At 56.7% G+C, this 130,480-nt stretch overlaps 1 protein-coding gene, 8 long non-coding RNA genes and 1 other non-coding gene across 11 annotated transcripts; 6 read left to right on the forward strand and 4 right to left on the reverse strand.

Moving 5' to 3' along the window:
* The first annotated feature begins 4,106 nt into the window (after positions 1-4,106).
* Positions 4,107-5,970, forward strand: LOC111557627. The gene is made up of 2 exons (XR_002737855.2): positions 4,107-4,389; positions 5,513-5,970. It is a non-coding gene; the product is annotated as an uncharacterized LOC111557627 (long non-coding RNA).
* A 126-nt stretch (positions 5,971-6,096) lies between these two features.
* LOC109493991 lies at positions 6,097-7,400 on the forward strand. The gene is made up of 3 exons (XR_002737856.2): positions 6,097-6,474; positions 6,603-6,722; positions 7,119-7,400. It is a non-coding gene; the product is annotated as an uncharacterized LOC109493991 (long non-coding RNA).
* A 39,163-nt stretch (positions 7,401-46,563) lies between these two features.
* LOC109493994 lies at positions 46,564-47,310 on the forward strand. Its single transcript, XR_002148549.2, has 2 exons — positions 46,564-46,674; positions 46,990-47,310. It is a non-coding gene; the product is annotated as an uncharacterized LOC109493994 (long non-coding RNA).
* A 6,656-nt stretch (positions 47,311-53,966) lies between these two features.
* TRNAK-CUU lies at positions 53,967-54,039 on the reverse strand. Its single transcript has one exon. It is a non-coding gene; the product is annotated as a tRNA-Lys (tRNA).
* Positions 54,040-65,282: 11,243 nt separating this feature from the next.
* Positions 65,283-68,416, forward strand: LOC109493995. The gene is made up of 2 exons (XR_002737687.2): positions 65,283-66,758; positions 67,580-68,416. It is a non-coding gene; the product is annotated as an uncharacterized LOC109493995 (long non-coding RNA).
* A 906-nt stretch (positions 68,417-69,322) lies between these two features.
* Positions 69,323-69,871, reverse strand: LOC109493996. The gene is made up of 2 exons (XR_002148551.2): positions 69,735-69,871; positions 69,323-69,634 (listed from the first exon to the last, which is right to left on the reverse strand). It is a non-coding gene; the product is annotated as an uncharacterized LOC109493996 (long non-coding RNA).
* Positions 69,872-81,621: 11,750 nt separating this feature from the next.
* On the forward strand, positions 81,622-84,224 carry LOC123381557. Its single transcript, XR_006588688.1, has 2 exons — positions 81,622-82,396; positions 84,005-84,224. It is a non-coding gene; the product is annotated as an uncharacterized LOC123381557 (long non-coding RNA).
* Positions 84,225-91,273: 7,049 nt separating this feature from the next.
* On the reverse strand, positions 91,274-117,885 carry LOC123381511 (translation initiation factor IF-2-like). Its single transcript, XM_045042724.1, is given in 7 exon segments — positions 91,274-91,328; positions 91,915-91,981; positions 92,695-92,770; positions 94,563-94,708; positions 114,598-114,685; positions 116,041-116,559; positions 117,814-117,885. Coding segments are annotated over 7 exon segments (1,023 nt in total).
* On the forward strand, positions 110,426-116,035 carry LOC111557550. Its single transcript, XR_002737688.2, has 2 exons — positions 110,426-112,639; positions 115,583-116,035. It is a non-coding gene; the product is annotated as an uncharacterized LOC111557550 (long non-coding RNA).
* LOC105261105 lies at positions 112,633-115,664 on the reverse strand. 2 transcript variants are annotated; one of them, XR_890992.4, is made up of 4 exons: positions 115,525-115,664; positions 114,207-115,324; positions 113,158-113,264; positions 112,633-112,942 (listed from the first exon to the last, which is right to left on the reverse strand). It is a non-coding gene; the product is annotated as an uncharacterized LOC105261105 (long non-coding RNA). The 2 variants fall into 2 exon arrangements; XR_002148543.3 differs by lacking the exons at positions 112,633-112,942; positions 113,158-113,264 and having other exon boundaries at positions 114,188-115,324.
* Positions 117,886-130,480: the final 12,595 nt, after the last annotated feature.

A 130,480-nucleotide genomic window follows, 5' to 3' on the forward strand; every position in this document is an offset into this window, starting at 1 on the left:
ACAGGATGTAACAACCGAGTGCCACATGTTAGATCTTCCTTGGATCCTACTTCAAACCGATCGCCTGGAACCTGACATTGATGAGAATATCAGGAGACTTCGATTATGCCCTGGGTAGGAGACGACGCCGTGGAGCTGCTCTTAATTTTGCCAGGTGTTTATACGAAAGCATGTCCGTGTACTTAGAGGGACGCTGAGCTGGGGCAGGATGAAAAGACATGTCCAGGACTGGCTTTAAATTAGCTTCAAGCAACAGCAACAAAATTGTTATCGAAAGGGGGTAGATAGAGCAGGTGCGGCAAAATCTCAGTAATTATTGAATCTGAATGATGGAGCAGGAGGACTTATCATACTCCTGCCTCCTTACTTTTGTGGGTGTTTGAAAATGTTCTTAGTGAAAACCTTTTTTTTTTTTTTAAGATTTTATTTTTTTTATTAAAATTTTTTTTCAACGTTTATTTCATTTTGAGAGCCAGAGACAGAGTGCGAGCGGGGGAGGGACACAGAGAGAGGGAGACGCAGAATCCCGAAGCAGGCTCCAGGCTCCGAGCTGTCGGCACAGAGCCCAACATGGGGCTCGGACCCACGAACCGTGAGATCCTGACCTGAGCCGAAGTCGAATGCTTAACCGCCTGAGCCACCCCGGCGCTCCTAGATTTTATTTTGAAGTAATCTCTACACCCAACGTGGGGCCCAAACTCACGACCCCGAGATCAAGAGTGGCATGCTCTACGTACTGAGCCAACCAGGCTCCCCGAAAACCTCCTTGATGTGTATGTATGTATGCAAAAGGCCTGCTTGGGTTGACTCAGACAAGCCGCTTCTCTGAAACTGGGTTTGCACATCTGGTAAAACAGGGGAGGTATCTGTCCCATTTTACAGATGAGGAGACTGAGGCTCAGAGAGCCTGCCCGGGTCTCACGGCCAGCTCAGGAGGAGTCAGTATTAGAATCCCAACCCACCCGGCTCTCAATCTCTGGCTCTGTCTCCTTACTCCCGGTGGTTGTGGTGGCGGTAAGCTGCAGCTGTCACCTCTGGGGTGTGTGTGTGTGTGCGTGTGTGTGACCTCAGGGCCTCTCTGAGGCCGGCCTGAGGCCGTCCCAAGGTGGAGTCTGGGATGTCCTTCGAGTCAGCCGCTGCTCTCACACAGGCCCCTCAGTCCACTGTGCCCAGGTCACCCTCTGCCCCCCACTCCGGATGTCCAGGAGCCAGGCTTGGCGGCCCAGGCAGCCGGACAATGAGCCCTTTGGAGGCCCGGCCAGGGCCTGGGCCTTGGCTGTGGGCTGTGGCCGAGGCCACGACAGAAGGCCGCTTGTGGCTGGCCCCGGGCTGCGGCCAGAAATAGGTCCCGCTGGGCGCGAGCGCCTGTGGGCCCCCGCCCTGGGTTCGGCCTGGGAACGTGGGTATTTGTGGAGCTGAGGGGGAGGAGACCGTCATCAAGAAAGCAGGCCTATTTTGGGGCTTTTGGGAGGCGGGGAGGAAAACTGACCCCCACCCTTGGCTTCTACCTTAAGCTCATTCCTTTAGTGCAGAGGCAGGAGTCTAGGCTCCTGAGTCCCCCTGGGTTCAAATCCTGGCTCTGCCCCAGCTACCTGCGTGGCTGGTCACTTCCCTCCCCGAGCCTCGCTTTGCTCATCTGTATAATGGGGAGAAATCACGGCAAGTCCTTCATGGGATTGTAAGGATTCCAGGGGACGCCGGCCCATGGCCCGGGAGCAGTCTGTGCTCCTAACGCGCCTGTTGCTAAATCACTTCTGCCTCCCCTCCCCCCAAGCCAGGCTGCCCCCTCCTCCCCCCTCCCCCCGCCCCAGCCAGGCTGCCCGGTTATCCCAGGCTCTGCGCTTCTCCAGACCTCATCCTCCAGTCACGCACCAGGGCCCTGCAGGCCTTTTGCTCTGAGCTGGCTGCGGGAGGGATTCCGGGCGCCCTTCCTGCCCGTCTGTATCTGTCCCTCTTGGCCCAAGCTGGGTGACAGGGGCCGCTGAGGAGCTTCGCTGCGGCGCTTCGCAAGTTTAGGCCTGAGGTTCACAGACACAGACCCAGGTTCAAATCCACATTAATATGGGCAGCAGGGGGCCCTTGGACAGTGAGGGATGGGAGCGCGTATCTAGCTCTTCTGGAAGTCGGGGACCAGGTCTCCCCCCTCCCGCCCCCTGGGTGTCCTTGAAGCTATTTTTACGTGTTGCTGGGAAGCAGAATGAGACCCAGAGCCAGAAGCACTGGGAGGTTTCCCGGGCGCTGCGGGTCTTGCCCAGGGGAGCGTGGGCCATTCCCAGCAGACTGGTGGAGCCAGGCCAGATGCTTCACCGTGTGGGAGGGGTCCCGTGGCCCCTGGGAGCCTGGAGGTCATTCCCAGGAGGTCCCAGCTGGTTGGCATAAAGGGGAAGAATAAGGATTTAAGAAGCCGCCACGAGGGTGCAATTGTCCTGGGGTCCTTGAGGCCTGCATGAAAATCCAGAATGCTCATGAAGCTCACTATTTCATTCATTCGTTCATTTGTTCATTCATCTACTCACCCCTTCACCCCTCACTGACCTCTTCGCTTATCACATATTTAACCACGATCTTCCAGGGGCTGGTGGGGGATCACCCCCAAGACACACAGAGCCCTGCCCCCGCGGAAGATTTGCTCACAAATCCGACTGCTTTCCTCTCTGGCTCAAAACCCTCCCCTAGCTCCCCAGTGCCCAATGGAGATGGTGCAATCTTTATACTGTGACAAGTCACAGGAACGTCCCCCACTCACCTAGGCCTCATAAAAGAGAATCTTGACCTTGCCTGTTCAGCTCTTCTCTCTGCCCTCTGCAGAGAGCTCTATCCTTCCAAGTCCGGTTCCAGGGAGAGGCAGGAGTGCAGAGCAGGGGGGAAGGGGAGGGGCGTGCAGTCCCGGCTGGGTCATCTCTGGACTGTTCTTTACGGTGGGGGGGTGGGGGGGGGCTCTGTGAAGTGGGGAGATCAGAAAGGGAACAGAGAAGTCCCTGAGGCCGAGTTGAGCTGCCTAGCGAAGTGCTGAGAGAGCAGAGAGAGGCCAGGGAAGTCATACTTGGAGGGCTGCAAGTGAGGGGTTCTGGAGTAAAACATGCTACGTTAGCCCTGGAGGAAGAGGTGATGGGATTGAGCAGCGTGGCTGAGGGGTAGCAGTTGGATCCCCCTTGATATTCTTTGCAAGAGAAAAAAATATTGGACCCCCCTCCACGAATAACACGTGGCTGCTGTCTCAAGCTTCTTTGAATGAGACTCTGCAGGGCGAGGGCCACTTGGGTCCCAGGAGCTACTCGGGTTACATTTATATGATCCGTGATCGGCCTACCTTCTTAACTCTGGGGCTCATCTCTTCACCCTTTTCCTCCCCCAACTCCTCGTCCAAAACCCACCCTGCAGCCCGATCTAGTTCCTTGACGCCCCCTCAGCCTTGCTGGGACTTTGGCAGGAGCCCACTCTCACCCCCACACCTGCGCTCTTTTGAAGTATGTGGCCTCCCGGGCTCTCTGTCCCCCTGCCTTGGTCACCGGATTGACATGCACAGACTACTTCCTCCTTGCTTCCCACAGTAGAAGGATTTCTTTTTTTTTTTTTTGGTGCAGTCTTAGAAGAACAAAAACTTGGCGTGCAGGTGAGTTTTACCCGTCTGTTTACAACACACAGATAAATAATCAGAATATCCAGGGAATGAGGCTGCCTGGCCACTGTATCTCTCTGGTTCGAAATAAAGCACAGTAATTAATAAGTTAAAAACACCTACTGGACCCTTACTATGTCCCAGATACTCGATGGGGTGCTAGCAATAGGAATGTAGATAATGGAACTCATTCCAAACCCTAACCCAACCCCAACCCCAATCCTGACCCCAACACTAGCCCTAAGTCTAACCCCAACCCAATCCTAGCCCAAACCCTGTACCAACTCTACCCTTAACCAAAAACCCAACCCAAACCCTAATTCTTTAAAAAAAATTTTTTTTAAATATTTATTTTTGAGAGAGAGAGAGAGAGAGAGAGAAAGAGAGCACCAGCAGGGGAGGGGCAGAGACAGAGAGGGAGACACAGAATCGGAAGCAGGCTCCAGGCTCCGAGCTGTCAGCATAGAGCCCCATGCAGGGCTCGAACCCACGAACCGTGAGATCATGACCTGGATCATGACCTGAGCCAAAGTCGGAGGCTCAACTGACTGAGCCACCCAGGTGTCCCCCGAACCCTAATCCTAATCTTCGTGTTACAAATCTTTCCATAAATGCGTCTCCTTTTCTGTCGTAGTCAGTGGAGTGTGCTGAGTAATAATGAAACTCATCTGATTCTGAATCATCTGGTGCCTTCAGACTGGAAAAGGCAGAAGGCAGGTGAGACCAGGTTGAACACTGGCCGAATCCAGGGGATGACTTTGAAAAACAAGGTATATTTTAATGTAAATCCCCATGAATTTATGTTGTGTCACCATCCTTAGGGGACCGGCCCGACTAAGCCAGCGCCTGCTGACCCCTCCCCTACCCCTCCCTCCGCACCTCCCCCCACTCCTTCCCCTCCCCAGTCACTGGCCTCTGGGTCACAGAGACCTTCTTCAGTGAATGCCTCGGCCCCCTCTGGCCTCCAGGCAGCACGCACTCTTCCCTTTGCCTGAAATACCTTTCCTCCCTTCTCACCAGGCTGACTCTTGCTCACTCCTCGGGCCCCTCTGAAATGTCACCTCCTCAGGGAGGCCTGCCCTGCCTGCTCTCTCCCCCAGACTCGTTTTTTATTGCCTTTGTGCTTATGGCTCCCGCGCCTTTTTTTTTTTTCAGGGCATTTATGGATATTTGTGGCCGTGTGTTTATTTGCATGTTTCTTTCTTTCATGTCTGTCTCCCCAGCCAGACAGTGACCTCTTTCAGGGCAGGGACTGGGTTCGGCTCCCTGCTTACAGCCCCAGGACCTAGCACAGCACCTGGCCCACAGCACACCCACAGAAAGCTTTGTTGAATGAACGAATGAATGAATGCATGCATGCGTTTTCCACGGCTTCGTAAAGGCGAAAGGAAGATTCCTGCTAATTGAAGCTCCTGGCTAGGGATGTGTGTCCTACGCCCCGGGGGCTGAGCCTGGGGAAGCCAGGAGAGAGGGGCTGGGTCCCTCCCAGTGCAGTCTGCCATCCACTTCTTCTGTCGAACTCTTCCAGGCTCACTTGGAAACAAACAGAGGATTTTTTTTTTTTTTTTTTTTGAGAATCCATTTCCTCATTTCAGATTCTCCACCACACTGAATGGGAGGTCGGCAGGTATCATCCTCACTGTTTTACAAGATGCTTTTGCCCAGAGAGGTAAAAACACTTGTGTGGGTCACCCGGTTGGTCAGCAACGGTGCCAAAATCGTTTCCTGGCCCCCAGCCCTTGGCAACGAACCTTCCTTTCTTTCTGCACCCCCCCCCCCGCTCCCCAATCTGGAGGTGCTCAGCTCTGCGCCAGCCTCCAGGGACTTGGCAGGCTGGCAGCTGCCAAGGGGGACCCTGACAGACCCCAGGCTCATCTTTGCATTTGTTGACAGGCACGTTGGAGCCATTGCTGGAACCAGCCTTGGGCAAAGGAGTCAGAAGTCAGCACCCCAGGAGCCCCAAACAGAGAGGGTGGATTTTTTCACACCCAAATGGAGTCTTCCTTTCTGGAGGCTCAGGAGAAGGACCTCACTACGGGTCACTGCTGTTTGTTGAGCACACGCTGGTGCCACGCTGGGCGAATTGCTTGTTATCTCTGTACAGGTTTACGATCACTCAGCGGACCGGACGAAGAAACTGGCACAGAAAGGTTCAGTCACTTGAGCAAGGCACCCAGCTAGCTAGCTAGCTAGTTAAGTGTTGCTGGTAGGATCTGAACCCAGATCTACTGACGTATAGACTCTTAACCTTATACTTCAAGGCAAAGAAAATCCCAGGGGTGCCGAGGAGACGCTGTCGAGATGTCCCGGAAACCGCGCGGCACAGAGAAGCCCACGGACAACCCCGGGTGTGCGTCTCGCGCACTTCGGACCTCCGGGGGCGGGGCGGGGGCGACCCGGGCCCCGCCCTCATTTCCCGTCGCCTCGGCCCCGCCCCGCGCCCCGCCCCGCGCCCCGCCCCGCCCGCTCCGGCCGCGCTCGGCTCCGCCCCCGCGGGCAGCGCGGGCTTCCCATTGGCCGCCGTTTCCATGGTTACGCGGGGGCCGGTGGCGCTGCAGACTTCCCGACACGTGTCCCCCGGAGCCGCCCGGAATTTGACAGGGGACCATGTGCGCGGCAGCGCGGGAGCCAGACAAAGGGCCGGGGGAGGCGGGGAACGAAGCCGGCGGAGAGGCCGGGTGGCCGGGCAGGGATGAGCCGCCTGCTTCTCCCGCGAGCTGGAGCAGTCCCCCACCTCCTGCCTTTTTTTTTGTATTTTGAAGGAAAGAAAAAATAAACAAGAATTGCTGTGGAAAGCGAGGAGGGAGACGTTTCCAGCCAGTCCCACCTGCTCTCCCTCCTCCAGGGAAAACTGGGTACGCAGGCATCATTTCCGCCCTGAGACCCCACCGTGTCATTCCCTACGCCACCCGGCCCCCGGGCTTGTCACCGCTCCCTGACCTCAGTCCTTGAGGTTTAAATCCTCTTTCTCTGGCTTGTTTAGGAAGCGAAAGCTTAACAGTGCGGTTGTTTTGATGCTGCAGAAATGCGACCCAAGGAATTGTGGGGGATCTTGCTACCCCCGTTCATCCTACAACAGCGACCTCACTCCAGTAGCGACCATGTAAGGACGCTTCCCCCGCAATTTCTCCCTGGGTCCCTGGCCTCTGTGCCCAGCGAGGGCCTGGGCTGGGCGGCTCAGGTCAGGGCAGTAGACAGACTCCTGTCCCCATGTGTTTGTTGTCCTGTGGCCTCTTGTGGTTGATGGTATTGCCATCTTCTCAGTCCCCAAGCCAGATGTCCCCTCTCCCAGCCCCCACGCCATCACCAGCTGAACCTATGACTGCCGTGATGCCTCACCACAAACTTAATGGCTTGAAACAACACAAATCTACTCTCTTACAGTTTTATGGGTCAGAAGTCTGACACAGGTCTCCCTGGGTTAAATCCAAGGCGGCGGTGGGCAGGGCTGTGTTCCTTCTGGAGCTGGAGGGGAAGAATCCTTTCCTTGTATTTCCAGGTGTCAAGGCTGCCCGTGTGGCTTGGCTGGAGGCTCCCTTTCATCTGCAAAGCCAGGAGAGGCCCACTGAGCCTTTCCTCATCCTGGACACCAACTCTTCTTCCCTCTTCCATTATTTAAGAATGCTTATGATTACCATCGCCACCCGGATAATCCAGAATAATCTCTCCATCCCCAAATTAGCTGGTTAGCCATCTTTTTTTTTTTTAATTTTTTTTAACGTTTATTTATTTTTGAGACAGAGAGAGACAGAGCATGAACAAGGGAGGGGCAGAGAAAGAGGGAGACACAGAATCGGAAGCAGGCTCCAAGCTCTGGGCTGTCAGCACAGAGTCCGATGTAGGGCTCGAACTCACGGACCGTGAGATCGTGACCTGAGCCGAAGTCGGCCGCTTAACCGACTGAGCCACCCAGGCGCCCCCAGGGTCCCTTTATTGTCCTTCCCCGGAACCTGAATGGGCTCATCCCTGACCACCTTGGCTCAAGAGACCTGTGTCTGCCTCCCCATGTGCCCCCACCCCTGCCCCCCACCACAAGCCCTCGAAGGTGACATCTGGCTAGCTACTTTGGCCACACTGCCCAGCATGGGATCGCCCAGTGACTTGTTTCCGGGGAGGGTCGGTGAGGAGACCATCTGGGCTGTTCTGGGAAGCAGAGGAAAAGTTGGATAGAAAAGTCCTTTCCCTCACGGTGCACAAGGACCTTTGCCCTGCTTCTGGCGGGTGGAATGGAATAAAATTCACAGCAACAACAGTGGGGGCCACCCTGCCCTCCGCTTCGTACTGTACCACCGCCTCGTGAACCGATTCTCACCACAGCCTTGGGAGATACCACCCGTCCTCTGCGCCCTCTTTTATAGATGCAGACCCTCAGGCCCTCGACGTTAACCATGAACGGGCTTCCGGAGGGACCCTGGGCCAGGATGGTGTCCCGGCTTCTGTGTGGAAGGGTGGTGGTCATTTGTCGTTCCTTCATTCAGTGGAGGGGCGGCCCCTCCTCGGGCGGGGGGCTGTGGCTGGCCCGGCTTTGGGGGTTGGCCTTGGGGGTTGGCTTCGGGGGTTGGCCGGCCCCCTCGGAAGCGGAAGCTTCCGGGATGCGCTGTCCTTGTTGTTTGCCGGCCTGTTGACATCTTCTCCTCTCCCCGCCCTGTCCCACCAGGATGTGCCGGCAGGAGGTTCCTTTTCAAGAGTAAGGGAGGGGCCCGGGGAAGCTAGCGGTCACCAGGGACAGCACTTCCGCTTCCGTTGGGGGAGCTGAGAAAGTTCTGGAGCCGGATGGTGATGTCGGCTGGACAATGGTGTGAATGTACTTGATGCCCTGAGCTGTCCGCTTCAAAGCGGCTCAAAGGTGAACTTTTTATGCGACGTGTATTTGACGGCAATAAGAGGTGTTTGCTGACTTTTTGAACGCCAGCTGCCCCTTGCACACTTGACATTGCTCAAGGCTCCCGGGGGGCCGCACGCGTCCTCATTCCTCTGTGGGAACGACGTCCAGGAGGGTGGCAGCCACCCCCTTGGCAGATGAGGAGACTGAGGCATGGAGGCCGGAAGTGGTGACTCTGCATTTCAACCCGATATACCTCTAGGGGGAAGGTGCAGTGTGGCCCGGGGTTGGGTGTTCGGGCCCAAGACGGGTCTGCCCTTCACTGTCGCACGGCCTTGGGCTTCCCGCTGCTGGCTTTCCTCTTCAGACAACTGGGGACAATGATAGTGTCCTCTCCGGTGCAGCGACAGCATTTGGCGAGATGGTATTGGAAGGATTTAGCACGATAGCTTGGCCACCATCAAAAATCAGATCCCCTCCGGAGTCGGCTGATGCTCCCTCTTGGTGCTACGGCGGACGGTGGGCATCCCCTTCAGCCTTGACAATGGTAGGAACCAGCTAGGAAGCCTCTATTTGACGGATGGAGACACTGAGGCTTGAAGCTGTGCCCGGGGTGCCGTGGGAGGGGGGGAGGGGTGGCCCCAGGCTGAGATTGAGAAAGGCGTGTGCAATGGGTCTGGGGAGGGACAAGGATTAGGCCGGGGAGTGAACATGGGGGTGGGGAGGGTGGTTCACAGCTCGTCCACTTTTAAGCGTACAGGCTCGTCCCGGGGGTGGGTGGGGGAGGGTGGGGGGGGGATCTAAATTCAGCTCCAAGCGGGAAAAGGAACCCTCTTCTCCTTCATCTCATCCAGCCCCCTTCTGGAGTTATGGGGGAGGGCTGGAGGGCTGGAGGTGGTCTAGGATAAGGGTGACGTTTATTTTAGCAAAGGCTTGGCAGGAGGACGGTGAGGGACAATTCACGCGCATAGCTGGACGAAGAGTGTCCAGCAGAGGAAAGAGTAAATGCACAGGCTCCTGGGGGCCCCTGAGGGACAGCAAAGGGGGCCCTGTGGCCAGAGTCAGGGTGAGCAATGACTTCAGGAGACTGAGGACAGAGGTCGGGCGCCGCGGGGGGGGGGGGGGGCGTCAGCCACTTGGGGACTTTGGCTTTTGCCAGGAGAGAGGTGGGAAGCCCTTGGAGGATTTTGAGCAGAATGTAATCTGATTTACAATTTAACCACCCCCCCCCCCCAGCTGCTGAGCTGGGAGTAGCGAGGACAAGGACCCAGGATGAGGACGAGGTTGGCAGGGGGAAGGTGTCATCTTTGGATGGGGGCCTTCGAGAAAAGGCAGAGTCAGGAATGACTCCAGAGGCTCTGGCCAGGGTCACTTGCCGGAGAAGGGGCCACTAGCTAAGGAAGCACCACAGGTTCTGAGAGGGGAAGAAGAGAAGTTGGTTTCAGTTACCTCGGAAATGCCGTTTGGACAACCAGGTGGCCATGAGCCAGCTGAGTCTGGGGTCCTCGGGGAGGGCTGGGTGGGGGTGTGAACGTGGGACCCGGGAGTATAAAGGGGCGAGACTGGCCCAGACCAAGTAGGACGTGAGGGAGAAAGGAGGGGCCTGTGTGGCTTTCTCAGGACCGCAGGACCAAAGTATCGCAAAGCCAGCGGCGGGACACGGTAGAAATGTATTCTGTCACAGTTCATGAGTGTACAAATCTGAGATCAGGGTCCCAGCAGTGTCGTGAGGGACTGAGACTCTGGCTGGCCCCCTTCCTTGCGCCTCCTGAGCTTCTGCTGGGGGCTGGCGATCCTTGGCTTGCCTCTGGAGTCATCTAGCATCCTCCCTGTGGGTCTCTGTCCTCCTCTTATAAGGACACCGGTCATATTGGGTAAGGGCCCCTCCTACTCACGTAAGACCTCGTCTCAACTAATCCCATCTGAAAAGACCCGATTTCCAAGTAAGTTCACATTCTGAAGTACTGGGGATAGGACTTCAATATTCCTTCCTTCCTTCCTTCCTTCCTTCCTTCCTTCCTTCCTTCCTTCCAGAAAGAGAAAGGGTGAGTTGGGGAGAGGGAGAGGGGCAGAGGGAGAAAGAGAGAGAGAGAGAGAGAGAGGGAGAATCTTAAGCAGGCTCCACACAGCACAGAGCCCAACACAGGGCTTGATCCCACGACCTGGGATCATGACCTGAGCCCAAATCAAGAATCACATGCTCACCCGACTGAGCCGCCCAGGCATCCCTTCAATATATCTTTTTAAAACACACTGTATTAAAATTTTTCTTAGTTGACATATTTTTAAATGTTCATCTATTTGAGAGCGAGCGAGAGAGCGGGATAGGGGCAGAGCGAGAGGGAGAGAGAGAGAATCCCCAGGCGGGCTCCTTGCTGTCAGCACCGAGCCTGGCTCTGGCCTCGATCTCACAGCCTTGAGATCGTAACGGTGAGATCATGACCTGAGCCGAAGTCAAGGGTTGGATGCCTAACCGATCGAGTCACCCAGACAGCCCATAGAAGATCTTGTGAAAATATTGTGGAAAAATACGCAAGATGTAAAATTTACCATTCTAATCACCTTTGAGCATACACTTCCCTGGGGATTAAACACAGTCACTTTAGACGCAGTCACATTTTTATGCAATCGTCCCCACATCCACTCATAGAACTTTTTCATTTTGCAAAATGAATCTGTACCCGTTAAACACGAACTCCGCCATTAAACATTTCTCTCCCTCTTCCCAGCTCCCGGCAGGTGCCCGAGGCAGGGTGGGCATCTCTAGAAGGAGGAGGGGGCAGCGGGAGTGGTGGGGGAGGGGCAGATGTTGGGGGGAAGTTCCTGGATCTTTTCTTGTTTCTGTCCTGCGGACAAGGTGGGTCATCGGGTGAGAGAGTCAGGGGAGACAGCTGATGGTCTGGGTGGTGAGGAGAAGGCACAGGACAGTGACCTAGGGGAGGGGTGAGTGGGTGGACCCAGGCAAGGAAGCACGAGAGAGAGAGAGAGAGAGAGAGAGAGAGAGAGAGAATCCCAAGCAGGGTCCGTGCTGTCAGCCCAGAGCCAGACGCAGGGCTCAAACCCATGAACCATAAGACCTGAACCTAGATCAAGAGTTGGACGCTTATCCGACTGAGCGACCCAGGCGCCCCTGTTTCGTCAATGATTAAAGGTCCCCCCCCCGTAAAAGCGCTAAATGTTTACTTTACAAGATTTGAAAAATTCCAAGCCACATCATAAGAAAAAAATTTAAATGCCTTTAACTTCACCACCCAGAAATAATTACTGTTAAAATGTGATGATCTCTTTGCAGCATGTTTTTCAATGTGTATTGACTGCTGTGGATTTACTGTGTTCAGCAAATCCTACTTCCCTTCTCTTCCGGGCGCCCGACTAGACTACATTTCCCAGCCGCCCCTGCAGGCAGGGAGGCACGTGATAGAGTCTGACCAATGGAAGGTGGGAGGAAGTGACATCACCCGCTTCTGGATCAGGCCCGTAAAATCTTTTGATCCACCCGGGGCCGTCTCTCCTCCCGCAGCTCAGGGGACTTAGCGAAGGACTCCAAGACCCTAGGGGGCATCCAAGCCAGTAGTTGGGATGCGCCTGCGTTCCTGAATGACCCCGGTGGAGCAGAGACCCCACCTCCCCATGATAGTTCCAGGAAGATGAGATGGCCCTTTGTTAAGTCATGGAACTCTGGGAGTTGTCTGTTAAAGCAGTCAGCCTGGTGCAGTAACGTCACATAAACACTGGAGTCATGCTGGGATACGTTTTTAGGCTTATTATTATTATATTATTATTACTACCCCTGCTTAGCATTTATCGTAACCTTCTCCAATATTATTAAACAATCGTAGCACGATTTTATTTATTTACTTACTTATGTATAAATGTTTATTTATTTATTTTGAGACAGTGGGAGCGAGCCTTCATGCACGAGCAGGGGAGGGGCAGAGAGAGAGAGTCAGAGAGAGAGAGTCAGAGAGAGAGAGAGAGAGAGAGAGAGAGAGGGAGGGAGCGTCCCAAGCCGGCTCCACGCTGTCAGCGCAGAGCCCAACTCGGGGCTCGAACCCATGAACCGTGAGATCCTGACCGGAGCCAAAATCAAGAGCCGGGCGCTTAACCGACGGAGCCACCCAGGCGCCCCCTCTTAGCACGAGTTTAACGGTCGCCTGTTACAATGACAGATTTACCCGGTGCCATATGGTCGGATATTTAGGTTGCTTCCAACGTTTTGCTTTTTCATAAGTCATGCCCCAGCAAACACCCTCATGGCAAATCAGGTCACCCCATCTGGAGGCGCACCGGTTCCCCCCCCCCCCCCCCCGCCTCAGTTTCCTGCCTCTGAGCCTGTCCTCCGCCCCGTGCTTAAAGAGGTGCCCAATTCCGCAGGGACTGTTTGTAAAAAGGAGCGTAGTGGGGTGGAAAGGACGTTCTGGGACCCAGGTGTGGGAGAAACCTTGCTCTTCCTCTCAGTGCCCGCCGCGTGCCCTCGCGCCCCCTTTCCTGCCGCTGTCATGGTCGTGGAGGAGGTGGGGGGGTCACAGGACCGAAGGTCGGCAGACATCTGGTCAGCTCGAAGCCCCAACACCTTGTGAGGCTGGCTCCTCTGCAGGCAGGGGGTCTCTCTCTCCCGTTTCCCGTTGCGGATGGTGCCTGGCTCTGTGGAACGGTTCACGGGGTCTAAGGGACTTGGGAAGGAGTGACGTGTCCCACGTGCTGTCCCCGCGCCTGCGCAGGCGGGGCAGTTTGGGGCGCGCTGCTCTGGGGGCATCGCGTGGGCGTTCGCCGAGGTCCACTGCGGACTTCGTGCCGCACTTCTCACGTCGGGGTCCAGCATCTTTCCCCCTGTATTGGTTTCCTGGGGGTGGTACCGTAACAAACAAGAGTGCCCGAGCTGGGTGGCTCAGGACAACAGAAATCTGTTCCGCGTCTGGAGTCTAGAAGTCTGAGATCGAGGTATTGCCAGTGTGACTCTTTCTCTGAGGACCCTGAGAGTGGGGCGGGGGCGGGGTGGGTGGGGGAATCCTTCCTTGCTTCTAAAGCTTCTGGTGGCCCCAGGCTTGTAGAGGGATGGCTCCGGTCTCTGCCCGTGACCTCTCCTCTACGCATGGGTGGGATGGTTAGGACTTCAACGTATCTTTTGGGGGGGATATAATTCAATCCACAATGCCCTCGGTGGGTCCTCTCGGATCCTGGGCTTCCTCCATTCAGCTGCGGTGACAGTCTCTGCGACACCGTGCTCAGTCCCATCTGCTTGGGGACCCTTAGCCATTTCTGCTTTGCTGCAGCCTTACCGTGTGGGATGCAGTGTCAGGGCCAACGTGGACACATCCTGGGGGGCCCAGGCACCATCTTGGATGTCCCCACATCCCCTAAACCTGTCTGAATCGCTCTACTGCTCCGGGGCCCTCAGACCCGCCCTTCCTCCTCAGGTCCAGTGTCTTCCACACCCCTGCAGGACTCCCCTCCTGTCGGGCCCCCTTCTCCCCCTTCTCTGTGCTACGGATGTTACCCACCGTCCCTTCGTGGGGCAAAACCCTCGTGGTTTAAGTTTCATGGTGGTGGTGATGCTAGAGAGAGAGACAAAAATATTGACTCAGTCAAAGAGAGAACGCAGCAGGAAACGTTTCAAAGATTCTATGCCTGTTAAAATGTCTTTGATGTTAAAGCCCTATTTGCCTTGACCTTTGAAAGTCTAAACAGATGGGAAACCCTGACCTGCCAGTCTGTCTACTCCTTCTACTTCCCCATCCATTCCCTCGATGCCCCCGGGCCCTTGTTTTCTTTTGCTGGGACTCTTTCCTCCCACCTAGTTGCTGGGACAATTCCTACTCATGCGTTGGGTGGCAGAATTCGTTGGGGGAAGCTGTCCCCGATGCCCAGACGCATATCGCCCTCCCCACCAACGGGCTGCTGGCACCCACCGCTCTTGTGGCTGTGTGTGTCACATCTATGACCCTCAGCGGCCACAGGCCCATGAGGACAGGAGCCACACCTGTATTGTTCCTATGTCCCCTCTGTTGGCACTTGGTAGGAACTGATTAAATGTTGAATAAAAGAATAAAAGCCCTGGTTAAGTGACCCAACATTTGGTGTTGGGTTGAGTGTATGAACTTGCCTACAGAAATCACAGTTGCATGTGACTGACGCCTTCCCAAGCTCTGCTTTTTGGGAGACCACCATCGCTCCTCCAGGGGGACTGGGGACAGATGCACTCGTGTGTTGGGGAGGGGAGGTTTCAGATGGTCTGTAATTTCCTGGGACTTGCCTCTTACCTCTTCAGTTGGCCACCTACCCTCCAAGGCCCAGGCTGACTCCAAGTTGGGTGAGTCCTCCTGTGTGTGCTACTGTAGCCCTCGTGGCTTAGCTGATTTCTCCATTTTCCATTTGTTCTCCAGTTTCTCCACTCAGTGGTGAGTTACGGTCACGCGTCCAGTCTTAGAGCAGCTTGGAGCTTGGCCACTATTTGAGCCAGTGCAGAGTAGGTGTTCAAAGCCATGGATTTGGGGGTCATGAACTACTGGGACCTCACCAAAAGAAAAAGCTTCTGCACAATGAAGGAAACAATCAGCAAAACTACAAGGCAACCGACAGAATGGGAGAAGATATTTGCAAACGACAGAGCAGATAAAGGGTTAGTATCCAAAATCTGTAAAGGACTTCTCAAACTCAACACCCAAAAAACAAAGAATCCAGTGAAGAAATGGGCAAAAGACATGAACAGACACTTCTCCAAAGAAGACATCCAGATGGCTAACCGACACATGAAAAAATGCTCAACATCACTCATCCTCAGGGAAATACAAATCAAAACCACAATGAGATGCCACCTCACCCCTGTCAGAATGGCGAACACTAACAACTCAGGCAACAACAGATGTTGGTGAGGATGCGGAGAAAGAAGATCTCTTCTGCACTGCTGGTGGGAATGCAAGCTGGTGCAGCCACTCTGGAAAACAGTATGGAGGTTCCTCAAAAAACTAAAAAGAGAGCTGCCCTACGACCCAGCAATGGCACTACTAGGCATTTATCCAAGGGATATAGGTGTGCTGTTTCGAAGGGACGCATGCACCCCCATGTTTATAGCAGCACTATCGACAATAGCCAAAGTACGGAAAGAGCCCAAATGGCCATCGATGGATGAACGGATAAAGAAGATGTGGTCTGTATAGATACAATGGAGTATTACTCGGCCATCAAAAAGAATGAAATCTTGCCGTTTGCAACTACGTGGATAGAACTGGAGGGTATTGTGCTAAGTGAAATTAGAGAGTCAGAGAAAGACAAAAATCGTATGACGTCCCTCACATGAGGACTTTAAGAGACAAAACAGATGAACATAAGGGAAGGGAAACAAAAATGATATAAAAACAGGGAAGAGGACAACACAGAAGACATTCGTAAATATGGAGAACAAACAGGGTGACAGGAGGGGTTGTGGGAGGGGGGACGGGCTCAATGGGGGAGGGGCACTAAGGAATCTATTCCTGAAATCACTGTTGCGCTATATGCTAATTTGTAGGTAAATTAAAAATTTTTAAATTAAAAAAAACAAGCAATTGATTTGGTATCAAACAGTTCCCAGCGCGGGCCTGGTACACAGCAGATGCTCAATAAATGCCGTGGGCTTATGGGAAACAGATTGGAGTGGGAGTCACAGCCCTGCCACTTATTGGCTCTGAGACCTTGGGCAAGTTACTTAAATTCTGAGCCTCAATCTCCTCGTCTATAAACTGGGGCGACCATGTGCCCACCTGACCAGGTTCACTGAGACAAAGGGCTTGCTTGGTGGGGGCTGGGCCCGCGTGAGGGTTCACGGCAGTCAGAACTGACGGCGGTGGGATCCTCCCAGTAGCGTCATCTCTTCTCTTCCAGTCTGTTCTAAGAATCCCTTTCGTGGCTTCCCCACCTCCGGTTTCTTTCCCTCCGGCCATCCGGTCCCTAACCCTAGGGTTCATCAGTCTTCTTCTCTGTGGTCCCTTCACTTCTGGCTCAGAGCCCTGCAGGGGCTCCTTATCACTTCTCGAGTGACATCCAGGTCCCTCCCCGAGCACCTGAGGCTCTCCGAGGTCGGCCTCACCCAGCGGCGTTTCCAGCCTGGCCTCTGACCACACTCCTGTTCTTCGGCCAAACATGTCACTTGCTGTTTCTGTCCCCAGTCCCCCCGGAGGCCAGGCTCCTTGCGCCACTCGGGCTGTCCCTTTCCACCTGGGATCCCCTTGCCTCACCAAATGAGGCAATGTTTGCCAACGAACTTTGACAGCAGATGGCTACTATCAAAAAAACCCAAACAAACAGAAGAGGGGTGCCGGGCTGGCTCAGTCAGTAGAGCGCGCGACTCCTGATCTTGGGGTTGTGAGTTTGAGCCCCATGTTGTATGTAGACATTGTTTAAAAATACAATCTTATAGGGGCGCCTGGGTGGCTCAGTCCGTTGAGCGTCCGACTTCGGCTCAGGTCATGATCTCACGGTCTGTGAGTTCGAGCCCCGCATCGGGCTCTGTGCTGATGGCTCAGAGCCTGGAGCCTGCTTCCGATTCTGTGTCTCCCTCTCTCTCTGCCCCTCCCCTGTTCACACTCTGTCTTTTAATAATAAATAAATGTTAAAAAAAATCTTATAGGGGTGCCTGGGAGGGCTCAGTCCGTTAAGCATCTGACTCCGGCTCAGGTCATGATCTCAAGGTCCATGAGTTCGAGCCCCGTGTCGGGCTCTGTGCTGACAGGTCAGAGCCTGGAGCTGCTTTGGATTCCGTGTCTTCCCCGCTCTCTGCCCCTCCCCCGCTCACGCTCTGTCTCTCCAAACGGAATAAATCTTAAAAATTAAAAAAAAAAACTAAAAAAAATCTTACAGAAACACACAAACAACCAAGAAGAGATGTGTGTGTGCACCCATCATTCACAATTGCCAAAAGGTGGGAACAGCTCAAGTGTCCGTCGACGGATGGATCGACCCAATGTACCATCCGTACCTGGAATATTATTCAGCCTCAGAAAGGAAGGAAATTCTGGCACCTGCTACCACACAGAGGAGTTCATAGACATAAAAACAGAAGGGTGGGTGCCAGGGGGAGGGGGAGGGACGCTAGTGTGTTTAATGGAGGCAGAGACTCGTTTGGGAAAGACGAGAGGAGTTGGAGAGATCGGCTGCACAACGCTGTGACTGCACTCGACACGACTGAGCTATACCCTTAAAATTTTGTTTTTGAAGTTTATTTATTTATTTTGAGAGACACCGAGAGAGCACACGTGCAAACGAGTGGGGGGAGGAGCAGAGAGGGAGAGAGAGAATCTCAAGCAGGCTCCGCCCCGTCGGCACAGAGCCCCACGCGGGGCTCAAACCCGTGAAACCGTGAGATCACGACCTATGCCAAAATCAAGAGTCGGTTGCTTAAACGACGGAGTCGCCCAGGCGCCCCCAACCACCAAAAACGGTGACAACGCGGGATTAAGAGGTACAAACTTCTAGTTATTAAACAAACAAATGACTAAGTAAATAAGAAGGCTAAGTTGGTGAATTTCGTGCTAGGTGTATTTACACACACACACGCACACAGACAAGCAGACTTTGAACGTCGTCTTTGCCACGGCCATCTAGATGTCCTTGCTCGGCGGGACAGAAGATAGTCTGCATCGAGGCCCCAGGAAGCCTCTGTTTTGCTGTCCGAGCCAGGCTCCGGGAACATTCCAACCCCACTCCCCACCATCGGGAAGGCAGAGACCCCTGTGATGAGCGGGGCTGTTCCGGGGCTCTCTTCTGCCCTCGTCCTTCCCTCACCTGGCCTCACCTGCGAGCTCCCCCAAATCCTCTTCCAAAGGCCCTTCAGCCTCTGCCGCACTTCCCCTTCCACAGCCACGCATGGGTCTTGGCTTTGTCCGGATGCCCCTCCATGACTTCCATTTTTAGCCTCCTATGCTCCCGCCTCCCCTCTTTCCCCACACTCCCTCTGCGACCTTGACACCCATAGTTCCTTGCCCCCTGAGACCCTTGGCCCCCCTTTCCCTTCCTTTCCCTCCCCTACCCCCCACCTCTTCTCACTGGCTCACGGTCTCATCTCTACACCCTTTGTCTCCCGCCCTCCCTTCCTCCTATTCGCTGTCCTGGCTTCGCCTCATGACCTTGGCCCCAGGTGACCCTTTCAGATCATGGCTGTTTCTCATTTCTGAAAACCAAAACAAAACAAACCACCAGAGGACTTCCCAGCCCTACATTCACCGCCCTCCCCACTGCGCCCACCTGCGCGGCCTTCCCTGCACTCACGGCCATCAATCGGTCAGCTGTCCCCCTCCTGCCCGGGGGCCTCCAAGTGTCTCCACAGCTTTACCCCATTTGCAGCCCTCCCCAGTCATCAGCTGCCTGCTCCTTTCCTGGATGGTCATCACCAACATGCAACAAATATCTGGGAATGTCCCTCGTATTTCCAAAAGCCACCCCTTGGCCCCACAATCCCCCCCAGCTGCAGCCCCATTTTTCTGACCCCCTTCCGGCACACTTCCTGACATGGACCATCAAAGGGCTCTCTCTCTCTCTCTCTCTCTCTCTCCACGCCCCTTCCCGTGATCTCCTGGGCCCAGTGCAGACAGGCTTTGGCCCCAGCCGCTCCACCCAAAAGGCACTTGCCAAGGTCAGCGCTGACTGCTCTGCCGCTAACCCCAGAGGTTACCCTTGGCGTCCACGTTCCTGCACCTGCCCGCTGTGGTGGACGGACGGTCGCTCCGTCCATCTCTGAACACTGTTCGCTTGCTTGGCCTCCCCCCCCCCTCCTTTCTGACTGCCCCATCCGAGTGCCCTTTGCTCCTCCTCTGCCTGTTAACCTGGACCTGCCCCGGGCTGGGGTCCTGACCCTCGTTCGCCTGTCTGTCGCCCTCTCCCTGGGTGGTCTCTCTCTCGGTTTCACGTGGCTGAGAACCAACTTTACAGGGGATACCTCCTGCCTCCAGCCTGTCCCCTCCCCCGAGCTCTGGGCTTCCCCAGCACCTCCCGAGGGGATGGCTCGTGGCTCCTCCCACTTAACCGGTCCCCAACCGTGTCTCCTCGACCTGCTCCCCGCAACGTGCTTTTTCCAGCAGTAAGTGGAACCCGCACAGTTTCATTTTCGCAGGTCACAACTCTTTGGGCTTATCCTTGACGCCGGTCTCTTCCACATCCAGATCCATAAATCTTGTCAGCTCGAACTCTGGAAGCGCACCAGGCACCTGGCCCCTTCTCCAGGTCCCCTGGGCCCCGTGGGCCAGCACCATCCGGCTCCCCTGATTTAGCTGACCGTCTCCCTGCGTCACCCTGCTCCCTTCGGTCCATTCTGCACGTTCAAGAGCAAAGCATCCTTTTAAAATTCAAGTGAAATCTTGACTCTTGCCAGCTGGGAATGCTCCAGGGGCTTCTCATCGCGGGGCGAGGAAGACCCAAAGGCCTGGCTGCGGCCCACCAGGCTCGACCTGATCCTGCCTCTCCCTTACCTGGCTGCCCCCTTCCGAGCCCCGTGAGGGCAGGGGCAGGCCCGTGTGTCCCGGAGAATGGGGACCCGCTCCCAGACCCCCCCCACCGGTACAAATGTGACCAATGAACAAGTGAGGACACGTGACCACAGCTTCCCCCAGCCTCCTCTCGTCCCTGCCTGTCCTGGGCGCCGCACCTGGCCCCCTCCCCCCTCCCCTGGGCCAGGTGTGTCAGCAAAGGGGGTGCTCCGGGGACAAAGGTTTGGCGGTGCCCCCAGATCCGCGTGAACCTCCTCCTGCAGTCCCAGTCGAACTCTTGGGGCGCCCCCTTCCCGGCCCTCATCGGTGGGCGGGGCTGGGAGAGCAGAGGCCCCGCTCCATTGTGGCCACGCCCCACCTCTAACCGACCGAGATTGGCAGGAGGAGCTGGAGGCCCTGAGTAGGTCCCCTGGCTCCTCACCTGCGCTTTGCGGAAGTGGGGGGGGGGGGGGCGGCTGGTCCCGGTTTGGGAGCAGAGGCCCCCGGATTCAAACGCCCAGCGCGTGGCAGGACTCAAGGGCCCATCCAGCGCGACAGACACCAGCCTGGCTTTCTTCCTTCTGACTCGACGTTGCCCCGGGAGCGGAACGGGAATAGAACTGCGGGGACCTGTTCCCATGCGCGGGCGAAATTGAACAAGTGCACAGAAATTCGCAGCTTTAAGTCTCTTCCCTTACAATTCTCCTATGCGTTTCACGCTTGCCAATATTTGTCTGCACGCGACATTCAATAATGATCACGGCTGTCACCTACACAAACTTTATCTGTCGATCCCAGGCATCACGCGCTCTCCGTACCCGATGCATGGAAATTCACAGAAAACCTGCCTTTGGCTGGTGCTCTTGTGGCGCCTCTTGCAGAGGAGGAGACCCGAGGCGCGGGGAGAGGGAGCCACCGGCTCAAAGTCGCGCAGCCGGCGCGGCGGGAGGCTGAGATTTGAACCCGGGTCCGGGGAGCACCCCGGTCTCCTTCTTGATGCACTTCGATGTTTTAGGAAAACCCATGAGCTTGCCCTGGCTTTGCCCGCATCCTGCCTTAGGGAGCCCTTGTGTGTGTGTGTGTGTGTGTGTGTGTGTGTGTGTGTGTGTTGTTTCGTTTGCCTGGGTATGACCTTGGGGCTGAGGGCCAGAGGAGTCAAGGTGGCCATTCCTCAGGGCGACTTGAGTGGTGGGGTGGGACTCCTGGGGGCTGCCCCTGCCAACCGTGGGCCCTTCTGCTTTCCCTGTTCCCTGACCAGAGCAGGGCTGCTCTGAGGACCCTGGGGGAGGGGGGTGGGATTCTGGGACCTGGTGTTGGTCAGGTGCCCACGTATGTAGGGAGGGTCCGCCCACAGCCTCTGGCCTGGCCCTCACTTCCAGAGTCACTGTTCTAGGCTGCAAAGGACGGGGCTCACCTCTGAGCTCATTCTGCAAATTGGATCTAAGGTCAGATACCACTCCCCCCAGCCTCTGGACTGAGACTGAGAGCCCCCAGCCCAGAGGGACTTGGTCACTGCTTCTGAGACCCCCCCCCCCTCTTGTGTCACCGTCTCCCCACCCAGGGCTCATCACGCTCTACCGAGGGGCTCTGGGGTCTCCGAGGCTCTTGGGACTGAGCATCAGACTGCTCTCCTGACAGAGGTCAGAGTAAGGGATGTCAGGGGTGTCAGAAGCGGGTCGTGTGGCCAGTGACCTCACAACGCGCACTGGGGCCACGGGGGATTTGCTGCCTGTGGCCTACGCCACCGGCCTGCCTCCGCCGCTGTTTCGTCGGGATGCGACCGACAGCTGCCAGTCCTTCCGCGAAACGTCACCTCCGTCCTTGCTGGCCTCTCGCCCAGAGGACTGTTTTGGGGGACCGTCCTTGCACCCTCGCGCGTTTCTCCCCGCTTTCTTCACCACCGCCCATGTTAATTCACACGTTCCTTTCTGAGGCTTGTAACTGCGTTTCTCCTGAAGGAAATTGTTAGCATGTGGGATGATTTGGGTCCGACCTACCTGCTTCACTTAGAAATCAAGGGGGGTGGTTTGTGAGGATGTGGGGGTGTGGCCTCCTTCCCCTCCAACTCTGGCCAGGGCTCTAGGCTGCATCTGGGGGGGGGGTGATGGTCAGAGGATTACTGCTGCCGACGGTCCTGGGTCCCGAAGGCAATCCTGTAGGCACCGTGATCTTTAGAGAGGTGATGATGCCCTGCTCAGGAGAACCACTGCGGGCTGGAGGAGGGGACCTCTAGGTGAGGGGGCTTGAACCAGGGGTCCCGGGGTGGGGGGGCAGGGCATCTTAGTAAAGAGCACATTCCGGAAAAAACGTACAGCATTTGTAGTGAACAGATTTGGCCGCGCGGGGAGCAGGGGGCTGAGGGCTGTGGTCTGCTCGCTCCCAGTAGGAGGCCGCGGGCCAGGCTGTCCCTGCTCCCCCCCCCGGGATCCTGGTGTCCTCCACTGTAACGGGGCCATCGAGGTACCTGCCTCATGCTGGAGGTATAATAAGACCCGTTAGTATTCGATGAGATCAGGCGCCTGCCTTGCATGGAGTGGCCACACAGACTCACGCCACAGGAAGGTTGATTCTCTTCTCCGTTCTCTGAGCCCTTCTGGTTTCTGGGAGAAGCTCACCCTCCCCGACCCTTTCATCACAAAGCTCTTGGCAGGCGGCAAGAGCCAGGGAGAATTCAATAGCATTGTTTTATTTTCATTGTAACTTATTTTTACTTTTATCTTCCATGTACGGCGCTCTGATCTTAGCTTTCCACTTAACAGCGGTCGTATAAAGCTCCCTGCTAGATACACTTATTTAAGGAAACACAGTGAATTCCTTTAAAGAAAAATACTAAGCAAGCAATAACACGGGTAAGATCCAGACGGCAGAACATCGCGAAGTTGGGACCTGAGGGGCTGGGTCAAGACCAGGTGCCGGGAACGGACCCACGGAGGGAGGTTTGTTGGTTTGTAAGCCAGTAGCGGATAGTTCTTTTGTGAAGTTCGCTCCGACGGGAGAGGGAAGCGTAGGTGGTAACACATTTAGGAGGAGGGGTTTGGGCCCTGTCAGCTGTTCCTCGGGCCCCCTCCCCCTCCTGTCAAACCTGTCCCCGGCCCCCCACCCTGAGGCTCTCCCATCTGTGCTGGAGCCCAAGACGGTAGCGGGAGTCTCCAAGTAAGACCTGTTGGCTCTCGAGGTAGCATTCCCCCAAATCGTCCTACCTCCTATCAGGAAGCCTGCCCACAGGCCCACATTATTCTAGACCTTAACCTCTCTCTGCGGGCTGCCCTTCCTGCACCACACACCCCCACCCGCACCGCACCCCCACCTCCCCAGCCCACGACTCTCTTGGTGCACCTCGGGCAGCCTCCTTGGCAGGAGGCTGGGGTTCCCCTGGTAGCCTTGCCCCGTGCCCATCCCCACCTGGGAGGACCTAGGTATGGGGTGGGGTGGGGGGCACAGGGCTGGGCTCAGTGATCGGTGGTGACGGGGGGGGAGGCCGAGCTCCCTGCCGGACCGCTGGGGTCCCCCCACCTGCCACCCCAAGGGCCTCGGGAGCTGCTGTCCACCGCCGTCACCTGCCCTCTGGCAGTCTCGCGGTCCCCAGGGACTTTGAAGCCCACTAACTTGCCGGTGGTGGAAGGAAAGGTATTTGGGATCCCAGGAGGGGTGTGGGGAGGGGCCGGCTGGGCTTGGGTCCCAGGGCTTCAGATCTACTGCTTGCAGCTGCATTGGGGTCCGTCCCTTCTATCCTAGGATCCATCTGGGGGCAGAACAGGGAATATTATTATTTTTTTTTTTTTTCACAAAATTTCATCCTTGGCCTTGCAGATGGTGTCCGCCCCCTGATGAACTGCCAGGGTGGGGCTCCCAGACCCCTTGTGTTAGGAGCCTTGTTTGTGGTCCATCTGGGAAGCATCCAGGACCGCCCCCCCCCCTTCACTCCTGGAGAGCCTGGCCTCCCTTCCCCTGTACCTCGCCTCGGGGCTTGGCTTTCTCTGTTCCCCATCTTCTCTAGACACCATTCTCGGACCACTGGCTGCCTTAGGATCAGGGAGGGAGGGGGTCAAAGGTAAGCTCTTAGGCCCTCTTAGAGAGTCACCCTCTGGTTTCAGGGGGGACCCGGGGCGTGCATCTTGTCAAGCGCCCAGTGGTTCTGGTGCGGATGCTCTGGGGGCCACACCCTGAGGGACCTGGGACCCCAGACTGTTGACGAGCGGATGAGAGGCTGCCCCTAGGGGCTCCTGTCTAGTGTTTAGCATGGAGATGGTGGGACTGGGCTAGGAGTTGGGGCGAGGGTTGGGAGATGAGAGGGGCTACCCTCCTCCCAGGATCTCCCGGTCTACACCAGCGCTTCTCAAACCTGAGTGTGCACCTGTCACCTGGCGGCCTTGTTAAAACGGACCGTGGGCCATCCGGAGTTCCCGGTTCACAGGCCTGGGCAGGGTCCTGGGCAGCGTTCGGGCTGCTGGCTCCGGAACCACACTTCGAGAACCGCTCACGTACACAGGCACACAGACAGTGACAGTGGCCGGGACGGGGCTCAGAGACCATGTTTTTCCTCATCCTCCGGGGCCATCGCAGCCCCTGGAGGAAGGAAGCCGGACCTACACAAACGGGCACGACATGAAAACACCCACTTGTCACTTGCAGTGCCCTGAGGGGGGGCTGGCTCCGGGTGGTGTTCAGTGTGAATGCACGCGCTCGGTGCTGGCTCCACGTGCTTCTGGGACCGCTCCCCCCCACCCCCCACCCCCCAGGGCCCCGCAAGGCGGGGGATGATGCGGCCCCCATTTTATAGGCGGGGAACCGGGGGCTCAGAGAGGGCAAGTGACCTGTTCAAGGTCACACAGCCAGCAAGTCCGGGAACGGGTTTAACTTCACCTCACCCCGCGAGGGGTCTAGAGGTGGCCTGGTTACCTCATCATGGCCGTTTGGAAGGGGGAGATTGTGGAGGAACAGGTGTGTGTTGTGGTGGAGAGGGACAGGGGACAGAAAGTGGCCCAGGAGTCTGGGCAGTGTGTGTGTGTGTGTGTGTGTGTGTGTGTGTTAGAAGGAGCAGCCATTCAAGGTCACTAGGGGAGCCTGGAACCCAGGGATCCCCCCCTTCACTGGATCTGATGTCCACCCCTGACTCCATTCTGCAGGGATGTCCTCTGACCCGGTGGCCCCCTCCTGCAGCGCCCCTCGAACAGGCCACCTCGGGGTGGGGGGTCGTGGAGGGAGAGGCCACTGAGCTCAGCATCAGCCCCCACTGGCCAGGCACACCTGGCTGGGCCTAGAGGGGCCCTGGGCATCCAGGTCCTGCTTCTGGCCTCAGGGCAGATCTTTGGGGGCCCCTTCTCCCCTCCTCCCCCCACATGTACCACACACCCGTCCTGGGCCTGACTGTGACGGGCTTTGCCTGAGGAACAGCCTGAGGAATGGCCTGGTGGTGTGGCAAGAGCACTGGGGTAGGAGTCAGGAGGCCTGAGTCTCCCCCGGGGCACCTCAGCTTCTGCTCCGTAGAGGGAGGGGTGAGGCCCGGTGCCCAGAAGGGGCGCCAGTGGTCTGATGGGGTGGGTGTGCGGTGGGAAGGGCCCCCGCCTGTCCTGGTCTCCAGCCTGTGCCCCCACTGCCAGCTCTGCTCGGGAGGGGTTCCGGAAGCACCCATGCCAGGGGCCGGGCTAGGCGGCTGTGTGCCACGTGCTGCCCTGGCAGAGTCCCCACTGTCCAGCTGTGTGGTCTGGACACAGTGACCCTTCAAAGCATCCAGGCTGACAGGTAGTAAGTGCTCAGTAAGCATCCATGTGTCATTGCTTGTAACAAAGTGCTTAAAGAGCTGGAGGGGTCCAGCGGGGCCCTTTAGACGTGACAGTTGGTGGGGGGGCGCCTGGGTGGCTTAAGCGTCCGACTTCAGCTCAGGTCATGATCTCACGGTTCCTGGGTTCGAGCCCCACCTCTGCTGTCAGCACAAAACCCGCTTCGGATCCTCTGTCTCCTTCCCTCTCTGCCCCTCCCTTGCTTGCGCCCCCCCCTTTCAAAAATAAATAAACACTAAAAAAAGTAAATAAACATGCCAGTCGGCTTTCTGGGCTGGGAGCTGGGTGCCGGCAGCCTGTAAGGGAGGGGTCTTGCCTTTTCTCTTCCTTCCCGGGCTTCAGGTGTGAGCTCCAAGTGAGCCCGTCCTAGAGGCCCCTCCCCAGACCACCCATGTGGTCATCTCGTGGGCTGTGCCCTTGTTTGCTGTCTGGGTGCTTTCGGGTGAGAACGGGAGCCAGGAGTCCCCAGACCTTGCCAGGATTTTACACCTTCTGCAGACCCGGTGGGCTGAGAACATGGGGGGGGGGGGGGACGCTGGAGTGTTGGAAGCCGGGAGGCGATCTCTCTCTCTCTCCTGCTGAGCTTGGCAGGAGGCTTCACAGACCTAGCAAGTTGTGCAGAGAGCGGGAGCTCACGAAGGCACTAATTATCGCGGACTCAAGAGCGATGTCTCCCATCAGGGACCAGGAGGCAGGTTCTGGCTTTTCTGTTTTATTACCTTCTAAGTCTGGGACCAGTGCTTTCTGGATGGGGTCCTATTACCCGTACATCTGTCCAATGTGTTCATTCATTCATTCACTAAAATACTCTCAAAAGAGAAGGAGAAACCTCGCAGATAGCTCTACCTACCCTCCCTTGTGCGCAAAAGGCGTTTATTGGAGACGGTGGCCGGGGTGGGACACGATATCTCAGGGGCTACTGCCTGGATTTCCAGGGAGGGGAGACCATTCCCTTCCCAAACCGGGGCCCTTCGGCCCCCCTCCTCTCTGTCCAGCTACCTTGGGTCCGGCTCCATTCTGCCTCCCCCGTGGGACCGGCCACTCCCGCCCCCTCCAAGCCCCTGTTCTGTCCTCGAAGTTGGTGGCTCGCTGCCCTGCCTCTCCCACGTCTCCTACCCCTTCCTCCTCCGTGTAGCATGCAAAGTCTTCCGTCCATGCTGCAGGTCTGAGCTCAAGGGTCACCTTGTCAAGGGGCCTCCCAGACCACCCTGTGTGCTTACCCTGTGGGCTTTCCCCTCTGTGTATCCCTAAGCCCGCAGGTCCAGTCATTTGGGAGGGGGACTTCTACAGAAGGTAACCGCTAAATGCCGGAAGATCTGCTCTGCACGGTTGCCAGGGTTTGCAATCAGAAAATACAGTACACTTTAGTGATACGTGAATTTCAGCTGAGCCAGAAACAACTTTTGAGTATAAGTAGGTCCCAGACATTGAATGGGATATACTTATACTAAAAAAAAAAAAATGTATTGTGCTTCTCAAGTTCCAATCGAACGTGGCATCTTGTGTTTAACCTGGCCACCCTACCGTCTCCTGCCCCTCTTGGCCCCCTCGTCGGGCACTCTTAACAGCTAGATGGTGGGCGCCTGGGGCTGTGGCTGGATGCCTGTGGCTCAGCGGAGAACGCGATACGAAACGGGTGCCGGACAATAAACCGTAGCGACAGGACGAGTGCAGGGTAGCCTATCCCGGGCCGGGAGGGAGGACCGCGTGTGGAACTCTCGGCGATTTCTGTGAAGGACGGTGTAGATTAGTGGGGAAACTGAGGTGCACCTTTTAATTATTACAGAACAGCTGTGAGTTCCTGAGCACCTGCCGTGCACTGAGCCTCACAATTTCCATGGCTCTGAAGGCCTTACTGTTTAGGCCTTGGATGGGAAACCGAGGTTCAGAGAGGGGTTGTGCCTGGCCACAGGTCACACAGCCAGGAGCCCGCAGAGGTCCTTCTCCAGCCGGTCCCAGGCAGTACCAGCCCAGCGCCTGCCCTGGGGCGTGCACGGGACCCTAGAGGCACAGGCTGCTTTATGGAGGCCCTCTGCGCGTGGGCCCTCCCTGTGGGACCGCTTGTCGGTGACCCCGAAGTCTGTGGGTCGTCTGTCCTCCCAGGTGAACCGCTCCCCATCAGTCCCGCGTGTGCGGTTCGTTTGGTCGGGGACCCCCACTTCCCCCCTCCTTGCTCTGGTGCGAGGAGACACTCCTCCTCTCCGGAGTCCTGAACCCCGGTGGGGGGGGCCTGGGGTTGAGCCCTGACGAGTTGGCGAAGGGGCACCAGCGGGGCAGTGAGGAGGGACAGGAGTTCAAATCCAGCCCCCACCTTCTAACGGCTGTGACTTCAGGCCAGGCTTCCGCCCCAGTGTCACGATCCTTGAAGAGGGAGTTTAGTGAACTTGAACACCCCCAAACCCCAAGAAGTGCCAACTGCCGATGCTGCTGCTGCCGCGGAAGGTGGTTAGGGACGGGCCCGGAGGGGGGCCCCGGGAGCCTTGTGCCCCACGTGGTGTTTTGTCTCTGGCTCCCCTGCTGGGAGCTGCCAGGAGGGAGACCCGCCCACCCACCCGTGACTCAGACCCAGGGTCCCTCGGACTGTGTCAGGCAGAGGCTGGGCCTCCCTCTGACCTGCCTCCTTGCAGAGGCTGCAGGCTCCCTCCTGCCTTCCAGGCTGCTGGTGTGTGTGTGTGTGTGTGTGTGTGTGTGTGTGTGTGTGGTGCCCGTGATAAGGAGGCAGGCGCTGCAGTCCGGGGACCTCCCATGTCTTCAGTTCATCACCTGGTTGGGCAAGAGCGGCTGTCCTGGCTCCAGAAAGGTGGCTCCATTGTCCCAGGTTGTCATCACTGTCCCTCACGAGTGCCCAGAAGGAACCGCACGGTCCCTGCTGCTCCAGGGCTGGGCCATGCGCTCCCCTGCGGCTGCTTCCCGCTCCTGCTCCCACTGTGCTCCCAGAGGCGTCCCAGCCCCTGGTGTCACCCCAGAGAGGCGTCCCAGCCCCTTGTGTCACCCCAGAGAGGCGTCCCAGCCCCTTGTGTCACCCCAGAGAGGCGTCCCAGCCCCTTGTGTCTCCCCGAGCAGAGTACCTGCTGCAGGAAGCAGTCAGTGAGTGCGGGCCGTGTCATTAAGCTCAGGTTTGTTTAGCGCGTCACATCCATCCATTCATTCATTCGTCCCCTCCCCCAAGCCCACTACAAACCACTGGGAAGTGCGGTGTGGAACCGAGTCGCTGCCCCCACCCGTGTGCGTCTGTGTCCAGCCAGGTGTGCGAGGGGTGGGCCGGGCGCTGAGCAGGTGAGGGCAGAAAGCCCACACCACCTGGCGATTTCTCTGGGATCCTCCGATTCCGGGTCGCTGGGCTTCCTCCCACACACTCTCCTTTGTGGATGTTAAGAGATTAATATATGCAAATACCCTTTTCCTGTGGTGGTTTTCGCCTTGAACTCTGTGGATTAAGTTACTTGATTTAAATACATATTTGGGCACCCCCCCCACCACCACACACACATATACATGTATAAATCCTAAACACTAAATAAAATCCCCTCATTTCGCATGTGCTGGAGAGCTTCTAATCCCAAGTCCTGTGGGCATTTCGACAGTTAAGATGGTTCACGGGGGCTGCCGAGATTTTATTTGGAATATCAAATACCTGTATAATACGGCATGGTCCTCAATGGGGCTTGCTAATACCAGCCAAGGGGGGCCGGGGGATAAGGTGGGCACTGGAGGTGTGTGGGAGGGGGGTCTCCGGAGGGATATCAGCAGGCGAGGAAGGAGGTGACTCCACGAGAGCCTGTCAAGGGCTGCGGGGGGGAAAGTGACATGGAGAGACAACTGGGTTGGGAGGCGCCTGGCCAAGACTCTGGGTCCATCAGCATCCTCTAAGGAGGCTTTGGGAACAAAGTGGCCAAAGATGGGACCCAGGACAAACTTCTTCCAAAGCCATTAGGGGGGTGCCGGGGGCCGGGCCAGGCAAAAGGGTCCTGGGTTTGGGGAAAGGCAGGGGACGGGCTCTGACAGCAGGGCGGAGGGCAGCCTGGACTGACTCGCCCACGGCCACGGAGAAGAGGAAGGCTGGTTCCCCAACAGATCCTGCCAAACCGGGACCTCAGCCTCCCTCCTGCACCACCCCACACCTGCCCCCCGGCCAACCCCAAGCCGGTCCTCGAGTTGTCTCCCCCTGGGCTTCCTCCCCACATCTCAGGGCGGCTCAGTCCCAGCTCTGGCAACTCCTGGCTCGAACATCACTACTTCTTCACGAATTCGATACCCAGATCAATTTCCCCAGCCCCAGCCCCTGCCCACCCCCACCGAGCCCTGCACTCCCCACCCTGTGTGCCTCACCCCTGCTACCTCCGCCCCTTCCAGCTCCACCCCTGCGCGGCCCACCTCTTGCCCCCGTTCCACTTGGTTTCTCCATAGCACTTTTCCTTCTAACAAACTTTGTCATTTATTTTTTTGTGATGTTTACTGATTACTGCTTCTCCCCCTCGCCCCCACAACCCATCATCAGAATGTAAACTCCTTCGGGGGCGGGGGGAGGATCTGGGTTTGTTTTGTCCACTGAGGTAGGGCCTGGAAACGGCCCGGCACACAGTAGGTGCTCAGTAAATCTTGTGTTGACTGGCTGAGCTCAGCAAACACTGCCTGAATCCCCGGCTCCGGCCGGGAGCCAGGATCCCAAAGCAATTACAGCCTTCGGTAAACCCACCAACGACCCCCAGAATTTGCTGCTCTTGGCTGGGCGCGTCCTGCATCGGTGCCAACCCGAGGCCGAGGCTCTGGGGTCGGTGGAAAGGTGCATGAGGAAGAACCCGCCGCGCCTAGGGCAGAGCGGGGGTTCGCACACAGCCCCCACCCCGCGCCCGCACTGCCCTTCCCTCCGTGTCTTCACGGAAGGCTTCCCCAGGGAGGGGATTTGGGAGTGAGTTTATAGGAAGTGGGTCCTGAGAACATCTAGGACAGAGCGTTTTTTTTGCTGTGATATTTATTTAGCGCTCCAGCCTCCCTCGGCTTACTGTCTGTATGTGTATCTTTGCCATCTATTTGCTTTCAATCTATCTGTGTCTTTATAATTATTATTTATTTATTTTAAGTTTTAATTTTTGAAGAGAGAGCGAGCGAGAGCGGAGGAGAGGGGCAGAGGGAGAGACAGAATCTGAAGCCGGGGCTCGATTCCTCACGTGGGATCATGTCAGATCCCTCTCGACCTTGGGATCGTGAGCTGAGCCGAAATCAAGAGTCGGACCCTCAACTGTGTGTCTTGATATTTAAAGGACAGTTAGGGATGCCTGGGTGGTTCAGTCGGTTAAGCATCCGGCTCCGGCTCAGGTCATGATATTGCGGTTTGTGGGTTCGAGCCCTGCGTCCGGCTCTGTGCTGACAGCTCAGAGCCTGGAGCCTGCTTCAGATTCTGTGTCTCCCTTTCTCACTCTCTGCCCCTCCCCCGCTTGCACGCGCGTGCACGCACACACACACACACTCTCTCTCTCTCAAAAATAAGTAAACATTCAAAAATTTTTTTTTAATGTTTACTTATTTTTGAGACAGAGAGAGACAGAGCGTGAACGGGGGAGGGTCAGAGAGAGGGGGAGACACAGAATCTGAAACAGGCTCCAGGCTCTGAGCTGTCAGCACAGAGCCCGACGCGGGGCTTGAACTCACGGACCGTGAGATCATGACCTGAGCCGAACTCGGACGCTCAACCGACTGAGCCACCCAGGCGCCCCAAAAGAAATTTTTTTAAATTAAGATGGAGAAATACCCACGTATTTATCATTTCTTTCTTTCTTTTTAAAAAAATGTTTACTTATTTATTTTGAGAGCGAGAAAAACCACGCACACGCACACCATTGGGGAGGGGCCGAGAGAGAGGGAGAGAGAGAATCTCAGGCAGGCTCCGCACTGTCCATGCAGAGCCTGACTCGGGGCTCGATCCCACTAACAGTGAGATCATGACCTAAAACCCAAATTAAGATTCAGATGCCTGGGGCGCCTGGGTGGCGCAGTCGGTTAAGCCTCCGACTTCAGCCAGGTCACGATCTCGCGGTCCGTGAGTTCGAGCCCCGCGTCAGGCTCTGGGCTGATGGCTCGGAGCCTGGAGCCTGCTTCCGATTCTGTGTCTCCTTCTCTCTCTGCCCCTCCCCCGTTCATGCTCTGTCTCTCTCTGTCTCAAAAATAAATAAATGTTAAAAAAAAATTAAAAAAAAAAAAGATTCAGATGCTTAACCGACTGAGCCATCCAGGCGCCCTGATATTTACCATTTCTGATGATGTTCTTGATAATCTGAATTTCGTTTTATCACTGCTTGCACTCCTTGGCTTCTGGTCAAAAAGTCTCTTCGTTTAAAATTTTTGTAAAATTAAATCTGAAAATGACCATTTTACCTTTACTCTTAGAGGATCTTCACTAGATATAGAATTCTTGGGTTGAAATAATTTTTTCCTTCCTCCTTAAAAAAAAAAAAAACCAAACATCCTTTGTATTTCGAAATAATTGCAGATTCACAGATAATTCCAAAAATAGCATGGGAAGATCTGGGTACCCTCAGCTAGTTTCCCCCAGGAGTTATATTTTGGTAGTACGAGAGTAAAACCAGGAGATTGGCGCTGGTACAACCTGTGTGTGTGTGTGTGTGTGTGTGTGTATGTGTGTGTGTGTGTGTAGTCCACACACACAGATTCCTGTGACTACTGTGGAAATCAAGATGCAGAACATTCCAGGGGCGCCTGAACGGCTCAGTCGATTCAGCTTGTGACTTTGGATTTTAGCTCAGTTCATGATCTTACGGTCGGGAGATTGAACCCCACGTTGGATTCTGTGTTGACAGCATGTAGTCTGCTTGGGATTCTCTCTCTGCCTTTCTCTCTCTCTCTCTCTCTCTCTCTCTCTCTCTCAAAATAAATAAATAAACATTTTTAAAAAAAAGAACATCTCATCTACACAAAGATTCCCCTCCTACTCCCCTTCCCAGTCACACACAAGCCTTGTCCCCAACGTCATCCCCTGCTCCTCTGTTCTCTATCTCTACACTTTTGTCGTTTAGGGAATGTTATGTAACTGAAGCGATAACGGATGTGGTCTTTTCAGAACAGCTTGTTCACTCAGTGTGGTGCCCTTGGGATCCATCCAGGCTGCTGTGTGTATCAGCAGTCCTTTCCTTTTTATTTCTAAGTACTACTCCATGGTTTGTTTAACCATCCACCTACTGACAGACATTCTGGCTCCTTCCAGTTTGGGCTGTTGCAAATAAAACTTCTATCAACATTCATGTGCAGGTATTAGTGTGGATATAAGCTTTCATTTCTCTGGGCTAAATGCCCAGAAGCTTGATTGTTAGGTTGTATAGTAAGTGTGTGTTTAAATTTTTGGAAAAACTATCAACTATTTTGCAGAATGGTTGTACTATTTTCTATCCCCACCGCCCGTGCAGGAATGGCCCAGTTTCTCTGTATCCTCACCCGTATTCCATGTTGTCATTATTTTTTTTTTTTAATGTTGGCTGTTCCAATAGGTGTGTAGTGATGTCTCATTGTGGTCTCAATTTGTGTTTCCGTAATATTTAATGTTGTGAAACATCTTTTTTATGTGCCTACTTGCCATCCATATATCTTCTTCAGTGAAATATATCCTCATGTGTTCTGCCCATTTTCTAATTGGATTGTTTGTGGATTTTATTTTATTTTATTTTATTTATTTTTGCTGTTGAGTTTTGAGAATCCTTCCTATGATCTAGATACAAGTTCTTGGTTAGATAGCTTGATTTGCAAACATTTCTTACAAGTCTGTAGCTTGTCTTTTCATCCTCTTAACAAGGTCTTTGCAGAATGAAAATTTTTGATTTTGATGGAGTCCAACTTATCAATTTTTTTCTATTATGGGTTATGCTTTTTAAATTTTTTAAATGTTTATTGTTGAGAGAGAGAGAGAGAGAGCAGGGGAGAGACAGAGAGAGAGGGAGACACAGAATCCAAAGCAGGCTCCAGGCTCCAAGCTGTCAGCACAGAGCCTTACACAGGGCTGGAAATCATGACTTGTGAGATCATGACCTGAGCCGAAGTCAGACGCTCAACTGACTAAGCCATCCAGGTGCCCCGTGGGTTATGATTTTTATGATAAATCTAAGAACTCTTTGTGTAGCCCTAGACACTGAAGATTTTCTCCTATGGTCTCCTTTTTCTAAAAGTTTTATAAGTTTACATATAAGGCTGAAATCCATTCAAAGTTAGTTTTTGTATAAGGCATGAGGTTCAGTTTTTCTTTTGTCTCTGGATATCCCATTAATTGCTCTGGTTCTCTGTTCTGTTCCACTGACCTATGTGTCTGTTCCTCCACCAAGGCTATGGTCTTGATCACTGTAGCTGATACTGTTTGAAAAGTGGGGTGGGATGCCTGGGTGGCTCAGTCCGTTAAGCATCCGACTTCGGCTCAGGTCATGATCTCAAAGTTCGTGAGTTTGAGGCCCGCATTGAGGTCTGTGCTGACAGCTCAGAGCCTGGACTCTGCTTCCAATTCTGTGTCTCCCTCCCTCTCTCTCTGCCCCTCTCTTGCTCACACTCTGTTTCTTTCTCTGAAAAATAAATAAATGTTAAAAAAAGTTTTTTTTTAATTTTATAAGAGTATTGTCTATATCTAAAAAACATCTTGCTTAGCTTTGGATAATAATTGTGTTAAACTTGCATATAAATTTTGGGAGGATGGACATTTTTCTCTGTGCTGATGCGTCCCATCTATGAACTCGAATTCTCTGTCCATTTATTTAGATTAAAAAAAAAATTCCTTGGGGCGCCTGGGTGACTCAGTCGGTTGAGCGTCTGACTTCAGCTCAGGTCACAATCTCGCGGTCCGCGAGTTCGACCCCCACGTCGGGCTCTGGGCTGATGGCTCAGAGCCTGGAGCCTGCTTCCGATTCTGTGTCTCCCTCTCTCTCTGCCCCTCCCCCGTTCATGATGTGTCTCTCTCTGTCTCAAAAATAAATAAAACGTTAAAAAAAATTCCTTCATCAGTGTTGTATAGTTTCCCCCTACTTGAAAAAAATCTTTTTAATGTTTATTTATTTTTGAGAGAGAGACAGAGAGTGCGTGTGAGGGGGAAGGGGCAGAGAGAGAAGGAGACAGAGGATTTGAAATGGGCTTTGCAATGACAACTGAGCCCAGTTTGGGGCTCGAACTCATGAACCAGGGGATCATGACCTGATCCCAAGTTGGAGGCTTAACTGACTGAACCACCCAGGCACCCCCTCTCCTTTTTTAAGTAGGCTTCACACCCAGCGGGGAGCCCAACATGAGGCCTGAACTCAGAACCCTGAGATCAAGACCTGAGCTGAGATCAAGAGTTGGTCACTTGACTGACTTAGCCACTCAGGTGCCCCAGTGCTTTGTGGTTTTCAACATGTAAGTCCTGTACCTTTTTTATTATTTAGGTCTAAGAATTTCATATTTTTGGATGATTATAAATGGTATTGTATTTTACATTTCTGTTTCCATGTGTTTAATGCTAATGTATAGATGTACAATTGATTTTTGTCTCTTGGTCTTGTACCCTGTGACCTGGATGAACTCACTTATTAGCTCCGGGAGATTTTTTTGTAGCTCTTTTGAGATTTTCTACATAGACAATCATGTCATCTGTAAATAGGGACATTTTTATTTCTAGCTTCCTAATCTGTATGCCTCTTATTTCTTTTTTGTACCTTATTGCTTTGGCTAGAACTTCTAGCACTAAACATAGATTGTCCCATAGACTGGGAGTGGGCATACTTTCCTTATTCCTAGCCTCAGGGGAAAGCGTTTACTCTCTCGCCATTAAGTATAATGTCATAGATTTTTTTTGGTAGATGCTTTTTATCAAGTGGAGAAAGTCCCCTCTACTCCTACTTTTCTTTGCGTTTTTTCATGACTGGGTGTTGGATTTTGTCAAATAGTCTTTTTCTGCATTACTATGGTCATGTGATTTTTCTTCTGTAGCCTGTTATATGGTGGATTACAGTCATTTAAATATTGAACCAGTCTTACATCTCTAGAATAAGCCCACTGGATTGTGGTATATAATTCTTACTATATATGGCCAAATTCTGTTTGCTAACATTTTGTCAAGGATTTCGACATCTGTATTCATGATGGATATTGGCCTGTAGTTTTCTCTTTTTGTTCTTTCCTGGTCTGGGTTTGGTATCAGGGTAACAGTACACTCATAAAATGAGTTGGAAGTGTTTTCGTCTCCTCTTATGAATTCCACTTCTTTAATAGTTACAGTGTTATTCAAAAAATTTATTTCAGATTGGGTGAGTTGTGATAGTTTATACTTTCCAAGGAATCGGTCCATTTCTCTAAGTTGCCAAATTGATGTGTATAAAGCTGTCCACATTATTCTTTATTATCCTTTTGATGTCTTCAGGGTCTGTAGAGTACCCCCTGTGCCATTCCTGATATTGATAATCTGTATCTTCTCTTTCTTTTTCCTTTGTCAGTCTTGCTAGAGGCTTCTCAATTTTATTGATCTTTTCAAAGAACCAGCTCTTTGTTGCTGTGATTTTCTCTATTCTTTTTCCGATTTCAATTTTATTTATTTTTGCTTTTGTATTTATTGTTTCTTTCTGTTTGATTTTGGATTTATTTTGTTCTTTTTCTAGTTTCTTTTTTAAAAAATAACATTATAGGGTGCCTGGGTGGCTCAGTCGGTTAAGCATTGACTTTGGCTCAGGTCACGATCTCACAGTTTGTGAGTTCGAGCCCCACATCGGCCTCTGTGCTGACAGCTTGCTCAGAGCCTGCAGCCTGCTCCAGATTCTGTGTCTCCCTCTCCCTCTGCCCCTCCCCTGCTCACACTCTGACTCTTCCTCTCAAAAAGAAATAAACATTAAAAATAAAAATAAAAATAACATTATAATACTATTAGATCAAAACTGGGTTTAAAGATCATACTTTGTAGGTGGGATATTTCACTCACATAGAATTGTTCCTGAAGTCTAGTTTTATAAGGTAGGAAGTTGGGTGAGTGATCTGAGACTTTCTCTCTTTTTAATGTAAGCGTTCAGTACTATAAATTTCCCTCACTATACTGCTTTAACTGCATCCCACAGATTTTGATAAGTTTTATTTTTGTTCTTATGCAGAACTATGCTTTTTTTTTTTTTTTTAGTTCTTTTGAGACTTCTTCTTTGATCTATATATAGATAGCCTAGAGATGCACTGTTTAGTTTCCAAGTGTTTGGAGACTTTTCTGTTCTCTTCCTATTATTGATTTCTACTTAAATTCCCTTCTGGTCAGAGAACACACTTTTGTTTCAAATCTTTTAAATTTGTGGAGATTCCCCACCTACTCCCTGCCCCTACACATGCATAGCCTCACCCGTTATCAATATCCCCCACCACAGTGGTACAATTATTACAATACATGAACCTACATTGATTCATCATCATCATCACCCAAAGTCCATGGCTTACGTCAGGGTTCACTCTTGGTCGTGTATGTTCTATGGATTTGGACCAATGTATGATGACATGTATCTACCATTAGAGTATCATATAGACTATTTTCACTTCCCTAAAAATCCTCTTTGCTCCATATGTTCATCCTTCCCTCCCCCAACCCCTGGCAACCACTGATAGTTTGTCTCCATAATTTTGCCTTTTCCAGAATGTTGTATAGTTTGAATCATACAGTATGTAGCCTTTTGGGATGGGCTTTTTTCACTTAGTAATATGCATTTAGGTTTTGTCCATGCTTTTCGTGGTTTGATAGCTCACTTTTTTTTTTATGACTGAAATAATATTCCATTGTCTGAATGGACCACAGTTTATTTATCCATTCACCTACTGAAGGCCATCTTGGTTACTTCCAAGTTTTGGCAAGTATCAATAAGGCCGCTATAAACATCTGTGTGCAGGTTTCTGTGTGGACATAAATTTTCAACTCGTTTGGATACATACCAAAAGCATGATTGCTGGATCACATGATAAACGTATGTTTAGTTTTGTAAGAAACGGACAAACAGGCTTGCAAAGTGACTGTACCATTCTGAATTCCCCCCAGCGACACATGAGAGTTCCTAGCACTCCGCATCCCCTCCAGCATTTGGTGTGAGTGCTCTGAATTTGGGCCGTTCTGGTAGGTGTGTGGTGGTAAAAATGAGATTTTTCAAAAAATTCCATTTCCAAGAGTGCCAAAAGCACAAAATGCTTGGTAAGAAATTTAACTGAAGAATGAACTTGAAGAAGTTCCTGAGATAAATGGAAAGAGGTAGTATGTTCGTGGGTTGGAGAACTCTGTGTTGTGAAGAGGTCCGTTCCCTTCAGTTGATCTGTGGATTGAGCACAATCCCAATTATAATCCCAGCAGCCTTGGGGAAAGACATACATAGCCAGCATTGTATTTATATGATATGATATAAAAGACCTAAAGTAGCCAAAACACTTGCCTTGAGTTGAGGAACGCCCACTCTTTGGTTTCAAGACTAAGGGGTCAAGGCAGACAAATAGATCAACGTAACTGTTAGCGAATCCTGAGTAGACCCACGTTGGCATGGCTCGTTGAATTTTGACAAAGGGGCCAAAGCATTTTAATAGGGAGAAGAAGTCTTTTGGACAAGTGATATAGAACAACTGGGTGTCCGTATTGAGAAACATGACCTTGACCCTTGCTTCACATGATACACCACATTTAAGTCAAGATGGAGCATAGACCTACGTGTAAAAACCCCAACGATAAAGCTTCTAGAAGAAAACATAGGAACAAAATCCTCATGACCCGTGAGCTGGCCAAAATTTCTTAGGTGGGACGCGAAAGCAATAGCCATAAAAAAAATATGAACAAATCGGTGTCCTCACGCTTGAAGATGTCTGCTTACTGTTAAGAACATGAAAGAGGGGGTGGGGTGCCTGGCTGGCTCAGTCGGTGGAACGTGCAACTCTTGATCTGGCCATTGGGAGTTCAAGTCCCATGTTGAGTGTGGAGCCTCCTTTAAAAAAAGTGCAAGGGGTTGGGGCGCCTGGGTGGCTCAGTCGGTTAAGCGTCTGACTTCGGCTCAGGTCATGAGCTCACGGTTCGTGGGTTCAAGCCCCGCGTCGGGCTCTGTGCTGACAGCTCAGAGCCTGGAGCCTGCTTTGGATTCTGTGTCTCCCTCTCTCTCTGCCCCTCCCTCGCTCCCTCGCATGCGTGCGGGCTCTCTCTCTCTCAAAAAATAAACAAACGTGAACAAAATTTTTTTAATTAAAAAAATACTTATCTTAAAAATGAAAATGAAGAGAGAAACCACAAGCTTCTAGAAAATATTACAAAATGTAAATCTGATACAGGCTGGTGTCTGGATTATATAGATAAGCCTACAACTCAATCATCAAAGGACACAGGCCCAGTTAAAAATGGCCAAAAGATTTGGACAGACCCTTCACAAAAATATGTATGTGGAAGGCCCGGGAGCACCTTTGAAAGCACTCAGCGTCATCAATTATCTGGGAAATGCAAATTAAAGTCCACGAGATACTACTGCGGCGTCTCATGGCTAAGAGAATTTCTGGTTAAAATTTTATTTTTTTTTTTTAGTTTTACTTTTATTTATTTTGAGAGAGAGATAGAGAGCAAGCAGGGGAGGGGCAGACAGAAAGAGGAGGGACAGAATCCCAAGCAGGCTCCGCACTGTAAGAGCCCTGATGCAGGGCTCGAACTCTTGAGCTGTGAGATCATGACCTGAGCCAAAATCAAGGGTCAGGCGCTTAACCGACGGAGCCACTCAGGTGCCCCAGTATTGTTAGTCTTGTAAAAATTACAACCATAGGGGTGCCTGGGTGGCTCCGTCGGTTAAGCGCCCGACCCTTGATTTTGGCTCGGGTCATGATCCTGGGTCGTGTGATGAGTATGGAGCCTGCTTAAGCTTCTCTCTCTCTCTTTCTCTCTCTTTCTCTGCCTCTCCCCCCCCCCCCTTTGTGCCCTCTCTCTCTATCTCAAAAAAAATAAAATAAAATAAAAGATTGACAATACCAAATATTGGTTAGGACGTGAACAGCCAGCTTCCATAAACTGCTGATGGGGACAAAAAAATGTTACAAGCATTCTGGAAAAGTTTCACTGATTTTCTATAAAGTAAAACATACACCTACCCTATAGCTCAGCATTTCCAGTTGTAGATACTTTGTCGAAAGAAATAAGTGCATATGTTCGCAAAAAAGGTTTGTATGTGGATGTTTCTAGCAGCTGTATGATACCCCCTGCCAATCGAAACAAGTCAAATGTCCATTAACAGGGGGGGGAAATATACAAATTGTGGCATGTGTATACCATGGGATGCTACTCCTCAATAAAATAGGATTTTACCATTTCATGGGCACACACAACACAGAGGCATCATTTTTAAATTTTAAAAGATGTTTATTTATTTTTGAGAGAGAGAGAGACAGAGTGTGAGCAGGGGAGGGGCAGGGAGAGAGGGAGACACAGAATCCAAAGCGGGCTCCAGGCACTGAGCTGTCAGCCCAGAGCCCGACGTGGGGCTCGAACTCCCGGATGGTGAGATCATGACCTGAGCCGAAGTCGGACGCTAAACCGACGGGGGGGCCCCCCCCCGGGCGCCCCCACACGAGCGGAATCATACAGACGTTATATCGAATGGAAAAAGCCAGACGCAAAAAAAAAAAAAAAAAGCACACACTGTATGATTCCATCCATAGGGAGTTCTGGAACAGGCAGAGCTATTCGGTGGTGCAAATCAGAATATCGGCTGCCTTCGGGGCTGCAGGATTTTCTGGGAAGACACACAGGCACTTTGGGGGAGGACAGGAACGTTCTAGGTCTGGACGAGCGTGCGGGTCACGTGGGTGTCGGCGTGTGTCAGAACTCGTACGATGGTACACGTGGGACGTGTACCCGGGAAAATGTTTCCCCTGAAAAGCCCTGAACCGTAAACAGAGATTCAGGCTGTGGCTGAACAGGTCGGCAGGCATGACCGACGAATCACGGCCACTGTTCACCTGGCGCCGCAGGTCTGCGAAGAACCCCCAGCCGGTGGGTTCCCTCTTCTTGGCCCCCCTCAAGCCTGGGCAGGGCAGGGTCTCCGAGCGGGTCGGAAGAGGCTTAAATCAAAGCTCTCCCCCGTCGGGAGGTGAGACGTGTCCCGTGGCACGGCCAGCACATCCTCGAATGAACCACTGTGTGTTACTCCAGATGTCACTCCCCGGTCGCCCTGTCCCCAGGCACCTTCAGGCCTCGGCAGGTGAGGGGCCGCTGGCCCGCTCCCCGCCGGTCGGAACTGGGCTGGAGACGGGGCCCCTTGGTTGCAGCTTCGTAAAGACCTCCGTGGGAAAGTCGAAGCAGTTTCATTGGGGTGTGCCCGAGCCACCCGATATCCACTGAGCCCCTGCCGTGGGCCAGGCCCCTGTTTTAGGTTCTTGGGACAGCCCTGCCGACACCTGATTTTAGGCCAGGGAGACCCATTTCAGGCTGCCCCCCCCCCCAAGAGTTACAAGATCATCACGGTGCGTTGTTTTAAGCCGTGGGGTTTGGGGTCATCTGTTACCGCAGCAATAGGAAAAAAATACTCCGACTTTAACAATAAGCCCAATACAGGGGCGTCTGGGTGGCTCAGTTGGCTGAGCGTCCTACTCTCGGTCTTGGCTCAGATCACGATCTCACGGTTTGTGAGTTCGAGCCCTACGTCGGGCTCTATGCTGACAGCGCGGAGCCTGCTTGGGATTCTGTGTCTTCCTCTCTCTCTCTCTCTCTCTCTGTCCCTCCCCCCTTGCTCTTTAACCCTCTCTCAAAATAAATAAAAATAAACTTTAAAAAAAATGGTCATCTGTAGAGAACTCCCACTTACAGGATGGGGAGACTGAGGCACCAGAAGGGACAGCGACCTGATCCAGGGCTATGCGGTGAGATGGTTGACGTGTCGCCTCCATTGGGCTGGCATTCGGGGCTGGGTTCCTCACCACGTGAGGATCAAAGCTTCTCTCTTGCCCAGCGAGCACCGTGCCTGCTCGCACGCCTTCCCACCCGCTCCCCCACCCCGAGAAATGGCCCAGCCTGAGCGCGCGGCTGTCCAAGCTGGTGGGATGGGTGAGCCCACGGGAACCCAGCCCTGGCACCCCCATGGCTCAGGACGCATCTCAGCTTCTTGGCTTACCTCTCCCACGAGTGTCTTTTCCTCGTTTCGCCAACCCACGTCTCTTTTGAAGAAGCACCCCATCCCCGGGACCCCCGTAGCTCTCGGCACCCCCTGGAAACATCGCAGGCTCTCCGGGGTTGCTGCACATCTGCCGTGTCTCCTCAGCCGCACTGGACACCCGCTGAGAGCGGCAGCCCTGCCCCCCCCACCCCCCTGAGAAGCCAAGTGGGGGCCAGAGGTGTGGACGATGCTAGTCTTTGTCGCTTGAAGGCGAAACGGGAGTCCAGTTTGCTGCGTCGTGACGAGTGCGTGAGGATACAGGGGTAGCCCCTACACGAGACCCCGAACAGCAGGGACCTAAACAAGATAGCCACTCCCCAGTATACACGGCCCATGGCCCATACGGTGGCTCGGCAGTGTCAGGGAGCCCGACTCGTGCCGGCCCGCCGCTCTGCCGTCCCCAGCACACAGCTTCCACCTCGTGACTTGAAAAGGCTGCTGCGGTTCCCGCCATCGTGTCTGCATTCCAGCCAGCAGGAAGGAGAGCGGGGAAAGAGGGCCCCTCCTCCTCCTAAAGGCAAGACGGCAGCCTTTGGACATCGCCTCCATTCGCGTGCCACTGGCCAGAACCTGGTCACACAGATACCTTTAGTTGCAAAGGCAGCTGGGGAGTGGGCCCAGCAGAAATTCTTAGTACAGAAGAGAAGAACTGGTCTTATTTCTCCTACGACGATTTCCCCAGCGGCAAGCGGAGGTCCTCAAGAACGTCCCCGCAGAAACTTCGGGTTTCCTTGGAGGCTGGGGAAACGGGGGTGGGAGGCAGGGGTCACCTGGGAGGCCAGAGGGAATGCGGCTGGCACTGGGGCCCCCGCACTCCTGTCCTACAACAGGAGGGAGAGGCTGGTGGCACCAACGTCTGGAGAAGCCAGCCGGGCGCCGGAGGCTCTGAATCTGCTCACGTGTGGACGCAGTTCTCAGGACTCGTTTGCTCCCGCAGGCGGCTCATAACCTCTGTCCTCACGCAGGCTCCCCGATGCGGGACCTTCCTCCGCTTCCCCCCGCATCAGACGCGTGCGGGATTCGGGAAGAGGTCCGGTGCGCGGGCCACAATCGCGTGATCGTATCACTTCTGCTGGCTCAGAATCCCAGTCTTGTTTGACAACACCGAGGCCAGCCCCCCGGGGGTCGGTCTTGATCAGACAAACCACCCATGGCAACCCTGTTCCCCATTTTTAGTGATTGGGATGGCGCAGGCGTGCCACCCAATCCTGGCCAGTCGGATAGAGGGGGACGTCTGCTGGGGGTTGGCGGGAAGCTTCCCTCCCCCCATCTCACTCAGAGAGAGCGAGCCGTTCGGGGCGCTGGTGGGTGAGGATGTGATGCCTGGAGCTGTGGCAGCTTCCTTGCCGTAATGAGGTGACAAAGGCGAGGCTGAAAAAAACCTCAGGGGCAATGGAGTGAAAGGCCCTATTCTCCTACCAGAACCACCGGCAGCTCTCCAACCTGTTTAGTACAAGGACCGAAAGAAAAAGCCTTAGCTATTTCGCTGTTTTCTCTGCTGGACTGGAAGGACCCCTCCGGGAACACCTCCTCCAGCTAGCAGGGGTCCTTCCTTCCCTGGCCAGTCCCTTACGCATCTGTTAGCACTTGATTCATCTGTTTACAAGTCACACACACACACACACACACACACACACACCACCGTATGCATCTGTGGCTATAGAACAAATACCCCCAAACACACAGTAGCTGAAAACAACAATCACCATTTATTATCTCACTGTTTTCGTGGGTCGGAAATTTGGAAGCAGCCTAGCTGGGTGGTTTTGGCTTGCGGTCTCTTAGAGGATTGCGGTCAGGTGTCAGCAGAGACTGGGGCCATCGAAGGCTTGACGGGCCTGGGGGGAGTTCCATCCGACAAGGCCCAAGGGCGGGCCTCGCAAGCTCCTGGCCTCGTACAAGGCCCTGCCTTCTTGGTGATGTTGGCGGTCAACGGTAGGGTGATCTGGGTGTCTCCTCGGGGGACCGAGTGACTCCCCCCGCAGCCCATGGTCCCCACTCCCCCAAGAGAAGCTAAACGTCATTTTGTACCATCCGAGCTCCGTGGAAACCGCCCCGACTCGGTTAATCCCTGCTTCCCTTGCTTTAAGCAAACCAGGTTTCCAGGAATCTCTGGGATCACAGTCAAGGTAAAAATCCCTCTCAGCCTCAGGGCCTGCCCGGTGCTTGAAGCTGGGATGGTACTTGCCCTTACGGAGCGAGTGGATGTCGTTCGATGCGGCCTCTTGGTTCTGTCTTAGCGTCGTGAGGTCTTGGGCACAACGCGTCTGCGCGAAGCCTGGTGACCAGTAACTAACAGGGCCCGGGACATGCCTCTCCGTGGGAGGCAGGGGCCGCGCAATATCACCGGTGCTGAGCCACAGACGCAAGACCCTGGACAAATCGCTCAGCCCCCCTGAGCCTCAGTTTCCTCATTGGAAAAGTAGGGGTGGCGACCGTGGCGCGTCTGAGGCTGGGGAGGACGCCGGGTGGCAGGCGCTCAGGCTGGCTCTAGGACACAGCGACGCCCCAGATGACAGGTCTGATGGATGTCACCAGGCACTGGGTTAACCAACCAACCCAAGATTTGCAAAGCCCTGGTGGGAGGCGGAGACACTCCCCGCCCTGGCTCTGGGCCGGGCCCTCACCTCCCAGAGGCAGCCACGCGTGAGTGACCCAGGCCCCGTCTGTACATCTGGAGGGGACCCTCGGGTGCGGGGCCGATCAGTTCCACCACGGTGTGAGGCCTCTGTGCCTTCTGAGCTCTTCATCTGAGAGTTCACTGCTTTGATATTGGGGGGCGGGCGTGGAAGCCCAGAAGACCAAACAAACATCATGACGAAAGAGAAAGTGGGGGGCAGGGCCACGGCACGGGCTATAACGGAAGACACACAGAGTCCTCTTGACGGGGCGGTTTTAGACGGTGCCGCGCGAGGGAGGGCCTCCTGGGGAGGCTTCTCCCGAGGTTTGGGGCCGGGTGTCGGGATCGGAGAGTCGGGGCCAGACTCACAAGCGGCCGAGCCTGCTGGGGGGCCTTGGGGAGGAAGTTGACCTCCCTGTGCCTCAGTCTCCCCTCCTGTAAAATGGACGTGATGGGGTCACAGCTCCTCCAACTCTCAGGGAGCTCGTGAGGATGAAAGGAACAACCACGGGGCTTGGAAGCAGGCCTATGGCTCGAGTCAGGGGGGGTCTCCCCTTCTCTACCCTCCCCCTGCACCCCTGCCTTGTCCCAGGGAGGGCATGCCAAACGGAACATTAACCCCGCTGCCCCCCTGCTCTGGTGGTGGCCTGAGATCTTTCTCGAAGGTGGGGTGGCTGAGCGCTTTCTAGGCCTCTGCCTAAGATTTCCCACTAACAGGCTGGGGAGAGCTGGCCTGGGCGAGAGGGGCTAACAGTGCTCCGGGGCCTTTTCCCTCTCGGGGGCCCTGCCCGCCCCTGAGCCCAGTCACCCGGACCCGGGGCTGGTTTCTGCCTGTGCAGAAGCCCCTTTGTGGCCATCCTTCCACCAGGTTAACTCAGACCCGGTGGCACCAGCAGGAGGGGTCCCGTGGGCACTCTAGCCTCTCTGCATTCCCGTGGCACCCTCGGCAGGGGGGCTGCAGGGGCCGCACAGAGAGGCTCAAAGAGCTCAGGGGCCACCTGAGCCCGCAGACAGCCGAGCCAGGCTGGGCCCCCCAGTCTCCTCATCTGTCCTAGGGCACAGTGCTTCCTCCCTGCCCTCGAGGGTCTGAAAGTCCGAGAAATCAGCAGCAAACCTCTGTAGCCCAGAGCTCAGTGATACGTCTGCTACACAGGGGGGGACAAGGGCCAGGGGGACAGGACGGCCACAGCAGCGCCAGACCTCTGAGCCTCCTTTCTGAACACTGACACCTACAGGGGGGCACCGTCCTCGCTCCCAGCTAAGGCGTTCGGCTGGAAGGGTGTGGGTCCTCTCCAAGTACAGATTGGCCCGGGAACCTCCCCTCACACCCCTGCACCTCGCCCTCTCCATCTGCCTTAGTCAGGCTTCAGGGGGAGAAACCGAACCAGTGGGTCTGTGTGAAGCGACGGATCGCAAGGCTTTGGTCACGCAGCTGTGGGGCGGCGGGACAGGCGTGGAACCCGAAAAGCGCGGGGCGGGGGGCTTGTGGGGGGCAGGCGGGAAGGCGGGCTGGACCCCGGGTCTCCGTTGCCGCTGCCGACTGCCTGCAGGTGGAATATTTTCCCCATCGGTGAAGCCTCAGCTCCATACGTAGGCCTTTCGAGCGATGGATGGAGTCAGGCCCACCCAGAGCATCTGGAACAGCCCCCCCTTACTTCTCCGCCACCGATTACGGGCTGTGATCGCATCTGCATGGCGTGTGCCCAGTGACCTCGAGGAACTGGGGACTGTAGCCTCGCTGTGTTGACCCTGACATCACACTCTGTGTCTCTGCCACCCTCCTCTGTCCGCGGTTTCTAGCTCCTTCTGCCAAGGTGGGGTGAGGCTGGGAGCCCTCCCGGCTCTCCTGCAGTGAATTCTCACCTGCACCCTCAGCCCTCAGCCCCGGCTCTTCCTCCAGCCTTGTTCGTGCCATCTCCCCTTAACCAGCCTCCGCAAGCCCCGCGTGAGCCCCGCCGGGCGTGGGGCAACCAGCTTGCCTCGCTGCCCTCAGGGAGATGCCAGTCTCCTGTGGGGATGAGCAGAGCCCGGAACACCGGGGTCCGCCCGGTGCCTCTGTTTTGCTGGCCTCGCAGCCGTGCTCTGGGCCGGATTCCCTGGTTAGATCGTGGCTCTGGGCTGCAGGAAGCCGGCCCCGTGGTTGTTTTCTTTCGATTGCACAATCCTGGCTCAGGAGGCCGGAGCGGACATCTGCTGTTTTGGCCGGCCGGGCACCCACGCCCCCCTTTCTGGCAAAAGCCCCCTAGTTGCCTCACGGTGAGTTCCCCTCGTGTGCGCAGCCTGGGGAGTGGGTTGTGGGTCCAGACGCCCCTGTCCCCCACCCTTGCCAGCGGGCGGGGCCTGTGGCCCTGGCTAGGTCGTTAGCCCTCCCCTGCCTCAGGACGGGGGACTCATTCCTCATCCTGGCGGCCAGTCCCTGAGGGTGGTCGCTGGGTCTCCCCTGATTGTCCCCACTGGGGCCTGCCTGCCTCTCCCAAGTTTCTTTCCGTTCTGACCTCCTCCTCAGTCTGGCAATGGGGCACTTTTCTGCTCAAGGGCGACACAGCCCGTTTCTGTCGCTTACAAGCACAGAAAGCCGACGGACTGTAATCCAATGGCCCTGCCCCAAACTCACTGTGTGACCCTGGACAAGATGGCCCCTCCCTGAGCCTCAGTTTCTCCACCCGCCTATCCAAGCTGGGCTCCACCGCTGATATCCTATGACCCCACGGCTGCTGTCATGGATCAGCTGAGGTGACCTTGGGCTCTCTGGGGCATGCTTGGGGGAGGGGAGATGGTAGTTGGGGAATCCTTGGTTCGACCTCCTGCTGTGTGGCGTGAGGCCGGAAGGATCAATGTATCTGGTCCCCGGGCCCTGCTAAGTCCCAAATAAAGTCAGCTTTGCACAGCTAAGCCGCTGCTTTAATACCCGAGTGGCCCATCTCTCTTTAAGCCATGATGTCTCAGAGTTTTGAGAATCTGGTGAAGGCTGTGAAAAAAAAATTTTTAATGTTTATTTACTTTTGAGAGAGAGAGAGAGAGGGAGCACACAAGCAGGGGAGGGACAGAGAAAGAGAGAGAGAGAGAGGGAGGGAGACACAGAATCAGAAGCAGGCTCCAGGCTTCGAGCTGTCAACACAGAGCCCGACGCGGGGCTCAAACTCACAGACTGTGCGATCGTGACCTGAGCTGAAGTCAGTCACTTAACTGACTGAGCCATGCAGGTGCCCCAAGAATCTGGTGAAAACTTTGGATGCTCCCCCTAGACCAGGAAGATCTCTCTCCATCTATGTCTCTTCTCTTTCTCTCTCTCCCTCTGTCTCTGTCTCCATCTGTCTCTCTCATACACACACACACACACACACACACACACACACACACACGTTTTAATGCAGTTTCCGGAGGAGGGTGACCCTCAGAAGAACAGCCTCTGGACTTATAGGACAAATAACCAGCTTTGGCACACAAGTCAGTGGCCGAGCCCCACAACTGGGTGCTCTGTGGGCACCAGTTCATCCCCCCAAACAGGACAGCATTTGTGGTGGGGACTGCTGTGTCTTCACCAAACCCTGGTCCGTTATTTTCCTCTTGGGCATGCGGCCGGACTACATTTCCCAGCCTCCCTTGCAGTCAGTTGTACCCACGTGACTAAGCTCTGGCCAATAGCGCGCGAGTTGAAGTATTATGCTTCCCGCCACATAAAATTCCTCCTATGCCATCCTCCACACTCTCTCTTTCCCCTTCCACAAGATTATTGCAGAGGAGGCTAAGGCCCTAGAAAGTGATGGGACACAAAATGAAGGAGCCTGGGCCCCTGAGTGAGCAGAGTTTTTTCCCCGTAAGCAAGAAAAAACGTATTTGGGAGCTGTTTGTTATATCTGTTAGCTCATCCTAATACCACATTTTTATGATCCTCATCCAGAGGATCTTCTCTTCATTTTATTTATTTATTTATTTATTTAGAGAGTGTGCAAGGCGGGGAGAGGGGCAGAGAGAGAGAGATTGAATCTTAAGCAGACTCCACACTCAGCACAGAGCCTGACACGGGGCTCGTTCCCACAACCCTGGGATCATGACCTGAGCTGAAATCAACAGTCGTAGGCTTGGGGCGTCTGGGGGCGCTCAGTCGGTGAAGCGTCTGACTTCAGCTGAGGTCATGATCTCGCGGTCCGTGGGTTCGAGCCCCACGTCAGGCTCTGTACTGACAACTCAGAGCCTGGAGCCTGCTTCCGATTCTGTGTCTCCTTCGCTCTCTGCCCCTCCCCCACTTGCCCTCTGTCTCTCTCTTTCTCTCAAAAGTAAATATACATTTAAAAAATTAAAAAAAAAAAAAAAAAAAAGAGTCCGAGGCTCAATCGACTGGGCCACCCAGGGGCCCCTTCTGTTCCATCTTAAATTTCCTTTAACATAGCAAGCTTCTCCACTGCCTTCAGTCCGGAATCCCCAGGGCTGGAGAGTGTCTACCGCTGGCCCGGGGCCTCGTGCTCCCTTGAACTCAAGGCATCTTCTGCAGGACCCTGATTCACCGCCCATGCGGGCTTCGCCCTCAGGTCCCTCCACCCCAGACTCGCTCATTTCAGGATGTCTCTACAGGGCCCGGATGCTTCCCTGCTGAATTTCCTCAGGCCCAGCAGAAGACGAGTGCGGGGGGGGGGGGGAGGGGGTCCTTCTGCAAGGCCCCTGTGGTCTTTGCAGTTCCACAGCGTGGAAGGCCTGAGAGAGATTCCAGAGGGACTGGCTGGACTCCGCCCATGGCTCCTTTCCTAAATGGACGGTGGCAAGGTTCCAGGAAGGTGGAGGCCAGGAATCTGGGCCCATTTCCCAAGCACAAAGTGCACCCCCAGCCCACCCCCCCCACCCCACCTCCCGCCCCTTGGTACCTACATGCTGGGAGACTGACAGGTCTGGGCCCGTTACATCCCCACTGCGGGCACCCCTTTCCACCGAGTGAGAGGACTGGCCCCATCTTTTCCGTACTTCAGAGGACCCGCCTCCAAACTACCACCGCCCTCGGTTACTTTTCTCATCAACAGAGCAGCTTTAATCCCGGGGACAGGACGAATGCCACACGATCGCCATTTACAGATGAGGAAGCTGATGTTCCGTGAGCTACCTGAGCCACCGGCCCAGCCGGCCCCAGGACCGATGGCCAAAGCCTGGCAGGGGGGCTGGCCAGGCAGGCATACTATAGTAGCTGGGGCAGCCCAGCGGGGGAGACGAAGCTGAGGCTTCGGGAAAGAGGAGGAAGTTGCCCCACCCCCCTCCCCCCTGCAAGGGGACCCCCGCGGGGCAGCTCCCCCCTGCTTCACTCCTTTCCTGGGGTCTTTGCCCTCGGCCCACGCCGCCAGCCAGTTTGACCCCACCCTGGAGCTCGTGTCCTCTCCCTCTCTGGCTCCCACCATCGTCAGCCTGGCTAACGTGGGCCTGGCTGCTCGGTTTCTCGTGAGCAGACCCAGCGAGCGACGCTTCTCCGAGGTTGTGTGCTCACTTTGCAAAACAGCAGAAATTTATAGCCCAAGTAATTGATCACGGTGCCGCTGCCTCCCTTCCGTCTCTCTCGGGCTCCTAATTCCCTTCTCCCACTCTCCTTTCTCTTTTTTCTCAGCGTGCCATCTGTGGTGTCAGAGAAAAGGAAGCCAAGGTGGGGGGCGGGGGGCGGATTCTAGTCCCAGTTCTGCCAATTATGAGTCACATGAACCTCAGTTTCCCCATCCGCACAACAGAGACGCTAATAATACCTGTTCACGAGCGCGCTGGGCCCCCCCCCCGCATGCCAGGGCCTTGGCGAGCACCCTACAGTGTGATTCCATCCCCAGAGCAATCCTGTGAGGTGGGGGGTGGCACTGGGCACCCCACCCCCCCCACACTTCCTGATGGGGATGCTGGGACCCAGAGAGCTTGGGGCACTCACTCGGGCTCGCAGGGCTGCTAAATGGCAGCCCTGGGGTTTGAACTTGAGTGATGTGCCCCGAAGCTCTAACCATTAGGCTCCACTGCCTCCCCTCCCCACAGACCAATCAGAGCAGAGGTGATCTTCACCAGGCCCCCTGACCCCTGTGTCACGGCATCCTGAGGCTAACTAGGGGGAAGGAAGGGAGGCCCCTGGGGCGAGGAAGTGTTCAGCAAACTGTAGAGTGCCAGGACAGGGAAGGAAACATCACAATCTTTTCCATCCCTCTGTAGCACTGGCTACTCCCTTGGAGCAGGGCCCCTGACTGTGGGGGAGACTCTGGGACCTAAGAGCTTGCCTGGCCTGGCCTTCAGATTCCTTCTCTCCTTCCAGAGACCCCCCCCCCCCCCCCCCCCCCCGTGAACAGGAGCCTCCTGCTGGCCGGCCTACAATTGCCAGCCTCCTGGTGTTTTCAGGGAGGTCCACAGAACCTTCCAGAAAGACCCACAAATAGATTCTGAAGAGCACTGCACTTGCCCTTCGGGTGGCCGAGGAGGCACACGGGCCTAGGACAGGGGGCCCAGGTCCCCCCCACCCCCCCTGCCTGAGCCCTGTCTGGAAAGCCCCCGCGCTGACTCCCATTCCAGTGCTCCCGGGGCTGGCAGCCACTCCTGCCCCCTACTTCTGTTCAGTTCTGGGGGAAAAGCCTTTCCAGGGGGCTTGAGCTGGTCTCTTCTCTTCCACTCCCCTCTTTCTGGCTGTGTCTCTGCCTCTCTGCTAGCCCCCAGCCCGTGGGGAAGGCCTTGCTTTCTTCCGTGCAAGGCCACAGGCCAAGTGCAGCGCCTCTCCTGCTCCCCCAGCCTCCGAGGGCGCCTGTGCGCCCAGCACCCGGCCTCCTCCCTTCCCCACCGCAGCCCGGGGTCCGCCGCTGGGGGGTGGCCGGTGTGTTTTGTTCCCCCCTTTCTGGAAGGACAGGAGGCTCCAGCCCCTGCGGCTTCCTGCTCCCGCCCGGCTGGCGGAGATGAGAGCCGGCTGCGGAGCTGGGAGCCAGGCAGCAGCGCATAGAACAAACAGAATTTTTTTTTGCAACTAGAGGGGGAAGCACAGAGCTAAAAATAAAACGAAAAGATCAGTATCTGTCAGTCTGACAGCTGATTGGCTGCTCGGAGATGCATATAATTACCAGCAACTGGCGCTGGGTAGGCAAAGCCGGGAGAAACTGCTCAGATGAGGTTAGGATTTAACCTTTAAATTCTGGAGCCACCGGAAGCTGAGGGGAGGACGGCGGGCGTCGGTGCTGATGAGGCTGGGGGGGGGCCACCGAATCCGGGGTAGGTCCCCGGGGCTCCTCTGGGAAGGCCCTGGGAGCCCTCCGCCCTGGCTGCCTCCTCCATCAGACCGGGAGTGCATCTGATTGGGCGGCCTGGAGGCAGTGGTCCTTCTCCCCGCCCAGCTGGGGGTGGTGTTTTTCCGGGAAGCCGGGGTCTCGCTCCGGAGTGAGTGAGGGGGCTGCCTAGGGCCCTGGGCCCCTCCCGGACTGGCCTGTTGAGGCCCACCCCATCCCCACCCACATTCCTCAGCCTGCCTTTCCCTCCTGGGTGTCGGTTTCTGCCTTCCCTCCGGGCTCCCCTCCGTCCTACCCCACCGCCCACCCCACCCCTGCACCTGGCTGTTTCCTGCCCCACCTGGGGATGCCTCCGGACACCTCAGGCGTTTCCTAGATCCCCCGAGATAGACCAAAAAAAAAAAAAAAAAGGCTAGACTGGAGGCCTGTTGTGATGTCACTAAGCCTCAGTTTCTTCACCAGTGAAATGGGGGCGATGATAACAGGCCCACGGGCCCCTCGGCAGGTGCCAGGGGTGCATCTTGATTCTCTGACCTGAGCCAGGGGTCAGGAGCTGCGGGCTCTAACCTCAGCTGGGAGTTGTCCCTTTCTTTCTTAGAACTGGTCTCCCCAGCAGTGAATTGGGAGAAAGCGCTCTTGTCCTCTGACCTCCGCTCCTGGAACCCCCTTCCTTCCTCTCCCTCCAGCCCTTCCCTCCTGTGCCCTTCCTGTGGGAAGTCCTCCTGGGCACCCCAGTAGGTCATCTTGTGACAGCCCAGTAGGTCATCTTGTGGCTCACCTGGGGGTCTCACCTTATGCTCAGGCCCCGATGGTCTGGGAGCCCTGTGAGGGCCAGAAGCTCACCTCTTGCTGGGGCCCGGCCCAGGGCCCCTTGGGAAGGGAGACACACAGACCCCTGATGTGGGACCTGCCCTGGGGCCCTGGAAGCCACCTTGGGCCACGTTGCCCAGGCCTATGGCAATCAGCGGCCTGTGTTGGTGGGGGGCCATCTCTCGCCTGTATCAGCAGGCCCCGAGTTCCCCGGAGAACACCTGGTCCTGCCCTCTGAGGTGACACCCAGGGGGACACTGCCTCTGTGCAGGAGGGAGGGGAAGGAGAATGCCACCTGATGCCGCGGTCCTAGCCCTTGGTGGCCCCTCCTCAGAAAGTTCCAGAGTTTGCCTGCCCAGCCCTGGGTTTATCCTGTGCTCCGTGGGTTGGGCGGGGTTGGGGGGATAGGTTCCGGGCGTTGAGCTGCCTGAGTACCAAGACCTGGAAAGCCCAGACTAACCGACAGGAGACCCTTTCCAGAGCTCCTGACTGGGGTGGGTAGGCTGCAAAGGGCAGGGTGGGGGAGGGCAGAAGAAGGAATCCTAACAGTTGGCATTCCTACTTCCCAGCCTGGCTGTGTCTGCCCATCCGGAGCCCTTGAAGGCATTGTCTGGCCCCCACAACGACTCCTTGAAAGCAGTACAATTTTTATTTACACTTTGCAGATGAGGAAACTGAGGTCATCGGAGCGGTTAAGCAACCCAGGGCAGAGCCTGGATGCGCCCAGAGCCCCGTCTCCTGAGGCCGAATGAAAGGGAGGTGCAGAGACATGAGATGTTGCTGCAGCAATTAGCCCTTCTGGGCGGGTACCTTGGCCCCGAGAGTCTTGAGGGTGCTTTTGTGTGTGGTGTTGCCTAGGAATTCCCCCCTTTGGCGTCTCTGTGAGAGATCAGGAAGATTTGAACTGCTTTTTGGTGATGTGGGATGTCAGAGTGGTGTTTGAACCGCCGCTGCGTTGAGACTGGACCCCGAGGCTGCCGGGTTTTATTCGGGTTACAGTGATAACAAAAGCCACCCGAGCAAGCAGCGCAGGTTTCTACCGACTGAGTGCTCGGCCTGTGCTGGACGCAGGGTTCAGCCTTGCCTTGGATGCATACTCTGAGCCCTCGCCACTGGCCTCGGATAAACATTATTCTCGTCCCCGTGTTATTTCTGTATAGCTGATCTCTGAGTCCGTCTGTATGTTCGCTGTTTCCTCTGTCAGGCAGGGGTCTCTTCCATTGATTGCCAAGCCCCCGGCACCCAGCCCTAGCTCCACAAGATGCAGCAGGACAGCAAAGCTTTGCTGGACTCATTTCAGATGAAGAGACCGAAGGTCAGAGTGGTCCTACAGCTCGCCAGGAGGGACCCCCCCCCCCAGGTCTCTGTAGCTTCAGAGCCCAGATGCTAATCGCCACCTCACACCGCTGCTTGAGAGATCCCGTCTGAGAGTCTCCCCAGGAAAGCTACAGAACACAAATCCTCCCACCCCTGCCCTCCACCGAGGGTTCGCGGGTCTTTTTAAATTTTTTTAAGTAGGCTCCATGCCTAACGTGGGGCTTGAACCCACGACCCCAAGATCAAGAGCCTCACGCTCTACCGACTGAGCCAGCCAGGCGCCCCTGTTCTCAGGTCTTATACTGAAACATGTGAACCTTCTAAACGGAACCTGCCCCTTCCCCACCTTTTCCTTGCTTCCTGGGGAATCGGATGAAGGTTGGCCAGAGTTAGCTCAGTGTTAGGGAAGTTGTACTCTTTCCAGAGTTGCAGTTGTGTGTGTGTGTGTGTGTGTGCGCGCGCGCGCGTGGCCTGATTCAAACTTCCCTTCTTTGTCATATTGGTCCCCCCTCAGAGAAATCTTTGAAGTGGAAATGACCTTACTATATGATTACTAGCCAGGTTAAGTCATATGTGCAGTTGGTCGCTGTTGCTTGTCTCTACGACGGGGCCCCTGGTTCTGGAGGATGTAAACAACCATCTCAGGGAGGCCAGAGGTTATAAACTCGAGATGCTGATATTTAAGAGTTTGACTCTACCACTGAGTGACCTTGGGAGCCTCTGACCTGTTTGAGCCTTGGCTTCCTCATCTGTAGAATGGGGACATGCATATATCGATCTTAATGCCTGGCTGTAGGTGGGGAGAAAGAGGTCAAGCATTTCTCTTTTTTTTTAAAGATTTTTTAAAATGTTTATTTATTTTGGGGAGAGAGAGATTGAGAGCGAGCACGAGCGCGGGGGAGGGGCAGAGAGAGAGAGAGAGAGAGAGAGGGAGACACAGAATCGGAAGCAGGTTCCAGGCTCCGAGCTGTCAGCACAGAGCCCGTCGCGGGGCTCGAACGCACACACCGCGAGATCATGACCTGAGTTGAAATTGGACGCTTAACCGACTGAGCCACCAAGGCGCCCTCAAGCTTTTTGTGTTAAAAAAAAACATTTGGGGGGCACCTCGGTGGCTCAGTCGGTTAAGCGTCAGACTCTTGATTTCGGCTCAGGTCATGATCTCGTGGTTCGTGGGATCGAGCCCCGCGCTGTCAGTCACATGGGGCCTGCTTGGGATTCTCTCTCTCTCTCTCTCTCTCTCTCTCTCTCTCAAAATAAATAAATAAATGAGCTTAAACATCATTTAAAAACTAACATGTTCCACGAATAACATACAGTTTTTATCCCTATACTTTAAGAAACGTTGGCTTGAGAGAAATCTGTCTGAACGCCAAACAGCCTCCGAGCACCTGCTGTGTGCCCAGCACTGCATTGGGCCCTTGGAAGACTGGGTGGTGTTCCCCCACTCGAGGGTGTGTCCTGTGCCCTAGGCACGAGTGAAACTCTTCACCTGCTCAGGCTCCCCCCCCAACGCGACCCCACAAGGTGGCTGTGACCGGGATCGCCATTTCCTGGGTGAGGAAAATGAAGCGATGACCCCGAGGTAGTCTCTGCCCTGGAAGAGCTACATCTCCTGGGACAGACCAGGGAAACACCTGGAGTACCAGGGGGCACCCAAGGCCGTGTAACTGACCCCGCCTATAAAGAACCACTGGAAAGACCTCCCTGGGACCTTGCTTTAAAAGTCCCCCTTGTTGGTAGGTCGGTATCAGAGTTCTAAGCCCTTTGCTGTGGCTGCTGGCGGAGGGCACGTGTTTTCGATCTCACAACGGACTGCTCTTGAGTTGGCTTGGCCTTCGCTGTGGTGTTCTAGTCCGTGGTGTGGCCCTTGGGGGCTGCCCCTGCACCCCGGTACGGGCGGGGGCTGGCAGCAGGTGGGTGGGGAAGCACTTGCTTCATTAAAAAAAAATTTTTTTTTAATGTTTATTTTTGAGACAGACAGAGCGTGAGTAGGGGAGGGGCAGAGAGAGAGGGAGACACGGAATCCGAAACAGGCTCCGGGCTCTGAGCTGTCAGCACAGAGCCCGACGCGGGGCTCGAACTCACAGACGGTGGGATCATGACCTGAGCCGAAGTCGGACGCTCAACCTACTGAGCCACCCAGGTGCCCCTGCTTCGTTTTAAAGAAAATATCAGAAAACTGGTGCCGCCGCTGAAAAATAATTGAGACAAATGCCCTTCCTTCCGTAACTCAAATTTCGAAGCTAATTCCTCTCTACGTTCCCGCCAGAAAAGTCCCTCCTGCTGTTAGGCGCCCCAAGGCCCGTGTTTCTCCAACAAGCAAAGCGCTTTTGTTCAGTGATAGAAGCTTTCGTATTTTAGGTTAATCAAGGGCAACGGTGATGCCCGTTCGGCTCCCATCATCCCCTCGAGAGTCTGACCGAGCCCAGCGGGTTGGCGGAATCCCACCCAAAGCAAGGACACGGGCTGGTGCATGTACCTCGTGGTGGCCTGGCCCTCAGTAAAGACACAGCAACCATGGGAAATTTCAAGAGGCTGTAAACAGCACGGAGCCCCGCCCAGACAGTTTGTGAGGCCCTCCAGGGACCCCAGGTTGGGAACCGTGGGGCTAAGGCACTCTTGAACAATCCCGGCAGCCGCTCCCAGTTCCTCATCAAGGGATCCTCCTGCCGCAGGGCGTCCCCGAAGAGCTCGGTGGCCGTTGAGACACGCTGACTACGGTCATGGCTGTGTGACCTTGGGTAGATGGCTTTCTCTCTCTGAACTTCTGGGTGGCCCTGCCTCCCTCCTGGGTGGTGAGTGCTCCGTAGGGCCTGGGTGTCTTTGCTGTTGCTGCTACCTCTTGTTCGGGTCCCCATGCCCTGACCGTGTCGCTGGATGTCTGCGACGCAGAGGGGGTGCAAAGGTGCAGAACCCCTGCGAGCAGCCATCTGTGATGAGACAGAGGGCCTGGAAGGGGAGCGAGGAGGCCCGATATCTGAGTGCGCCCCCGCTTTAACGTGCCCCCAGAGCACCTGGAGATCTCGTCCAAGTGGAGAGTCGATGCAGCGGGCCTGGGCAGGGGCACCCAGGTGAGGCAGCCGCAGGTGCCACTCCCTGGCCCGAGGAGGAAAGCAGGTCACGTTGTATCTGGAAGCAAGGGTTCCAGAAAGGCCTGAGAGCCCAGAATGGCCAGGACGGGAAAGACGAGGCCACATGAGGGTAAAATTATGTTTTCACCAGAAGAAAAGATTTCTGCCTCCTAGCGCGGAGAAAGATCTCTGTTCCCACCCCCACGCAGCCCCAGGGGCCCGAAAGAATGCGGTTTTCTGAGTGCAGCTTCCCTCGCCGAAGGGGGTGGATTCGCTCTTAAAAAGTTGCCTGTAAAATGAATTTTTCTGTATCAAATGCTATTTTCCAGTGGTCGTGTTTTAAGACCATGGTAGCGTTCCCACTGAGAAATATCTAACGCCGAGGCATTGGCCTTGAGGATGCGGCCAACGCGAGGGGTGGAGAGTTCATGGGTGCGGCCCTCCCCCACCGCCACGGATTGTTGGGGGGGGGAGGGCTACAGAACTCACGAGAGCTCGAACTGCAGAATTTGAGAACCAAAACCTGAATCCTAAATGGTCCCCTAATGGTCTGAGGTTCACGCCCAAGGGCCCCGACCAATATCGCCGAATGTAAGATTGGCTGGACCAGAGAGACCCAGAGCAAACCAGCCCCTCAACTGGAAAAGGAGCCCGGAGGGGCTGTCTGTCCTGAAGGGCTGGCCACCTTGTCTTTGTGTGGAAGGCCGTAGGCCACACTCTATCAGGCTGGGAGTGTTTTTGTTTTTTCTACTGGGCACAATCGTTTTTTTTTTTTTTTTTTTTTTTTAACATTTATTTATTTTTGAGACAGAGAGAGACAGAGCATGAACGGGGGAGAATCAGAGAGAGGGAGACACAGAATCCGAAACAGGCCCCAGGCTCTGAGCTGTCAGCACAGAGCCCGACGCGGGGCTCGAACTCACGGACCGTGAGATCGTGACCTGAGCCGAAGTCGGCCGCTTAACCGACTGAGCCACCCAGGCGCCCCCGGGCACAATCGTTTAATATACTCAAGGAGCTTGCTGCCGTGACCATTTGGCTGTGTCTCCCAAAGAGTGTTCTGGGGGCTCTGAAGCCAGCATTCCACAAAGACTCCTGAGACAAGCAGGGTTAAGAGAAGGCTAGGTTTCCTCGCCCAAGGCAGGGGGTGGGGGGGTGGGGGGGTGGGGGGGTGGGGGGGCGGGGCCCGGGGGTTCTGCTTGGATACGCCAAGGAACGCTGTGATTCTCGAATAAGAGACTCAAGTCAGTCAGGCCACATCGGACAGACAAACTGTGCTTTTCATCCTATTCTGGGATCAGTATTGCACAGAACACACTTTAGGAACCAAGTCAATGAAAGGCTCTCGTAACTAAAAGGCTCTGTTGCTCAATTAGTTCCCTGCTGCTGCATGAGAAACCACCCCAAATTTAGCGGCTTGAAACAATAAGCATCAATCTCAAAGTTTCTGTGGGTAAGGGCGGGGAGGGCTGCGTCATCCGACGGCTTGACCGGGGCCGGACGGTGGACTCCAAAATAGTGTACTCATCGGGCTGGTGAGGCGGTGCCGGCTGTTGGCCAGGAGACCTCAGTTCCTTGCCCCAGGGACTTCTCTGGAAGGTCCTTCTCTGGACCTAACCTTGGGCCATTTCTGCAGCATCCTATTGGTCCCGCGGGGCAGCCGTATTCACGGCGGCGGGGCCTACAGAAATGTGAACACCGGGGGGCGCCTGGCTGGCTCAGTTGGTTGAGCGTCTGACTTCGGCTTGGGTCATGATCTCACGGTCGGTGAGTTCGAGCCCCGCGTCGGGCTCTGTGCCGACGGCTCGGAGCCTGGAGCCCGCTTCGGATTCTGTGTCTCCCTCTCTCTCGGCCCCTCCCCCGTCCACACTCTGTCTGTCTCTCACTCTCTCAAAAATAAAATAAAACATTAAAAAAAAAAAAAAAAAGAAAAGCAACGTGAACACCGGGAGGTAGGAATCGTCTGGAGATCATCTCGCAAGTTGACGACCCAGTAACCAATCACTGCGGTATGGGAAGGTAACTTGCCTCATTCGCACAGTTGGGTTCTTGCCATTGAGTGTCAGTTAGGAACTCTGACTAGTGACCCGCTAACCTATGATATAAGGGAAGAGGACCAGACAGGGAACGAAAGGAACCGTAATAACCCAGCCCCATTTATCAAGCGCTCCCCCCGTGCCGGGTGCCTCTCGGGCATCATGGCGCTACGCGATCCTTGTCCCCAACCAGTGGGTTCCAGCCATGTTTCCAAGCTAGGCCACCCCTTCCTATGAAACGCACAAAATGAGATTATTTTGTGATGAGGGCGATAACGGCACAAGTAGGTCTGCCTTCTAGAAGTTCAGAGACCAAGTCGGTGACCCCGGGTGAACCCATGTGGAGAAGGCCGGAGAGTGAACTTCGGAGGCATAAATGCCAAAGATAAACAGATAATAAATGGCTGAGATAAAATATTTATTTCGCGTACGTGGACAAGACGCGGGATCGGGGTGAGCCGGGGTGGGGGTGGGGGGGTGTTGGGTTTACCGGAGCCTCGTCGCTGTGAGAAGTGATCACATCCCCAGGCTGGGAGGCAGTGAGGCCTAGTGTTCAGGAGCGGGTTCCCTGGGGGCCTGAGACACCCGCACCCCCCAGGCCTGCCCATTTGCGGTTAGCTGTGCGACCCCAGGCAGGTGACTCCACGGTCCTCAGTTTCCCGTCTGCAAAATGGGGTGGTCATGGCGGGCGCCTCCAGCTGCGAGGATTCAGGGGGACGATCCCTGACCCAGCACGAGGGCTCGGGGATGCTTTAACCCGTGACAAAGCGGACGGCAGCCCGCCATGGCGGTGGCACCCCAGGTTCAAGGAACCCTCGCAGAAGTGTCATTTGCTTGGAAGGAGCCTTGCTCTGTGACCACGAGTGGACCCGCAGCCACAAAATAAACATCCGTTGTCGCTCGGGCCCCCTGCAGGGGTGACCCCAGAGGGCTGGAAGGAACCCAGCCCCTCCTTCCGCTTGGAGCATGTGCAGGCATGGAGCCTGCCCGGCCCCTTCCTGTCCTGTTGGGGCATGATTTTAACAGAGGGAGCATCCTGGGTATGTTCTGCAGCCCCCCCCCATAAGTCTCAACCCACCGAGCAGGTCTTGGGGAGCTCTAGCTAAATCCGCTGTCCCTGCAAATGGACCAGGTATGGACTCAGAAACGGAATGCGGGCACTGGTCCCCGACCCGCCAGCCTGTGTCTCTGCTGATGGAGGGTTTGAATGGCAGGTGCTAAACGCAGGTCTCTGGGTCAGGCTGGCCTGGGAGCCCTTGGCTCTATCCCTTGAGGCTGTGTGACTCTGGGCAAGTGCCTCAGCCTCTCTGGGCCTCCGTTCCCCCATCCCTACAACCCCGGATGGACTCACCTGCTGGCCCTGAGGAGCCTCAGTCCGTCCTGAGGAGCCTGGGGCCAGCCAGGAAGACACAGAGATCGCCCGGTGTGCATGGGGCAAGTCCAAGGACACCCCTCTCCTGTCCAATCAGGGCAACTCTGTTTCCATCTCCTGGGTATGTCGGTGTTCTGGGTAATACTTCATTAAAACGAAAGAGAAGGAGAGGGAGAGAAGAAAATGTGTCCGCAGTGGAAACAATACGGTCTAGAAGTTTCCTACCAGCTTACGTTGTCCTCTGGCTCATTCCTTCAAGCTCCAAGGGAGCGGAGGAGCAGACACGAGCTGGGTTTAGTGACTGCCAGTGTCCAAACGGTTCTTGGTTTTCTGGGCTTGGGGGGGGTCTCATCTGTGGGTGCCAAGGTCACAGGCAGGCTGGGCAGGCTGGCCTCCTCCCTGAACACGTGCGCTGCCACACCTGCCCCCAGGGGAAGCTGTCCCGGGGTCTGTTTCTTCACCTGTGCAGGGAGGAGGCCACGGGCCTGAATGATCTCTCAGCCCCTCTTAATGTCAGCGCGCTGACTGCTGCATTTATGGAGCTCCAGCTGTCTGCAGAGTGGGGTCTGGAGCAGAGGAGGAGCCGGCCTGAGCCCGCTGCCTCCGGCCGGCCTGGCGACCGCAAGGCTCAGAGTGGCCACCCGGGCCCCAGGAGAATCCAGTGCCAGGCCCGGCTGCCAGGCTGCCATTTGAAATGTCTCCTGTTGGTGGCACTTTGGCGTGGTTCAGGTGTTCTGGGCTTAGACTGTATCTGGTCTGTGAAAACATGCGAGCTCCCTCTCTCTGTTAAGGTTCTGTTTTTCACTCGAGGGAATCCTAGTGCCTAGAGTTGGATCTGACTGTGGCGTTCCCCTGGTGGAACCATCCATGGCTCCTCACTGCCCTCGGAGGACAGTCTGAGCCTGGGAGTGGCCCCAAGGCCTTCTGGAGCCTGGCGCAGGCCAAGCCCTCCCACCTGAGGACTCTCCACCCCTCACCCTCTCTCCTTCAGACACACAGACTGGAACATGCCGACCTCTCCCTCTCTCTTCTCTCTGGAGCCTCGCGTTGCTACCTAGAACACTCCTCTTTTCATGGCTCCCTAAATGTCACTTCCTCCAGGAAGCCCTCCCTGCCTAATTGAGCACTTTAGCTCATGCTCAGGCTCACCCTGTACTTCTCCTTTGTAGTGCTCATCATGGCAATGATCTAAAAAACTCCTCTTTGTCTGATAACCCCTCTCCACTCACACACACACACACACACACACACACACATGCACACACGCACACTGGAACATGGGCTCCATGAGGACCTCCCGGTCCAATTACCCAGGCCCAGCATCCCGGGAGAGCTCTGGAAATGTCTGCAGAGTGAATCCATGACGGGAGACTGCAGGGGCCCGACATACAGCCTGTTGACTCAGGCCGGTCGCCTGGGGCCGGCTATCCACCTGACCGGGTCACTCAGAGCCTGGGAACCCCGCTGGCCACCCAGCTCTATCCTCGCGCCCCCGAAGGCTCTGCCTGGAAGGACGGAAGGGGTTAAGCGTTCCTGGCGGCCTCGTGCTGTGTCTGCGGCAGTTCCCCCTGGGGGGGGGGGCAGCAGCCTCCGAGGTTGGTGAGGAATGTTTGCAATGCAGAGCTGGGAGGGAGGGCCGGCTGCTGGAAGTGGAGGCGGCAGGGCCAGGCTCCCCAGTTGAGCAATCGCCCGGGCCCAGCCGGTTCCTGTAACTCCTGCCCCTCCCGCCTTTTCCCGCCCTGCCGGCTTCCTCCCCCCCGCCTGCCCGGCCTGTACCCTGGAGCCTGCAGAAGGCACTGAGGCCCAGAGAGCTTGGAGGCCAGAGGTGAAAGGGAGGGACCTCCAAGGGGAGACAGAGGAGTACAGTCAGCTCGGCCACCTTGGCCCAGAGAGGGCAGGGCCTTTGCCCAAGGTCACACAGGGAGGCACCGCCCACCCGAGTGGGAAGCTCTCCCCACTGAAGGCAAAGGCCCCCCTCCCCCAGCCCTGGCTGGGCTCTTCGCTCAAGCCCCAGGGGCTCAGAGAGGATGTTGGCTCTCAGGGGGCTGGGCGCACCCCTCCCCTCCCCACCTCCCTGGTGCTGCCCACTGCTTAGCCTGTCCCGGGGCCGCTGGTCACCTCCACCCGTCACCTCCAGGAGTGCGGCGTGAACGGATGGAGGACAAACTTGAGCTGGTTCTCGAAAGCCCCCTTTTCCTTCCTTATTCCAGTCCCCTTCAAGGAAGGACCTTCACGGTACCGCCCAGGCACCAAATGAATTTCTTTCTCCGCAGGCACACCCGCCTTCTCCAGGAGAGCAGCATTCCCCGACACCCCCAGAATGAGCTCCGTCCGTCCCCTGACAGTACTGACCAGTGCCGTCTGGGGTCTGGGGAGGCCCCTCCACGGTCACTCGGAGCCCATTGGAATCTCCGGCTCAGTACTGACCAGTGCCGTCTGGGGTCTGGGGAGGCCCCTCCACGGTCACTCGGAGCCCATTGGAATCTCCGGCTCAGTACTGACCAGTGCCGTCTGGGGTCTGGGGAGGCCCCTCCACGGTCACTCGGAGCCCATTGGAATCTCCGGCTCCCCCTGTCTCAAGCCTCCTGGTGGTGGCACCTCTTACAGAGCCTCAGTTTCCGTATCTGTAAAGTGGAATTAAGGGAGGGGGTGGGCGGAAGGGGCGGCAGTCTGTTTCTGCTAAGGCTCTGGGCCCCTTGCCTTTCATGGTGCTAGGGACAGTCGTCCGGGGCTCGCTCAGGGTAATACTGGGACCCCGCGTCTCTGGAGGGCGGGGTAGGTGACCCGAGTGAGCTAGACGTTCCTCTGAGAATCACACACTCCATTTGCAGGTAAGGAGGCTCGAGGGAGCAGCGCCTCGCCAGGCCACGCAGGCGTAGGGAGGGAGCTTAAAGCCAGGGAGGAACCTTAGCACCCACCGGGCAGGGGGAGACGCCCCGCCAAAGGGTCACAGCCCACGGGGTGAGGGGAGCTCAGGGTGGCCGAGCCTCTTGCTTTTGGGGCGCACAGCCGGCCCGGCCAAGGGCCCCCCGCCGCCCCGGCTGACGGCGGCTCCGCGTCCCCGCTCCCTGTCCGCGGTGCAGCGAGGCCGTGGCCGGGAAGGACCCCCACAGCCGGCTGGGCTCCCGCGGACAGATGGACAGACGACGGCCGCCCCCTCCCAAGGCCCGCGGGCTGCCTGGCTTCGCCACCTCCTCCCGAGCGGGTTTCCTTTAAGAGACCAGAAGATTGATTTCCTGGCAGGCTCTGCGCCGAGGAGCCCGTCCAAATGGTTTGCATGTCTGCATTTTTTACTGCTCCGTTTAATATGTATGCAAATGCCGGCCGGCTGCGCCCGCCGCGGCCGCACAGTCACACGCGGCGCCCCATTAAAGCGGCCGTCCGGGCGCGCGCCTCCTTGCAGGCGACGGGCTCGGGCCCTGATAGATGGGGTGCGGGGACGGAGACAGATGACGGGCTTTGTAATTTCTTTTTCTCTTTTTCTGGGGGTGGGGGGGGGTGCGGCTCAGACTGGAAACGGCAGAGGAGATTTAAATATATGCAAAATTGTTTGGGGGGTGGGGGGGGGGCGCGGTGGGTAGAAACCTGAACGGGGGAGAGAATTCAGCGTTTCCTCCGTAGGAGTCGGGCTGGAGGCTGGAGGGGGGAGCCAGAGCCCCCACAGTCACCTTCTGGCGGAGAGAGCGGCTTTGCTCCTGATAAGCAGGCACGGTGTCCTACGGGAAGGGCTGCTTCAGCCGCAGTGAAAAGGAAAATGCTGGTTACTTTCAGCCTGGCTTCACCTGGGGGGGGGTGGGGGTGGGGGTGGGGGCGGGGGGGAGGCACTGGCGGGAGGTATTCCCATCCCACCCCCACTTTCTTTTCTGGGGCGTCCAGAGCCTATCACGTTATCGTGAGAGTGAGACACCGGCCCCATGGGGTAGGTCACACCCATTGTACAGATGGGGAAACCGAGGCTTGCTGGAGAGAAGCCCCTTGGGAAGGATTGCAGAGTGACTGTCGTGGGGGGGGGCGGATTGGGAATACTAGAGCCGCGTTCTTGACCCCCGCAGCCCTCAGCCATCTCTTGCTCTGTGGAGTTTGCCCCCCCCACCATGGAATCTGCCTCCCTCCCCATCCACCCACGCTCTCTACCCCCCTCCACCCGGCCCCAGCCTCCTACCTGCCCCCCCCCACCTGCCTGATAAGTCAAGATCGCCCCTGAGCGAGCCTGAGGACTGAGCCCCAATGTTTCAAAATATCGTTGAAGCCTAAAAGTCAAGGGGTGACGTTGAAAAGCCTCTTTCTGAATTTCCCAGGGTTTCAGGCGATGTGGCAGCTGGGGGGCAGCCTGGAGGATCATGGGAGCACAGGAACGGTTCACAGAGGGGGCTGCGGCCTCGAGAGAGGGCCGTTCTGGAGCGGACGGCAGACAGACCGACAGAAATTTACCCTTGGGTGCGTGTGAACGCGCAGTGCGTTTGTGCACCGTGTCCGGCAGTCGTTATGAAGGTGTCTGCGTTTACGTGCACACCGGCGTGTGCCGGTGCAAGGGTGGGGCTGCGTGTGTCCGTGCTCACGAGTGTGTGTGTCCCTGTGACAGCGGCTGAGAACTCTTGTCCTAGGGCTGGCAAGCTGCCGGGGTGCGAATTTCCCCGCGGGTTTCCTCCTCCTTGTGGGTGGGCCTCATTCGCCCCCGGGCCTCACCACGGAGCCCAACCAGGCAATGACCCCAGGTCCCAAGTCTTCCCTTGACTCACCTCCGCCTCAGGATCGTCCACCCTTCTTCCACGCCTCCTCGAGATGGGCGTCACTTTCCCGAGCTGCTGGCCCCAACCTCAGTCACCACTGTGGTGCCCACGGTGATTATTGCCTGAAAGCTGTTTGCATCACGGAGTCAAGAAAGTTCTTTCGTTGAGGGCATGTCTTTCTTTCTTTCTTTCTTTCTTTCTTTCTTTCTTTCTTTCTTTCTTTCTTCTGAGGGAGAGAGACAGAGCATGAGGTGGGGAGGAGCAGAGAGAGAGGGAGACGCAGAATCGGGCTCTGAGCCGTCAGCCCAGAGCCCCATGCGGGGCTTGAACCCATGAATTGCGAGATCGTGCCCTGCGCCGAAGTCAGACGCTCAACCCACTGAGCCACCCGGGCGCCCCCACTGAGGGCATTTTGAATGCACATCAACATTGCTCCTGTCTGAGTACCTCCCGGGGGGGGGGGAAGGGGGGCGACTTCTGAAGCATCCCCTAAAGCCGGCCTGAAGCCTAGAGAGGCAAGGGTGCCGAGCCTGGGCCAAGGGGGAGCCCTGACCTCCCCTAGAAGGAATTCCTGTGTTTGTGCAATCGCTTGCTGAGTTCCTCCTCCTGCTCCAGGAGGGCAGGACCCGGGTCTTCGCGAGGAGTCCCCTCAAACCGTCCAGCACCCGGTAGCGGCCGGACAGTAGCTGTTGAAATAGACAAGCGTGATGGACGAGTCAGCGAGTGCATGCATTCTGGCAACCCTAGGCCTCCCGCCCTGTGGCCCCCTTGGGGTGTGCGCCCTCACTCCCCAGCTGGCTGGGGGGAGGCTGCTGTGTGTGGACCAGCTGAGTCAGGCCCTCACCCTGGGCCACGGGCCACCGTGGCTGTCGCTGATCTTGCTGACGGGGCTGAAACTGCGTCGCACCTCCCTCTGCAGCCCGCCATTACTCATGGTTGGCGTTTATCCCCAAGCAAGGGATGACCCCGCGGAGCAGCCCGGAGCCTCCCACGTGTTCTGAGGCAGGGGTGGCCGGAGGCTGGACTCCGAGGAGGCACAGCAGGACTTGTGAGCAGCTGCTCTGAGTGCCGTGACCATATTTTTCTGAGCTGAGAAATGAGGACACAGGATGTAGTGGAGGGTTTTCTCAGATTTGTCTCATCAGAGGTATGCAAGTTAAAGCTTATTTAGCTATGTAGATAAGGGAGTGTCTTTGCTGAAAAGAACCCGGGTTTCCCAAATCAGGGAGATTCGGGAAATTCATAAGTCAATTTGACTAATCTTTTGGGGGCACCTGGGTCAAGCCTGTCCTTGGTGTTTGCACTGCAGCAAGGAGCAAAAACAGGCATGATCCTGGCCTCGTGGAACTCGTGTGGGGTGGCCGAGAGTCTGCAAATGCTCGCACGGTTCAGTACCGTGAGCATATGTGAGAATTGCTATGGGGGGGGGGGGCGGCAAGGGTTCCCGAGTGGAGGAGCTTGGGGTGTCCTGGAAGGCTTCTCTGAAGAATTAATGTTTGAGGGGAAACAGAGCCTCTTAAGGTGAACTGTTGAAGGGATGGGAGTGGAGTGGGGTGGGGAAAGTGCATTTCAGGCAGGAAGGAGGGCATGTGCAAAGGGCCTGTGGCAGAAAGGAGTGCTGGGAGTCTGAGGGACAGGAGGGCAGCCCAGTGACCGGGATGTGACGAGTGATGGGAAGAGGAAGTTGGAGGTGTCGGCAGGGGCCAGACCGGGCCGCGCCCACCAGTCCACGAGCGTGGGGTACGTTCTCCTGCTGGTCGCGGGCAGCCATGGACGGTTTGACACAGGTGAGACCTCACCATTCCGTGTCGAATGTTGTGATACCGAGGATGATGACGATGCTGGTAATTCTCGAAAGTCTTTAGTGAGTGCTTACTATGTGCCAAGCACCGGTCCAGCCATTTTACAGATGAGAAAGTGAGGGCTTGAGGGGGAGGGGGAATGGTTTATCCAAGATCACGCAGCTGGTGAGTGGCCAAGCCGGAAATCAGACTGACTCCGTCTGGCTCCGAAGGCCCTTGCTCTTGTCCCACACCCAGAGCTGCCCCCGTCTGGATGCAGAAGGTCAAGGGACATGCAGATGACACCCGCCCCCTCCTTGCCTCATGCCTTGCTGTGGTGTTGCCTCCACTCTGCTCTGTGTCCCAGGCCTGGGGACTCTGGGTCACAGAGTCAGGCGGGGCTGGAAAGGCCCAGCTCAGCTCAGTTCCCATTGGGCCTGGTGGCGGGGGCGGGGGTGGGGGTGGGGTGGGGAAGCGGGGTAAGTAGAGGTTGCGACATCAGAGACTGAGGGTTCTGGAGAAGTTGGGACCCCGGGGGGGGGGGTGGTAAGGGCCTCCTCCCAAGCCCGTTCCCTGGGGCGCAGGTCACACTACGGTCCCGGGAGCAGAGCCTCACTCACCTGTTTGAGGGCTAAGGACTTTGAGACGTGGCGTCACTATCCCCGGGGAGCAGGGCATCACCCCAGGCGCCCGCTTTCTCCCGTGGAAGCAGGTCCGGATGATTGCCACACTACAGACTTACCAGTGGCATTTTAAACATTCTTCTTCTTCTTCTTCTTTTTTTTTTTTTTTTTTTTTTTGCATGTAAAAAATTCTTACTCCCCCAGTGATCATCGGAGACAGGAAAATCGAAAGCACATGAGATACCGCTCCACAGAAAGTAACAAGTGCTGGTGAGGATGTGGAGAAATTGGAACCTTGGGCACCATTTGTGGGGACGTAAAATGGTGCAGCCCCTGTGGAAGAACAGGATGGCGTTTCTTCAAAAAATTAAAAATAGAATTACCATATGATCCAGCATTTCCACGTCTGGGCATATACCCAAAAGAATCGCAAGCAGGGTCTCAAACAGATACATGTACACCCATGTTCCCTGCGGTGTTATTCACAATAGCCCAAAGGCAGAAACGACACAAGTGTATCCATCGACGCAGCACGTGGGCTATGCGTACAATGGAATATCATTCAGCCTTAAAAAGGAAGGCAGTTTGGACACAGGCTTCGCCGTGGATGAGCCTGGAGGACATGGTGCGAAGGGAAATAAACCGGGCACCAAAGGACGAATACTGTATGATTCCACTCACACCGGGGACTTGGAAGGGGCAAATTCGTAGAGACACAAAGGAGAATGGTGGGTGCCAATGGCAGAGGGGAGGGGAAGTGGGGAGTCTGTGTTTAACGGGTACGGGGTTTAGCAAGATAACAAGAGTTCTGGGGATGGATGGTGGTGATGGGGGCACACGGCGCTGGACGGACTTAATACTCCCAGGCTGCACACTTGAAAATGGCCAAGATCGAAAATTAAGCCAAACAAAACAAAACAAAACACAAAAACAGCCCCGCCCCCCTGTTATTCTAAGTTCTCTCAAGTTGTCAATGGCGGGCTTTCTTTTTAGCTACGTTTATAAGAAATAAACTAGGGGTGCCTGGGTGGCTCAGTCGGTTGAGCGTCTTGACCCTTGATTTTGGCTCAGGGCACGGTCTCCCGGTTTGTGAGTTCGAGCCCTGCATCGGGCTCTGCGCGGACAGCACGGAGCCTGCTTGCGATTCTCTGTCTCCCTCTCTCTCTGCCATGTGCACTCTCTCTCTCTCTCTCTCTCAAAAATAAATAAAAACTTTTGGGGCGCCTGGGTGGCGCAGTCGGTTAAGCGTCCGAATTCAGCCAGGTCACGATCTCGCGGTCCGTGAGTTCGAGCCCCGCGTCAGGCTCTGGGCTGATGGCTCAGAGCCTGGAGCCTGTTTCCGATTCTGTGTCTCCCTCTCTCTCTGCCCCTCTCCCGTTCATGCTCTGTCTCTCTCTGTCCCAAAAATAAATAAACGTTGAAAAAAAAATTAAAAAAAAAAAAATAAATAAATAAAAACTTTTAAAAAAGAGAAATAAATGAAGATATCGGATGGGGGTTGTATTAGAGCAGTTAAGAATCACAGATTCTGGTGTTCTTGGGCGGGCAAGTGACTTCACCTCTCTGAACCTCATTTTTCCTCATGGGGAACTGGGGATGATGATGGTGCCTCCCCCCTGGGGCCACGAGGACTCCATGATGTCCCTGAGGTGGTCGGCCCAGAGGCCGGTGTTCAGTGAGCGCTCAGCACCCAGCAGCCCTTAGGGCTGGCAAGATGTTCCTCAGGCCCCTGGGGTTTGGGAATACGAACAGCACAGGCCCTCCACAGTCAGTGGAGACAAGATCCCTTGCCACACCATGCACATGGGGACATCGAGGTCCGGAGGGGTCAAGGGACTTGTCTACAGTCTGTCGGCATCCCTTGAACCGGAATGCGGTTTTCCAAATCTGTATCGGTTAGCGAGGCTAGGTTCTGCTGCAGTAACAAATAGGCCTCACGTCAAAGTGTCTCAGCACAACAAAAGTTTGTTTTGCAGCCAGCGAGGTGTGCTGGGAGCTCAAGTGATTCTCCGGGGCCATTGCCCCTCCAGGGATCCAGGCTGCCTCTGTTTTGTGGTACCTCCACGTCCGGGTCACTGAGGCAGGGGAAACAGCAACACGTCACTTCCTCCCAGAGTTCCTTGGCCATCGCCGGTCACATGGCTTCACCCGGTGCGACGCGGGGGGGGGGGGGGGGGCGCAGTCCCGAGAAGGAGAGAATTGGCCGTGGGTGAGTATCCCAGCGGGATGGAGACCAGTGGAGTGCATGCTCGTGGTAAACTGAGTCAAAGAGAAAAGGGTTTAGAGCTGGAATCGTTCCTCTTCCTGCCTGAGTCCCCCCCCCCCGCCCCCGCCCCGTTCCTGGGGCAACCATGGTTACCCTGTGGATTCTGACGTTGCAAGCAGGGTTATGAAGGTGCCCCTCTTGAAATACAAATGAAGGCTTGTTCTTTTTCACTCCTTGGAGGAACAGGCAGGTATGTGTCACGGCCTCTTGCCCTCCCATCGGGCAGTGCCTTCACATTTATATAATCCGTCTCCCCGGATGGGTGTCGAGGAGGTTTCTAAAGTTCTATTATCAACAGTGATGCAATGAATTTCCTGTGCGTTTTCCCTTGTCACCCGTGTGAGTGTTTCTGTGGTATAAATTCTAAAAATGGAATCTCTAGGTCAAAGGGCGGTGCACGGAGCAGGCTGACAGCTAGCTCTCTGGAAGCAGGTGCTGTTTCCGGGGTCAGGAGACGCTTTTAAGAAGAGGTGCTAATGGAGTGAGTTCCAGGGACCAGGGGGAGTTCTCTGCCCCCGGGGGGCTTCCAGATGGGACACTGAGGAGGGGAAAGCCGGAAGAGGGCACGGCCTTTCTCTGTCTTGACTCTGTGATCGGGGATCCCAGTTCTCATACCGGGTGCTCGGCCAGGCCTATTTTACAGATGGTGAACACTGAGGTCTAGAGAGGTTGGGTCACTTGCCCACAGCTGCCCGGTGAGCAGCATTTGGGCTGCGGTCCCAGCCAGGGCTGAATCCTCCTGGTTCGGAGATTCAAGCTGGAGACCTCACAGATCCTTTCTTTACCGGCTCCTCTCAAAGACACTTAGGTCCGCCAAGAGCTTTCTCTGGGGCAGTTTCTGAAACTCGTCTTCCCTTCCTCGGGGATTCCCAGGGTCTGGGTCTTCGGCTCCTCGGCTGCAGAACAGTCAGCCTGTTACTTTTTTCCTTCGTGATTTTCTGAAAAATTTTTTTTTTCAATGTTTATTTATTTTGGGGACAGAGAGAGACAGAGCATGAACGGGGGAGGGGCAGAGAGAGAGGGAGACACAGAATCGGAAACAGGCTCCAGGCTCTGAGCCATCAGCCCAGAGCCCGACGCGGGGCTCGAACTCACGGACCGCGAGATCGTGACCTGGCTGAAGTCGGATGCTTAACCGACTGCGCCACCCAGGCGCCCCTTCTTCGTGATTTTCTTACCCGTTTCGTCCCATTGCAAGAGGGTGTGGGTACTTAGAAAGTTTGCTCTTGTGTCTTAAATTTTCTTTCCTTTTTGGGTAACGTCGCTGTTGTTTCTGGAAGAAAAAAAACCAGTATACCCTTCCGGTAAAATAAATTCACGCAACACTGACAACTACGAGCAGAGTCAAAATCACCAACACTCCCCACCCAGAGATGACCACGGTTAACAGCTAATCGGTGCTAATGACCTCCCCACCTCCAAAGAGGGTGCCATCCCTGGTCCCTCACCTTCCAGACGCCAAGAGGCTGAGACCCAGCCCGCTGTGTGTCTTTCACTGATGGAAAGGCAAGTTGTTCTCTCTCTACTTTGTTCTGTTTCCCACTCCAACCCACCATTGGCAACATTGACTTTTTCTTTTTTTTCTCTAAAAAAATTTTTTTCAATGTTTACTTATTTTTGAGAGAGAGAGAGAGACAGAGCACGAACGAGGGAGGAACAGAGAGAGAAGGAGACACAGAATTCAAAGCAGGTTCTAGGCTCTGAGCTGTCAGCACAGAGCCCGATGCGGGGCTTGAACTCATGAGCCGTGAGATCACCACCTGAGCGGAAGTCGGATGCTTAACTGACTGAGCCACCCAGGCGCCCCCCAACATTGACTGTTTCTAAGTGCAAAGCAGGCCCCTAGCTTGGGCCTGGGGGCTCCTATGTGTCAGGGGCTCTCTGGCAAGGTAGAGGGTGGGTCACCCCCAGGCTGTTTTCATCAGATCTCCCTCTTGGGATGACCTTCACCTCCTGGTTCGGAGCCCTAGGGGAGGAGCCCTAGGGAGGAAGGGGCCCAGCTCAGGACTGGCCTTATTTCTCTGGGAGGAGCCATGATGTGGGGACAGCAGATTGTGGTGGCTCTAGAACCCAGTCTGATACAGATGTGAGGGGGAGAGAGATTGGGGCGAACAGGTAGGTGCATGGGGACCTGAGCAGCTATGCTTCGGGGCCTCTTGGAAGCACAAGGGCTCTGGCACTTGAGAAGAACATCCATCGAGCAGTGGCAGATGTGACTGTCACCCCCCAGTGGGGGCAGCAGGCGCCCCTGGCTGAGGGGTGAGTACGTGGAGGTCAAGGCGGCTTTGCCCGGGACCATGGTTGTCTCCAACAGCAACTCCTCAGGCCTGTTCATTAGCCCCTGTGACTGAACACCACGACTTCGTACGGCGTTCTGGGCCCTGTGCGTCCTCAGAGAGGCCTCCGGATGTTGAAGCCATGGTTTGGGTTTTGTCTGCTTACCCTTCGGGTGGTGGATTGGGGAGCGCGAGGTTACATAAGCGGGGGGACTTCAGGAAGCCATGATTCCCTGTTCCAAAGGGCTCCTAATTATTTACAGCAGTGGGTTTCAAAACTGGCTTTGTACACCCACTTTCCAGTCTCAGCCTCGTGCTTGTCTTCCCTTCTCAAAACAGATCTTACCCAACAGATCCATACTGAACGAAGAAGGGACAGGGGTTGAGAGGCCACCGAGCCGGTCCTCCTCTTTGCCCCCACCCCCCATGGCCCCTAGGGTCCGTGAAAGGCTTGAAGATTACTGCTGTAGATCGGCGAGGGTGTCCCCGGCCACCGAAGTGGCGGATAGGTATCCAGAACGGGGTCATTTTCCCAAAGCATTTCTCGCTGTGCTTCGGTAAAAAAGACCACAGAAGGCAGAGAAACTCTTTAGATGACAGGCAGCTGTTTCTGAGGGTCGTGTAGGGCCTGAGGTCACTGGACTGGGGCAGGCTGGGCATCTGTGACCCCCAAGGGCCCACCTCCCCTCCAGGCCGCACCCACATGGTGTAGGACGTCCCTGTGGGAAGCACAGAGAGCCGGGTGAAGACACCCCTGGTCATGGCCAAAGCCAGACGCAGCCAGAACCCCCCGTCAGCCACTGTCCAGCTGCCTGACCTAGAGCAAGTCCCAGCTCCGGGCCTCGGCTTCCCCATCTGTAAAATGGGGCCCTGGGTGAAAAGGGCATGGGGGGATGAAAGGGGCCGCGGGGCCCTGAGCACAGCTCCTGGTAAGTTCCGGATCTTAGCACTCGTCACCAAGCAGTAGTGAGGGTCCCAAGCACGCGAAGGGCTGGAAGGAAGCCGGAACCCTCACCCCAAGGGGAAAAAGGACTGGGCTAAGGTCAAACAGCAGGGTCAGGATTCAGGACCCAATGCCCGGCCCTCCATGCCCAGAGTGGAGGCCACCTTCCACCCGCAGCATCGCATGGGGAGAAAATGCAGATTCCCTCAAAGGCTAACCTCAGACTTCCAGGCAGTGGGAGGGGAGACTCCGAACCGCTCCCAGCACCCAGAGAAGTTCCTGCCTCTCCTGCTGCACTTTATTGTGGGCGACCAAGAGGCTGCGTGCCGAGGGGGCATCCCTGGCCCGGTGTACAGATGAGGAAATCGAGGCACTCTGCTCAAGGCCACATACTGGACAGGGACTGGGGCACACTGTGACGGACGGCCCTGATTGCTTTTCCCCACCCCTTGCCTGAGTTTTAGGAACTGGCATCACACCTTCATGACCTGTGCCCCATGCAACCTTCGTGTCTCCCAAGCTGTGGGGATTCCTCAGAAGGGCCTGGAAAGCCTCCAGACTCCGGGACAGATCTGAGAGTGGTTTCAGCCCCAGAGAGCAGGTAAAGGAAGGCAGTCCCTGGCACCATTGTACAGAGGGGGGAAAGCGAGGCTCGGCCAGCTGAGGGGTTGGTCAAGGTGTGTGTCGGGGCGGGGGCGGGGGCGGGGGGCAGCAGGGTGGCCTTTGGCTCCAGCCGGGGCCCTCCTGGGACAGCAGGCGCTCTGGGCTCAGCTCCCACCGCACCGCCCCCAACTCCAGTGTCCCCGGTCCTCTGGAGGAAGATTTCCGTGGTCCCGGTTGGGGGTGCCAGAGTGTTTTTTTAATCCCGGCCCCGCTGACTTCGACGATTATTCTTATTTAAGGCAGGGACGAAACGCCAGAGCATGGCAGCCGGTCACCTCCGGGCGGCGGCCCCTCCTCGCCTGCCTCCGGTGCTCGGCTCCTGCCGGAGCAGGAAAGGGAGGGGGGAGACGGGAAGCAGGGGGAGGAAAGGCGGGGAGGAGAGGGGGCCAGGGGAGGAGGGGGAGGAGGAGGGGAATGGGTGGGGGAGGACACGAGAGGGTGGGGGGGGGTAGGAGAGGGAGGCGGGAAGGGGAAAGGGGGGGTAGGAGTGGGGCGAAGAGGGAGGAGGGGGGCAGAAAAGGTTAGGAAGGAGAGGACGGGGAGGGGGAGGGGAGGAAGAACTCAGAAAGGACCCCCCCCCTTTGGCAGCTCCCCAAGCTGATAGGAGGAGGGAGGGAGGTACACAAATGAATAATTTACTACAGAAATGCAACAAGAATTTAGAAACTCTCAATTTATAAATATTTATTTTCACAAGTTCGCCCCCTCCCGGCGCTCTCCCCCTTGCTGGCTCTGGTCTTTTCTTGGGGGGGGGGGCTCCACCTCCCCCACGTCTCCCCCTCGATCTCTCTCTCTCCCTCCCTGTCTCTGCGCGTGGCTGTGACAGCCTCTCCCAGTCTCGCCCTCTCGGCCTCTGGGGCGGGGGTGGGGGCGGGAGGGGGGGGCGCGTCTCTCCTTTCTCCACCTCCCTTCTCTCTGCTGCCCGGGTCTGTCTCTCTCTGTGTCTCTGTCTTCTCACTGTCTCTGGGCGCGTAGGTGTCTCCCCCACTCCGGGACCCTAGCCCCCGCCCGCCCCTCCCAGGGCAGGAGGCCTCGGGGTCCGCTGGAGCCTTTATGGGGAGGGGGGGGAAACCCTTTGAAGGCTCCGAGGGGAGAGGTCGTTTCCCCGGCAACCGGCCGCCGATTGGCGGAGCCGCGACGGATTAACAGGCCCACTCCGGCCGGGCGGGGGCGGGGAACGGCGGGAGCCACGCCCTGGGCACGCCCCCGCCACGCCCCCCGCCCGGCTGAGGTTTGGGGGGCACCTGCGGTGGGATTTCGGAGACCCCGTGGTGGCCGGGCGATGGGGGAGGAAGGGGGCTTCCCGGGAGGCTGGCGGGGATGCGGTCAATCAGCAAACCAATCAGTTAATCAATCGGTGGGGTAATCAGACCCGCAGAGCACAAGGTAAGAGCTGAGGGTGTGGAATGAGGTTGAGCGGAGTTCTAATCCCCCTCGACCCGGGCCGCTTCCTGGCAGTGAGTCCCTGAGCAAGTAAGTCCCTGCCCACCTCGCCAGCCTCCCCTGTGTGCACTGGGACTCCAACAGCACCTGCCCACCCCCTCTGCCGGTCCCTGTCACCCCGTCCATCCCTTCAATTCAGATGGAAAAGAAGGGCCCTGAGAGGAGAGCTCAGAGGCACCTGCGGGAGGCCCGGGGGGAGGGAGGTCACTGGCCATTTAACAAGCGCAACAAAATTTCCTTCCGTGGGCATGCTTTTCTGTGAGCCGGGGCCTGGACTGGAGGTGCTCCCGCCCTTGATAGTTCCGGGACTCGGCGTCTGACCCAGAACCGGTCTTGGGTCTGTGATGCATCACCTGCTCCCTTCACCTCTCCTCCTTGCCCGCCCCTCTCCTCCAACTGTGGGGAAACTGTGCCCCGGAGGGGCCAGACGGATGGCACGGTTGCCTAGACCCAGGAATGGGATGCCAGCCCCTCCCCGCGAGCTATTTCTGAGCCTGACACATAAGCTCCAGAGAGCTGGGGAGAGGGAAGCACGTTCGTTAATAATGGAGGAAACCTCAGGCAGCGTCCTCAGGGTCACCGGCTGGAAGGGTCTCTCGACACACACTCGGGCTCCCTGCAACTTAACACCAAGTGTGTTACTTCATATGCGGAGTCTGGCTTATTTGTTTGAGCACACCCCTCTTGCAGGCACCAGCCAAGGGGCTGCCAGAACATTCCCCCCAGGAGGGAAGGGCGAGTCCCGGAGAAGGTGGCTGTTTATAATTGCAGCGGCCCCTTTAAGCCCCATTGCCAGGGCCTGCTGCTCTGTTTGAAGCTGGGAGCTCTAATCTGGCTGCAGCTCTCCTTCCAAATCAGGGTCCTGGGGTTGCTCCAGTGGCAGGGAAAGGCGTGGCCTGCAGAGCTCTCCCAGGGCTGGGGACAGCTGCAGGGCCGCCCCCTCCCTCTTCCCAGCCCCCCATACTGGGCAAGTGCCCGTGTATACACACACACACACACACACACACGCGCACACACACACCCCTCTCTGTGCAACAAACATAGAAACTCATCCTCCCTCCCCAACACTCCCACGTGGACCGAGCTGTGTGTCTGAGGCCTGCGGGCCCCTAACCCAAGGCCTGGCCTGCCCATACCGGCCACTCTGCAGGAGGGAATTCTCCAGAACCCTGTGGCCCTCTTCAAAGCTTCTAGACTCTTCGCCGCAAAGCCTCAGAGCCCCAGGCCCCCTCAAGTGTATTTAGAACCCAGACTCACCCAGGAACTGACCGGAAGGAAGGGTGGAAACGTGGTGGTGAGTGGCGGTCAGGTGTCGAAGGAACGGAGTTGGTCTGGACGCCCAGTGGGGCCCAGGGTTCTCCCTGCCGGGGCTCGTCCTTGGCGGAAGTGTTCGCGCTCCCATCTCACAGGTGGGGAAGGTGAGGCTGGGAGACATAACACAGCCAAGATCCCCTGGCTCTACCAGGAGGAGAGGCTGGGCTTTGAGCCAAGTTTCTGGGACCCGGGCTCCACACACCTCGCCAGCCTCAGGCCTCCCGTCTGGACCACGGGAGGGCTAAGCCGCACCTGCCCGAGCGCTGGCCCTCCATGCTGGTCACGTTTACACTTGCAGGCTGAGCCGTTTGAACACGTCCTGCCATCTTTCCCCTAATGCAGGTGTGGGTTTCCCCCAAGGCCCCTGCGGGTGCGGGACGGCTAGTATCTCTGGCACGCGACAGGTGCCCCGAGCTGGCTGGCTGACTGCGTCTAGAGGGGAGAAGGGAGCAAAGGGCCAGGCGGGGAGGACCCCCGGTCAGGCTGTGCCCTCCACGGTGAGTGGGGCCCACGGAGGAGCGGGACGTCAGGCGGTGGAGTAACTTCATCTCAGGTGGCTCCGGGTGCAGGGAGGGCGCGAGAGATTTCAGAGGAGTCAGAGAGGACGTGTCCCTGAGACTCAGAGCCCCCCCGCCCCCGTGTCAGACAAGGGGCAGGGTAGGGAGCCGAGGCCTAGGATCCAGTTCCAGAGCGAGTTGTGTGACCTCGGCCGAGGCCCTCTACCTCTCTGGGCCTCAGTACAAATTAGAAGATCCTTCCAACTAGACTAGCGGAGGAATCTTTCCTTCTCCACCAAACCCCTCTTGGGCACCAGTGACTTGACAAAGCCTGCGTGTGCTGGGGTGCGGTGGGGGCAGTGAGCCGTGGGCTACGGGGGACCCACTCTGCCGGGGGTTCAGGGCCTGGCCTCAGGGAAGCCAGAGTGCAATGACCGGCCCCCAGCGCTAGGCCCTGAGCCAGCGGAGGTATGGAGCAGCTAATCGCTCGTCTCGGCCACCATTTACAGCCCGGACCACGGGCGTTACCCCCGTTCCTGGCTTTCTCTGCACAACGGCCTCATGGCAGCTGTTCGCATTAATCCCCCCAGTTTGCATGTGAGAAGCTGGGGCCCAGAGAGGCAGGCGCCCATCTGAGTTCATACCGCTGGCAAGCGTGAGCCCAGGCAGATCCCAACCTTGGGACAGCGCAACCGCCTTGACCGTTACTAGAAAGGTCTACAAAGCCGAGGCCTCTTAGGAGCTGACTCCAGAAGGGTCTTCCCAAGTGGCGAAGGAGGCCGAGGACATTCCAGGTGGCGGGCCCACCCTGAGCCAGGACAGGGTGAGGGAGGAGAGCGTCTGAATGCGGTTCGGCCTGAAGGTCTGGCCGTGGGGTGGCGGGCGGTGAGGGTGGACAGGACGCCCCTGTCCCCGCGGAGTGGTTCGGCAGGACACTCCTCCAGGTGTCCCCTGCTGTGTGGCGAACCGCCTGTGGACACGCTGGCTTGGAACGGTGGCTTCCTAGGCTCGTGATGCTGGGGTTGGCGGGGCTCAGCGGGGAGGTTCTTGCTTGGGGGTGTCTCCTGCGGCTGCAGTTGGAGGGCAGCTGGGGCTGGAATCATCGGAATGCTCCACTGTGCCGGGCGCCCAAGGTGGCCTCATCTTGCCGTCTCCTATGCCCTTCCCGTTGGCCTAGACGGATTTCTCCTATGCCCTTCCCGGCGGCCTAGACGGATTTCTCCTATGCCCTTCCCGGCGGCCTAGACGGATTTCTCATGTCAAAGCTCAAGGCTCTGTGAGGCGGGAGGTGAAGCTGCCGGGCCAGTTAAGGAACTGCTTCCAGCATCGCTTTGGCCTTGGCCGGCCTCTATTGGCGAGAGCAGTTCCGGGGCCCAGCCAGAGAGAAGGGCGGGGAGAATAGGCCCCACCCACCTCTCCGTGATGGGAGTGCAAAGAATTTGTGGCCATGTTTAACCTGTCCCACACGCTAATACATATCTCACGGGAAAAGTGGAAATCAGTGGCTAAATACGTTGTGGGAAAGGCTGGACGAAGCAAAGTCGGGTAGGGTTCTGTCCTGCGGGACTTGTCAGAGCCTTCACGTGCTACTGTGGGCGCCCGTCTCCGATATAGGGAAGGAGACAGCGTAGAAGTTCCCAGCCAGTTTTGGTGCGATGGCCAAGGGGATCCCATCCTGGGTGGGAGACACTCAGCCTGGGAGGCTCGGGCGCTGAGGCTCCTGCCGAACACCTTACTTGGGGCAACAGGGCCCCGGAACTTCCAAGATCCGGCCTCCACAGTACCATGCGTGGATGTGATGAGGTGAAGCTGGCTCCGTCTCTGGCTGCTGCCACCCTCCTGGGACACCCGCCAGCCGGAGCCACCACTCACAGCCGTCTGGGCCAGGTCGCACCAGCTCAGAGGACTGGAGCCTCAGATTGTCCAGCCTCTCTCTTCTCTCTTGGCCCCGAGAAAGGGGCTTCCTCCCTTGGGCCTCCTGGCTCTCCCCTCCATGGGGGCCTGCAGGGGCGGGGGGCGGGCATGGGAAGGAGCCACGCTGCCTGACTGTGACCTTGCCCCAGGCTCCACCCAAGGCTGAGCTCCCATTTACAGCTTGCCCGAGTGGGGTGACGAAAGCCCCTGTCACCAGTTGTGTGCGAGGACACCTCTCCAGGCGCTGGTCTTTACTGGATGTCTACTGGGGAGGCAGACCCCGTACCCTGCAAGTTTGAGGCCCCAGCTCATGTCATTCTCTCTGGGCCTCAGTGTCCTCATCTGTGAAATGGGGATGTGGTGATACCGACTGCATCAAGTTCAATGAGGGGTGCCTGGGTGGCTCAGTCAGTTAAGCGTCCGACTTCAGCCAGGTCACGATCTCGCGGTCCGTGAGTTCGAGCCCCGCGTCGGGCTCTGGGCTGATGGCTCGGAGCCTGGACCCTGCTTCCGGTTCTGTGTCTCCCTCTCTCTCTCTGCCCCTCCCCCGTTCATGCTCTGTCTCTCTCTGTCTCAAAAATGAATAAATGTTAAAAAAAAAAAAAAAAAAGAGAGAGAGAGAGATGGAGACCCAGCCCAGAGGTCTCAGCCGCAAAGGCCTGTGTGTACCCAGGTCCTGGACGCCGGCTGAGTGGGACCTGGTGGGCGGGGCCACGGTTTGGGCCGCGTCTGCTGGGCACAGTGCCTGTGTGACCTGTGCGGTGTGGGCTGTCTGCAGTCCTTCCCAGGGAGCAGGGAGGCTCGGTCAAGGGAGCATCACTATCTGGTTCGTCCCTCCACTGGCTCCCCTCCCCCCCCCGCCCTCCGCTGGCTGCTTCCCCTCCCTCTCTTGGTCCCTGTCCAGGGCCAGCTGCCTCCACCGCTCCAGGAGGTCAGGCCCCACACTCGCTGTCCCTGGGCAGAGGCAGAAAGGGGAGGGCTGGCTCCCGGGGGGGAGTGGGAGTCACAAACCACTGCCCCCCTTCGACCCTCCCGCCCTGGCCTGGACCAGCAAAGCTGCCCTAGGGACAGTCTCCGAGCCCCTCAGATGGATCCCGTCACCCTCCAGCTTGGGCACAAGACACCAGGCCTCAGTTTCCCCCTCTTGATGACCCCAGTGATGTTCCCGCCTTGGGTAGCTGAGGGGGAGGTGCTCCCTGCCTCCACGGCTGAAGGCGGCCCCAACACGGTTTGGGCTGGCGCCTTCCGCCCCATCACGGATTCCAGCCAGAGCCCCCTGGGTGGGGTCGGGGGGACAGGAGCCACAGGGACAGGGCTCAGGTTGTCCCGGCAGCCAAAGTTGGGGTGTGGGGCACAGAACACCCTGGAGAGGCGGGGGGCCTGGGCGCCTCTTCTTCACCAGCCCGTCCGTGCTGCCCACAGTGGGTCCCCACACTTCACAGTCTGTCCTGGAAGCTGTCGCCTGCTGGCTGCTCCCAGACAGCTGGCTTCCTCTCCTCTTACCTCCCCCAGCCTGCAGCCACCCTCCCTCCGCCGGCCTCACGCATCTGCCGCATCTTCCCCCCTCCCCGCCTTTGCCCCGCCATCCCGCCCCCCCCTCCATTTCCAATCTGGAATGATGCTCCAGCCTCTGGCCTGCAGGGTGACCCGGACGACCCATCCTCCCGGGCCCTGCAGGTCCCCAAGTCCTCGCCAGGGACTGGTGTTGCCAGTGAAGCACGGCTGCATCGGCCCCCTCCTGCCCCACTCCCTGCCCGCACCCCACTCCTCCCCTGGGGCTCATTCACCTTTCCCCGCCCTCAGTTCTCTCTGTGCTAAGAGCACCCACTTTGAAGTTACACAGGCTTGGGTTGCCACCCCGGCTGTGCCGCCTCATGGCGCCGGGCCTCAGTTCTCCCATCTGCAGAACGGGGAGAATGCCGGCAAGGCCCGCCTTGGGCTGTCGCAAGGGTTAAGTGAAGAGTGTTTTCACGTCCTCGGAAACGCTGCGCGTTACCCAGCCCGGCCTGTCGTCACCCCGAGCCTGCGGTGGTTCTCCTCACTGCTGCCCTCTGCACCAAGCTGTTCACGACCCGAATCACTTCATCTTCACTCGGGAACACTCACTGGCTCCCCAGTACCTCTCCTGGGACTTAAAACTCCGGCTCGTTTTCAGAGCTCTCCGTCACTTGTCTTTCTGGATTCCCTGGTGCGGCTGCCCTGACGAGTGGCCCCAAAGGGCCTTCGAGGAGGAAGAGGATTCCTCCCAGCTGGCCCCCCAACTCCCTGCTCCCCAAATGTCCCCCCACAGAGAGCTGGGTGACCCAGGGCAGGTTACTCACCTCCCAGAAGTGCTACTTCCCTGGGCGGCAAAAGGGCGTTAACAGCGTCACCAGACCAGGTGATGGTCCCCTCCCAGGGGTTGCAGGGGTGGGGGTGGGGGGGAGCAGGGGGACACCGGGTGTATCAGGCACGTGCTGAGCGCTTGAGGAGGGCCGCCCGAGCCTCGCGGCCTGCTTGGTCCAGCCCACAGTCCTCCACGCAGACTGTGGATCCAGGCCAGAATCCTTCCGGATCCTCGTCTTCTCAGAATTCCCGCTGAATATTACCCGGATTGTGTTGTAGGGAAGGCAAGAGAACATTTGTTCTTTTTTTTTGGGGGGGGGGGGGAAGCATTTTTCTCCATTTACAAAAGTAATACATGTTCGCTGCGGATAATTTTTTTTTTTTCAACGTTTTTTATTTATTTTTGGGACAGAGAGAGACAGAACATGAACGGGGGAGGGGCAGAGAGGGAGACACAGAATCGGAAACAGGCTCCAGGCTCTGAGCCATCAGCCCAGAGCCCGACGCGGGGCTCGAACTCACGGACCGCGAGATCGTGACCTGGCTGAAGTCGGACGCTTAGCCGACTGCGCCACCCAGGCGCCCCATGCAGATAATTTTGAAATTAAGATGAACCAAAAAGAAAATTTTAAAATCATCTGTAATTCATCACCCATCCAGAGAAGTACTCTGGGCGCGTGAGCTTCCGGTCTGCGGGCTTGGCAGTGAACGTGGAGCTCGGGCTGAGCTTCGGGCCTGGGAAGGGAATCACAGGACGTACTCCACTTTGCAGCCCGGTTCTTCCATTCACCGGCAGGACCCGAGTTTCAGCACCACCCAGAGCCCCTGCCCCGCCGGTACTCGGGGCGTGTTTCCTAGCAGCTGTTCGAAGGGTGGGATCTCAGCCCCAATCCCCAGAACATGCCTTTCTCCAGGATTCCCAGGGGGTTCCTCGGCACAGCACGGTTTGGGAAGCAGTCCCAAAGCCCCCTTTCCGAAAGCGGCCCCTTGCCCCATGGCAGGGATGCGCTCACCCTTCTAAGCCAGGCCTGTATTAGGGAACGCAGAGGTGGGGTCCGAGTTGTGATGTCATAAACGACACCGCAATAAATACATCTTGAAGAGCTAAAGCCCGGGGTTCATGGTGGACTTTATTTTCCAGGCGCTCCCCTGAGCTCTGCTCCCTACCCCCCACCCCGCCCCGCCCCATTGGCTCCCCTTCTCCCTGGAACATTCTGGTGGGGTAAGGACCATCGGCATCCTTGTTCTGCAGATGAACAAGTGGAGACTTGGGGGCAAGGGTGACAACACCGTCCCACGTGTCACAAACAGCAGTCAAGCTGGGGCCCAACCTGGCCTGGCTGGGGCCTTTGGGCCACGCCCGTCCTCCTGGCCCTTGCCGTAGGTGATGGTCCCCTCTTAGGGGTTGTGGGGGGAGGGGGGGACACGACATCCAGAATGTAGGCTCCTGTGTGCGCAGTGTGGGTCTCATGCCCGCCCCAGGCTGGGGCGCACAAGCAGCTTCCAGACGGCCCTGTCCCTTGCCTGATGGGACCAGTTTGCCCTGGTGACAGATGAGGCGTGACAGTGCCACGGGGCCACGCTTGGCTGGGCTGGATAGGGCAGCTGTGGGAACCTCCGGGGGATGGTGGGCGAGGCTTGGGGGGGCGTGGGGGGGGATAGGAAATGGCAGCGGAGCAAGAGGGGCTCGGGCCAGAAGAGAGGAGGGGCTGGCAAGGACAACAGCAGGGGACCTTCCGCTTCCCGGTGGTGCCTGTGGGCAGGAAGCTCAGCCATGTGAGCGCGAATCCTTTTGGGGGAAACCCTTGGCGGGGAACAGAATGCCGTGATGGCAGCAGATTCTATTAAAAGCAATTCTCATTACTGTACCATTAATTATTAATAGGACCGGGCACATAAAGGGTGGGAAAACCCAGCTGGGCCTGACTCAAATCTTGCCTCTGAAGCAAATGGCTTTTGGTTCGCGTCCAGGAGACCCAGCCACGAACGGGCCTCTTGGAAAAGTAATGACAAGTCTGAGGCTGCCATGGTGGGATGGGCATCCCTCCTGTCTGCTTCAAAAAGATAAAGCAGAGGGGGCGCCCGGGTGGCTCAGTCGGCTAAGCGTCCGGCTCTCGATTTCGGCTCAGGTCATGAGGTCACGGTCCATGAGTTCGAGCCCCGCACCGGGCTCCGTGCTGACAGTGTAGAGCCTGCTTGGGATTCTCCCCCTCTCTCCCTCTCTCCCTGCCCCTTCCCTCCTCTCTCTCTCAAAAGAAATAAAAGGCTGTTCAGCCTCTCAAACGATCCGGAGAGGAATCCTCTCCATGTAGTAACAGAAACCACGTGTGAACACGGTCAAGGGACGGTGCCAGGTGTGGACTGAGGAGACTCCGAGAGGGAGAGATTTTGCCCCTCTTTCCTGCCCCCACCCCACCTTATGTTCCCCGAACTCCTAGCTACCCTTCAAAGCCTAGTTCGGATGGCCCCTCCTCCAGGCAGCCCTACCGAGCCCTAGATGTGCTGATCACCAAGGGTCCAGACGTCCCACCCTCGTGAGGCTGCCCGTCTGGCAAGGGTCCAGTGAGGTCATTAATCAAATAACCATCACGAACCATGATAACAAATGGACACCATGCTCTAAGTCAGGAAGATAGGGCTCCTGGGTGGCTCAGTCGGTTAAGCGACCGACTTCGGCTCAGGTCATGATCTCACGGGTCGTGAGTTCGAGCCCCGCGTCGGGCCCTGTGCTGACAGCTCAGAGCTTGGAGCCTGTTTCAGATTCTGTGTCTCCCTCTCTCTCTGGCCCTGCCCCGTTCACGCTCTCTCTCTCTTTCACAAATACAGAAGCATTGAAAAAAATATTAAAAAATAAAATAAAATAAATCAGGAAGATGGAAACCGTTGTACCACGAGGGTTGGAACCGGATGATTCCATCTTTCTCTCCCCCAGAGCTACTTGGTACCTGGAGCAAATTAGGTGCTCAATAAATGTGTTTGATTTCACAGACTGCTGATCTGGGGGCACAAGAATGAGGCCTCCGAGGTGGGAAGACTGCTGGGGAGGTCAGCTTTGCCAAGCAGACGGAGGAAGGGGTTAGGGCCCGGGCCCTTCCCTAGCTCCTGTGGTTTGCAAAACTCTCCTGGATTATTGGCCGATTTATCCTGACATCCACCATGAAGCCAAGCGGTGAAGGCACTTTTCTGGAAATAAACAAATGCAAATGAACGGGTGAGTCTCGGCTTCACACACACACACACACACACACACACACACACACACACAATCTGTGGACTTCCATATAAAACGGCATCTAACCAGAACCCCCCTGATACAGCCGTTCGTAGACGAAGGCAGAGAGAAAGACAGAACCTCACTCAGTGTAAGGGACAGTGCCAGAATCTGGGAGGAGCCATACCGATGACAATGGTGGGGACGGTGCCGGAGAGAAACCTCAGGCCGCAGAGACCAGGCACAAACGTTGGAAGCTGCACAGACCTCCTCCATCATTTGCCCCTGCTCAGAGACCTGGGGTCTGTGCCAGTCTGAAAGCTGGACCGCTGTCCCTCTCCCACAGATGCTTCTGGAGTAACGTCCCCTGGTCTTTCAGAGAAGGTGGGCAGGACAGACGGCTTTCATCGTGCGGGGCATCCTGGGAAGCAAACGTGATGAATGTGGGGGGGGGGGCGCGGGGGAGCAGCAGGAAACCCCCTGGCAGCGGCGTAGGCTGGGACTTCTGCTTATTTCAGCCGTTCGGAATATCCGAGAACCAGATAGCGGGGCAGGAGCAGACGCCGCCTTCGCTCAGCAGAACTGCCGTTGGCAGAAACCTGCAGGAAACGGGGAAATGGCTCGAGCACAGCCCAGACCCAACACTGGGAAGGCGAGTTAGCCATCACGACGCGGGAAGAGAACAGGAGCCCAGGCAGTGCCTACCCCCGTCTGCGTAGCATCTCAGAGCGAGGCTTAACGTTGGCTCTATTCGAGGGGACAACGCAGAAGAGGAAAGCCCCCCCCAACGAGGGGTGGTGGGGAAGAAACACGTGCAGAACACGGAGAAGGGGGTCGGCGTTCTGAAACACGGAAGGGTCGACAGAGGTTTCCTGAAGGAAGCAGAAGGGAACGGTCAGGAAATAGGGAGGCAACTTTAAGGGAAAGACGGGCCTCGCCAGATAGGAGCAGGAGCCCTCGGGCAGCCCCGAAGAATGTGAAAAGGCAGCACAGGGCAGGAGATGGGACGCGGATGCTGTAGCGCGTTGAACTGCGGTTGGGGAAAGCTATGTCCAAGTTCCAGCCCTTGGTAACCGGGAATGGGACCTCATCCGGGAAGGGGTCTTTGCAGACATAAGTAACAATCCCCAGATGAGATCACTGAGGATTAACCGGTGGGCCCCAAATCCAATGACAAGTGTCCATATAAGAAGAGAAAACACAGAGAGAAAGCCAGACGCATGAGGAGGAGGCCATGTGGAAACTCAAGAGATGGGAGTGGTGTGGCTACAAGCCAAGGAACACCAAGGCTTTCTGGAAGCTTCTGGAAACTAGGAGAGGGGCCCTGGGACAGATTCACCCTCAGAAACTCCCGAAGGAACCATCCCTACCAGCATCTCGATTTCAGACTTCCGGCCTCCAGAGCTGCAAGAGAACGGATTTCTGCGGTTGTAAGCCACCCCAGTCACGGTAATCGAAACAGCGGCCTTAGGAGGCGGATACAGACGGGGTGAGGGAGGACCCCAAGGAAGGAAAAAAGCCTAGAAGCAGAATTCAAACCCACACCGGAGGCAGTAAAAAGCAGAAACTGTAATGCAGAAAAGCCGAGAGGCCCACCTAGAGACACTTCCTAAAATAGTGAGACAGCAGTCAAAGGCCGAAAGCAAAGCATGAGAGGTTCGTGGGAACGAGGAGGCAGCGAACACATCACTGGGGTTCTTGAAGAAGAGGCCAGAATAGGAACCCCTTAGAATATAACGAATGGAAACTCACCTGTGCTTTCACACGAAACAAAAAGATCTGACCGTGCAGATCGGGAAGGTTCACTGCATTCTGGGGAAAATAAATAGCGACTCCTATAGGGACACATTCTGGAAACCAGTGTGACTTATGCATAGGGATAACACTGTGCGTGACCCTGGGAAGGAAAGAATAAACCGGGGCTGGGTTACATTGTGTCATGCTGAATGCTGAGTGAAGAGGGACCCGTGTTTGCGAGGTTTAGCGGAAATACTGAAGCATTTATTACTGAAAAGATATGCTCCCATCAGCTGGGAGCCTAAGAACGGATAACCCCGTGGCTTGAAAAGTCTGAGCAGTGCCACTGAAACCGGTTAGAAAGCAGCAAGTCGCAAGAATTGTTGTAAATATCATTTCCAGACTGAATGCAAATGTCAAAAATTATTGTTAAACGACAAATCACGGAATGGAAAATAATAACAGAACCATCTGGAGATGAAGCTTTAAGTCACATCAACGTGGATCCAAGTCACCTTCCAGACATCCTAAATAGGAGTTCACCGGCCGCCCCGTCCAGTTGGGTTCAGACGGTCTGGCGGCTACAAATGAGGCTTCTTCAAGGTGAAGGTAACTTCCTAGCACAATTAGAAACAAAATATCTACGCACCAAAGTCTGCAGAACACGAAAGCCAGCATTCAGAATGGGTAAAACAAAATGCAGGAAAGAAAAGGAAGCAGCCGTAAGGAGGGACGAATAAGGCTGAGAACAGCTTTCTCATGGGCGTGAGCCCCGCGGGGTCGATGATAACAATGAATGTAAATGCGTGACGTTTTCCTAGTAAAATACCCGAGACTCTCAGATTGGTTGAAACAAAAACTGAGATGGAAAGCCAACTGTACAGTGGTTACCAGCAATAAGCTTAAAAGCAAGGGACATGAAAAGGTGAAAAATAAAAGACTGGGGCAAAGGTATTCAAGGCAAGTTCAAGTCAAACGAGAGGAACAGTAATATTTATATCAGATAAAGAATCGCAGGCAGGGGCGCGTGGGTGGCTCCGTCGGTTGAGCCTCCGACTTCAGCTCGGGTCATGATCTCGCGGTCTGTGGGTTCGAGCCCCACGTCGGGCTCTGTGCTGACGGCTCGGAGCCCGGAGCCTGTTTCGGATTCTGTGTCTCCCTCGCTCTCTGCCCCTCCCCCACTTGCGTGCGCGCGCGCGCTCTCTCTCTCTCTCTCTCTCAAAAAATAAATAAACATAAAAAAAAAAAAAAGAATCACAGGCAAAAATTAGGACGTGAGACAGAGGGTCATTTGTATTGATAAAGAGTACAAGTCAGAATCAAATACAAGATCTGGTTTATGTCCCCTACAGCATTAGATCCAACCAGGAGAACAATAACTTAGACACACAGAGAGGGACAAACAAAAACAACGACAAAGATATGTCTGTCTTTGACATATTTAAATCGCATCCCACCCCCCTCAACACATTCGTGTGGGATTGGAAGAATATAATTAACAAGGTTGACTTAATAACTGAACTCTGTACCTTGCAAATAAAAGATACTCATTTATTTGCCAGACTCCATCAAATATTTATGAAAATTGATCATATATGAGGCCATAAAGAAAAACTCAATATAATCCCCAAAGCAGATATGGCGAAAGCGTCATGGTTTGACCACTGGGCAATTAAGCTGGAAATTATTAACCAAAGTTTTTAGATTAAAAAGCCAGCCGTCTGAAAATTAAAAACCACTTTTGTAAATAACGCTACATAGAACCCTCCATGACAAACTAGTTAAAAAAAAAAAATAACACTGCACATAGCATGTACCTAAGCATATGGGAAGGTGGTTAAAATGTTATAAGGAGGAAAATTCATAGCTCAATATTGTGAGTTCCTTAAAGAAGAAAGGGTGGGAGTCAATACAAATCAAAAGCAGAGTTTCATAAATTAGGAAAGAGAAAACCACTAGAAATGAAAGATAAATCTGTGACTTGTTCTTTTTGAAAGTCTAATAAATTAGGTAAACTTCCAGCAGATCCAAAGATAATAAGCAGAGGGAAATGAATGTACAAAAGGAATGAAAATATTTTAAAAATCAAATTATATTCAGGAAAGCCTTATGATAATAAATTTGAAAATATGAACACGCAGATATTTTTATAGGAAAATATGTAGAACCAAGCCCAATCCAACAAGTAGAGAAAGGCCGCAACATCTCTTACTACAGATTAAATTGAAAGGGTAAGGGAAGACCTACCTCCCAGAGAAGGGTTGGGTCTTAAGGCTTTTCCAACTATTCACAGATGTCAGATATTCCGTTTCGGGGCACAGGAAAGACAGAAAGTGTCCCCAGCTCTCTTAAGAATGTAGAACCCTAAAACGAAGAGTGGGCAGAAAACTACAGACCAGCCCTGCTTAGGAATAGGATAGAAATTCCAAACAAGATGGCAGCAGATAACTCTGGGCGACACTGTGTGCAAGAAACAGGAAAGGGGGAGATTGGTTGTAAGCGTTCAGAGACTTCGTGGAATTGAAGGGTAACGCGGGCAGCCGGGCTCCAATGGGGACACGAGTCGTCAGGGGCCGCGAACGCGTGACTTCACCGTTCTCTCTTCGCCAGCCTCCTGGGCTGCTCATCCCACGGCCAAGACCTCGTGGCTTTGCAAGTCGACTTTTAGGGTCCCCGGGATAACATCAGCAACGAAAGGATGCTTTCTTAATGGGCTTATGGTGACATCTACAATGCTTGCCCATCTTTCCAGTCTTCCTTCCGGGCTGGGATTGCACTTTCCAGTGGGCTGAGGCAGGGCCGCGTGCTGAAGCGATGGGTGTCATTTCCAGGCAGAGGCACTTAATTGCTGGTACAGAACTCTCCGATTCTCTTTCTCTTGCCGCAGCAAGCATGGGGCTGCGCCAATCTGACGAGGTGCTGAGCCAATCTCAGCTGTAACTGAGAGAGAGTTGCCTGGATCTGCGGCTGACTTAACACGACCAAGAAATAAATCCCTCTCAAACCATGAGATTGTGGCATTTTTTTTTGTTATCGCGGCCTACCCTGACTTGTCCTGACCAATTCGATGGCAAAGGATGTCTGCCTCATGCCAAGAGTCGACAGCACGCTTAACCGCAAAGTACCAGGAGCATTCTTAGCAATGGCCAGAATAAGGCAAGGATGCTTCACGCTCCAAAGCTTCCAGACAATGCAATAAGACACGAAACATAAATTAAAGAACGGTAACTAAAAAGGAGACAAAATTATCCTTATTTGTGGATCGTGTAATACTCGAAAACCCACGGGGAGCAGACAGGCCTACCAATTGTTATTAAATAACAACAAATAATCCTACAAGAGTGGTCAGTTATAAAAGAAAAACACAAAAATCAGTAGCGTTCTTCCTCCTTCCTCTTTTTTGCTTCCTGTTGAAGTGATCGTGTTTTCTTTATTTCCCTTTTCCCTGGACTGGTTTGAGAGTTATACATTCCACTGCTGCCTGTTAGAGGCTATCTATAGATTTCTATCACGCCTAACTGACTTAACACAATCTAAATCAATATTCTCTACCCCCCGTCCTAGACGGTGGAGGTCTTGGAGCGATTGAACTCCAATCGTACCTTCCGATCGCCATGTACGATTGCCTGTATTTTGGTCCGATCATGTTTTGAGTCTACATTTGTCATTATTCTTCGTGATATTAACAGCCAATTCTTACCTCGATTTTACCCTCGTTTTAATATCTTTGCTCGTGGCTCATTCCATACTCCATAAAGGGCTTGCTTTCCTTCCACCTGAGGCAATCTTTCGTTGGTTCTCACAGCAAAGCTCTGTGTTAAGTAAAGTTTCTCAGTCTTTGTCTGAACTCTATTTCACTCTTAGTCTTGAAAGGTAGTTTCGCTGAACGACAGCTTGAGTTGGCAAATTTGTTCTTTCGCCATTCACACCCAAAAGGGAATTGGGCAAAGGACGTGAATCCGTAAGAAAATAAGAAATACAAATGACCAACAAATGCATCTGAAAATTCGTTCCCCTCCGTTAATAGCGAAAGAAGGGCACTTTAAAATAAGGTATTTGTTTTGACCCTGTTAAATTGGCCAAACGTTTCAAAAAGGTGAGACCGTCCGGTGTGGTAAGAGGAAAAGCAATCCTACACGATATCTAGTTGGTTGAATGGTAGCTTCCCAAAAAGGTATGAGTGTGTCCTAATCCCCAGAACTGGGAATGTTATTCTTACTTGGAAAAAGGGTCTTTGCCAATGTAATTAAGTGAAAGATCCCGAGATGAGGAGATCATGCTGGAGTAGAGGACAGTGTCCTTGTAAGAGACACATGGAGAGAAGACAGACCAGAAGGGCAGGATGGGGCAGGAAGGACCCTCCCCTGGAGTCCTCAGCGGGGAGCAAGGCTCTGCCTACTGACACCTGATTTTGAACTTACAGCCCCCAGAACTGTGGGGGAGAGGGCAGACAGAATACACTTCTGTTATTCTAAGCCAAGTTGGTGGCAATTTGTTACCCTAGGAAACTCACCCAGAGAGTGGCCAGAAGGTTTCTGGAGGGCGGTTGGGCGAATGTAGAACATACTGGTCCTGAAACGTGTATAACTTTCCTCCTAGAAATTACTCAGAATTAATAACTGCAGATTTGTTGAGGATTTCTTGGCAAGGATATTCATCGAAGCCTCTTCTTTTTTTTTTTTTTTTATCTTTATTTTTGAGAGAGAGACAGAGAGACAGAGGGAGAGAGAGACAGAGCGTGAGCGGTGGAGGGGCAGAGAGAGAGAGAGGGAGACACAGAATCGGAAGCAGGCTCCAGGCTCCCAGCTGTCAGCACAGAGCCCGACGCGGGGCTCGAACTCTCGAACCGCGAGATGATGACCCGAGCTGAAGTCAAACACTTAACCACCTGAGCCACCCAGGCGCCCCTCCTCGAGGCCCCTTCTGGTGAAAACCCGCAGCTGGAACACAGCCCAGTTTGGCAAACACACGAAGGGCACGCGAGGTGCAGAGAAAAAAGGCTGGAAGGATTTACTACGTGCGTTAAACAGGGAGGCTACCTCTGGGGAGGGATTTGCTGATTTTTATTTTCTACGACGGATACGTGGAGCTTTTGTAATCGGGACCAAGTATCACAAAACAGAACCGCGCCACTCCTGCCTGTGCTGGCCACGCCCGCCCCCGAGTCCGTTCTGGGAGATGGGGAACGGCGCCCCAGCGGGTGGGACCCCGGGCGCCTGACTGCCCCCCTGCCCTTGGCCTTCTCCCCAGCGCCGCCCTCCGTACCTTCCCTGCACCCGCTCTTCTGCGGGCATCGATTTTTCCATCCTTCAGAGAAGCGCCTGAGGGAAAGGAAAGAGCTTCTTTGGATCAGTGAGCAGAGCCCTGCAGCCAGGGTCAGGGGGGGTCCGCGGGCCTCGCACTTGTCACTGCCCGGGACTTGAGGGGGAGCTCCACCGAGGCGGGGGAGGGTGCGACCAGCCAGGCTGCGCAGCAACGTGGCCAAGTGTGTGCGTGTGTGTGGAGGGGGATGGGGCGCAAAAGCGCGCAGGGTAGGGTGCGGGGGTCCTGCTGCCACACTCGGGGCACAGGCTGATCCTTGCCTAGAGGAAGGGCAGCGGCCCAAGCCCCCTCTGTGAAGCATTCCCCTCGCAGCTCAGTGAGGAAGGCGCTGGCACGCGCCCATTGCCCAGATAGGGAAACTGAGGGACGCATTTGTGAGAAGGAGAGAGGGAGGGAGGGAGAGGCTGGGGGAAGAGGGGATTAGGCAGAGGGAAGGAGAGAGGGGGAGGGGAGGAAGATGGGGAGAGTTAGGGTGTTACTTGTGGCCCCTCCTCTGATCTCCCCTCCTTCCCCTAGCTGGGTGCTGAGGGCCCCACCCTTGGGAGCTCCCATGGCGGGACGGGAGTCAGTGTGGGGCCCTCCCGGGCCCGAGGCTGGCCGGCCCGGTTCAGCACACCCCCACCGCTGCCTTCAGGCCGGCCAGGGGGACAGTCGGGTCGGGACTGTGGGTCCTCTCTGGGTCCTCTCAGCTGGGGCTGCAGGGACCACCCTCCCCTCCCCACCCCGCCCCCGCCCCCGCCCCCGGCCAGGCACCGAAAATGGCTCAACACATGCTCCTTGCATGAATGAATGCACCATGATAATTGCTAAGGAGAGAGATGGGCAGATGGTCTGTTTTGAGGTTCCGCGAGCATGTGGCGTGTTCGCGCCCCTGCGCATGTGCATTTGCGTGCACGCGTGCACGGCTGTGCGTGCGCGTGTGTGCATCGCGCGGGCCGTGCCTGGATGTGTGCGTCACGCGTCTGTGTGCAGGTCCCGGGGGTGGGGGGGGGGGGGCGCTGCCTGGGCGCGTGCCGGTGCGCGTGCGCCACGTGTGCACGAGCGTGTGCGCGCCACTTCCTGCTCAGGGGCGGAGGGGTCCGCGCGTCCTCCTCTCACGTCTGCCCTCTCTCCCGGGCCTGCAGGCTGCCTTCCGGCCCCTGGCTTTCCGCGACCTCCCAGCCCCGTCTCCGCCTCCCCAGCCCCGCCAAGGCCCCCCCCCACCCCAAAGACTCCAGCCCCAGCCGGGCTTCGGTTCGGACATTCCAGCCCGCCACACTCAGGGCCCAGACTTTTCCCCGGAGCCTGAATCCGACTCAAGGGCGCGTCAAGCGCGCCATCCTGGACGGATGCCTCTGCCTCTCTCGGTCTTCCTGTCTGTAAAGTGGGCACGGAGCTCACAGACACACCCAAAGGGCGAGGCCAGCACCTCCTACGTGGTGAGTGCGCACCAGATGTCGCCCACCACCGTGGCGCTTCCAACCGCAGTGATGGTGACGACCGTCCTGGGGGGGGGGGGGCAGGGCCCCAGGTGATCCAGAGGACACGGGGTTACGGAGGTTCTGCAAGCCAAAGCGGCATCCTGGCCGGGGTTGGATGACTGCGGGCCCTCCAGAAAATGCCGCGGCGGAAGGAAGGAGTCAGGGGTGTGATGAGCAGTGTGTTCAGTCCAGGTGCTGATCCCGGAGCCGCTTCTCTGGCCCGCTGTGGTCAGGGCGTTCAGTCTTCCAGTGCAGTTGTCCTTGACCTCTCCACGGCGGTTGCCTGCGAGGTATGCATTTGAAATCAGACCCAAACTCCTCTCTGTGGCCTGCACCGTACCTCCCTCCCTGCCCCCGCTCTGCTCCAGCCACAGGGCTGGCCGTCTTTCCTTCTTCTTACACACCAGGCATGTTCCTGCCTCAGGGCCTTTGCATCTGCTGCTCGTCCCCAGATTGTCTTATGGCTGGTCCCCCCGCTTGTCCTTCAGCTCAGAGGCACCCTCGTCAGACAGGCCCTCGCTATCTATGCTCTCTCAAGAATTCCTGGGTCACTCACTGTCACAGCACTTAACCATAGCTAAAATTATCTTAACGCTTTGGTTTACAGGGCTCTCCGTGTCTTAAGCAGCAGTGGAAGGTACTCAGTAAGGATCCGTAGGAAGCCAGGGAGGAGAGGGGCGGTGGACCTTGACCTGGCTGCCCCGATTCCAATCCTCACGTCCCATTCGTTTAGCGCTTACTGGATGCAAGGGCCCAAATTCTAGCGAGCTCGGTGACCTGGGAGAGCTAGCTCCGTCTCTCAGACCCCCAGTCTCTCCAGCTTTAGGATGAGAGGCAGCCCCAAGTCTCCGAGGGATCCTCACCTTCATTTCGATGGCTTGGGATCTCGGGCTTTCCGGTACCTGGCAGTCTGCAGAGCCCGGGGGTGGGGGCCCCCCGGGGTCGGCAGCGCCCTGAGCCCGCCCTGCCCCCCACATCCCTGTGGATGCAGGGGATACCTTCTCAGTCCCTCAGTCACCTCCTCTGAGATGCCCCCTGGCTCAGGCCTTTTCTGGAGCTCTCATCACACAGCACAGTTTGATTGTTTACTTCTCTTTCTCGCCTTAGGCTGCCAGCAGGTAATGTCTCTCCGCATCCTGGTTGAGTGGGGCACAAGGTCTGGGACGGGCCTTCCCACTCGCACCAATTCCCTCACCATCGGGAAGGAGCCACGCCCTTCCCCGTGTCTGCAGAAGCTTTGGGGCTGTTGGCAACCCACCAAGAGCATCAAATTTCAGCACCCCTCGCAATGCTATTCGTGGCTTCTACCTGATGTTCGTGCAGAAGGCCCTACTCGTGAGTCTCGGCAGCCAGTGCCTTTTTTTTGTTCAGGCAGGGCCCGGTTTGTGTATTTCAGCTGCGAGGGTCCCCGGGGTGCCGCTGCAGGCCGCAGGGGGTGCGACAATGGCAGAAGACTGCGTGGGCCACCAGCTTCTCGGTCTTCCCGCTTCCCACCCAGGCCCCAGGGGCAGAAAACGATCCACACCCGCCAGAAACCTGACTGTGCGGCCGAGCTGGAAAAGCTGGTTCTGGGAAGGAAGGGATGGGGGAGGGGGCCTTCCGAGGCCCCGGGGCCGCTGGCCTCCCAGAAGGTTCCTTCTCTGGGAGACGCCTCTTGCCAAGGCCACCTGAGCAACGACCAACGACCAACGCAGGGTCGTTGGTGCTGCTGGGAGCCGCTGGGAAGGGACAGGTCGTGCAGACGCACCGGGAGAGGAGGGGCCGAGGGACCCCAAGGGCGCCAAGGTTAAAGCCCAGGCTGGGCAGCACGACCCACCGGGCCAGGCGCCAGGGGCCAGGGGCCGGGGCCCGAAGAGGCGGGGGCGGGCAGGAACCGGGGAAAGCGGCAGCCTTGTCGCCGCAGGGCCTGGGAGACGCCCGCGAGCCTAGTGACAGCCCGCGGGGGGCCGCCGATCACGCGCCCTGCAGCCGGGAGCGCGCCGCGTGTGCCGCCCGGGCGTGCCCGCCTCGCCGCACCCGCAGCAATTCCCGGGCTGTCTGTGCATGTCTTTTTCTTTCACTAGAGGTTGCTCACTTTCACTTCTTGGTTCCTTTCGGCTCCTCCGCCGGCTCCGGGAGCGCGCGTGCGCGTGAGTGTGTCCCCACCCCCGCCCCCGCGCGCGTGTGTGTCCGCGCGCGCGCCCGCTCGCTCCCGCCCATCGCGCGGGGCCCGCGGGAACCGCGCTCGGGGGGTCCCCCAAACCCTGGCGTCAGGCGCGACACTGCCCAGCCACCCTGCGCCCTGGAGGAGCCTAAGATCCGGTGCTCCCTGCCTGTAACTTCGCCCCGATGACACCCTCGCTGGCCACCCCCCCCCTCCCCAGGCCGCGTGGCTCCGGGAGATGTGGGTCCCGGGTGACAGGAGAAAAGGCCCATGAGCAAGGATACCCTCTCCGCCTCCTCCTCCTTCTCTGTTTTTTGGGTCATTGAGAAAACAAATCCCCCTCACTCCCCAAGTAGGAAACCGAGGCCAGGTTGGAGGGAGCCTTGCTCCGTTGAGCCCGAAGCCACATCCTGTGCAGGCCCCAGCCTTTGGCTTGAGAAAGTAAGATTTGGCTGAAGCCGAGAAGGACCTCTTCTACTTCCCCTCAGGCCACAGCCTCCTTACAGGTGTTTTGGTGCCTCCCGTTCCTGGGTCCCACCTCAGGGCCTTTGCACAGGCTCTGGGCTCCAGTGGGCCAGAGACCTCCGTTCCTCACTAAGTTAGGGACCTTGGGGAAATTACTTAACCTTTCTGAACCTCCATTTCTTGGCCTGTGAAATGGGCTCACAATAGGATATTTGAGGGTTCAAGGTAATGATCAATGTAGCACATGAAATGGGGCACTTGGGGCACATGGGTGGACTCAGGGCCGATGTGGGGATTGGGCAGAAGCTTCCCCCGCCTAGGGTCCCTCCCCTCACTCCCTCAAGGGGCCTTTTCAGCCCCACCTCCCTGGTGTCTGTCCCAACCCCTGCTGTGGCAGGAGGCACCTGCAGGAGGCAATAGAAAGGGGACCAGGTCGGGGCGCCTGGGGGGCTCCGTCGGTTGAGCATCCGACTTCGGCTCAGGTCATGATCTCCCGGTTCGTGGGTTCGAGCCCCGCGTCCGTCTCTGTGCTGACAGCTCGGAGCCTGGAGCCTGCTTCCGATTCTGTGTCTCCCTCTCGGTCTCTCTGCCTTTCACCTGCTTACGCTATGTCTCCCTCTCCCCACCCCCTCAAAAATAAATAAACATTGAAAAAAAATTTTTTTTAATGAAAGAAAGAAAAGAACAGAAGAAAGAAAGAGAAAGAAAGAAAGAAAGAAAGAAAGAAAGAAAGAAAGAAAGAAAAAGAAAGGAGGGAGAAAGAGAGAGAGAGAGAGAGAGAGAGAGAGAAAGAAAGAAAGAAAGAAAGAAAGAAAGAAAGAAAGAAGAAAGAAAGAAAGAAAGAAAAAGAAAGAAAAAAGGGAAAGGAAGGGAGGAAGGAGGGAAGGGGACCACGTCTGGAGGCATGAGAACAAAGCAGACCGTAGGCAGGATTCCATTCTGAGCAGTGAAAGCCTCCGATGGACGCGTGTTGTTGCTGTGATTTATATCCACCCTCAGAGCCTTGACTCGGGCTTGAGGAATCAACTTGTCAACTGGATCCGAGGGGTCCCTGCCACCTTGCTAATAGGAGGTGGCTGCAAGGCTGCTTCCAACAAACGTACGGCTTGACTTGATGGTTTCTGCCACTCACAGCTGGCCTTACTCATCAGTTCTAACAGTGGGGATATTTGAGGCGCTGAGACAGCCCCCGAGGGGAGGATTTGGGGAGAGCCGGCGAGCAGGGCCTTGGCCGTGGGCTGCTGTGTGTGACCTTTCTCAGCCCTGCCACCTGGCCCCCAACCTTGACTTTCCTTCACCCCACTTTCTCCCTCCTGAGCACCAGCCCCCGAAAGTCCCCCCGGGGGCCTCCAAAGAGGCCCCCTATGCCCCACGTCCAAACCCCTCTCTCTCCCCCCAGTTCCCTCTTTTACTGACACCTTCACCCACCCAATTCTTGAAGCCACAAGCTCGGAGCCAACTTGTTTGCTCCAGGTGGAAATACTAACATTGACTTTGCAGCAAGCTATTGTGAAAACTGCGGACGATATAAAGCACGTACAGTAGAGAATGAGAAACCTTGCTCGTGATTTGCCCCCCCCCCCCCCCGAAATAGCTACTGTCCGCATTTGGTGAATTTCTGTAGCTGTTTGAACTCTCTTAGATACGACAGATAGAAAATCCCATCAAAATCGGAGTTGTGGGCCCGTGTGATAGAACAATGCAGAGGCGGTGGTGGGTTTCAGGCATGATTTGATCCAGGCGCCCACGACGGTGAGGCCCTGGGTTGGCTTCCCTGCCGTTCTTTTCTCTCTGCCCTTCTCGTGGTGTCGGCTGGTGTGGGGTAGCCGCAGCAGTGGCTGGCGGGGTCCCGGATGCTGTCCTCATACTGCACCGACAGAGTGCAGGTGAGATCAGTTCGTTCTTGGGCTCCTGAGGGAGAGTGAGGAATCCTGTTTCTTGGAGTTGGTCTGACCCAGCCTGGAGGGGGTCAAGGACCTCCATCGTCCTGGAGGAGATGGGCCTGGACTGATCTTAAAGAACCATGGAGAAGTGGAGAAAACAAAGTGCCCTCTTACGTCTGCTGAATCCCGATGCTCAGAACAGTTAAGCCATGGGATTGAAGGGGCCCAAACAGCCCACAGGGTGAACAATGGGTCACCAAGTCCAGTCCTGCTTTGCAGGCGGGTCTGGACCAGAGCCCCAGGCTCTGTGGCCTCAGGCACGCCGGCCCCGCTTCCCTGAGCCTCAGCGCGGCGCTCACTGTAAGCTGAAGGCGGTAACCAGCCTGTGGGGGGATGAAGAGGGCTCGGGTCCCGCCCGCACGTACACTCAGTAAACATGACTTCGCTCATACACTTGCTGTGGCTGACTTTGCGATCACTGCCACTTTGGTAGACCCCTTAGCACAGTGCCTGGCAGGTGCTCGGGAGATCCGAGCTGGCGCCCCCATCAATCACCCCCAGCTCCCTGGGAACTGCTTGTCCAAGCTCTGTCCTTGCGGGGAGAACAGAAGCTGAGAAGGAAACATGGGGGTTCTGGGCCCACATGGACATCTGTATAGGTTGTTCACTGTGCAGTCGTGCTACGAGGGGGCAAGTGGAGCTGTAATTCGGCCGGCCCCCCACTTGCAAAACTGAGGGCTTGGGCACAGGTTGCGTTCTAGCTCATTCAAAGAAGCTATAAAGGAGGGCTGTGGCCTGTGTGGGTTGCTGGAAGAAATTATCTGGGAACTTGAGACCTCCATAGTCTTTTTTTTTTTTAATTGCATTTTTTTTTCCAACGTTTTTATTTATTTTTGGGACAGAGAGAGACAGAGCATGAACGGGGGAGGGGCAGAGAGAGAGGGAGACGCAGAATCGGAAACAGGCTCCAGGCTCCGAGCCATCAGCCCGGAGCCCGACGTGGGGCTCGAACTCACGGACCGTGAGATTGTGACCTGGCTGAAGTCGGACGCTTAACCGACTGCGCCACCCAGGCGCCCCTTTTTTAATTGCATTTTTATTGGCTTCCTTTTGGGCCCAGTTATAGGGATTTTATCATGAGCATGAATTTGTGCAAGTCCTACCACAAACAGGATAGAAAACAGTTCTGTCACCCCCCAAAAAGCTCTTGTTCCTTTTATTGTTAAGCAATGGTCCATGGTATGGATACACTAATTTGTTTACCCATTCACCCATCGAAGGACATTTGGAGGTTTCCAATTTGGGGCCGTCACAAACACCGCTGCCGTGAGCATTCACGCCTCTGTGTCCGTGAACACACGTGCCTTTGCATGGACCGGAGTGTTCAGGGGACTCCATGGGACGCGCGCCCAGGAGCGGAACAGTTGCATCAAAAGGCAAAGATACGATTGACTTTTCAAGAACCCGCCAAACTGTTTTCCAGAGTGGCCGTACCATCGTGCATTCCCATCTGCAGGGCTTCAGTTGCTCTGCGGGCTCCTTGGCCCTGGATACTGTCAGCACGTTTTGTGTAGCAATCCTAGTGAGTGTGGAGTGGTAGCTCCCTGCGGTGTGGACTCTCACGCCCCCGATGGCTAACGAGGTTGAATGTCTTTTCGGGTGTTGATTTGTCATCTGTCTATCTTCTCTGATGAAGTGTCTGTTCAAGTCTTTTGCCCATTTCTAAGTTGGGTCGCTTTTGAACGGTTGAGTTTCTGCAGTTCTTTATGTACTCCGGGTACAAGTCCCCTGTTTGATGTGTGATTTGCAAGTATTTTCTCGCAATCTACAATTGGTCTATCCATTCTTTTAACAGTGTCTTTTGCGGAGTGAAAGTTTAAAAATTTTTGATGAAGTAAAATTTATCAATTTTTTTTATTCTATAGATTAGGCTTTATTATTATTATGATTACATTGTATTTATTTTTGATAGAGAGACAGAGCACAAGTGGGGGAGGGGCAGAGAGAGAGGGAGACGCAGAATCCGAAGCAGGCTCCAGGCTCCGAGCTGTCAGCACAGAGCCCGACGTGGGGCTCGAACTCACAAACCGTGAGATCATGACCTGCGCCGAAGCCGGACGCTTCACCGACTGAGCCACCCAGGCACCCCCCTTCTCTTTCTCCTTATAGACACATGTCCAATTGTCCCTCGGTATGCATTAAATGAATAAATGAAAGGCGCAAAGGAGCAGGTAGTAAGGCCAGCAAAGTGACGGAGGCCAAGATTGTATACAATTCAATGGAGAAGGGATACTCTTTTCAACAAACGACATTAGAACAATTGGACATTTGTTTGATAAGAAATGAACCTCAACCTCCTACCTTATACAAAAATTAACTCTCAATGGATCATAAGTGTAAGTGTGCAGTGGAAAGGCCACCCGCAACCACATCTACGTCCTATGATCCACTTCCACTGTCGATGACACAGAAGCAGTGAGATTTGCAAGCACGAACGGTGAGTCAAGGGAGAACCTTCTGTGGCCACACCTGACCTGTCCAGGGTTGGAGGATGGGAGCGAGGGAACCGGCACGCATCACACGTGAACTCTGCAGTTGAGTATTCCACTCAATGCTTTCTTTGCATTGCCTCATTTATTCCTAAAACCGGTCCACAAACTTTTAGCAGGGGGAGTGTTTTTATGCCCACCCAGTGGGTAAGGAAATTGAAGTCAGAGAGGTTAAGAAACTTGCCGAAGGTCGCACAGTAAATGGGGGAGCGAGTTTGGAACCTAGGGTGTCCACCTCTACTGGAGACAGGCAGGGGACAGTCGGGCCAGACTCGGGGCTATTGATCTGTCACCTGGTTATGAGACTTTGGTTATGAGACTTCGGGAGAGATCGGAGGCCTCCAATCTCCCGAGAGCCTCAGCTCAGTCCCCCTCAAGAGGATGCCTCCTACTGGATAGTTCTTGTTCTGGGGAACTCCCCAGACCTGTCCCCAACAGTCGGGAGCCATCGGGGCCGATGATGACAGATGCCTCCATGCATCTCCCGCATGCATCCTACTGACTGCACACAAGCGTGAGGGTACACGCCCGGCCTGGGCTGATACGCGTCCATCTTTGGCCCTGACCTTGGGGCCCCGGCTCCCGTGACTGGTCCTTCCGGCCTGTTGACCTTCTCCGTGCTCCTGGTACATTCGCACCCCCACACCTTTGCCCGGGCTGCGACTCCCCACCTAGGATGCCCCCTCAACTTCTTCCTCGTTCAAGTGTGACCGCTGTTTCAGCCTCCAGCTCAAGTCATGCCTTCCGCAGCGGCGCCTACAAGCTCCTAAATACAGTCTAGCCCCACACGGCCCGAAAAGCTGCCGTTTGGCGACCTAGCCTTCCAGAGACGCACGGGCTTTCCGGAGCCTTCTAGATGCTCCCAGGGACGCAGCTAGAGCAGTCTGGGCCCCAAATGGGTTGTGAGCACGCTGAGGGCAGGGGCTGAATTTCAATGCCCTCTCTGCTTGGCACAGGGGAGACTGGCTGGGAGCCCACGGCTTAGGGTCTAACAGCCCCATCTCCGCCACTTTCTCGCCGTGTGACTCAGCGTCTGGCAGGCCGCAAGCGCTCGGTCCGTGGGAAGCATGGCTGCTGTTGTTTCCACGGCTATTATTTTTATTCCCAAGATGCTTTCCGGAGCAGCAGCGTAACCAGGTATGGAAGGGGAGCGGGTCTGCTGTTCTCCGGAGGGAAGCAAGGCCTCCCACAGCAGTAAGCCTCCCCTCCTGCCCACCCCCACGCCGGAAGCCGGGCCTGGAACACGGGCACCACGCAGGGCTGGTGGCCTGCGGCTCCGTGCAGCTCGCCCTAGCCTCCCCTGCAGGGCTGCAGGCTTGGGCGGGGGAGTGGGGGAGATTTTAATGTCCCCCCCCTCCCATCACCTTGTGTTGACCCTCAGTATGACACCGAAGGGCCCCAGAGAGGCTGGGGTCAGGCAGAGGGGAACAGCCTCTTGCCTAATGAAGTCTGTCCAGACCTCCGGCAGCCTGATTAGATTTTATGATCCCAAAGGAGCCACCCTGGATCTTGGCTCGCCCCAAAACCTCACGAGCACCAGGCCCCGAATCTCAGCCTCTGCTGACAGCCTGTCACTGTCCCTGCCCTGGCCCCAGCCTCTGCCCTCTCTCACCTGGATGCCACACCCCCCAGCCCTTCCTGCTCCTCCCGCCTCTCCTCTCTTGCTCTACAGCTGGGGCTATCTTTCCAGAACAGAAATCTTATCATGTTACCCGCCCCCTCTTAGAGATTCCCCTACTACCTTCAACAGAAGCTTCTCCAGCTTTTTATAAGCAACCGTCACCTGGGGAACCTGTCAAAGTGTCACCATGTGGGGACCCATCCCTCAAGAGCAGGGTCTCCCGGGTCTGGAGTGGGGCCTAGGAACCTGCGTTTCCCAGACCTCCCTTTTGGGGCCGGGGGTTGCCCCGAGCCTGGCTCTCTGTTTGAATTCTCATGTTCCGGCTCAAAATTCCCAGGACACGAGGACACGAATGCGAGCCTGGCCAAGGTATGTGGTCAAGGAAGGAGTCTAGAACCGGTGTCCAGTTAGTCATTTTTGTGCCAGATCGCTAAGCTTGGCAAATTCTAGGCATTTGGTATGGGGACCTCCATCTGTCCTCTTGCCCTGGGTCCCACGACTGCCAGGGTAGGCCTGCTTGGCCCTGAGGGTTTTATTTCCTCATCTGTAGGATAGGTTCCCGGAGGCCCAGCTTGGCGAGCAAAGCCCCTCCGCACCCCCCCCACCCCCTCCACCCCCCCCACCCCCCCACCCCCCACCCCACCCCCGCTGCCGACCTTCTCCTTTAGGCCCCTGCCCACCGTTTCCTGTGCCTGGAATGTTCTTCTCCCACTTATCTCCTGGAGGGGGGACTCTTTTCCTCCCTCAAAACCTGATTTAGAAAAAAAAATTTTTGTAATGTTTATTATTTTTGCGAGCGAGACAGAGAGCAAGCAGGGAAGGGGCAGAGAGAGGCGGAGACACAGAATCGGAAGCAGGCTCCAGGCTCTGAGCTGTCAACACAGAGCCCGACGCGGGGCTCAAACTCGCAGACCGCGAGATCATGACCTGAGCTGAAGTCAGACGCTCAACCGACCCAGCCACCCGGGTGCCCCTCTCAAGACCTGATTTAGATTCCATGATTCCTAAGGGTCCCTCTGTGCCCTCAGCCCTTCTCTGGTTGCGTGCACTCTGCTTTGTCATCATTATTTTGCTCAGATGCTTTCTTGGGAAGCAGCTTATAAGCTTCCCCATGATGGTTTTCGAGTCAGAAAATGCGGCTTTGCCTCTGGCCCCCGTGCTTACCGGGGGCCTGAACTTGGGTGTTGCCCACCCACCTCTCTGAGAACGTTCCATCACTGAGAAGATGGGGGGCTAAAATATTACCCTCTGCGCTGGGTGGCCTTGAAGTTGAAAAGAGATCGCGCGCGGGAGGGGCCTAGCACGGAGCATCGATGGCTTAGACTTAACGCTCCGTTATTTTGACCTCTTCCCTTCTGGCGGCCGAGCTGTGTGAGACCAGGGGGAGCGTCTCCTCACTTTTGGACCCTTGGGGGTCCGGGAGGGAACCTCTCTCCCAGAGTGGACCCCAAGAGGACAGGTTTGTGGGTAGCTCAGGGCTCTGCTGCTCTGCCCGGTCCCTGCCAACTGTCCCCGCTCTGAGTGCCAATTGTTTACCTTGCGTCGGGGGGGGGGGGGGGGGGGGGGGGGAGGGGAGGGAGGGGGAGGGCCTCCAGTTGAAGTGAGAAAAGCCAGCGGGGGCCCACAGGGTGAGAGAAGCCGGGGCGGGGCACACACCCAGCCCCAGCCGCTCTGGCCGGCGTGTGTTTGAGGGTGTCTGTCCCCCACCCCCCGGTTCCCTCGGGGCCTGCCCGGTGTGGGGGAAGGAGGGCAGGGTGCCCGGGAGGCAAGAGGACACGGGCCCCAGCTGCAGAGCTCGAGCGAGGATCTCTTGATCTCTCGGCTGCACCAAGAGGCGGAGGCAGCCAGGGCCCTGGAGATCGTCTCCATGACAACCGCTGCCACTCACTCCCATCTCGGATGTAAATTAGTTACAATTTTATTAGTGTGCAGAATTTCAAGAGGCCGGATCCTGCTTTGGAAGGGAAAAGGATGGGGCGGGTGGGGGGGGGGGAGAGTTTCCAAATGCTTCCTAGTCCCGCAAGGACCCCCCCCAAGCTCCAAGGTGGGTCCCTGCAGGGTGAACTGGGCCACGTGCCCTCATTGGTCTGTCTGTCAGCTGGGCCTGGGCTGGGGAGGCAGCCCCGCGTCTGGACAGGAGGGCCGCACGGGCCCGGCAGTGTGCCCGGTGCCCTCCCCGCCTGGTCTGGCCTCCTCCACAGTTGACAGGGAGGCGGCTGAGGTCCCCGGGGGTCATTAGCCGGCTCAGGGCCGCCTGGCTTGGCCTCTTTGCTCAGCGGCCTCCCACGGTGGCCCAGAGGTCACATCGAGACACTGCTGGGCACCAGGGGCCGGGAGTCCGGGTGTCTGAGCAAACGCGGGGCCCTCGGTGCCCGAAGTCGGCGTGTGGCTGGGGCACACGCGTCTGGGCGGTGGCCGAGTCCCGGCCTCCTGGTATTTGATGCCCTGAATCCTGTGTGCGCACACACACCTTTCTTTTCCCCGAGGAGGCCAAAAAAAAAAAGGGGGGGGGGACAGATTTGTCTTTTCCTAAGGCTGTTGTTAAAATTAGTTGTGTCCCCCAAGGCGCATCCGAGTGCGTGTGCCCCCGAAGCGGCACTGCCCCCGTCACCGCAGAGAGTGGGGCCCGACGACACGGCGGGCCCGCCCGGGAGCAGGGGAGCTGCTTTCAAGGGGGAGCTCCTCCAACAGTCTCGCCCTCACTCAGTCAGTAACCAGGGCACGGCCCCACCCCTCCCTGCACCTCAGTTTCCCCAGGCGTACCATGGGCTGGAATATTCCTTTAGGGTCTATTTTGTATTTTTCTTTTTTTTTTTCCCTGAGAGAGAGAGAGAGAGCAAGCAGGGGAGGAACAGAGAGAGAGAGAGAGAGACAGACAGAATCCCAAGCAGGCTCTATGCTGTCAGCACAGAGCCCAACACGTGGGGCTCACACTCACGAACCCTGAGATCCTGACCCGAGCTAAAACCAAGAGTTGGACGCTTCACTAACTGAGCCACCAACGTTCTTCTCTAATTTAGTCTGTGTGTGTGTGTGTGTGTGTGTGTGTGTGTGTGTAACAGTCCTAGAAGTGCTTCCGGAGTTGGGAATCTGACAGTCCAAACCTCCTCCAAGTCGAAGGGAGCACAGGGGCGCCTGGGGGGCTCAGTCGGTTGAGCGTCCGACTTCGGCTCAGGTCACGATCTCACGGTCCGGGAGTTCGAGCCCCGCCTTGAGCTCTGGGCCGACAGCTCAGAGCCTGGAGCCTGCTTCCGATTCTGGGTCTCCCTCTCTCTCTGCCCCTCCCCCACTCATGCTCTGTCTCTCTCTCTCTCTCTCTCTCTCTCTGTCAAAAATAAATAAACATTAAAAAAAAAAAAAAAAAGAAGGGAGCACAGAGCTCTCTCCTCCTCAGAGAGGGAGCCTGCCATTGTGGCCCACCTGGCCCGTCAGGGACGGAGAAGCACCAGCCAGGCCACAGGTCCGTCCTCCCGAGGTCCAGCGGGCATGAGTGCGAGAGATGAAGGGACCAGGGTCTACAGGAGAGGGGGGCACCCTACTACCCTGGACAGGTCTCCCCGTCCACGTAACTGGCGATCTTTGGTTCGACTGTGGCCAAGAGGCGGGGCAGACCCCTTGGCAGACAGGCCCTGGGCGACCGTGTCCCCGAAACAGGCCATTTCGGATAACCCACTGATGCCACGGCCAGGGCGCAGCCCCTTTTCCGGTTCCGTGCTGCCTGGTTCTGCCCGATTCTGAGGTCCCTGTGCCGGCGAGGCTCTGTCTGAGCTTCATCGGAGCTCAGTTTGTGGCACCAGGGGAGTGGAAGTTTCCCTACAAAGCCCTCCCACCCGCCCCCGCCCCTCGCACACCCCCCACACCCCACACGTGGAGTTAGAGGACTGCAGAGGGAGGGAGGGAGGCGGCAGCTCGCCTGCCTCCTCCGGCCCCCAGATTACAACTTGCCATATTTTGTGGCCCGAGGGCTGAGAATTCTAACCGGCGAGAGCAGGGATGGGCCCGCCCACCCACTACCAGTCATGTGTCTTACTAATTATGCCACACACCGGAAAACTTAATTAAATGGATGCTCGGTGTATAATTTCAACTAGTTTGGAAGTAGGGGGAAATCAAACAAACAGCCACGCGGCCCCGGCCGGCCGCCTGTCACCTTGGTCGAAGCCCCGCTGGGCCCTGGGTGCTGGGGACTGGGGCACTTGTCTGGCTCTCCTGCTCGGCTGTGCGGCTCCTTCCCTCTGGCCCCCAGAGGAGGCTCCGCTGTCCCAGTCTCGCGCGCGCGCGTGCGCGCGCGCACACACACACACTCACACACGCATGCACACACGCGCACACACGCGCCCACAGCTGGAGCTGCGGGAGGGAGCGAGGCAGTCAAAGGAGACAGGGAAGGAGGAAAAACCCTAAGAATCAGGGGCTGCGTTCCACGGCGAGCAAGACAGCCGGATAAAAATGTAAGGAAAGGCCAGATATATACCACTTAAATATAACTGAAGTCCAGCAGCCCGCCGTCCTGGTAATTCATTTTCGGCTCTCTCTCGGACCCTCTGGCTCTTCCTCCTCCTCCCTGTTCCTCTTCAAGTCACATCAGTGCTCTGTGTGCCGTGGGCGAGGGCCCCCAGCTGCAGGTGGCCACTGTCCCACTGCCCCCCTCCCCCAGCACAGAGCCGCCACCAAGGAGGGGACCTGGAAGGTACAGACAAGGACCAGGGGAGCAGAAAGAGCTCGAGCCGGTGCCCAATCCCCCCCCCCGCCCCCACCGGGCAAGCAGGAGTGGGTGGGAAGCCTGGGCGTCCTTCTCTTTTATCCCAGGGCAGGGTTTGGGACCATGCGCTCTTGTCAGTGAGGCAAATGCGGAGAGACCAGAAGAGGCATGTGACGCGGGTGACGGGGAGACGCTGAAGCCATTTGCTCACCAGACAGAAGCAGGCCACTTAAGGGGGGCTGACCACGGGCCAGGTGCAGCGGCGCATGGGAGACAGGCACCCCTGGGTGGGGGGCCCGGGGTCCAGTGGGGGAGACGGGAAGGGAACGGGATGCCGTGGAGAGTGGGGATGCCACGGGACCCAAGAGCGCGTCCCTTGTGCGCTCCGATGGCCGGCAGCGTCACCTCCAGCTCCCTTGCCGTGGTCCCACGAGGCAGTCACCGCCCTCCCCGTGTGCATATGGGGAAACTGAGGCCCAGACCGGTAAGTCACCGCCCGAGGCCCCCCCGCTGGTAAACATGGCAGCCGGAGGCTCTGCTGAGGAACTGGACAAGGCGGCAGAGTGAGGGTGGTCAGGATGGGCATTTCTGGGGAGCGCTGGCTGTGTTTGCTCTGGGCTCTCGCCAGGCTCTCTACGCAGACATCTCATCAAAACCTCTTCGGGGCGCCTGGGTGGCTCAGTCGGTGAAGCGTCTGACTTTGGCTCATGATCTCGCGGTTCGTGGGTTCGAGCCCCACGTCGGGCTCTGTGCTGACGGCTCGGAGCCTGGAGCCTGCTTCGGATTCTGTGTCTCCCCCTCTCTCTCCCCCTCCCCTGCTCATGCTCTGTCTCTATCTCTCAAGAATAAATAAACTTAAAAAAAAAGACATCATGGTGGCCCATTTTTGAGATTAGGATACTGAGGAGCACAGAAGGTAGGGGACAGGCCTGAGTTCCCGTGCCCGGGGAGAGTGGCTCGGGGCTCAGACCGCATCCGCCCACTCTACTCCCCTGGCCCACCCTGTCGCCCTGTCCCCACAAGGCCGCAGGACCGTTCCTAGCACTCCGGTGGCAGCTCAGGATGAACCGAGGTTAGCGAATTCCGGAAAAGAGGCTTTGTCTAGCAGAGGGGTGAGGTGGTTCCCCCAGTGGCCCCCAGCCCTGCAAGGCCCGGCGGCGTCTGCCCCAGTGAGGGCACACCTGCCCACGGGGGCCGCTCTGCCGGAGGCGGTGTGCTGGGAGTGTGCTAAATGCGTCACGCACAGGGATGAGACCCCCAGGCTACTAAGGAATCCAGGAGACGTAGGATTTGCTTCACACAACTCCCGGGCCCTGGGTCCCTTGGGGTCCCTGCCTCCCCATCCACTGGCCCTCAGTGACGCTGGCCCAGGAGCTGCAAGGCAGCCCTGTGTATCCGTGCGGCTTGGGGTCAGCTGGGCCTGGGTTTGAATCCTGTTCTGCCATTTATCACTCTCGGACTAGTGACCTCACTGTCTCTCAGCCTCAGTTTCCTTCTTGGGGGCCACGCTCCTGGATTTTTACCCAGCCGTATCCTCCTTCACTCGGGTTTTGGTGCTCACCACAGAGAAGGTGCTCGATGGATGTTATTGAATGAATGAGTGAATCTGTCCAATGGGGACAAAATGGGTCCCTCCCTCTCTAGAATGTTCTGGAGACCAGATGGCAAGGCTTAGCTGGGGCGGGGCTCCAGGCCCTGGTTCCATCACTAGAAGGTCTTTTTCAAGGAGCCAGACCAGGCCCGTTCTTCCAGGGACCAAAGAAGGGGTGCTCCCAGAAGCAGGCCTGGGGTCAGGCCCAGGCGCTCAACCCAGACCCCCAGAGCCAAGCTCCCCAGGATCCAGGGCAAAGGACAGGGCAGAGATCCGGTGCCTTTGGTCCCTCGGCCTGTGCCCCAGAGCCCCGGGGTCATTCCACTTCCTGGGCTTCCCTCCCTCCTCTCTCCCTCCCTCCCTCCTTCCCTCCCTCAACCTCCCCTTCCACCCCTAACCCCTGCCCTTCAGAGCTCTGCGTCCTAGGTGTCCTCCTCTTTCTCGGGTCTCTCTGCAATCCCCGCCTCTCCCCTGTACTCTCCTTCCCACCTCACCCCTTCCGTCCCCGGGGAGGGGCAGCTGGAGGTGGCGATTTGCAACTCCCAAAGCAGCCGGCTCCCTGCGTGTCTGCACATCTGGGTCATTAGGACACTCTGGAAAACCGGGGCTGCCTGAGCCCAGACCTGCAGCCCCGCTCTCCTCCTTCCTCCCTGGCCTCTCCCTCCTCCCCCTCCTCCTCCCTCCTTCCTCCATCCTCCCGCCCCCTCCTCCCCCTGTCACCCTCCTCTCCACTCCAGCCAGTATTTTTAGCTCGTTGCTGTGCATTAGTGTGCAGGGGCGCTCCTGGTAAAGCCTGGATGAGGTTTTATCTGTTGTGACAGCCCCAAGGGCAGCTGGCAGACTTTTTCCCTCTTAAGTTTGGAGCGCTCTCCCTCTCCCTGGGGTCAGAGCCGCAGCTGGATGAGGGGCAGGGTCTCGGCCTGGTTTGGAGCCCTCCTTCCCCCTCCCTGCGCCTCCCCCCTCCTCTCCCCTCCTCGGCCTCAGGGCCTTTGTCTCCGGAAGATGGGCTGCTGCGGGAGCCAGAACTGCCTCTAGCTTCTGCTCCCTCCTCTTCTCATTACTCCTTTCCTTGGGCTGCTTCCCTCAAGGTTCCAACCCCTCTCCCTTGCCCTTCTCCTTCCCTGCCTCCCGCTCTCTCTCCTCTCCCCTCACCCCTCTTCCTGGCCTTTAGCGAAAGGGGAAAAATCCGGGTGGATGACGGGGACCCCAGCCTCCTCCCCGTCCCTGAATCCTTCCGCCCTTGGACAATAGTTGGGGTCGGGGGGAGAGGGACTGGGAAAGGATGCTGGGGCTTAGGGGGTTCCTGGAGTCCCTGTCTCCAAGGTTAACCTTCAGTGGGGCCCATCTGGACGCCCATGCCTTTCCGGGACTCCCTAGGGACCAACCTGACCCCCACCCCCACCCCCAGTGCGACGCCCTGTGCCCAGCCCATGGAGGGGGTCCAGCCTGCAGAGTCCTCCTGATCCGGGTAGTCCGGGTCCCTCAAGGCATTCTCAACTCTCGTCCCTTCCCCCTTCAATTTGGCACAGACCTAAACGTACCTTTGTGGGTGACCATTTTGGATAAGCAAACCACTGTCCTCAGCATTTGACAGTTTGCACATCTCTCTGTTCATGGTCACTGCGGCTGGGAACCGCAGACCCCATCCTTTCTTTTCTTTCTTTTTTTTTTTTTTAATGTTTATTTATTTATTTTGAGAGAGAGAGAGAGAGAGAGAGAGCACGCGCGCACTAGCAGGGGAAGGGTAGAGAGAGAGAGAGAGAGAAAAAGAGACAATGAGAATCCCAAGCAGGCGAAGTTGGATGCGGGGCTCGATCCCACAAACCACGAGATCATGACCTGAGCCGAGATCAAGAGTCGGACGCCCAGCCAACCGAGCCACCGAGATGCTCCTTCAGACCCTATTCTGTCACCCCACACTGTGGGGGAGGCACACGGGCTCAAACAGTCCAGACCCCTTGGGCACGGACACCCTGCCAGCTCTGAGCAGCCCCCAGCACCCCTGCAGCCCCTGAGCACTCAGGTCCACACTGAGCGCTGCACCTTTCCAGAGCCTCGGAGGCCCAGAGAGGCAAAGTCCCCGCCCAAGGTCACACGGCCCAGGCTGGTGCAAGGAGTTTGGGGCTCAACAGTGGGGAACTTGAAGCCCTGAGAGACCTCACTGTGTTCCTCCCTGCTGGGGGTCCTAGGGCCAGTCCTCTCCCCAGGCCAGTTGGGGGGGGTGGCGGCTGAGGGAGCCACCTTTGGCCACCTGCCTCCCCACAACCCCCCGGGGCTGACTCGGGATGTTAGGTGGGAGAAAGAGCTGGCCTTGTCCACCTGGGCCCCCCCTGAGACCCCCCCCCCAGCCTCAGCCCCCAGCCCCCCTCTCAGGGCCCCCAGCTGTACTCTGGGCACCTGCTCCTCCTCCCCTCCCCCTCCTCTTCCTCTTCTCTCTCTTCTCCTTTGCCTTTCCTCTCTCTTTTCTGCTCCTTGGAGCTCTGCCTTCAGGATCCTCCTTCCCCAGCTGGCCCCTCCCGGCGTCCCGCTTCCCTCTGTGGTCTCCCCCTCCCTGTGAGGTTCTCTCCCCAGTGGGTCTCCGTGTTGGTATTTTGAGCTTTCTTTTTCTTTCCTGTGTCTCTCTTCTCTCTCTCTTTCCCATCCTCGGCCTCTCCCATCCTGCTGTTATCTGCTCACCCTACCCACCCTAACACACACACACACACACACACACACACACACACACACACAGAGGCATGCTCACTGCAGCAGTGATGGAGGTGAGGGTCACACCCCCCCCAGGAGGACCCCCGTACCCCTTCCCTGGGTCCTCCCGCCCCTGGAGGCACCTCCAGGTTCAGCCTAAGCTAAGGCCAGGGTTGCGTGGGGTTCTAGGCTGGGTAGTCTCCCAGGGTTCAGCAGCTGCATTTTCCGAGGCTCTGGGGCAAGGAGCAACCCTGAGCGGCTCAAAGCTTCTGGAAGGTTCGTATCCCCAGAATGCCCTCCCAGCGGTCACTGTACTGCAGGGACCCGCAATCGAGGGCAGCCCCGAGGGCAGGGGAGTCAGGTCCAGGCTGGGGCAGCACAGATCGTAACAGTGAAATGATGCGAGGAGACAGAAGCCAGGCTGGCCATCGGGCCTGCAAAGTGACCACCAGGGAGGCCAGGGACGCGTCTGTTCCTCTGTGCCCTGCGGCCACCTAGGCACGCTGGGGGATGGGGACGTGGGGGTGGTGAGGCCTGCCGCTCACCTAACTCTCCTGTTCGCCTAGGTTCACGGGAGCCTGGGCCCTGGAGTCCGACCATCCTGAGTTCGAATCTCACCCGCTCACTAGTTGTACAAAATTAAGGGTAACTGACTCCCTCCCCCTGGACTCTCCCTTTCTTGGCCTGTAACATGGGGATAACGCAGCTGCCCTCCCTGAGGACTGTTGTGAGGACCCAACGGGGCCCTCCGTGTAAGGCACCTGCCGGGACCGCCCCCGTTTCTCCACCAGTGCACCAACATAGGCTGGGTGGCGTCGGTCCTGACTCGGAGTCCTGGTCTACCACCGGTGGCGCCTCGGTTTCCACTTCTGTAAAAGGGGGCTAATGGCCATAACCCCTCAGGGGTGTTGGCAGCACTGAGATCATCTGGGAATAATTAGCCCAGCTAGGGCCGAGGGTTTAAATGGGAGTGGTTGATCCTTGAAGGCCGGAGGTAGTCCAGCCTGGGAATGGAATAGTCTGGAGCCTTCCGGCACAGTTATGGAGTCAGTCCTGGGTTTAAGGACTGGGGAAGTGCTGGGGCGGGAGGGGGACGGTGTTCCTCACCCTTTTTGGGTCTGGGCCATCCCTCTGGGGTCATGGTCTGCACACACACACACACACACACACGTTTCAGCTTTAGCGGTCATCGCTTCCTCGATGTCCCGCTTGGAGTCCCAGGACTGCTTGCACTGTGAGGCCAGCGCCCCTCCCCTCCTGCTTGGGTTGACTTCCCCGCTTCCCTTGCCTCTGGACCAGCCGGCCTCCTCCTGGCGGCTGGCGTCTCAGCCCCCTGGCTGGACCTCACCAGCTCCCACCCTTGGGAGGACTGCTTCCCCTCTCCGGGCCTCAGTTTCCTCATCTGAAAAATGGGGTTGCTAGTAGAATCCGCCTCTTGGGGGTTGGTGTGGATTAAGCCGGGGAGTGAGAGCTCTGAGGGCGTACTACAGGAGCATCCAACGGGCTTTTCAGAGACGGCAACGCTTGATTCCCCACCACACCCCCACGGCTCCCTTGGGCTCAGGAAATGGTACCTCCCACTGTTCATGATGACACAGCCATCCTTGATTCTTCTGTCTTCCACACCCACGGCCCATCCTTTGGCAAATCCTGGTGGCTTTTCTCAAAATACACCCTACATCCAGCCGTTTTTTATCTCCCCGGCGCTGCTGTCCCTGACCAGGCCACCGCGACCATCTGAGATTCTTTAACCACACAAGTCAGCCCTCGGCTGGCTCGCTCTCGCCCGCCCCTCCCCGCCTCCATTGGCTTCGGGCGGAGGTAGAAAAGCCGTGAGGTTTCAAGGTGGCCTGTGCACGCTGCTCCCCCACCTCAGGACAGCAGGATGAGCCACCCCAGGGCCTTTGCACTTGCTGCTTCCCCCAGCTGTGGACCTCTCCCGGGGCTCACTCCGTCACTGCACCAGGTCCACGGTCACCCCCTCACCTCAGTGACTCCGGTCCTTTGGTTTTTCCTAGCCCAGCCCCTCACCCTGCTTTCCTTTCCTTTCCTATCTTGTCGTACTCCCTGGATCCTGGTATGGGCCTGTTTCTTTCCTCTTCGTCTCTCTCTTCCCTAGAACGTGAGCGGCGCAAATGTGGGAGCCCGGTCCTGCTGTCCACTGTCTCCGGGCGCGCAGGAGAGTACCTGGCCTGAGCGTGCGCTCACCGATCATCACAACCGGACGCGGGAATGCCCGAGAGCTCCGGTCATGGTCAGTCTCGCTCCCCCGAAAGCTAGAGAAAGATAGGCTGAGAAGGGAGGTGGGGTCGTCGTGTCCGGTAAGGAAAACACCAGCGGCCTGGCCCTGCCCGTCTTCCGCCAGAGACCGGCTGGCTTTCTGGGGTGGGGGCTTGCTCAGCCTATGCTATGGGCTCGCGGAAGAAAGGCCAGGCCAGCCTGACTCTGCTCTTCTGCCCAGCCTGTGACACAGCTTCCCGGAGCCACCAAGGGTCTGGTGGAGAAAGATCACATTCAAACAGGGGGCCATCCACCTGTCTTCTGTCCATTGCGCTCCCTTAAAAATAAACATTAAGAAAAAAAAAAAAAAAGAGGAGGTCGTTAGGCCGGGCCCTAATCCAGTATGACTGGTGTCCTTATAAAAAGGGGCAGTGTAGACCCAGAGGCAGTGACACCCAGAAGGCAGACGCCGCCGCGCAGACCCAGAGAGAGCACCCTGTGAGGACAAGGGACTGGAGGTTGTGAACGGTGCACGCGGTAGCCAATGCACACCTGAGGCACCGGAAGCCCAGAGAGAGGCCTGGAACGTTCCTTCTCTGGCACCTCCAGAGGGAGCACGGCCCTGCTGACATCTCATCCTGGAATCCTGGTCTCCAGACCTACGAGGCAATACATGTCAGTTGCTTCGAGCCACAGAGTTTGCGGCCCCGGCAAATGAGTACAGCCTCCCCCCCCCCCCCCCGCATCACCAGCGTCCCCCTCGCCGCTCCCACGGCCACCGCCCCGGCATCACAGCCAGCATCACCGCCGTATGGGCTTCCTGTGGCTGCAGAACTAATGGCCACACACTTGGTGGCCGACAAGACTAATCTCAGAGTTCCGGAAGCCAGAAGGCCCAAATCAACGTGCCAGCGGCACCGTGTCCCGTGTCGCGAGACTCAGGGAAGAATCCTTCCTCGTTTCTTCCAGTTTCCGGTGGCTCCAGGCGTTGCCCTCTCTGCCTCTCAGTTGGCCTTCCCCCCTTTGGTGTCGACCCTGCCTTCTCTTCTGTCTCCTATAAGGACACTCGCGATGGCACTGAGGCCCCACCTGGGGAATCGAGGATGCGCTCCCGTCAGTATCCTTAAGTTCATTACATCTGCAGAGACCCTTTTTCCAACTAAGGTCACATTCACAGGTTCCAGGGATTAGGATGTGGACCCATCTTTGCCGGGTGGGGGCTTAAGACAACCCAGGGCTGGTACGGTCATTTGCTTACGTTTTTTAATGTTTATTTATTTTTGAGAAAGAGAGAGAGCGCGCGCGAGCAGGGGAGGGGCAGAGAGAGAGGGAGACAGAAGATCCGAAGCAGGCTCCACGCTGACGGCAGCGAGCCCGATGCGGGGCTCGAACTCACAAACCACGAGATCATGACCTGAGCCGAAGTCGGACGCTTAACCCACGGAGCCACCCAGGTGCCCCCCAGCTCCTGAACTTCGGATCACACAGGGGGTTCCACAGAAGAATCAGGGTGGGGCAATGCACACCGAAGGGAAGGCAAGGCACCTGGGTCCTAACCAATGGTCAGGTCTCCTTCCCTCTCTGGGCCTCAGTTTGCCCACCTGTAAGATAGGGAAGCAGGAGTGGTTGGTCTGCATCATCTCCAACGTGCTCCTAGTTCTGGACGGCGCTGGCTGTCATCTGTCGTTTCGGTCCTATTCAAACACTGCCCAGGGGCAGGACTTTCACATCAGCTAAACTCTAAACCTGCTCCCAGAGATGAGTGTTGCTTGGAAGGCCAGCCCATGGGGAGGAGTGGAGGGCGGTCCTGCCTTCCCCTATCACAGCGCTGGCAGCAAAGGACTGGGGAAGGACTGGGGGTGGGGTATTCTCTTTTCTGGGAGCCCGACTTCTGATTCATGCGCTCAAGGGAGGACTCCTGCAGCTCCAAACTGGTGGACGCTGGGACAGAGCTGAAGATAACTTTATCTTGCCGTGGTGCCCCAGACCCACACGTCTTAGTGGGGAACTGGCTTGTCGCTTTAGACTCCAGACGGCCTGGAGAGGCGATCCTGGGCCTGGGGGAGCGCTGGTTGATCATCTGAGGTCAAGAGACCAAGAGGGGCTGCAGTGACCAAATCCACCAAATCCCAAGCCTCGTGTCCTTGGAACGGGGGTCGGGGAGGTGGTGGGGGAAACCACCACAAAACAGGCTGGGACGGCGGGGGGATGGGGGGGGTGGTTCTGAAAATTCAGTTTCCAAAACTCGCTCTGTTCATTAGGAGTCGTTTGTTTACAAGTATAAACATTTTTCAAATCCGTTTTTTATCTTTAGAACGTGAACTCCAGAGGCCTTTTTCCTCTGGCTTCTGTCTGGACCAGCAATTGTTTGCAACTCAGCTAATACTGTTCAAGAGTGGGGAGCTGAGTTAGGGACAGAACTGCAAACTTTAATTAGCAGGATGAGATTAGCATCCCAGCAGGGGCTTGCGGGCGGGGGGCATCCTCCAGGCCCATCAGATCCCAAGGGACAGACGGACCCGCACCTTCCACAACCCCCCCCACCCCCAGCTGAAGGCTCCAGTGGGGTGAGCAGGAGCCGGGCCAGCCAGAGCTTAGACCGGCCGAGTTAATCTTCCCTTACTGGGCCTCCAGCTGAGCCTCGCCCTATTCCAAGGCTTCCAGTCCAGCCACTGGCTTTCCTTCACCAGCCTCTGCCGGGTTTTGTCCCTACAAGGGTCTAAGCAGAATAAAAAGAAAAAAAAAAAAAAAAAAAGAAACCCGGCTGTGTGACCTTGGGGCAGTCGCTCACCCTCTCAGGGTAGAGAATCTAAGCGGGGAGGTGGGGAGGTTTGCTGGAAGCCAAGCCCCAGCGGGGAGGGGGGGGGTGGAGGAATTCGACCCTCCTCCCCGCAAACCCAGGGCTCACACGCCACCAACCTGCCCTCGCTGGGTTCAGGCAATGCTGAAGAATTTTCTGGTCTTTTTTCTGGTTTAGTTTTAAGTGCTTCCAACGGCAGCGGAGCTGTTCCACCACAGTCCCCAGGAAATTGGTCCACGTAGGACGGAGCCTTCCCGGGAATGAAGTCATCTGTTCCTTTTTTTATTTTTTGTTGCCTCTCTCCTTCAGCACGAGTCCCCGGCCTCTGCAGTCTCTCCCCGCGCGCGCACGCACACGCGCCGCGGCGGGGGTCGGCCGGGGCTGGCTGGAGGGGTGGGGGGGGAAGGGGCGAGGGGCAGGCCCCCCGGGGGGCCGCGTCCGCCCGGGGGGGAGCGGCCCCTCGCCAGCCCCCGCCTCCCGCTCCCACCCGCGACTTCCCCGGGCCCGCCCGAAAGGTGAGCTCCCGGGAGGCCGCCCGCGCTCGGGCGCGGCCAGCTCGGCAAACAATAACAGTAAATAACGCTCCCTTGTCAACGTAATAAAAACGGAAACGGTTACAATGTTTTTTAATAAGCGTCCCCCATCAATCTGCCGCCCTCTCCACCCCCCCCCCTCCCGAGCCGAGCCGCGGGCACCGGCGGAGAGGGGCGGGGAGCAGGGGAAGGATGGGGCGCCGGGGCGCGCTGGACGGACCGGGGTGCCGGAGGAGGACGCCGCCGGGGTGGGGTGGGGTGGGGCGGGGGGTGGAGAGCGGCAGCGCAGCGAGTGAGAGACGAGGGGGCGCGGGCGGCCGGGGTCACGCGCGCCAGCCGAGCCGGGAAGCGGCCGCGGTGAGTAACACCGTTGCCATGGCGACGTGGCCGCGAGGAACAGGAAGCGGCAGAAATAGCAGCCGCCGCAGCCCACGCCGCCCGGCCCCTCCCCCCCGCGAGCCCGTTGCCACGGAGACCGGCTCGAGCGAGGCTGCGCGGGCGGCCGCGGCCTCCTGCGCCCCGGCCCGCGCATGCGCCCCGGGGCCTGCCCCGCGCGGGCGTCGCGGCGGTACCCGCCGCAACCCCGGTGCCGCCCGGACCGCAAACCTGCCAGGCTGCGCGCTAGGGTCGGTGGGGGGGGGGAGGGGGGTGGAGGGAAGAAAAAAAAAAAAGCAAAACTGTCGCCCGCTTTGGGGAGGCAGCCCCGCCTTTGTTCCTGGCCGATTCGTTGGTTTCCCGGGCGCCGGAGGTGGGAGCCGAGGGAGGTGGCCGGGGCGCATCAGTCACCGTCCCCTCTGTGTTCTCAGCCGGGCCTCCGAAGGGAGCCCGGGCCTGGGGCGGTCCGGCCAGGCCCACGTGCTGACCTCCCCGCGGGGGTGAGGGACCCCCCCCCTTGTGTTTTCCGGTCCTTTTTGCACACCCTCCCCCAGATTCTACCTGGCAGCAAGCACCGAGGGAGAAATGAAATCCCGCCAAACCCCGGGCTCCCTCTCCATTCCCTGGTCGACAGAGAACTAGGAAACAGTCCACCCCCTCCCCTTCAAGGAAGTTGAGGGAAACCTAAATGTTTCATAAACAAAAGCACTCTCCAACAACTTGTTTATGTGAACGCCTGGCTGCAGCCTTGCATGGCTAAGGCTGGGGTGTGTGTGTCTGTGTGTGTGTGTGTGTGTGTTGGGGCAGACACACGATCATCTCTGAGGCTGTTTGTGGAGGATTTTTTTCTTTCCACATTTTGTTTGGTTTGTTTTGAATGAGGGTCAGAGGTCTGGGTTTCTGCTGGGAAGGGGGAAGGGTCACCTCAATTGGACAGGCCGGGGGGGTCCCAGGAGGACAGGTCACAGGGCCTGCAGAGCTGGGGCAGAGGCCGTGAGCCAAAGCCTCCCATCTGGCAGGGCTCCCTGCAGACAGGGGGGTGTAAGTGGGCGCCAGGCCCTCTGGGCTGCTCTGCAGGGTATGGCCCCAGAGAGGGCCCAGGCCAAGGACTCTGGGACTTCTCTCCCCTGGGCAGGACAGCTGTCGTTTTCCTGGCCCCTGCCTTGGGCACACTGGCCAAGAGGGAAGGCAGAGCAGCCCGCAGTCTCAGGGGTTTTCTATAATGGAAACGATCGGCTTTTGTTTTTGTATGGGGTGGACTCAGTCTTGCAGCGTCCAGGCTGACCGGATGGGAATGTAGGGAGCCAGTGTGCTAGGAAGCAGGAACACTGCTTCAAACCTCCTACCGTCCCCCTTCTCTCCCTGTCCCTAGCCAGCCTGGTCCCCAAGGTGGCCTTGTGCTGGCCGAGGGGTTCTGGCCACTTGGCCTCCAAAGAGCTAAGGAGAGAGTGAGGGGCGTTGGGTGACGTTCCTTCCTCCCTCCTCCCTCCTCCTTTCTACGTGTGGGCGAGGGGCCCCCAGCCCCGAAGAGGAAGCTTCTGTCTGATGTCCAGTAGACTTCAGGTCCGCCATGGCCGACTTGGCATCATAATTAGCCCTCTCCTTCTTTTAGGAGGAGATGAAGACACAGAAGGAGGCTGGGAGCAGAGAGAGAAAGCTCCACCGCTGTCCAGAGGGCAGTAGCTTGTGCTGAGACCCAGGGCTTCAGAAGCAGGCTGTTCTGGTGGTGAATCCCAGCTCGGGCCCCACTGAAGCTTGAGCATCTGGATGCTAGGGACCGTACGGTGCCCACCTCCCAGGTTGTGATGATTCCTCGAAGTGATTCCTAAAAGCTTTCAGAGCAACTCGCACAGAGTAGGTACTCAGAACAGGACAGCTGTTATTGACGGGAGCTGGTTTGCTGCTCTCCCTAGTGTGACCCAGGATTGCCACGTAGGAGCCCTGAGATTCTGGGCTTGGCTCTCTATCCCACGGCAGGTGCATCTTTTTTTTTTTTTCTTCGATTTTTGAGAGAGAGAAAGTGCAGAGAGCAGCGAGAGAGAGACACACACACACAGAATCCAAAGCAGGCTCCAGGCTCTGAGCTGTCAGCACAGAGCCCAACGCGGGGCTCGAACTCACGGACTGCAAGATCATGCCCTGAGCATGAGTCAGACGCTCAACCGGCTGAGCCACCCAGGCACCCCGCGGGGCAGGTCCATCTTTGTCACAGGCTGTGCCACCAACCCGCTGTGCAGCCTGAGGCAAGTCACTTACCTTTGGGGGCCTCGGCTTTCCCCTCTGGCAAATGGAACAATAATCAGGACAAGCACTGGTTGTGAGTTACTCTGTGCCAGGCACCCCACCGAGGTCTGTACGTTTCCGTATCCGATTTAGCCTTCCAAACAACCCCCTCTGGAGTGCAATCGCGCTGATCCTGATCTCACAGAGCTCCTCAGACAGGCGAAGCCACTTGCTGGGGGTCACAAGGCTGGAACGTGGCAGGGAACACGGGGTGGTCAGGTCCTGGGCCGTCATGCACCCCGGAAAGCAAGCATCATGTTTGTGTTACTGTCACTCTACGCTTACTACTCGTTCCCTGACCTTTCTCGTGGCTCAGACCACAGCCCTTCCTCCGTATTCGCATCCTTGGGCTCAGCCATTCGGGACTCTTCTGAGACTGGCAGCGACCCAGCTCTCTGTGAAAGAGCCCCTCAGGGGTACACGGGTGGGAGGGAGGGGGCGCTGGGCGAGCCAGGTGGGCCCCACACGGTCTCTGCTGTCAACCTGGCAGTGCACAGAGTCCCCCCACCCCCTTGTCCCTTCCTGCCGCTCACGCTAAAGGGTTGGGGTCCCTAACACCCCCAGGTGGACGTGTTCCATCCAGATGGTGCGGTTAATTGCGCTGGAAACTGTAAATCTCTGTTATTATCCCAGCCCTCCCCGTGCTCTGCTGGGCTGTCACCTCAAGGCACTGGAGGTGGAAGAGGCGCCCCTCCAGCCCCACCCACCCGGCCCAGGCTTTGTTCCTGCTGTAGCCAGGGAGGAAATCGCCCAGTTGTGACGTCCACTGCCTACATTTGAATCCTGGCCCCGTCACTTCCCGGCTGTGTGGCGGTGTGACTTCATCTCCCTGTTAGTCTCAGTTTGCTCGGCCACAAATTAGGGAGGGTTACAGCGCCTGCCTATCGCGTCAGGGTCAGGTGCGCTGCCCTGCGGGGCTCCAGAGGGTCCCCGGGGTTATTACCGGTTCTAGCGAGTGTTGACTCTGTGAGGAGTGACGTAATGCGTTGGCTCCATAAACTCTCACACAAGCACATCGGTAGCCCGTTTTGCAGGAGAGGAAGCTGCAACTCAGAGAAGGGAAGTGAGTGGCCCAAGGCCACACAGCCAATTAGGAGAGGAACTAGGATTCAAAGCAGGCAGACCTGTGTGGCTCTAAAGTCCTTGCTGTAACCCTAAGGTCCTAGCCTTCCCCACTGGAGCCCTCCTGGGGCTCTCAACCGAGGCCTGCAGTGATAGCATCATTAGCCCTGCCCAGGGCCGGCTTCTATAACTCAGCTTTGGAAGATCTGGGTTAATAGGTCCTTAATAAAGCCAGCAGAGGCGTCTGTGTCTTTCTGGGGCAGGGGCCAAGGGGCCAGGCACAGCAGATGCGTTCTAATGAAAATGCTGGGGAGCGGGGGAAGGGGCCGTGGGTTGACCTCCCTGCTCATGTCTCAGAGTGCAATCCACTATTACTCCCTGCCTGAGTCACTGGAGGCCTTCCAGTGCAGGGGACAGTCACCCATCACTCCATCCATCCATCCATCCATCCATCCTCCCATCCCTCACTCATTCACTCACTCCCTCCCTCCCTCCCTCCCTTCCATTCATCCAGTGTTTACTTAGCACTCATTTTAAGCCAAACCTTACCTCAAGTATCCAGGGTCCCTCCCTCCAAGGGCTTTGCCTTCTAAAAAAAAAAAGGCACTCAATAAACAGCTCACCATGCCCTACAGGATGCCAAGAGAGAGGACATCTTGGGACCTCTGAGACAGGGCTGTGCAAACCTACTTCAGCCAGGCTTTCTAGGTGACCCCCCCCCACCGCCGCTGACCAACATGTACAAAGAAGGGGGTGCCCTGTGGTCTCCCCTATTCTGCGATTCTAACATTTCAAGTAGGGTGAGGAAGCTCCTCATTAAATTGTTGCCACCCTAGTGCCCAGGGTCTGCCCTCAACACCCACCATATCCCCCACCGAGGCCCAGGTCCATTCCCAACTGGCCCAGATGGTAAACAACAAGCTGAGACGCGGTCAGGGGCAGAGCGCTGGGCCGGCAGGTGGGATGGGGCCTCGCTGTGTCATGTGCCGTGTGGCTCTGGGGACCTGACCTCCTTCAGTGCGGCTGAAATGCCCTGGGGGACTCGGGAAACCTCAGCTGTCAGGACATTACTATTCTCGTTCTTGTCATGTTGTTACTACAGGGGAAACGGCTTTGGGAGGCGGCATTTATTCAGTGGATGTTTGTTCCCTCCCTGCCTCCCTCAACAAATGTTTATTACTGTGACCTGTGCTCTGTGCTGGGCCCCAGGCCAAGGACGAGATCAGACTAGGTCCTAAAGTCTGGGGAGGGTGGTGAATGGGAATCACCTTGATCACCCGGAAGGCGGTGTTGAGAAGGATGCTGAGGCTGCATCTGGGCCGCCAAAGAGAGTGCTGTGATCAATTAGTAATGTCTGCCACTCTCGCAGGGAGGGGAGCGGCAGTCAATGCGTTTGCCGGTCTTAACTCTGAAAAACAGGAAGGACCTCAGACCGGTGACCCTCTTGAACTTGGGCTGCCTGAACTTGGGCAAGACACTGCCCTACTGCCTGCCTCATCTTACCACCTTGTGAGGCAGGGATGCTGATGTGGCAGAAGGAGTTGCAGCCGGAGGGCCCGGACTTCCTGGTTTAATCCCCCCTGCCCTGGCCTTACGGGAGGACTAGAAGTGATCCGCCCCTGTGAGAAAACGCACAGCGCTCGTAAACATGTCGGGAGGAGGGGGGAGACGGGGAGGAAAGACCGGGATCTTGGAGCCGCAGCAGGAGCACGGGAAACCAGGTCCCCAGCTGCTCTGCGGACTGTTCCATGTCTGGGCCTCAGCTTCTCCATCTGTACAATGGGGTGGTTGGGGAATGGAATGCCGAGGGGTCTCCCACAACTGATGTCTTGTGATGTCAGCACTGCCGAGGCAGCTGGAGGCTGGGGGAGGAGGTGAGAAAGGGGCGTGGGGCTATGACAGCACCCCAAAGGGAAGCCACCTCTGCCGACTTCTGAGGGTTGTTTAGCTCCACTGCGAGGTCACATCCCAGGCATACCCCCCCCCCCCCCGCTGCCCTAGATGCTATCCCAGAGCCAGGCAGGCAAGAGGGAAGAGAGTGGGCAACACGGGGGGCCCCAGGAAGGGTTAAAGGGGCCGAGAGCCCTGACCAGTGGGAGTCTGGGCTCTGCAGAGGCCCTGGCAGTGACGGCCCCCAGCCCAAGGGCCGGAACTTAGGGACAGTGGGCTGTGGAAGAAGATTCCGGCCAAACCTTGGTGTTCAGCAAAGAGCAGAAGGAGGTCAAGGGAAGCCTGCCCGGAATGGCCAGTGGACCCTGAAAACAGACCTCCCAGGACTCCACGAACCTGACTCAGGGGCTCGGGGCACTGAGACGGTGCTACCCACCTCCCTTAAAAATTCCCCGTGGCTCCCGGTTGCCCTTAAGAGGAAGTCCGAACTCCTGACTCTGGGTGAGAGTTAGAGCCTGAGTCTGCGTGCCGTCCTGGCCACTGTCAGCCATGTGACCGCCAACAGTACGCCTGACCTCCCCGGGCCTCAGTTTCTTCATCCATCGATGGGGACAATAACAAGACCCATCTAATGGGAGTGTTGGCAGATTCAGTGAGCCTCAGTGCCCGAGACAGGCTTAGCAAGGTGCTGGACACGCTATAGCTGTTCAGTAGGCAGGTGGTTACTGTTATGTTTCTACCCGGGCCCCCCCCCCCGCCCAGAAAACCTTGTCCTCTCATGGCACCGGGCCTTTGCTTGTGCTGCGCCCTCGGCCCGGAATATGCCATCCTCTCCTCGCCGCTTTCAGACCCCGGTCAGTCGCGGCTCTGGGAACCACCCTCTTGCCGAGTCGCTCCGCGTGCTCTGTGCCCCTGGAATTCTGTGCCCACAGGGCCGAGTGGCAGCCGTGGTGGTGTGGTGTCCAACTCCTGTCCGAGTTGGCTGCTTCAGGGAGACTTCTCAGGCAGGGGCGCGTTGGCCGATCCGTGTTCTTGTCCTCGGTGCCCAGCACGGTGCCTGTCGCACAGTAGGTGTCCCTTGGGGCGGGCTGGATGATGGGAGCGTCCTTCCCCCAGAGGTGAGCGCACGGCAGACAGCAGGCCCTCCCGCCCCTGCTCTCCTTCCTTATCAAGGAGAAACAGGACGCCTCGGTGCTTCTCTGATGATTCCCGAGGGAGAAGCTTCTGTGAAATGCTGGAGTTTCTAAGTTAGAGCTCAGCAGGAGGGGGGGGCATGGGGGCTCCACGGAGGGTCAGAGGGCCCCTCCCCCCCCGCCCACCAGCTGCTGCCCCCAGACCCCTCCCCACCACCCGCCACACTTCTCCTAGCCCCTCCCCTGCCTACCTCCCCTGCCTTCTATTCCCAGCCCCCGGGCAGAGCGCTGATCTCTGATCTCGGGGATTGGGTGAGAAACAGAGAGCAGGGAGGGGGTAGGTGGGCAACAGGTTCCCAGATCCTACAGGAGCTGCTTGCTCGGGTCAACGAGGATGTCCCTGTCACAGCCTTGCGAGCAGTCTGCAGTGTGGGGGCAGCCGGGGGTCACCCCAGTCTGCAGTCTGGGGGCCCCCCTTGTCCCCACGGCTCTCGCTGTGTCCCTGTCTGGCCACTAGGCCTCTTCTTGGTGCGCCAGGTCTCCCTGTCCTGGCAGAGGGACGGCTGTGGCCACCGTCTGGCTGGATGCTGTGCTCCCAGCCCCCTGCCCCAGACTGAGGGTCCCTGCAGGGCGCCCCAGTTGAGCAGAGTCCAGGGGAGTATTGGGTTCAGCCCTTTCATTTGGCAGATGAGAAAGCTGAGGCCCCACCGGAGGGAACGGGGCGGGTTCAAGGTCATGCGGTAAACCCAGTGTTCTTTTCTATAGCTCGCTGCTCTGCCAGGAGAGGAGAAGACCCGTAGACCTTGGCTCTGACCTGGAGGAAATGGGAACATTTGGACCTTAAGACAGCAGATGGCCATGGCTACGCTGTGGGCAGGCTGTGTGGCCTTGGGCACGTTACCTAACCTCTCTGAGCCTCGTGCCCCGGTGAGGATTCAGCACAGTGACCACTGTACCATGCCCAGCAGACCTCCTGGCATGTCCAGGAGCTTTCTCACGATGAGGGAGCAGGCAAGGGTCGCCGTGAACAAACGCAACCAATGAAATGTGATCTTCTTGGGACGAGGCCATTCCCCTGCCCTCTGGGAGGCTTTGGCATCGTGTTTGTCTTAACGGCCAGGACACTGACCAATTTCTTAATAAGGGGCTTTACAGAGGCTCCATATTGGGGGTGGATGGTGCGTCGGGGGGATTTGCTGACCAAGCAAGAGTGGTCCCCAAAGCCCAAGAGGGGACCTGGGGCACTGTAGAACTCTGGCCTTCCTGGGTGCGAGCCTCCCTTCCGGGGTGGGGGAGGGCGAGAGGGACTAGTGGGGGACTGAAGGTGAGGGGCGCCCATGGGGCACCCGGGTGGCTCAGTGGGTTAAGCGTCTGACTTCGGCTCAGGTCGTGATCTCGCGGTTCTTGAGTTCGAGTCCCGCGTCGGGCTCTGTGCTGACAGCTCAGAGCCCGGAGCCTGCTTCGGATTCTGTGCCTCCCTCTCTCTCTCTCTCTCTGCCCCTCCCCTGCTCGCGGTCTGTCTCTCTCTCCTTCTCAAGAATAAATAAATATTTTTAAAAATTTTAAAAAGGTGAGAGGCGCCCTGCCTGTGGGTTCAGTCAGGCAGTGGGCTAAGTCAGCCTGTGGTGGGAGGAGAGGACAGGGGACCAGGGTCAGGGGTCTGACAGCCTCGAATTCTGTCTTTGACCTTGGTCTGTTGGGGTCCTGGGAATAGATCCGGTAGGGATTTCTGATAGGACGAAGTTCCTTTTCTTGGATCTGGTAGCATCACCCAGGTTCCCCGAGCATGTGTGGCACATCCAATGTGCCACCTGGACTGGCCACCGCTGAGGGCAGGTGCCAGGTTCCCCGAGCATCCTGGCTATGATGAGTTACCCCACTTTCCAAATGTGGGAACGGAGGCTGAGAGGAATGCTGTGTCCCTGTTCAGATAGTCCCTGTTCAGCCTTCCTGTGACAGCCCCGGGGAGGCTGCCCGCCTAGCTCTGCAGCACCTTGAACTTGTCCTTCGTGGCCTAAAGGCAGCAATAAGGGGCACGTCCAATGTGCCACCTGGACTGGCCACCCCTGAGGGCAGGTGCTGAGTCTGTATACTCAGCTTTAAAAAAAAATTGTTTAATGTTTATTTATTTTTGAGAGAGAGAGAGAGAGAGAGAGAGCGCGCGCGCGCGCGCGCGCGCGCGCGCGCGCGCGCGCGCCGGTGGGGGAGGGGCAGAGAGAGAGGGAGACCCAGAATCCGAAGCAGGCTCCAGGCTCCGAGCTGTCGGCACAGAGCCCGACGTGGGGCTCGAACTCACGGACCAGCAAGATCATGACCTAAGCCGAAGTCGGATGCTTAACCGACTGAGCCACCGGGGCACCCCTGTGTGCTCAGCTTAGTACCCCGAACCAGGCACAAGGTAGGTGCCCAATGTCTGTCTGTTAAATGGGCGAGCGAGCGAGTGAATGATGGAGTCAGAGCTGAAAAACAACCGGTGACACCTCGTCAAGGACTGTCCCCCACTCACCCGCTCCCCTTCCGCGTGGGAGCGTCTTCATGATTTTATACCCGAAAGTCCTGGTCGGGGGTGGGGGGGGGGGAGCCTCTCATCCTGACCGTCTAACTCACCCTCAGGGAATGGCCTCACCCCTGCCCGTTTCCTAGCGGTCTGACCCGGGAGTCGGTGCGCCCACCAGGTCCATTTGGGTGATGAGGAGGAGGCTTACTCCTTCTCCGGCCTGGATCCCAGAAGGGGCTGTGCTGGGTGGCCTCCCAGGGGCCCAGACTCCAGGCACCAGCTCTGGTGGCCTCCCTGAAGGCCTCTCTAGGGATCCGCTGCAGCCACACCGAGCTGGAGAAAATGAAGCCCTCGTCTCCCACCCCACCCCCAGAAAACCCACCCCCGTGCCTCCTTCTGGCCCAGGGTCCGCTGAACCACCCAGTCCAGAAACCTCCGGGGGCTCCTCCGCCCCTCTGCCTGGACTCCGACCCACCGTGTTCCCCATCGATTGATTTAAAACCATTAGACGATGCTTTCTGTGAGCCAGGAACTGTCCTAAGCACTTTAGAGGTATTTATCCTCAGTGTGAAGTAGGTGCCGTTATGGCCCCATTTTCCGGACCAGAAAACGGAGGCACAGAGGACACGGGACCGGCCCACCTCCCGTCAGGCTTTCGCTGCTGACTTCTGGGGTGGGGAAGTTCGTTTTTTGCAGGCTTCTCAGGTATTTCCTGCGTCCCAGTCGCCAGGCGCCGTCCAGCCCCCGTGGCTTTGTGCCCACGGGTTCCCTCCCCCCAGGCGCTGGCATGACGGGTGGGGGTGGGGCAGATGGCAGCACGGTGGTCCCTGGTACACTAGAGGCAGCAAGGCCAGGGCCCCTGGATCTGCCGTACGCGACAGTGTGGTCCTGGGCACGTGGCTTCACCACTCTTCACCACCCTTCTGAGGATGGGGGGCACAAAACGATTCTTCCAAAGATTGTAACAAGGAGTAAACCAGCAAATCCGCATCGAGGGCCCCGCAGGGTGGCCGGCGTGCAACTTCTGGTCACTAAAAATCATATCCTCTCCTTTTTCTCCCCCACCTGTCCTTCAAAGCCCGGTTTCCCCAGAAGCCTCTGCCCCCTTTCCAGGGCAGAGTCCCCAGTTACAGGTGTCCCCAGAGCAATTTCTGTGTGTGTCACTCAGCCTTGGTCATGTGCGCTCTGGCCCCCGGCCCCTCAGAGCCCCGGGCAGAGGCGAGACGAGGCCGCTGGGGGAGGCAGGGACTCTGCTTGGAATAGAGCTGGCCCGGGCTCATTCCCTCGTGAGATAAACATTTATTGAGCACCTATTGTGAGCCAGGCACTGAGGATGAGGCGGGCAGCCTCGGGGAACCCCACCAGGGGGGTGAGGGAGAGGCAGACGAGCCAACTGGCCACCTGAGCTCAGTGGCTGTGGGGACTGGGATGAGCGGAGGTAGGGGACTGACCCAGGAGCCTTTGGGAAGAAGTGACATGCAAGCCCTGAGCGTGGAGGTTAGCGTGTGGGCGGGGCGCCTTCCAGGTACAGGGGGTGTGAGGCAGGGGTGGCCCTCAGGAGGCAGTGGGTCACTGTCACGGTCACGGGGCGGGCCTCATGTCCTCATTCTCTACACGGACGCCCAGAGTCCCTCTGGGTGCTAAAGCTGACAGAGGTGAACAAAGAGAGATGGTCCTCGAACACCATCCCCATTACAATCCAGTGCCAGAGACAGAGCAAATATCCACCGAGTAATCAAATAAATAAATGAGATCGCGGAGGGGAAGAGGGAACGAAGCCACCAAAGCGGGAAGGTGGGGAGATACAGCCAGAGCCACAGCAGTGGCAGTCGGGAGCTGGGACTTTCTCCCGAGGGTGGTGGGAGCCGCGGGGGCCCGGGGCAGGAAGCGGCCTGAGTGGAGGGGCCCTTCTCCATGACCCCTGGGGACATGACGGAGTGGGAGGAAACACCCCAGGCGGGGCTGGTGGCCGTGGGACTGAGAGAAGAGAACGATCTGGAAAGGGAAGGGACAGGCGTGATGCTTACAGCTGGGGGGTGGGGTGGGGATGAGTCTGACCCCCAATTTCTGGACCAGGCCTTGGGGCGACGATGATGCCCTTTGCCGGCGTGGAGAGCCTAGGGACGCTGATGAGTTCGGCTCTGAGCTTGTCCGGGGGCAGGGGCAGCAGACGGTCTTCGTGGGAAGCGTCCAAGACCAGGGCAGAGGTCAAGGGTGCCTTCAGAGGTCAAGGGTGCGGGAGAGCAGCCCACGGGTCCCGCCAGATTCTGCCTCTCTCAAAGGAAGATCCGTGCCCTTTATCGCTTCTGGTGTTTCTGACTCCTCCCAGAGCGTCTGCGACATAAAACACTCTAGAATCTTGAAGACTTTTCCTCTGGGTTTGCGAAGTCCTTCAAAGCGTGCGTTTTTGCTCCCACGTTCCTTCCGCTGATGCATGGGTCAAAGGCTCCGATCAGGGAAGGAGAGGGGGGATCTCTCCTGACCCAGTTGGAAGTGATGCTTGGGGTGGAGAAGGTGGGGTCTTGAGCCATGGCCCTCGTGGGTGCAGGGGGGGGGGCAGGAGGAACCTGGTTATTCTCGGTGCGGGGCGATCCTTACCTCCTGGGGGTGGGAGCTCTGTCGGTTTGGCCCTACCCCTGGGGCTGGGCAGGGACCCAGCTGTGCTCTGTCGCCTGATGGAGAAAGGTGCATGTGTGTGCGTGTGTGTGTGTGTGTGTGTGTGTGAGTGTGAGAGAGAGAGAGAGAGAGAGAGAAAGAGAGAGACAGAGCGCCCGCCTGAAACCTAATTGTCCGCTGTCTAATCCGTCAGCCGGAGGACAGCTTGCCAGCCCCTCCCTGGCAGGCTGATAAATGCCGACCGAGGCCCCCCTGCGCCCGAGCTGCCTTAATTGGTATCAGGACGTGCCTGGACTCCACCCTCCCGGCCCCTGCCTTCCTCCCCTCCTGCCGCAGCCTCCAGCCTGCAGGCCTCCACCCTGCAGGGCTCACTCGCGCCGCCCAGCCCCGGGAGGAGCCCCAATGAGAAGGGGCCCATTGATGTGGGACCTACTGTGTGCCCAGCCCACACTGACGGGGCCCTCGGCCCGCCCTCGCCCGCCCTCACGCAGCCCTCCAAGCTGCTGTGGGAATCACCGGCCTTGCCTGTCTGCACCCACAGGACCTAGTTCCTGAGCCCGCCGCGTGCCCGGCTCCCCGAGGCTGGACGCTGGGGACGCACCACAGGCGAGATGTCATTCCCAGACAATCGGCCCAGTAGGGCCAGAGTTAACCCTCTGCCCGTTTGGGGAAGTTCAGAGAGGTTCGGCAACCCACCCGAGATCGCACAGCCTAGAAAAGGAGGCAGAGAGAGCCGGGTTGCCTTCCCAACAATCACACGGTTGGTTCTCAGTGTCGTGGGACTCTGAATCCCTAGGTGTTCGAGTCAGAAGCTCAGGTGCCTCGGGGCGGGGGGGGGGGGGGGGGGGGGGATGGGCACTGAGGAAGGCACCTGTTGGGATGAGCACTGGGTGTTGTATGGAAACCAATCTGACAGTAAATTATCTTTAATATAAAAAAATTAGAAAATTAAAATAAAATAAATTAAAAAGTCATCACCGTGAAAAAAAGAAAAAAGGAAAGGAAAAAGACACTCAGATGCCTCCCCCCTCAGGTCATGATCCTGGGGTCCTGGGATCCAGCCCTGCATCAGGCTCTGTGCTGAACATGGAAACCTGCTTGGATTTCTCTCTCTCTCTCCCCCTCTGCCCCTCTCCTGGGTTCATTCATTCTCTCTCTCTCTCTCTCTCTCTCTCTCAAAAAACAAAAAAACAGGGGCACCTGGGTGGCTCAGTCGGTTAGGCGGCCGACTTCGGCTCAGGTCATGATCTCACGGTCTATGGGTTCGAGCCCCACGTCCGGCTCTGTGCCGACAGCTCGGAGCCCGGAGCCTGCCTCGGATTCTGTGTCTCCCTCTCTCTCTGCCCCTCCCCTGCTTTTTCTCTGTCTCTTTCTTAAATAATAAACATTAAGAAAGATCTTTTTTAATTAAAAAAAACCCAAATGTGTTAAGAATTTGAAGACGGTGACCATAGACCGTTAAACCAAGCTGGGTCCCCGAGCCCCTGGTAGGTTGCTCTCCCACGAAGCCAGCCCTGCTGCTGGGGGACCCTGCAGGGACAGTCAGACCAGTGATCCCGCGCCCTGATCCTGACCTGGCCCCCATCCCTTGGCTGGGATCCTGAAATGAATAAAGGGCCTGCAAACCTAAAGTTCTTTTGTAAGATAATGGTAAATTCATGTGGAAGCAACACCTGACCTCCATTGACAGGAAGCTATTTGTAGTTTTATTTATTCCCCTTGATGTGAACATTTGTACACAAATGTTGGAAAGCAGCTCTGGGCTAGAAAGGGGACTCACCGACAAGACCCGGGGAGATGTGAGGTCAGGCAACAGAGCGGTTTTCTTTCTCTTTTTTTTTTTCTGTTAAAGATTTTATTTTTTTATTTTTTATTTTTTTTTATTTTTTTTTTTCGTTTTATTTATTTTTGAGACAGAGAGAGACAGAGCATGAATGGGGCAGGGGCAGAGAGAGAGGGAGACACAGAATCGGAAACAGGCTCCAGGCTCTGAGCCATCAGCCCAGAGCCCGACGCGGGGCTCGAACTCACGGACCGCGAGATCGTGACCTGGCTGAAGTCGGACGCTTAACCGACTGCGCCACCCAGGCGCCCCAAAGATTTTATTTTTAAGCCATCTCTCCACCCAACACGGGGCTCGAACTCACAACCCCAAGATCAAGAGTCGCACGCTCCACCAACTGAGCCAGCCAGCAGGGCGGTTTCCTTAAAAAGAGAAGACAAAAGAGCTTTATTGATTACACCTGTAATATATGCGCATCGCCATAAGAAAATTAACACAAAAGAAGAAAGTATCAACAACCTGAAATCTACCCCCTCCAGAGTAACTAGTGTGACTACCCTCCCTTCCAGATTTTTCTAGAGATATCCTTTTTTTCCCCCCAGATATGGGCTTCACCACCTAGTGTTTTGCAACCTGTGTTTTTCCCCGTCACTGAACAGTAGGCTGTGGCCCTCTTTCCACATCTGCGTCATCGTTTTTCAGGGAGATAGGGGAGCCCACGGTAAACACGTTCCGTAAGCAGCTCAAACAATCCCCTTATCGGACGTTTGTTTGATTGCGGTGTTTTCATTAATGTGTCCATCCCCAAGATGGCATCCTTGTACACACACCGGCCTATTTCTTTTTTTTTTTTTTAATTTTTTTTAATGTTTATTTATTTTTGAGACAGAGGGAGACAGAGCG

This window comes from Felis catus, chromosome D4 (genome assembly GCF_018350175.1).
Source record: "Felis catus isolate Fca126 chromosome D4, F.catus_Fca126_mat1.0, whole genome shotgun sequence".
NCBI lineage: Eukaryota > Metazoa > Chordata > Mammalia > Carnivora > Felidae > Felis > Felis catus.